Source organism: Saccoglossus kowalevskii, chromosome 3 (assembly GCF_978046115.1).
Source record: "Saccoglossus kowalevskii chromosome 3, keSacKowa6.1, whole genome shotgun sequence".
In the NCBI taxonomy this organism is placed as follows: Eukaryota; Metazoa; Hemichordata; class Enteropneusta; family Harrimaniidae; genus Saccoglossus; species Saccoglossus kowalevskii.
In genome coordinates, this window is record NC_140643.1 from 38,666,233 (window position 1) to 38,785,799 (window position 119,567).

A 119,567-nucleotide genomic window follows, 5' to 3' on the forward strand; every position below is an offset into this window, starting at 1 on the left:
ATCATTCTGTATTCTTGAAAATTAGCTGAGAAATTGTTGAGATACGACTATAATAAAATATACATAGCATTGTGCTGATTTTGTTGACAATAAACATTGTTTGTTTTTACTATCTAGCATAATATCATGCCCCACAGTCGCTTGTTTGAACATGTGTTGGCCAGTTTTCTACAGATTTGAGCATGCAGGGTTAATGTTTTTCACATCAATTCACAATTGCCAACCAGTGGCGATTTTCATTCTTGTGTTCTTTTAAGAATGCACATAATTTTGTATAGAGTACTTTTTGTACAACTTTTGTACTTGTATATCATATGCACACACACACATCCAAACATACATGCTGTCACCATTGTGTTTTTTTAAATGCTCTACAATAACATTCATGAGAATTACAAGCTATGTTTTTTAATCTAATCAGCTTGTGTGCCCGCTCTTCATTCTTCCCCGCTCTTGTAATTTTTTAGCTTAAACAAGTATTGTTGTTTATAACATAAACTGTTATTATTGTGCGTCACAATCATCGGCCAAAGTCCACTCACAGTAAAACATTTATGTGGTGTAAGCAAACACTTATCACATACGTCACTGAGTATACTTATTTTTAACGAGTGTTACTCTATTTGAAAAACATCTTTCGAATGTTGCGATACTTTGACAAACATCTTTTGAATGCTGCAATACAGAATATAAGAATAGAAATATTTACAATTTAAAAATAATATTTAATGGATTGTTGAGTAATAGTAATTCAAATGCTCAGAAAATGTTGATGTAATGTGTCGCATATTTGACTACATTGTGTAGCCACCTTTAAGACAAATATCTACAGACAATTGAAGAGCGTCTCAGTAACTTTGTCATTACGTAATCAGCATTGTGCAAAATTTAAGGTTGTGCAGACGTTTTTCTGAAAACGTGAGATTAGGTTGTTTTGTGAATCAGTTGTCAGTTTAATGTACTGGTACCCGCTAAACCAGGGTTCGCCTTGCCACCTTCTAAACTACACAGATCTACATATTGCTTTTCAGGTTTGAAGTAACGACGGATTTCCAGAGAATGTATCTTACCTTCAAAACTTTCAACTCTAGTTTCAAGTCACCTATTGATCGTTGCATCTGTTCATTCGTTGATTGCAAATCACTCAAGACGTCAAGTGATTTTAGCATGTTACTATTGTTGAAAAATAAATATGGAATGCATACCACACAGAACAATAAGCAAAACATCAAAACACCGATTCCACAACGCAATTCTTTCGCAATCATTCTTATTTTCCCATTGTCCCTACCATTATCTCTAGGAAGCATTGTGGTGAGTTCTCATCTACAGTACCCGTACAGTATGTTACACAGTGTAACATACGAGACACTAGAGTTGAGTGGTATTGTCACGTGATTTTATATGAAGACGTATATTGGCTGTGAGTGTTAAGTTACAGAAAGTACCTACTTCCTGCTATTGTAAATGCGATTATATGAGTGGCCAAAACAACCCAGAACATTCTCTATAATAAAACACATGATGCCATCTAAATCAAAGTGTACAGTACATAAACGTGTATTATAAGAATGGGTAAACCAATTATTATTGTGATTTTTTTATTTGGTGTTATTTCCATCTACTAAAAAGTGTATAAATATTTCACGAAACCATTAATAATACTTGCTACCACCTTTAGTTTATGTTTATTGTCAATGTCATCTTATAACGAGTCGGCTATTATTAGACTTACCATTATTATTCAAGTATGAATCGCATCACCCATAAAATACTTGTAATATGAAATTACCAGAAACAGGATTAAGCCCTTATCTGTTATCAAGATCGACGTCAAAGAATATGCGAATACCCGGACATCGAAACACGTATAATGCAGAACAAGTAAGTTTTCAAACAAGCATTGATTTCAAATGTACAGCAACGGATCTACATAGTAGAATTCAATGCAGTATTACATCGATTTCCTGTTATTCGCAAGTACATATGTATATTTCTTATGAGTGGATGGACTTCACAAGGTCATGTTAAATCAAAAGATAATCAGAAGAGTAAACCTTAGTTATGTAAGATTCCAGGGACAACTGTTGCGTTGCTACAATTGCTACCTTCACATGGCGAAATTTTTAATCCTTTGTATTTGTAGAAGGATTACAGCAGTTGCGTTCACGTTAATCGGGAACCACTCGTGACCGATTCCGCTCGTGCCGAAATCACGCCCTCATTCTTCGATTTGTTATTTGATCCAAGGTAGCATTGCTAGAAAAAAAAAACGCTTGCAGCAGCACTTAAACATGCGTCATTCATTACTACAGCATCCGATCATATCTAGCTGCACTTCCCTTCAGTGTCATACTAATATGAATCAGTATATGTGCATTTAAATTCACCACCGAGGGCGTGATTTTGGTTCGTGCAGATCGTTCAGGCAGCAAATCTATTGGAACCGAGATCGATTTTTTTCGGCACAGGTTTCGGCATGTGCCGACTCGGCCCGAGTCTCGGTACGTGTGGAGAACTCTGACGTAAATTCCACCATACTGCCAAAACAACTTGCTTAGGTGATCTCAAACAAATTACATCAGATGTACGAAGGTGATCTGTCATATTAATAGTGAAGCCATACTTATCTTTCACCAATCAATACGAGTATCGATTGAAACTTTGAAACAAGGTTTGCCCTTGACCCCAGATTTGGTTTTGAAGATGATGTTGGAATCTTGGCTGAAAATCCATCTTAGATGCCAATTACTGTATAACTTCCGAGCGAACAGTTGCTCATAGTTTTGTGTCACAATTGATGAATCATCCAGCAGGAATATGGGCTTTGCTATCAGAAGTTAGAGAAGTAGTGGAATCCATGATCTTACTGAAAAATTCGGATTGCCGCTGTCAATGATGTCGGCTATAGCTGTTACATAAATACTGCATCAAGGTTTTCCCACAATTTCGACATTGAGATCTAAGTGATATATAACATATCAGCAAATTTTGCAGTTTCTGCTGAAGCGAGCAGAATTACCAAAAGCTGCCCCACAAGGATGGAAAGATTTTTGGGAGACTTGACAGTCATTATTAGGGTACAACTACTTCTGCATTGTTTCTGATCCTTGCCTTCCAACTTAATTCCCTTCTTGCTGAACCAGAGAAACATCTGTCCTTTTTGGGTTCATGACAAATGTCATTAATATCGAATGGCACAGCGGACTAGAACTCCATTTATTCTGAACCACTTCCAGAAAGTGTATTCGGCCTTTTTGAATGCTATCAATTCAAGTTTATATGAAGTCTTGTTTTCTTAGGTTGCCACTCACCTGACTTTCAAGCTTACACGTTAGGCTGTTGACTACGAAGGTTATATGGAATGTATGACTAAAACGATGATCTTTCCACTGTGTCCATAGTACTGCCAAATCAGGCATACCGGAGGGCTGCTCAAAAAAGAATTTCTCGCATAGAATCCTTTACTGTTGATTACCCATAGTGCATTGTGCTCCTGCAGGGGCTGGGAAAAACTTTTGTTGATTTACTATTAAACTAAGTAAGTTCAAGACTATAATCTAACTTGTTTTGCGGGAATGTGCTTGTACCGTTTTCCATTGGCTTTGTAATGGCTAATCCTCTAGATAGGATATACTTCAGTGCTATGGTACTCTCAGTAATAGTGATGTGATATTGGGCAAATGTTGCAATGGAACTTTATTTTCTGATTCATGAAGCACTAGTATTGACGACTACAATGACGACTATGAATGCAACGTGCATTATTCACATTTATTTCACTAATATCACCTTTTCAAACAAGAACGTATAACAAGTACAAGGATAATTAAGTACAAATAAACGAATTACAAAACTTTCCTACAAAAATCGCTTATATCATATTAAAAACGATGCGACCTTTAGCACCATGCCCGCTTGCCATAAACCGATGAGCCTCGCTGGCCTCTTTCAGTGGAAACTCTTTCCATATCAATGGTCTTAACCAACCTTTCTGAATTCCGTCATTGATGGCTGCACCTATATCTCTCCGTTCCGCCTATGCAGACAATGAAAGCGACATGTAAGAAATAATATACTCTAACTACCCCATGTTTCCATGCTTTGGTAACCTTCTCGTATTAACTTGTAGATCACGTAGATATATACGCAATGAGAGGCTGTAATTATCAAATTGTAATGCGTGTATTATGTAATTGTTATACACTATATACCCTGGACGCAAATGACCCCCAATATCTCGTCGTGAACGAAACACCGCGAGACTTTGCCGCAAACATAGTGTTCTATTGTATCCCATTGTCGCCAACCAAAGGCGACAGTATTATGCTCAATAAAAATTGAGTCGAAAATATGAAGTACTGCTAGAAATGATTGACAGTAACTCACAAAGACTCATTGGCGTTATCAAATGGTTCAATGGCTAATGATAGAGTTACTTTGGGTTTGAAAAAATGCGATGGTCTACACGTTTTAGAAATATTTAATACATCCATTTAAAATCCGTCCATGTGAATGTAGCTGAGGGATTGTGAATGGGTGTATACAATACAACACAAAATGATTAAATATTAATATATTAAAATGAAATATTTGTAAATATGGTTATTTTTGCGATGTACATAATGACTATATGTACCACATGTTAAAAGCGAGACGAAGTGTTTGAATCGGGCTTGGGCGCCAATCATGAAAATAAACAGTATTGTAATAAAACAAATCATGTCTATAATGTGATTATTTGATGTACCTTACCTCACAGGTTAGAACTGACCCTGTAGATCACCCATTTCAGATTATACCGCCAATTAAGATTGTATTATGAATCTAAGATTCTGAGCAAAAAATACCCAATTCAATGTGTTTTTATACGGGGTATATCGGTAACTATTTAGTACATGATTTGCACCTCAACTCCCAGGAATAAAGGAATACAATATTTCTATCGAATATACCAAACATAACTCCCTTCGTATATAAAAGTAGCTGCAGTACCTTGCTTTGTTTGATATACATCTCATACAATTGTAGAATATAGCACTCACTAATCATATTTCATTTTTTCAACCTAGAAAAAATCGTGATATGAAGAAATAAATTTTAAAAATGCAAATTTGGACCATTTTCATGACATTTTGGAATCTTGTTTCTCGTGACCCCATTTTTTAAAGGGCGGTAGTCGTCGCGTCACGCATCCGAGATATATGGGTATCATATAAACAAAGATGACTGAGACGTTTTTTCAAATATAATAGTTTGAACGGTTAATTCTGCATATTGTTGAAGAAAACTTTCATGGGAAATGTTTTATTAAGATTAAAGTCAAACATGTACAAACTGTAGCTGGTGGTGCTCGATTAATATTTAAGGCCGTGTATATAAAATCGCGCACAATGACCACCACCCTTTTGCTAGAAAAAGCACATTATCTTTCTTTTATCATTATATCACTATATTGCAAAGTGCAAATTGGGGGCTGAAGACCAGAACAAGACATGACTTGTCTCTGTACATGTTTGGGTCTGTCACTGTAATTTCTAATCATACTCATCGTAATACGATTCATGTCAATATATCAATCATTGATCTTTACATCCTCTTGCCGGGATTGAGTGATGACACCAACTCGATAATTATAAATCATAAGTAGTTATAAGTTGTCTCAAATTATTAGGGTGTTCTGGCGAATCAGATTTATTTTTAATGAAATAACAATTTAACATAAACTCCTTTAGAAATAGTTCAAAAAAATGTTGTATTTGATACTGGGAAAAACAACCAAGGTTAATGACGTGTGACTCAACCCACAATTACGTAACACCTTTGACAGAAAAGTACATCAGTTTTTCTTCGCTTTTATTCAATAGGTTGAACGCTCGCAAGTGACATGCATTGTTCGGTCGGTTGAACGATCAGTAACTATGTTAGAGAGAGATATTGCAGATGTTTAAGAACATAATCTGAAAAGAGTATATTTTGTTGAAAAATCAACTGCATATAAAAAACAAAACATTTACTAAACTAAATAACAGGAGCAAGTACCCGCCCGATGCGTATTTTTGCCAGACATAACGATTACTCGCAATTCTTGTATAGAAGTTACTGGTCCCACTCCAATACAACGGTGTTTATCCGACGTGTTATTCTTAGCTGCTGTGTGATAAACAAGTATAGATTTTTCCTACGGCAAGAGATGCCAAATTATTCCATTCTGCACACAATATATTGCACAAAGCTGGTATTATAACACACCTTGGGAACACACTCTCAAATAGAACTGTGACCAACTTCCTTTATCATGGCACATCGATAGCCTCTGAAATAATGGCAACAACTAAATCAGTATATTGTTTCTAACACCACAAATGATTGAAAAGAAGGTGTAATGAATGCCAGTTTAGACATGCGATATGGGAGCCCTATTGCATACTAAACGCACACACAATTGAATTCGTTTTAATAATAGTCACAAGACGAACCAGTTACCGTAGAACGCATATATGTCAGAAATTCAACTGAAGTAAATAAATACTTTCTGTAGTTTATTACTTCCGTAATAAAATACATTCTTTTTATGCCAGGGATTTCCCCCACTCACTTTCTTCACACCTGTCTATATAAATTCATTTGGTAATAACACGCTACCTTCATTGTACGCCCATGTCTCGTACGTTACACATTGTCTGGACACTGCTGCCAACTCGCCACAATGTTCCCCGAAGACAAGCGTAGTGACAAAACGAAAGGAAGGGTAATTGGAATTGTACTCGGTGTTTCGATGATTTGCTTATTATTTTGTATGGTATTCATCCCATATTTGGTTTTCAAGAATAGTGACATACACAGATCAATGAGTGCATTGCAGTCAACTAATAAACAACTGGAAAACAGACTTGATGAAATACAGAGGACACTAGACAGTTTGAAACTAGAACTGTCAACTTTGCAGGTAATACTGTTAAATCGTAGCCATCTAAAATATACAAAAGTAGTTTCCACCTAAGAACATAGTACCACCTATTTTTAACCTTTTGGCTTGAAGCATTGCGAGTACTACTTATTTGGAGCTACCAAGAAAAATGTACAAGACTTTTGTTAATGGTTTTTTTATCTGATATTTAAATGACTGTAAAACTGTAAATGAAAATCGATCCTTCACTTGGCGTAAAGAAAAACTGTACCATTTTCTGGGCAGCAAACGGTAGATATTGTTGCCAAGCAACCGTTGCTATGTTGTTGTTTTCTCTGTTCATGGTGATGTGTAGGTTGTCGTTATGGATGTATTTTTTAAGCATTGCGGAAATGTGTACGCTTGTTCTGCCATGAGTTGTGTCACGGATTGGTTTTGGATTTGGGTATGTTTGCAGTAAGATGTGTGTTGCTTGTTTATTTTTCATGTTATTGCCATTATATTTAAAGATATGTAACTGTCTATGCGCAGTGGTTGTATGTATTTTGTTTTTATTAATTGTTTTGAGTTTCATTGATGTCTAATTGTGTCTTTATTATTGCACTAAACCAAATACTATTTATTTGTTTATTTTTATAGAAATCATGTAATATTCTGAAACGTGTCTTTTTAGCTAGCATATTATTTTAGCTAAATTTAGATAAATTATAATTTCGCTAATTCAAGATGGCGCTTATTTAAAAATCGGATATTTCCACATCGCCATTGCTGGCTAAATTAGGTTGCAATGAGTTAATAGTAATGGTACATTCGGAGGATTGCATCATATTTTCATTCAATTTAGGAATATTATCTGCCTGTAAAGGTTATGTATTAGCTTTTTTTATGGTATCACCCCAGGAAGTAACCTGATTTAAAAACTCCAGGCACCTATGATAATGATCTTGGGAGAATGACTTTACTGTTGTTAACAACTAATATAAACCCTTTTAATGTATATGTTACAATAAATGAAAGGTCAGACAAACCAAGTAAAGGTTATGTTGTGGTTGTCAACAACAAGGTCAGTTTAATAGAAATTGTTCTTCAAAACAATCACCCTTGCTTTGAGTAGTTAACATGCAGACTGCAAAGCTCAAGTGGAAATAAAATTCTCAACTGTTGTTTAGGGAAATGTACAAGTCTAAGAATTCAAAACAAACGACTGACAAAAATCCACAATAACAAAATAAAACAATCAAAAAGTACTAGACAATATAGTCAAATCAGTAATAGACTGTAAGGGACATATATATATTGCCGTCATGTCATACATGATGTTAGACGTTTCGAGTGAGCACACACTTCCACTCTCTTGCACTGCCATATAATCAAATGATTTTGTATGGCACATGTGGTCTACATCAGACAAGTGATATTGATTCAAATATTGTCCTAGTGTATTTAACCAAATCTTTTTATATCTGACAGAAAATATTAAACCATTTGTTTAATAGTTTAAACAAAGCAGACAATGTACAGACAATGTATGTTTTAACAAGTCTGCATAATATGTACTTGAGGTCTGGCTCACAAATGGGCCGAGAAATGTATACCCGTAAAAAGGAGAGTGAGTTATTGTTATAAAAGTGTGGAACATTTGTGATAGTGCATATATAATGATCTGTTTTGTCGCACAGTCTAGTAAAAAGTTTACTCTGATTCAAATTCAAAGATCTAACTAATCAAGTAGAATTGACAAACTGTTGTACCAATAAATGTGTTTTTGTTTTATTCCTAGAATACGTGTGAATTTTATAATTTCATGGTGTGTTTTGAATAGGATGACTGTGAACAACATCTGACTGTTAAGACTTATATTTCTATGTCTTCAGTTGCCACAAATTCGAGTTGGTAGCAAAGGGAACAAGTAGAATCAAAGAACGCCTGGAAAGAACTCCCATGTGCTGAGAGTATTAGAGAAACAGTAAAAATTAATTCAAAATTACTTGTATTTGAGATATTGATGGAAAAGCTGCAAACTAATTATGTAAGTCAGAGAAAATTAAAATGAACAGATTTGAGTGTAAAACTAATAAGGTCTGCATAATTTAACAGACCATCTATGTACCAAGTTTCATTGAAATGTGATCAGAACCAAACTATTATGAATTATTATGCTAATTGGGGAATTAATATGAACAGATTTTAACCCCAAACTGATCATATTTGTACATTAACCTAGAGCATCTATGTACAAAGTTTCATTGAAATATGATGATTAGTACTTGAGATATCAGTGTGAAAGTTGAAAATTGGTTGATTATGCAAATTAGGTGATTAATATGCATAAATATATACCAACAACTAATTGGCTCTCTGCACAGTTTAGATTCATTTAAAGGTGATGATTAGTATTTGAGATATCAGTGAAAAAGCTGAAATTAAATAATTATGCAAATTAAGTAATTAATATGTACTGATATTACCCTAAAAACTACCAGGTCTGTGCAATATCCTATGACATCTAGGTACCAAGTTTCATTGAAATGTGATTATTAGTAGTTGAAATATCAGTGGAAAAGCCGAAAATTTACTAATCATTATGCAAATTAGGTAATTAATATGCACAGATTTTCACCCAAAACTAATCAAAACCTGGCATTAGTTCAGAGCATCTATGAACCAAGTTTTATTAAAATTCAATGAGTGGTTCTTTAGATATCAGTGGAACAGTCATGGAACAGCTAATAATTAGCTAAGTATCATGCAAATTAGGTAAATAATATTCACGGATTTTTACCAAAAACTAATAAAATCTGCGCATAAGTTCAGAGCATCTATGTACCAAGTTTCATCAGAATTCAATGAGTGATTCTTTAGATATCAATGGAATAGTCATGAAACAGCTAAAAATTAGCTAAGTATCATGCAAATTAGGTAATTAATATGCACAGATTTTCACCTAAAACTAATCAAAACCTGGCATTAGTTCAGATCATATATGAACCAAGTTTTATCAAAATTCAATGAATGGTTCTTTAGATATCAGTGGAACAGTCATGGAACAGCTAAAAATTAGCTAAGTATCATGCAAATTAGGTAAATAATATTCACGGATTTTTCCCAAAAACTAATAAAATCTGCGCATAAGTTCAGAGCATCTATGTACCAAGTTTCATCAAAATTCAATGAGTGGTTCTTTAGATATCAGTGGAACAGTCATGGAACAGCTAAAAATGAACTAATTATCATGCACATTAGGTAATTAATATGCAAGGTTTTCTACCAAAACCTAATCAAATCTGCGCATTATCCCAGAGCATCTATGCATCAAAAACCGATGTATGGTTCTTGAGATATCAGTGGAAACAGACGGACACACACACACCCACACACATACAGACACACTAACTGCAAATACTCTCATTGTGCGCTTCGCACACGGGAGTCAAAAAGGAGTTTGTTGATCGCCATCCAGCGACAACAAATATAAGGTAATTGACACTCCACTACAGAGACCAAAGTGAATTCTACAGCAGCGTTTGAGGAGGAGATTGCTGTTTTTTTAAATCTCAATATGTAAACTCAATTTTACTGCAAAATATAGGTTACTGAAAGCAGGTATTGCGATTGCATTCTTTAGTGAGATCGTCGGCAAGATCACTATGACTATGACTCTGAAGTGGTTGTTTCTGTTTCAGCTGTTTGTTGTAGACCCTGTAGTACAGAGCTATAGCAAGTAACGATGCCCACCTTAAAATTTTAATAACAAGTATGTTCATCCTAATTCGAATTGGTGGGTAAAGGCAACCATTTACTCACTCGTTGGCTAAATTGGTTTATGCATTTAGTAAGGATACTCGGGATATATGAAGATTAGGTCGAATAAAGATTGTGGCACAGGATGTATCTCAGACAATGTAGAGAAGCCACTTTCTAAGGAATCGATATTTGCAGTAGGTTTGGTGTCAGATTATAGAGTATATGTGTGACGTGTGGTATGTGTACATGTCGTTTGAAAACACAAAATACTGCCATTACAATCTCAATGAGCCATCCCATGCATATTTTACAAATGTTCACCCCAACAATGATAGCAATACAGTTTTAACGACCCGAATAGCTTATTGACAGCGAGCTATGAGGGTCACTAAAACTGTATGTCCACATTTGTTGGGGTAAACATTTGTAGAATATACAAAGGATTATTATACCGAATATCATTTAAAACATAAATTGTTGCACTCAATCATGGTTCCTCTCAGGGCATATGAACACATATTTTGAGAAACGAAACAGTGATTGAATTTTATTGAGTTTTATCATGGACGCTTTTTTACATGGCCTTGGTTTTATAAATCTAATTTCAGCAGCTTCAGCCTGACTAAGGGTCACCTTTTACAAACACAGCCGGCGTCGCTCTTTGTGCTCCCTTTTGTATAGATGTACGGCAAAAGCTACCCGAGCATGCAGCAGACGTTTTGAGTATGGGTTTATGTCATACCAATTGTAGTACAAGAACTAATTAAACTATAAATAATAATTAGAGATACTGTCAAAATACCCCAAACTCAAACACTGCAGTGCCATCCTGTGGCAAAGTCCACGACCCTCTAGACAGACGCTAGCCTGCCAGTGGAATCCAGCCCTTCAGAGCGTTATTCTTAATGGTCTGGTGTATCGCAACATATTTGTACGTAGTCGGCTCAGAATTCATCACTGATTAACTGTCTCCATGACTTCAGTACATTATCATTGGAACTCGCATGTGCAAACTGACTCGTAAGTAAGGCCCGCTCACAACCCCCAGACCGATGCACTAGTTTCATGAATGCAGAATGCACGAACACAGGTCGAGTGCTCTAAAGCGCTTATCCAAGCTCGCTGGCGAAACTTGCAGCAAGCGCGACTAATCGCTACAAAATCCTAGTTTTCTCTTCAATAAAATGGTCAACTTATTAAAACAAGCATGACAAACTAGTTATTTCATGTTGCCGCGTATCATGCCTCTTGACACGTTATTCACGTAAATCAGATGAATTCGGAAGGAATTCACACATATGTCAGCAGTCAGACACATGAATATGTCGATAACGACATAACTGTCAAATAATATGTGCACCCACACATTTTTTCGTGACTTTACTCTATTGTCAATGTCAAAGTCGTAAAACAATATCAATAATGTGTTACAAACGTTTTCATTCAGCAACGCACACATGTTGATGTTTGCTTGCACCTCGTACACATTCTACATTGAGTGCACATTTAATCAAGTGTTATACTCAAAGTAGAAATATCTTCACTTAAAGTTTACAATTTATTAAGTTAAATATTGGTAAATTATTAAATGACAGTGACAACCAAACTTTTTTTATCAGAAAAATATAGTAGTTCCCAGTTTTCGGAAATAGTTTTTAAGTAAAATTTTGCCTCAAATGATAAGAATGTTTAATACCAGTAGACACAAGCAAGGGACACGTTACTATACATTACTAGAAACGAGTAGATATAATATGCGTACCACTCACACACAATCAAATGAGTGTAGTTTAATATGCTTATTTATAAACTTATTTTTATTATTTACAGGCAGACTCGAATGAACGCAGTAGAGAAGATGACCCCAAATCAGAACACCACCTGAGCAAACGTCACGTCACATGTGATCTCAGCTGGTTGGCTGAGCACTGTAAGTTATATAGTTGTATTAACATGGAGTCAGCACACTTTTTTGACAGTCCATACAAAAATGAAATGTCTGAATGACTACGAACAATTCATTGGTACATCCCGGGAAGTGCATACAGTATAAAGTAAAAGTCGTGCTAATACTATAATAAAACCTCCCATATTCGACATTGTAAAAGTCTTTCGTTTCTATGGAGCAAAATACATATTTATTAAAGATATTTTTCTTACATGTATTGCTGAACGTGTAATCAGTAATAATGATAATTTTTTAATGAATTATTCGTAATATATTTCTGAATTTTCTTGACAGTATCATGATTTATATTTCGGCTTAATAGTGGTTGCCATGACATCTACTGATAAAGGTTAAATGATGAGGCCAGATGACGGGACTGGTTGAGATCAGTCGACACATTCTCATGAGTTTGCGATTTCAAGCTTATGCGGTACCTTGGTCGTAGTCCAGAACTAATGATGTGTATTGATGTCAACTGTGGAATGTTATTGCAAGACCATTAGCGCCCATAAATATAAACTGACGATGACACTACGATAGTGGTTTTCCTAATATAGTGACGATTAATCAATTGTATTATGATGTGTAACACTTTCGTGTGATTGGCTGTTTGTTTAGATGCAACGCCTCAAAGTCTCTTATACTCTATTGTAATTGGCTAATGGTTGACAAGTAATAAAAGTGATTTGAAGCTGTCTCGGGAAGGGAACGTCCAACGTGGGGAACAATCGAATCCCGGTTACCTAAGTGAAAGGTTTCGAAACATCAAAAATACCTATCACAACAGAATCAGTTGTTTCCAGGATTTTTTTCCAAAAAAACGATTTTGAAAAGATTTTAAAATCATATACATTTGCATATTTACTTATATTGGTGTCACGGTGGTATTCAACATAACTGAACAGAGCATAACTAGATTATGTTGTGTGTGTTTTTTTCTAGCAACAATTTTGCGAGGACCCCCTGGTCCACAAGGTCTCCCAGGAAACAATGGAATTCCTGGAATTCGTAAGTGGTGTATTATTATAACAGTCATGATTGTTTTACAATTCATTTTGCACGAATAAAATTTGTCAATCAAATACACGAACCAGCATTTATTCTTTTAAACCACCACTCTATCATATAATATAAATTAAATATAAATATATAACATTTTTGGAATAGCTGGAACACCAGGTACTTCACCTGGTATTGGGTGTCCCAATTCAAGAAACTTAGATATCGATACTGGTCCCGTAAGTGGTGACAGTTCAGCAAGCCACGTAAATGAAACGACTGGATCTGTGTATGTGAGATGGGGAAGATCGACATGTGAAGATACTGCTGAACTAGTTTATGAAGGTATGTATAATATAATTTTAATAATGTTCGGAAAACATGTGAATGTTTTTGAATGATTTTTCCATAAACTCGAAAACAACGCTTATTCAAACTTGTAATCGAATGTCAGATATTTGCTACAAACGTCGTGTTCTATGTATTCTCAATAATATGATTTAACCATAATTATTATACCCAAAATGAGTGAATAAATGTTTTTACAACATAAAGTTCATTCTGCCCACTAGGTGTCATTGGAGGAGCACATTACACTCATAAAGGTAGTGGTTCTAACTACCAATGTCTGCCATTGAATCCTATATATGACGACGTAGAAAGTGGTACAGGAGAGTGGAGGGCTTTGATGTATGGTACAGAGTATGAGGTGGACTCGTTCAGCCCTTTGTCAGCCTTGCACGATCATGATGCAGTATGTGCAGTGTGCAGAGTTCGTTCTCGTGGTACCGTCTTAATGGTTCCTGCTCGTAATGAATGCCCGTCAACTGAGTGGACCAGAGAGTATTATGGCTATTTGATGTCCGATTACTATGACCAAACAAACAAGGAATTTATCTGTGTAGACCGTAATCCTGAAGGAAGAGATGGTAGTAGCGCAGACCTCAATGGCGCGTTGTTGTATCCTGTAGAGGGTCGATGTGGATCACTCCCATGTGGTCCATATATTGATGGCAATGAATTGACATGTGCCGTGTGTACCATATGATATCAATGAGTGTACGGGTCACGTGTGTAGTTGTTGCTAATATTATTCTATGCAGCTAATGGAAGATTTATACATTTAATACTTATTGTATTCAGAAACTGGCAGACTATTCCATATAAGATTGTGTTTTCTGTGCACCTTATTACGTAGACATTATAGAATATATGGACAAAGATTATGTCACATGGCATCTTCATTGAAAAGCATTTGATACAATAGACCATGCTATTTTGCTTGGCAAACTTGAACATTATGGGGTTAGGGGTCACCCACTTCAGTTGTTTCAAAGTTATTTAGATAGTCGGTAGCAAACAGTCAATGTAAACTGCACTACGCAATCTCTAAGACAAATTAAGTGTGGGATTCCCCAAGGGTTCTCGGTCCATTGTTATTTCAAGTTTATATTAACAATATTAACACCTGTACTAACGTCTTCGATTTCCGTCTTTTTGCTGGTGATATTATTTTATTTATCTTCATAAAAACTAACAGAATTAATCAAGACAGTATTAAGTCAGAGTTTGATAAAGTTGTAGACTGGTGTAAAGCAAATAAGCTCACAATTAACGCCGAGAAAACTAACTACATGATAATACATCATGCTCAAAAACACGTCCAAGTTGATGGCTGTCTAGAAATCGACAACTCGCCGATAGAGGGCGTTTCCAATGTAACCTGTCTGGGGATCAACATTAATCTTTCAATGTCATGGAATTCACAATTAAAAAACCCGGCATAAAAGATATGCGTTTAAATCAAAATTAAAAGAGTTTCAAACCAATTTATTTATTGTAGTGGCTTGATGCTATATCTATTAAGTAAGGTGTCTTATAACATCAACCATCCTGGTATCCCTGGGTAGTGCTCATCGTCAATAAGGCTACAACCAATTGAACTTAAACAATGTGGATCTTTTATTCAATCCTAATCTATATAACTCATCACATCAATAATTCAACATACAATTGGCAACGGCCCATTAGCCCATTAACTGTAAGAAACAAATACAGGATTTTTAATATAATGTCATGTTCGTTGACGTTTACTAAACTAACTAAAGCAGACAACTTCACAATGTTGTCTCTAAATATATGGCAAATAACAAAATTCAATAAACATAACATGTTTCATGTAGAATAAATCACTAACCATATTAATCTACTTCGTATCTACCTCAGGGCCAGCATTAATGCTGTTCAATACGTTAACTCCCATATTATCTTTTGTCGATCATAGAAATGATAAAACTATCGTAAATTCATGTACAAAAATACGTGTCTCATTGATTAGTGTTGCGTAGTATCTAAAAATAGACCGAAAAAGTTTCAATACAAACATAAAATATTTCTAATCTTACCAAACTGATCGGCTAACCCGGGGAATACACTGATTCTTGGAACTCAATCGCTTCTATTTGTGTCACTTTAACGCTGAGATTCCATCTATTTGTGTCAAAAATACATAAACTTTCAACAGCGTTATCTTCTCAATTATAACTCTTCAAATCTAAGATGGCCGATAAAAACGAAAGTATTGCCACTAGATGGCGCAAGTCACAGAACTGCTTTTACAATACGTTTACGTGAGACTTGGATAAAGCATATGATCATCTCGCATTTGGCCACTACATTTACACATGTCAAATTAATAAAACATATGTCGTAATGAGTATGTTGGACAACTGACACATGTCAGATTAAATGAGCGTGTGTCGTAATGAGTACGATGGACAACTGACACATGTCAGATTAATAGAGCATGTGTCATAATGAGTACTATAAACAACTGACACATGTCGGATTAATAGAGCATGTGTTGTAATGAGTACGATGAACAGCTTACACATGTCAGATTAATGTAGCTTGTGTCGTAATGAGTACGATAAACAACTAACACATGTCAGATTAATAGAGCATGTGCTATAATGAGTGCGATGAACAACTGACACATGTCAGATTAATGGAGCATGTGTCGTAATGAGTATGATGAACAACTGGCACATGTCAGATTAATAGAGCATGTGTCGTAATGAGTATGATGAACAACTGACACATGTCAGATTAATAGAGCTTATGTCGTAATGAGTACGATGAACAATTCACACATGTCAGATTAATAGAGCATGTGTCGTAATGAGTATGATGAACAACTGACACATGTCAGATTAATATAGCATGTGTCGTAATGAGTATGATGAACAACTGACACATGTCAGATTAATGGAGCATGTGTCGTAATGAGTATGATGAACAACTGACACATGTCAGATTAATAGAGCATGTGTCGTAATGAGTATGATGAACAACTGGCACATGTCGGATTAATAGAGCATGTGTCGTAATGAGTATGATGAACAACTGACACATGTCAGATTAATAGAGCTTATGTCGTAATGAGTACGATGAACAATTCACACATGTCAGATTAATATAGCATGTGTCGTAATGAGTATGATGAACACCTGACACATGTCAGATTAATATAGCTTGTGTTGTAATGAGTACGATAAACGACTAACACATGTCAGATTAATAGAGCATGTGTCGTAATGAGTGCGATGAACAACTGACATGTCAGATTAATGGAGCATGTGTCATAATGAGTATGATGAACAACTGACACATGTCAGATTAATAGAGCTTATATCGTAATGAGTACGATGAACAATTCACACATGTCAGATTAATATAGCATGTGTCGTAATGAGTATGATGAACAACTGGCACATGTCAGATTAATAGAGCATGTGTCGTAATGAGTATGATGAACAACTGACACATGTCAGATTAATAGAGCTTATGTCGTAATGAGTACGATGAACAACTGACACATGTCAGATTAATATAGCTTGTGTCGTAATGAGTACGATAAACAACTAACACATGTCAGATTAATAGAGCATGTGTCGTAATAAGTGCGATGAACAACTGACATGTCAGATTAATGGAGCATGTGTCATAATGAGTATGATGAACAACTGGCACATGTCAGATTAATAGAGCATGTGTCGTAATGATTATGATGAACAACTGACACATGTCAAATTAATAGTTAAATGTTAGTATTAATTTGTTAAATATTGACGATTGCCGCTGTAGGCGACAGTAACTGTTTTTCCCAAGAAACTCATTCGGAAATCCAATGGCTCAGGCGTTAGATGCTTTAGATGTTGTGAAGTTGCATTTAATCGTTCGTCCATGGGCATCACTGAATGTTCTTATGTTTGGGAAGAAGTCCGGGATCTACGTCATCCAGCATGTCAGTACATGCATAATACACTGTAGGTAAAACAAGCGGAAAGAATTTATTTTTGTTAAAATGAGCTATTATTCGAATGCTATTGAAAATAAGAAATATGATATGTAATATACAGACTGCAAACAATAAAAGTACATGGTTTAGTGACAACCTCTTATTTTTTTAAATATTAGAACTTCTTTTGTTTGGGAAGGTTCTTCTATAAAAATAGAACAGATATACATATGTATATATATATATATTGTCGTTACTTGGATATATATATATATATATATTACTTTTACTCTAATAAATAAATAAATAAATAAATAAATAAATAAATAAATAAATAAATAAATAAATAAATAAATAAATAAATAAAAAAAAAAGAACTGCAGACCTCACATCTTTATATTTTTGAGTGGGCCAGCCATGTTTCCACATACAAAAATACACATAATATTTCTACTCTGGATTATATGGACAAAATAAAGATCCTAGAAAGTTAGTATTTGTATGCCTGTGTGTTGTCAATACTACTAAGAATAATGTACTCCATTTTCATTAAAATACTCATATATATGTTTAATATTTCACTGCACCAACGAGTGCATACAATATAAACTTCGTAAATTAACATATAATTAAAATAAAAACGTATATAATAAGGCTTCTGATCCGGTATACATATATTATCGACCTTTTTGACCCCGATTTTTATTTTTAATAAAACATTTCCTGTGACATTAGTGTCAATGATTATCACATGTCAAACCATTATTCATCAATATTGTGTTCAATTCTTTTTAGGGAATTGGAATTATCAATAGACCCAAACACCAAAATTCAAATGGGTTTGTAAATCGAAGGAGTCATTTGCCACTAAATATCTCGTGAATTGTATTAAGGTCAACCATACTCCATACTGGAGTAAATACTGCGGCTTCTCGGCAATTCTAAGCCAGAAACTCCTCGGTGCCACGGGTTCCTTATTGGGCCAAGAAATATCAACCGTATCTCACCGTACCTAACCTCATCACCTTTCTTTCTGGTGGACTGGAGTGAATATCTCTCGTTGATATAACCTGCAATTCTCCGTGTTACTTATATTCTGCCCCAAATGTTCAATGCTTGCATAATATAAATTAATCTATCGTCATATTCATTCTCAAATAATCTGACATGTGTTTTCGTACTCATTACAACATATGCTATAACAATCTGACATGTGTCAATTGTTCATCATAATCATGACGACATATTCTTTAATTATCTAACATCCATCAGTTGCACAACGTGCTCATTACGACACATGCTATAACAATCTGACATGTGACAATTGTCCGCCGTACTCATTACGACACAAGCTCTATTAATCTGAACTGAGATGTGTCAGTTGTTCCTCATACTAATTACAACACATGCTATAGCCATCTGACACATGTGATTTGTTCATCATGCTCATTACGACATATGCTCTAATAATCTGATATGTGTCAATTGTTCACCAAACTCATTACGACATAGGCTTCAAAGACCATTCTTAAGTGCATTGGGAATAACGCTCTGAAGGGCTGGATCCAAGGCTAGCGTAATTCGTTTGTCTAGAGTGCCTAGAGTGGATTATACCGCGGGTCATTAGATGCTTTCCTGTGCACACCCAGAACTCTTTTACAAAAATTAATGTGAAGTTTTTCTGCAATTAATTTATCTGAGAAAAGTTTTGTTTCAAAATTGCAATTGTCGACTGTACATTTATTTTTACCAGACCTCTTGTACATGTTTAGCATAACCCCTCCCCACACATCAGCCCCATATAAAGCTGTTGGTTTGATAATAGAGTTAAATATTTTTTTAGCCAGACTAACAGAATAACATTCCCCACTGATCCAAAGCATTTTGTACATCTTAAACAGTGCTTTCTGTGCTTTGTCTCGTAGCCTAGACATAACATTATGAAACTTTCCATTTGTTTGAAAAACAATGCAAAGGTAATTATAATAATTAAGACACTGTAATTTAGTGGCGTCCAAATAAAACTGTTAAAGATAATGATTTTGCTTTTGTTAAAGCGCGGTGGTCGTCGCGCAGCGCGTGTTCGAATTTCATGTAAATAAACAATGTATTTTACACGCGTTGCGTACGTCGCTATGAGTCTTATATTGAACAGGACGACTGTCGCCCTTTAATGTTTACTTTAAAATACAAATTGTTACAGTAATTTTGGACTGCATCAATGCACTTTTGTAATCCCTCTTGGGTTGTAGAAAACAATAACAAGTCATCAGCATATAACAAGAATGTACACGATTCAACACACAACACTCATAAAGGTGCCAGTAAAATTGTGTATGTATTACCCTAATGTGGTACATACACAGTATCATACATTGTTCTCTTCTCAATGAGAGCTGGGCTAACTGATTGAAGTAGAAAAGTTCTAGATTGTGTAGTAGAACATTAATTAGTATGTATATATAGTTTAAATACTTGTACTATATAAGTCTTAACGTTGTTTACAATCGTTAACGCCTACTCATAAATTTTGAAAAATCAGTCATAAATCGCATGACAATGTTTATTGGTTTATTATGTAAAATCATGAGGCTATTGTCCAATGGCACCAAGAAATAACATTTGTTATGTGTTACAGTGACGTATTGTGAGAAACTTGTCCTATTATTTTCAAAATAACGCTATTTTTAGAATATTTTCATAAAGCACAGTGTTAAAAAAAAATTTCATTTTTTGACACTTTTTAAAATTTTTGAAACAATTAAAGGCAACAACAAGTATCCAATCATTTACAATATATGATTTTTTCAGCCTATGTCACCAGGCTACAATTTGAGATATGGCAAAATATCTCTGCCATGGGAACCTATGGTAAAAGCGTTACAATACTGACAAATTGCCAATATTCACTAAAATACAACCATCATTTTCTCAAAAATTAGGCTGGTGACACCTAACGTTTTTTAACTCAATGTCCTTATATTGCCTGGAGGTACAATTTATTGGTAAATGAATAAATTCTGAGTATTTGCATTCATGAGTAGGCTTCTACCTTAAATGTATCCTAGGAGCAAAACAAAAGCACATTTATTGGTTTAACAGTTTGCTTATTCTACTTAATTAGATCTTTGATTTTGAATCAGAGCCAACTTTCTACCAGTCTGTACGACAAAAAGAGATTATTTTAATTATAATATCATCAATGTTCCAAACCTTTACAGCAATATCCCACTTTTTCCTTATTATGGGTATACAATTTCTCGACCCATTTGTGTGCCCAGGCCTTTAGTATATATGCAGACTTGTTAAAAATGTATTGTTTGCTTTTGTCTAAACTATTGAACAAAGTGTTTAACTTTTTCTGACAGATATAATGAGATATGTTTAAATACACTCCGGCATTATTCGATAGAATCAATATCACTCCAGGTGTCATACAAAAATTATTCGATTATATGGCTGTGTCTGACAGTTAAAAATTTCTGCTAACAACTCTTCCAAGGGGATTTGGATTTTAACACGATCTAAATCCTACTTTAATATGCCTATAAAACCTTTCTTTGTGTTTAGTGCTAAGCAAATACTACGTTGGAGTTTATGGGCTCTCCTGTGTGAACAGCTCTTCCAATACAGTGTTTACTCCCTGATAGTTTGGGCCCTGTGGACAAGAAATTAACTCCAGCGTTACGTGCAAAGAACTGTATTGGAATTTATGGTGAGCACAGGGAAACTTCCAATCACAGCGTGTGCTCACTCGAAACTCCTGACATAATGTAATAATAATAATATGAAGGCCATACATCTTTCCCTTACAGTCCTTTACTGATTTGACTATATTGTCTAGTGCACTTTTTAGTTGTTTTATTTTGTCAATGTGACTTTTACCTTTCGACAACGGTTGGGAATTTTATTTCCACTTGTTACCAAGTGTACAGCTTGCAGTGTCAGTGAATACAACTATAACATTATTGCATGGCCAAATGTTTATGGATAATTTAGTGACTGAACAGTTTCCTTCACACTCAGTTCAGTCGCAACCTTAATTTGAATAGTCATCTGTTATCGGCAGTTAGAGATAGTATAACTCTTGGTCGTCCGACCGCTCCCGTGGTATTGGATGTATAGTGACAAGGAACATATCTACGCAAGGCTGGCGCATTAAAGAGTCTAGTACATTCTACGTGGTAGCTCAGAATAAGTTCGGACGTCATAGGATGTTAGGTGACACACATTAGGTTAAATAAATAGGTGGTACTATATCCTTAGGCGGAAACTACTTTAATTCGTAGATTTTAGATGGCTATGATTTAACAGTCTTACCTGCAAAGTTGACATTTCTAGTTTCAAACTGTCCAGTGTCCTTTGTATTTCATCAAGTCTGTCTTCCAGTTGTTTATTAGTTGACTGCAATGCACTCATTGATCTGTGTATGTCACTATTCTTGAAAACCAAATATGGGATGAATGCCATGCAAAATAATAAGCAAATGATCGAAACACCGATTACACACCGAAACACTTTCCCAATCCTTCCCCTCTTCCCAATGTCGCTGCTTTTGTCTTCAGGAAACATTCTGGTGCAGTTTCAGGCAATGCGTAACGTATGAGACACGGGCGTCATGTGAAGGTTGGGCGGTATTGTCAAGTGACTTTATATAGACAGGTATACGGGGGGGGGGGTGAACGGGGAAAACCCTTGAATGATTAAAATATATTTTCATTACAGAAAGCATTTATTTCTATGGTTCATGAAATGTTTTACTCTTCTCTTTATTTGCATTCAGTTATCTACTGTCTACTTGGCACATTTCAGAAAAATTATGAAAGGGCGATGGTCGTCGCGCTATCCCGGGGAAATTCTCCTCTGGTCCGCGGGGTTCTCCAACACGTGTCAGGGGGGTCTCATCTGGTATCTTTATCACGTCTGCTTGAGGTACTGGACTGGGAAAGTCACTTAAACTTTACAGTCAAATAGACGCACACAACGGAATACGTTTCAATAGCTAGTCATTAGCCACATCGAGAACGCCTGGAGGCAAACCGCCTCCTCGGGATCTCTCCCCAGCACTGACCAATACTCTCTCGCCTCGTAGAGCTCTCTCTCTCTCTGACCAAGGACTTCGTCTATTTATTACAAATCAAAACTTAACAAATTACAAAGCAGTTACAAGAATCTAAGGCGTGACCTTCAATCATACAGCCAATCACACTAAGTACTGAACCTGTCATATCTTTTGATTAATCGTTCACTATATTACTAACTGCGAATACCCAACTGTCAGAAATAGTGGTCCGGATAGCGACGGTTATATCGTAATTAGTTCCAAATCACTGAGTCAAGTTCCGTCCAGGACCTCCATGAGCCTAAATGATGACAGATATAACACAGCCATTCACTTGTAATCAGCTAAATAAGTCGGATAAGAGATACGCGAAAACAAATTCATGACAGCGCCACGAATGCGTGAGATATGTGTCTCATATGAACAAATATGGCGACTTTGATTGTTGCGCAGAGCATCGATAATGATTTCCATTAGAAGAGCGCATTGAATTGTGGGAAAATCAACGTTTATCAATGAAAGTCTAGTGATCATTTTAGTTACATGTCTACTATTTTCGACACCTGTAGGTTTTTAATATTTAGTCCAGTGGCCTTGCTTCATATTCATACGAGATCACGACACAGTGGATTGAAGCAGATGGCGTACATAAATGCGATTATTTTGCCGATATTTACTATATGGGGGCAGCTATTGTGAATACAGCTTGAAACTGAATACAAAGACAAGTTGTGTTTTTCAGACTCCTACGAATCAGAAAAAATACTAAATAAACTTTTATAACCAAACGATGCGTTTGGTCAACATTAGGCCAGCCGCTAAAAAAATTCAGTCAATTTTTGGGTTTTTGTGAGGAATATAGGAGCACCTAATTACACAAAGAATATTTTCTCGCTTTTTTACCGTATTTCTAATTAATCAACTTGTTTTGTTTTGTTTTCAAATAAATAATTGTGTATAAATGAATTAAGAAGTCATGTTCTGTTTCAACATCTTAGTAGATTTTCAATTCTATTTAAAAAAAGTAGCAAGATAAACGTGATACGTATAATATCACCAGGGCGATGTTTAAAATGTCATAAAATAACAGTAATTGAATAATTTATAAGTTTACCTAAAACGTACTTCTAGTAGATATGTTAAATTTATAAGTCTAGGTCAAGTATCTTATGAATATTTAGTAACATATCGTTAGTCTGTATGTGAGGCCCTCCAGCGTTTCCATTTTAAGGCATTTCTATTTCTGGTCGAACGTTACGATCGTATTCCTGTTGTCCTCACTCGCCACCTATTATCCGTAAAACTATTATTAACGGATTCCCCTCGTTAATGACCACACCCAACAGCAATCGTTACGTCTTTACTTAGTAACAGGTACTACACCAAGCAATAATCGCTTTACATAATAGCGAATCGTTTACTCGCAAATCATTAGACTTGTATAAAGTCTCTTGTCTATTTGTTGGTGTGTTTTTTTTCAATAGAGTAAATTATAGGAGTGTATAAATTGCGAAAGCTAGTCACAAGTTCCTTATTTATTTCGCGCTAACCCGGCCATTTACACACTTCAATGATTTTTTATTTTATTGCAAAAATACCAAAATATATTGGCTAAAACATTCACTAAACATCTGTGCATAATTAAAGACAATGCAGTTCACTGCGTAGTAGCTATAAAACATATATATATACTACGCCGTGTTGGGGTGTCTCGTAACGCATATTAGCATCAATGATGACGATCATATGTGTCAACAAAAGGAAAATCAGTAATAAACTGCATTCCTCATATCATCGGTCGATTGGTTATTCACTACCCCATTGTTCTTTCTACCATTCGACCTGACCTTTATTGCACAATAATTTGTTGTCCTTTCTTATCCATATACAACAAAGTTTATTTTACATCCAACAATAACATACAGATTAACGCCATTTATTTAATACATATAAACGTGGTACATGGACGCCAATGGTAATTTAGGGATCAATGTACATATAATTGTTATTTATTAATGGAGAATTCAGATAAATGGTTTACCTGTATTTTTTATAAATGCTTGACCATATACAAATGCGATTTAGAAATGTAATAGTTCTGCCTAAATAGTTTTAGAAGAAAATCGTGGTATTGAATGAACCCCCAAGATACACAAAAATATCCAGGTCTGATATTTGTGGAAGGAGTATTTTTGTCCGTCATCGGCTGTTTCGAATGGTCAGGGTAGTGGCGGACAGGGGAATCAATGAGATCATTCCGCCAAGGTGATTTAGGTCAGAACAGATTCGTTCATAAATCTTCATTTCTCCGTGTTTACTGACATTGCTGTTCACTATAGCATTTGTGACTTTTCTTAAATGTTGCAATAAATTGGCTTGGTAACTGATTTTTATATTTGTTCATTTAAACTCAATAACCTACTATTAAATATAATAATAATAACTTTTATTACACATCTAGAAAGCTTCAGTTTTTTTGTATGGTAAACAAAATACAAAGAAATACAAATACACAACATTCAGAAAAGATATAATTAAAAATAAAAATTAAAAGAAGAAATGACAGTAAAACAAAAGAAAAAAATAAATTAATTACTTCCTGCGGTTTTAAAAATTGTGCTCTTCAGATATAACTGATATAAATATTACTGATGGTGGCACAGCCGAGACAGGGTATGTCATACACCAAATAGTGTATTATACAACAAAAAATCGTACGGCCCACCTCTTGACCTTCGTAACCACTCAACCTAACCTATATATGTGGTGCTTTATTTTGGTGTGTGACGATTTTTGAGTTATGTCACTGGACTATATCGTGATACTCTCTACCTACCAAGAACGAGAAGTGTTCCTAAATTCTTCAGACGAGTATGTAAACTTCATGTGGATTTTGGATCAATTCTTGCATCTTTATTACGTCGGTGCCTTAGTGTTGCTGTATTAACTACATCTAGCCGATAACGCTGATTGGGAAATAACGCACTTGTAACTCATTTGTAACTCACTGAAGTTTCTTTCGCAGTTCTTTCTTGGCAGACAATTTTTATTTGATGGACGTCACAGGATTTCGAAAAACCTAATAATACTTCATGGATACGATGGGGTCCATATATCTTTCTTTTCCCGATTTGACTATGTAGTGTAGTATGGTGTACGTGCCAGTTGTTTTGTGTTGTTCTTGCAGAGTGCAATATTCAATGTATTGTTTACTATAGTAGTAATGTATAAACATTATTAACCGGTCACAATTTGATTCACGTTTACCGTATTATTAAAGTGTTGACAGTTTTGCCTGTATGACAAATCTCACAATTAAATCCTACTAGGCTAGACTAGAAGAATGAATGCTGAATGGCAACTTATTACAAAAAGTACTCATCAATTGATCTCTCATTATTAAGTCCTTAAATCCATCAATTAAGGTAGAGATGCAGTTTACCTGACAGGTATTTTAATTAGTTAATTAGGAAACCAAGATGACCTTGTCCACAAAACTAAATATTTCTGAAAGCTTATTGTATGAATTTTAAAATTTTGTTAGTATTTTTTTTATGGACACTGTAGTTTGAAATATGCACAAAAATGTGCTTTTTTGGTCAAAAATGATTATAAAAAAATAGCTTCTAAACCATGCTTCTGTTTCCTGTCAAAATTGGTTTACGGGTACATCTGTTTACTATGAAGAAAGTGCCGTCTTGAAAACTGTCTACCAGTTGTCAATTTTGCAGGGCAGCAGCTCAAATTTTACTACTTCAAGTTTATGCATAAATTAACACCCAGGCTAGTTGTCTGTACGATTGTTGTAACAAAGATTGTCAATCATTTGTGAAAATTTCAAAACAAAAGGTCAAATCGTCTAGGAGCTATTTTTTCTGGGATGTGCACTAAAAAGAAGCTGAGATAATTGCTAATTTGCATAACAATTCACTCAGTAAGAAGTTTGCTAATGATCATATTTAAAATGGCTGTAACAGTTTCAAAATTAAATGTATTATCGTTTTGTATCGTCTTTTTTCACCATGTTTCTTTTTTATTATTTATGTACATCCTTGCTAAATCTTGCTAAGCATTCAAAGAGAGGATGTTTGCACCTGTTATCTATATTTTAAAATCGTCTTTTGAGTATGTTCCACTATTCACAATTCTACAAAATTTTAACAGTCTATAACCAAAACTATTAGAATAATAAAAGTTGATAGGAATTTTGATGGCGCTAAGGTCTTAGTGATGAGAGATCAATTGATGAGTACTTTTGGTAATGAGTTGTATATTTTCATAGGTGAAAGGTCACCCAAGTCAGTTAAAGAAATGGCTGAATTAGCTGATAAGTTTAGAGATGCAGGTAGACAGACAGGTGGTAAAAATCAAGTGGTAGTCAGATTCAGAAAGAACAGTCCTAGAACACAAGTCAGAATAGTAATGATTCGCAGGAAGTCAGTGCTACATGTGTAGTTTATGAAGTCACAGATGCAAGTAGGCATCCGTGTTTACAGGGACGAGATAAAGTTGAGTTGAAATGTGGTCATGATCTGTCAATTATTAGTGTTGCCACTGTCACACCAGCTAATAGGATGGCGAGTGATATGCCTGTTGTTCAAGGCTTTAATGACAATACTGAGGTATAGGTCCTTCGTGATAGTGGGTGTAGTTAGGTTGTAGTATGTAGATAGTTGGTAGAGGATAGTCAATTGACTGGGGAGAGTCGTACCTGTGTGATGATGGATGGTACATGTCGGAAAGCCCCAGTAGCTAGACTATATATATATACACACCATTCTATGTTGGTGAGGTCGAGGCACTGTGTATAAGGACCCCAGTGTATGATCTTATTGTTGGTAATATTAATGGAGCTAGGGAGCCCAAGGATCCTGATATTGGTTGGAAGCTAGGTGTAGCTCGTGAGGTAGGGCATGGTGAGGTTAGTTCGCCCTCGGGTGGTGAACATAGTACTCCTTCGAGTGGTGAAGGTTGTTGTCCTTCGGGTAATGAAGGCTGTACATCTACTAGTAGTCAGACTAGTGTGCTCTATATAGATAAAGGTTGTTCTCCAAGTGTTAAGATAAGAGAGCCTTCAGATAGTGGGAGTGGTTGTGAACCCCCCAGTGATTCTAATTAGGATGATAGTGTTGATGTCGTACAGGTGGTACAGACTAGGGCTCAGAATTTAGCTGAGAAGAAGCCATTACGTAGGCTTATAATTCATGAGTTTAAGGAGTTGCATAGTAAGGTTGATACTAATGGTGGTAAGAAACCGTTTACTGTGGATGCAGTGCGAGAGGCACAGCAGTCTGATTCCACATTAGAGCGTGCTAGAAAGTTAGTGAGTACAGATGAGGAGTTGATCACAGGTCGTAACAATCGGGCAAGGTTTTGATGAACAAGGGGCTGATGAAAAGAGAGTTTCAGTCACCTCATGATGATAGAGTACGAGTGTACCATTGTGTTACCGTAATCAAGTACTTGCTCATTAGTCAGTTATGGCAAGAAGACTTATATATAGAATAACAACTCAGTTATTGGCCTGGTATGCAGGATGATGTTATTAGACATTGCAGATCATGTGATATTATTCAGAAGACCACTCCTAGGAGTCGTGTTAGCAAGGTACAATTAGGCGATATGCCCTTGATTGATGTTCCTTTTCAAATGATAGCTATGGATCTGGTTGTTCCATCATTTCAACTTGCTTTCCTGTGTGTTCTGCTACGATATTGTTTGAAAAGTGATACAGGCTACAACCATCATTCTGTGAGACTTGTATGAACTGCTCTGCGATCTCCTGCTATCAGCGGTGCCCTCAAGAATAGCAGCGTTCCTCTGCAAGCAAGACTCTTGTATTTCTTCGTTGTTGTGTTGCAGAATCCATTGACTTCATCCTTTATTACATCCTTGAACTGTGAGTTATCACCAATGCACACTTCCCTAAGCAATCCCCTAATTTAGTGACTTTATTCATTTTTTGTGTGCTTTATTTCTTGTAATTATTTTGAGAGGTATTAAAGCCAGGATCTTTAACTCGATATTTTGGTGTATGTGTATTTCATTTCCAGTACTATTGTCTTTTCCACCCCATACTAGCAGTGAAAGGATCCCCTGTCCAATGTGAGCTCTGCGGGTGCCCCCTCATTAGCGATAAGCAGGCCTTACACTGACAAATAGCTTGAAATAGAGAAGTCTATGGCGCTTCATAAATTCAGTATATGTGCTACACGCTCTAGCATAGCGAACAAATTGTGAAATGTATAAACTATAGGCTGGAGCACGTGGAATGTTAATGGAAATGTGTGGAATGATCGCGAAATAGAAATAATTTCTGTTGTCAGATTTGCAGTCAAATTCCACATACATGTCAAGATATGATGTAGAAGTATATGATTCTGTTGTTTCTTTTTTCATAGTTCAGGTGCATATATCCTAGACAGATAATCAATGAAGGATTGTTGATGCATAGTACATCATTTATGTACCTTAACGTGCTTTTTATCTTTTACCATTTTTTAAAGTTATTCTGCTTCATATGAGTAAAGAAATAAATCAGCCAGCAGGGGACACAATTAGTTCCCATGGGAATGCCGATGGTTTATTGAAAGATATGTCCCCAAAACTCAATATTGTTTTCGATTAAGAATTCAAGCATACTAACAATGTCTTCCTCCGTATAGCATGACTTTGCATCTTTTCGTTGGTGACAAAATAGGTGCATTTGTAGCCTAATACAATGTATTTATATCTACGAGAACTACTCTTTTTAAAGAAGGCTTTGGTGAATGAGATGTTTCAAACGCAGTTTTAATTCGTCGTGTGGTATTGTAGTGTATAGTTTGACAAAATCAAATGTTTTAATTGCATTAACTTTAAAATGATCGTGATTTTAATTTTTCCAAAAGTTTTTTGGAATTTTGCAGTATCCACATACAGTGTATAATTAATTTCACTTCAACAAAAATACAACACCACAGTATTTTTAAATACCTATTGATGGTAGAAAAAGCAGATGTTAGTATTTTAGACAATATTTTGAGGACAGGCATTCAAGTGCTTAAGCATCTTTGAATACAGAACTTAGTCTACTGTTAAAGTGCGTTTTAGGTTGTGAATGCGGCAATATACTCACCACCCTAGCAGCTTTGACCAATTCTGACAGTGTGTCCGGCTCAACATCCTCTCTTTTAGCCCATTTATTAAATGATCTTAAAATTATGATTCCATTTGATGTATTGAGGCTCTCTAAATTTAGGGACACATGGGATTCAGATCGCCTGACATTTACTGTGTGTATTTCGCAATTTGTCAGCAAAGAATGTATGTATGTTAATGAGTAATGTCTTACTTGTTATATTACATAAAATAAAATATTGCATACTTCAAATATAAATGTTGTTATTTTGTGGGAGAGATGAGAGATGGTAGATGTGATTGTGCATGGTGAATGTTTATTCGATGTGGTAAATATCACATGGTCATTCGGACAATATCACGATTTGTCTACCCTTTGACTTTTAGTCATGACCATTGTCCCTTGGGCAGACAACAAATCGTGATATCACCCTCACAAACATGTGTTATTATTTAATTATTCAATGTAATGTTACCGAGTCTCAACCGATCACATCATGTGTAACATTGAGATGTGATAAACATATTTATTTTTACATTTTAAGGTAAAACATGTTTCGTTGAGATTGGTAGCTATTAAAATTCGGGAAAAAGACTATATATGAAAAATGAAATTCTTGAATGTAATTAGCCAAAACATATCTACCGTACCTCGCCGCACCTACCCTCATCACCTTTCTATGAACGCCCTCTGGCGGAGTGGAGTGGATATCTCTCGTTTATAAACATGGTAAATTACTTTTTATATCTACAATGTGATAAACAACCTCATCAGTGATTATTCAATTAATTAATTACCTATGATGATACTGATATTATTAACAACAAGAGAGCGAGAACAAATAACATTATTTATTCTGTTATATAAAAGAGCTCTGAGGGCGTTACATTGTAAACAATCACAAAAAAATGTATCCTTGTAACAACTTACAAAAAGTTGTTACAAGGATACAATTATATCATGGTTTCTTTTAGAAATGGTTATTGGAACTGTTTTTTATGACATGACAACTACATAATGAGGTGAACAGCACAGAAAACACAATCTTATATGGGGCAATCTGTCAGTTTCTGAATACAATAAATGTAAATATATAAATCTTCCATTAGCTGCATAGAATAATATTAGTAACAACTGACCCATACATTCATTGATATCATATGGTACACACGGCACATGTCAATTCATTGCCATCAATATATGGACCACATGGCAGTGATCCACATCGACCCTCTACAGGATACAACATCGCTCCATTGAGGTTTGCGTTACTACCATCTCTTCCTTCAGGATTACGGTCTACACAGATAAACTCCTTGTTTGAAGGGTGGTCAAAGTAATCGGACATCAAGTAGCCATAATACTCTCTGGTCCACTCAGTTGACGGGCATTCATTACGAGCAGGAACCATTAAGACGGTACCACGAGAACGAACTCTGCACACTGCACATACTGCATCATGATCGTGCAAGGCTGACAAAGGGCTGAACGTGCTCATCTGATACTCTGTACCATACATCAAAGCCCTGGACCCTCCAGTACCACTTTCTACGTCGTCATATATAGGATTCATTGGCAGACATTGGTAGTTAGAACCACTACCTTTATGAGTGTAATGTGCTCCTCCCATCACACCTAGTGGGCAGAATGAGCTTTCGTTGTAAAAACATTTATTCACTCATTTTGGATATAATAATTATGGTTAAATCATATTATTGAGAATACATAGAGCACAATGGTTGTAGCATTACCTGACATTCGATTACAGACAAATTTGCATAAGGGTTGTTTTCGAATTCATGCAAAATCATACAAACGTATCCATACGTGTCGTGAAAATTATTAAACTGTAAAACTTCTATTATACATACCTTCATAAACTAATTCAGCAGTATCTTCACACGTCGATCTTCCCCATCTCACATACACAGATCCAGCTGTTCCATTTACGTTGGTTGATGCACGATCATCACTTGTTGGCCTATCATCGATATCGTTGTCATTGCTTGAATTAGGACACCCAATACCAGGTGAGGTACCTGGTGTTCCAGCTATTCCAAAAAATGGAATATATTTAAATCTCTACTTATATTTATATTTGATATTAATAATGCAGATTCATGTACACCTTGAGCCAGTAAAATGTATTTGATTGTCTTTCACAATTGTTTATGAAAATGGAATTGTACGATGATAACTCAGGAACTATTACAATTAACATCACTTACGAATTCCAGGAATTCCATTGTTTCCAGGAGTACCTTGTGGTCCAGGGGGTCCCCGCAAAATTGACGCTAGAAAGAAACACAACAACAAAATCTAGTTATGTTTAGTTCAGTTATGTTGAATACAATCGTGACATTCACATATAAAAGAAGTGTCACATATTTACAACACTACGACAGAGACTTTCCGTTTTCGACAATCTAAAATCTTTTCTTTCTTTTGTAAAAAATCTTGAAAACAACTGATTCTGTCAAGAAAATTCAAAAATATATTAAGAATAATTCATGAAAGATTTCACACCAATACAATTATCATAATTACCAATTACACGTTCAACAATACATGTAAGGAAAATAACTTTTAGTAAATATAATTTTACTTAGTAAAAACGAAAGACTTTTACAATGTCGAAAACGGAAATTCTTTATTGTTGTGTTAGTACGACTTTCACCATACTGTATTCACTTTTGCACTAACATTATACCAATGAATTTCTCGTAGTCAGAAATTTTGTATGGACTGTCAAAAAAGTGTGCTGACTTCATGTTAATATAATTATATAACTTACAGTGCTCAGCCAACCAGCTGAGATCACATGTGACGTCACGTTTGCTCAGGTGGTGTTCTCTGGTGTCATCTTCTCTGCTGCGTTCATTCAAGTCTGTCTGTAAATAATTAAAAAATAATAAAAAACAAGTTTATAAATAAACATATTAATGTAAACTCATTTGATTGTGTGTGAGTGCTACACATGTCATATCTTCTCGTTTCTAGTAATGTATTGTTATGTATCGCTTGCTTGTGTCTACTGTTCTTGAACATAAAACATTCTTATCATTTGAAGTAAAATTTTATTATATTACGTTTTTTAATAAACTATTTCCGAAAACTTGGAACTACTATATTTTGCTGATAAAAAAAGTTTGGTCGTCACTGTCATTTAAATATTTACCAATATTTAACCTAATGAATGTTGTAAACTTTAAGTGAAGACATTTCTACTTTGAGTATAACACTTGATTAAATGTGCACTCAATGTAGAATGTGTACGAGGTGCAAGCAAACATCAACCTGTGTGCGTTGCTGAATGAAAACGTTTGTAAAACATTATTGATATTGTTTTACGACTTTGACATTGACAATAGAGTGAAATCATGAAAGAAAATAAATTACACTATAATGATAATTTCAATTTGACATCATGGCGCATAATTTCGTTGATGCACAGTTATGTCGTTAGCGGGTTGTGTTCAGTGGGGTTCGTATAGATTATTTTACCTTGTGGCCACTACAACCAATCATATTCGAGTCTTATAGATATATATATATTCATGTGTCTACCTGCTCTCTTATTGAAAAGAAAATTAGGATTTTGTAGCGATTATTCGCGCTTGCTGCAAGTTTCGCCAGCGTGCTTGGATAAGCGCTTTGGAACACTCGATCTATGTTCATTCATTCTGCATTCATGAAACTAGTGCATCGGCCTGGGGGCTGGGCGCGGGCCTTACTTACGAATCAGTCAGCACATGTGAGTTTCAATGATAATGTACTGAAGTCATGGAGACAGGTAATCAGTGATGACACAGAATTCTGAGCCGACTACGTATGTAAAAATATGTTGCGATACACCAGACCATTCTTAAGTGCATTGGAAATAACGCTCTGAAGGGCTGGATCCAAGGCTAGCGTAATTCGTTTGTCTAGAGTGCCTAGAGTGGATTATACCGCGGGTCATTAGATGCTTTCCTGTGCACACCCATAACTCTTTTACAAAAATTAATGTGAAGTTTTTCTGCAATTAATTTATCTGAGAAAAGTTTTGTTTCAAAATTGCAATTGTCGACTGTACATTTATTTTTACCAGACCTCTTGTACATGTTTAGCATAACCCCTCCCCACACATCAGCCCCATATAAAGCTGTTGGTTTGATAACAGAGTTAAATAGTTTTTTTTAGCCAGACTAACAGAATAACATTCCCCACTGATCCAAAGCATTTTGTACATCTTAAACAGTGCTTTCTGTGCTTTGTCTCGTAGCCTAGACATAACATTATGAAACTTTCCATTTGTTTGAAAAACAATGCAAAGGTAATTATAATAATTAAGACACTGTAATTTAGTGGCGTCCAAATAAAACTGTTAAAAATAATGATTTTGCTTTTGTTAAAGCGCGGTGGTCGTCGCGCAGCGCGTGTTCGAATTTCATGTAAATAAACAATGTATTTTACACGCGTTGCGTACGTCGCTATGAGTCTCATATTGAACAGGACGACTGTCGCCCTTTAATGTTTACTTTAAAATACAAATTGTTACAGTAATTTTGGACTGCATCAATGCACTTTTGTAACCCCTCTTGGGTTGTAGAAAACAATAACAAGTCATCAGCATATAACAAGAATGCACACGATTCAACACACAACACTCATAAAGGTGCCAGTAAAATTGTGTCTGTATCACCCTAATTTGGTACATGCACAGTATCATACATTGTTCTCTTCTCAATGAGAGCTGGGCTAACTGATTGAAGTAGAAAAGTTCTAGATTGTGTAGTGGAACATTAATTAGTATGTATATATAGTTTAAATACATGTACTATATAAGTCTTAACGTTGTTTACAATCGTTAACGCCTACTCATAAATTTTGAAAAATCAGTCATAAATCGCATGACAATGTTTATTGGTTTATTATGTAAAATCATGAGGCTATTGTCCAATGGCACCAAGAAATAACATTTGTTATGTGTTACAGTGACGTATTTTGAGAAACTTGTCCTATTATTTTCAAAATAACGCTATTTTTGGAACAATTTCATAAAGCACAGTGTTAAAAAAAAATTTCATTTTTTGACACTTTTTAAAATTTTTGAAACAATTAAAGGCAACAACAAGTATCCAATCATTTACGATATATGATTTTTTCAGCCTATGTCACCAGGCTACAATTTGAGATATGGCAAAATATCTCTGCCATTGGTACCTATGGTAAAAGTGTTACAATACTGACAAATGGCCAATATTCACTAAAATACAACCATCATTTTCTCAAAAATTAGGCTGGTGACACCTAACGTTTTTTAACTCAATGTCCTTATATTGCCTGGAGGTACAATTTATTGGTAAATGAATAAATTCTGAGTATTTGCATTCATGAGTAGGCTTCTACCTTAAATGTATCCTAGGAGCAAAACAAAAGCACATTTATTGGTTTAACAGTTTGCTTATTCTACTTAATTAGATCTTTGATTTTGAATCAGAGCCAACTTTCTACCAGTCTGTACGACAAAAAGAGATTATTTTAATTATAATATCATCAATGTTCCAAACCTTTACAGCAATATCCCACTTTTTCCTTATTATGGGTATACAATTTCTCGACCCATTTGTGTGCCTTTAGTATATATGCAGACTTGTTAAAAATGTATTGTTTGCTTTTGTCTAAACTATTGAACAAAGTGTTTAACTTTTTCTGACAGATATAATGAGATATGTTTAAATACACTCGGACATTATTCGATAGAATCAATATAACCCCAGGTATCATACACAAATTATTCGATTATATGGCTGTGTCTGACAGTTAAAAATTTCTGCTAACAACTCTTCCAATGGGATTTGGATTTTAACACGATCTAAATCCTACTTTAATATGCCTATAAAACCTTTCTTTGTGTTTAGTGCTAAGCAAATACTACGTTGGAGTTTATGGGCTCTCCTGTGTGAACAGCTCTTCCAATACAGTGTTTACTCCCTGATAGTTTGGGCCCTGTGGACAAGAAATTAACTCCAGCGTTACGTGCAAAGAACTGTATTGGGATTTATGGTGAGCACAGGGAAACTTCCAATCACAGCGTGTGCTCACTCGAAACTCCTGACATAATGTAATAATAATAATATGAAGGCCATACATCTTTCCCTTACAGTCCTTTACTGATTTGACTATATTGTCTAGTGCACTTTTTGGTTGTTTTATTTTGTCAATGTGACTTTTACCTTTCGACAACGGTTGGGAATTTTATTTCCACTTGTTACCAAGTGTACAGCGTGCAGTGTCAGTGAATACAACTATAACATTATTGCATGGCCAAATGTTTATGGATAATTTAGTGACTGAACAGTTTCCTTCACACTCAGTTCAGTCGCAACCTTAATTTGAATAGTCATCTGTTATCGGCAGTTAGAGATAGTATAACTCTTGGTCGTCCGACCGCTCCCGTGGTATTGGATGTATAGTGACAATGCAAACTAACGGTGCGACACCGGAACACATCTACGCAAGGCTGGCGCATTAAAGATTCTATTACATTCTACGTCAGTCGTGGTGGCTCAGAATAAGTACGTACGTCATAGGATGTCAGGTGACACAAATTAGATTAAACAAATAGGTGGTACTATGTCCTTAGGCGGAAACTACTTTAATTCGTAGATTTTAGATGGCTACGATTTAACAGTCTTACCTGCAAAGTTGACAGTTCTAGTTTCAAACTGTCAAGTGTCCTCTGTATTTCATCAAGTCTGTCTTCTAGTTGTTTATTAGTTGACTGCAATGCACTCATTGATCTTTTTATGTCATTATTCTTGAAAACCAAATATGGGATGAATGCCATACAGAATAATAAGCAAATGATCGAAACACCGAGTACACACCGAAACACATTCCCAATCCTTCCCCTCTTCCCAATGTCGCTACTCTTGTCTTCAGGAAACATTCTGGTGCAGTTTCAGACAATGCGTAACGTATGAGACACGGGCGTCATATGAAGGTAGGGCGGTATTGTCAAGTTACTTTATATAGACAGGTATACGCCCCCCCCCCCCCGTATACCTGTCTATATAAAGTGAAAGGGGAAAACCCTTGAATGATTAAAATATATCTTCATTACAGAAAGCATTTATTTCTATGGTTCATGAAATGTTTTAATCCTCTCTCTATTTGCATTCGGTTATTTACTGTCTACTTGGCACATTTCAGAAAAATGATGAAAGGGCGGTGGTCGTCGCACTATCACGGGGAAATTCTCCTCTGTTCTCCAACACGTGTCAGAGGGAATCTCGTCTGGTCTCTATGTCACGTCTGCTCGAGGTACCGGACCGGGAAAGTCACTTAAACTTTACGGTCAAATAGACGCACACAACGGAATACGTTTCAATAGCTAGTCATTAGCCACATCGAGAACGCATCGAGGCAAACCGCCTCCTAGCACTGACCAAGACTCTCTCGCATCGTAGAGCTCTCTCTCTCTCTCTCTCTCTCTGACCAAGGATTTCGTCTATTTATTACAAATCAAAACTTAACCAATTACAAAGCAGTTACAAGAATCTAAGGCGTGACCTTCAATCATACAGCCAATCACACTAAGTACTGAACCTGTCATATCTTTTGATTAATCGTTCACTATATTACTAACTGCGAATACCCAACTGTCAGAAATAGCGGTCCGGATAGCGACGGTTATATCGTAATTAGTTCAAAATCACTGAGTCAAGTTCCGTCCAGGACCTCGCATGAGCCTAAATGATGACAGATATAACACAGCTATTCACTATTAATCAGCTAAATAAGTCGGATAACAGATACGCGAAAACTAATTCATGACAGCGCCACGAATGCGTGAGATATGTTCTCATATGAACAAATATGGCGACTTTGACTGTTGCGCAGAGCATCGATAATGATTTCCACTAGAAGAGCGCATTGAATTGTGGGAAAATCAACGTTTATCAATGAAAGTCTAGTGATCATTTTAGTTACACGTCTACTATTTTCAACACCTGTAGGTTTTTAATATTTAGTCCAGTGGCCTTGCTTCAAATTCATACGAGATCACGACACAGTGGATTGAAGCAGGTGGCGTAAATAAATGCGATCACTTTGCCAATAATTAATATATGGGGGCAGCTTTTTTGAATACAGCTTGAAACTGAATAAAAAGACAAGTTGTGTTTTTCAGACTCCTACAAATCAGAAAAAATACTAAATAAACTTTTATAACCAAACGATGCGTTGGGTCAACATTAAGCCAGCCGCTAACAAAATTCAGTCAAATTTTGGGTTTTTGTGAGGAATATAGGAGCACCTAATTACACAAAGAATATTTTCTCGCTTTTTTACCGTATTTCTAATTAATCAACTTGTTTTGTTTTGTTTTGTTTTCAAATAAATAATTGTGCATAAATGAATTAAGACGTCATGTTCTGTTTCAATATCGTAGTAGATTTTCAATTGTCAAAAAAGTAGCAAGATAAACGTGATACGTCTAATATCACCAGGTTGATGTTTAAAATGTTATAAAATAGCAGTGATTGAATAAATTATAAGTTTACCTAAAACGTACTTCTAGTAGATATCTTTAATTTATAAGTCTAGGTCAAGTATCTTATGAATATTTAGTAACATATCGTTAGTCTGTATGTGGGGCCCTCCAGCGTTTCCATTTTCTGATCGAACGTTACGATCGTATTCCTGTTGTCCTCACTCGCCACCTATTATCCGTAAAACTATTATTAACGGATTTCCCTCGTTAATGACCACACCCAACAGCAATCGTTACGTCTTTACTTAGTAACAGGTACTACACCAAGCAATAATCGCTTTACACATTAACGCCTGAATCGTTTACTCGCTAATCATTAGACTTGTATAAAGCCTCTTGTCTATTTGTTGGTGTTTTTTTTTCAATAGAGTCAATTATAGAAGTGTATAAATTGCGAAAGTTGGTCACAAGTTCCTTATTTATTTCGCGCTAACCCGGCCATTTACACACTCCCATGATTTTTTTATTTTATTGCAAAAATACCAAAATATAAACTGTATGCAAGTCTAGTAAATCATACATGTCGTATACTGTGTTTTTTTTTTGGGGGGGGGGGGACAAAACGCCAATTGGCTAAAACATTCACTAAACATCTGTGCATAATTAAAGACAATGCAGTTCACTGCGTAGTAGCTATAACACATATATATATATACTAAGCCGTGTTGTGGTGTATCGTAACTCATATTAGCATCAATGATGACGATCCTATGTGTCAACAAAAGGAAAATCAGTAATAAACTGCATTCCTCATATCATCGTTTGTCTAGAGTACCTAGAGTGGATTATGCCACGGGATGGCCACTCTTCCATACACAGTATATTTGGCTTTCTTTGTTGTAATTGTTATCTTTTTAGTGTAGGTTATATAGTAGATAGATAGAATTTTTTATTTGGAAGGTACCAATTAAGTCCTGAGTAAAGTCCAAAAATAAGAATAACAAAGCAAAACATTCAGAACAACAAAAACTTACAGTACTAAAACATATCAAGAATATAGACAAAAAAAAATTGCAAAAATGCTAAGAATGAAAAAAAATCATTACTTGAAACAATAATAGGAAATAATTCATCCATGCTAAAATCTTTCAACTTTGGGTCATAGATGTATAGAGCTGCAAGTAATCAAGATCTTTGTTCTTTGATTAGACAATTATTACAATATAAAATGTAATGTTTCTCATCCCCTACTTCATTGCATTCATGGAGATTACATAGCCTGTTTCTCTTCAAAATGCCTTTATATCTACCGGATTCAATGGGAAAATAATGTGTAGAAGTTCTAAAGTTAGTATAAGCTATTCTATGTTTTTTTAATTGTTTTTTATAAACCATGTTAAAATTCAAAATTTTCTTTAGAACACCTATACAAGTCAAGCTTACAATTGTTCAACAAATTGTTTTTCCACTTCATACGGTACTAACATTTGAGCTTCTTATAATATCCAAAAATTATTCTGATGTGGGTCTGAATTAGTTAGATCTAGTATCACTAGTAATTTTAGTTAAGCCATGGGTCATGCACCAAAGTTTTAGATTCTTCATAGGCTGCATCAATGATAGAATTGTTTTGTTTTTAAATACTAGTCTTTGATAATATTTCATAATTCAAACACAGATATTCAATATAAGTGGATATTGACCCAATTCACATCTACATGGGCCATTAGATGCTTTCCTGTGCACACCAATAACTCTTACAGAATTTCATGTGAAGTTTTTCTGCAATTAATTTGTCTGAGAAAAGTTTTGTTTCAAAATTGCAATTGTCGACTGTACATTTATTTTTACCAGACCCCTTGTACGTGTTTAGCATAACCCCTCCCCACACATCAGCCCCATATAAAGCTGTGGGTTTGATAATAGAGTTAATAGTTTCTTTAGCCAGACTAACAGAATAACATTCCTCACTGATCCAAAGCATTTTGTACATCTTAAACAGTGCTTTCTGTGCTTTGTCTCGTAGCCTAGACATAACATTATGAAACTTTCCATTTGTTTGAAAAACAATGCCAAGGTAATTATAATAATTAAGACACTGTAATTTAGTGGCGTCCATATAAAAATGTTTACTTTTAAATACTGTCTCAGAATTCTGTGTCTCCATAACTTCAGTACATTATCATTGGAACTCACAGTAATTTTGTTACAGTAATTTTGGACTGCATCAATGCACTTTTGTAACCCCTCTTGGGTTGTAGAAAACAATAGCAAGTCGTCAGCATATAACAAGAATGTACACGATTCAACACACAACACTCATAAAGGTGCCAGTAAAATTGTGTATATATCACCCTAATCTGGTACATACACAGTATCATACATTGTTCTATTCTCAATGAGAGCTGGGCTAACTGATTGAAGTAGAAAAAGTTCTAAGTTGTGTAGTAGATCATCAATTTGTATGTATATATAGTTTTAATACATGTACTATCCCTACACTTAGAAAGGGGGGGTCACATTTTTTCATGCACCTTTCAAGGGAAAGACGACTTTCAATAAACACCAGTCTACCCCCATGTACTTTTTGTCCAGTCCCTTTGGTATTTTGACAGTATCTATAAATATTATTTATAGTTTATTTCTTGAAAGACAATTGGGATGACGTAAACCCATACTCAAATAGTCTCAAAATTAAGTGCTACAATGTTTTAAGATATACTCGGTATATTTATATTTTACAAATGCTCGCCCCAGAAAATGTGGACATATTGACCCTTATAGCTCGCTGCCAATAAGCTCTTCGGATCGTTAAAACTGCATTTCCATCGTTGTTGGGGTACACATTCATAAAATATGCATGGGATGGCTCATTGAGATTGTAATGGCAGTATTTTGTGTTTTCAAACGACATGTACACATACCACACTTCACACATATACTCTATAATCTGACACCACCCCCTACCGCAAATATCGCTTCCTTAGAAAACAGCTTCTCCACAGAGTTTGAAATATTTATTCGATCTAGTCTTCATATATCCCGAGTATCCTGACTAAATACATAAACTAATTTAGAAATAGTTGCTTTGTCCACCGGCATTAAGATGAACATACTTGTTATTGCAATTTTAGATGAGCATCGTTATGTTTTATAGCTGCATGAGAGGGCCTACAACAACAATCTGTAGCCACAGGAAACAACCACTTCAGAGTCCGGGTGACCTTGCTGGTGATCTCACTAAAATGTGCGATAACAGTACCTGATTGTAGTAACCTATAAACAGCAATGTCACCCTCAGACTAGCTGCTGTAGAATTTACTTTGCTCTCCTCGTGGAGCTGCCAATGACCTTATATGTATTGCAACTATAGGGCGATCAACAAACTCATAGCACCCAACTTGATTATGTGTGTCTTTAGCGACTGAAGCTATAGAAATATAAGTCTTAACAGTAAGACGTTGTTTACAATCAGTCTATTCAAAGCACACCATGAAATTATCAACTTTAAGGTAGAAGCCTACTCATACATTTTGAAAAATCAGTCATAAATCGCATGACAATGTTTATTGGTATATTATGTAAAATCATGGAGCTATTGTCCAATGGCACCATGAAATAATGTGTTACAGTGACGTATTTTGAGAAACTTGTCCTATTATTTTCAAAATAACGCTATTTTTAGAACAATTTCATAGAGCACAGTGTTAAAGAAAAAATTCATTTTTTGACACTTTTTAAAAATTTTGAAATAATTAAAGGCAACAAGTATCCAATCATTTACGACATATGATTTTTTCAGCCTATGTCACCAGGCTACAATTTGAGATGTGGCATAATATCTCTGCCATCGGCACGTATGGTAAAAGCGTTACAATACTGACTAAATGGTCAATATTCACTAAAATACAACCATCATTTTCTCAAAAATTAGGCTGGTGACACCTAACGTTTTTTTAACTCAATGTCTATTAAACATTAATATTAAACAAAGTGTTTAACAGATATAATGAGATTTGTTTAAATACACTCGGACATTATTCGATAGAATCAATTTCAAGGCTTTCAAGGCTGGCGCATTAAAGAGTCTAGTACATTCTACGTGGTAGCTCAGAATAAGTTCGTACGTCATAGGATGTTAGGTGACACAAATTAGGTTAAATAAATAGGTGGTACTATATCCTTAGGCGGAAACTACTTTAATTCGTAGATTTTAGATGGCTATAATTTAACAGTCTTACCTGCAAAGTTGACATTTCTAGTTTCAAACTGTCCAGTGTCCTTTGTATTTCATCAAGTCTGTCTTCCAGTTGTTTATTAGTTGACTGCAATGCACTCATTGATCTGTGTATGTCACTATTCTTGAAAATCAAATATGGGATGAATGCCATGCAAAATAATAAGCAAATCATCGAAACACCGATTACACACCGAAACACTTTCCCAATCCTTCCCCTCTTCCCAATGTCGCTGCTTTTGTCTTCAGGAAACATTCTGGTGCAGTTTCAGGCAATGCGTAACGTATGAGACACGGGCGTCATATGAAGGTTGGGCGGTATTGTCAAGTGACTTTATATAGACAGGTATACGGGGGGGTGAACGGGGAAAACCCTTGAATGATTAAAATATATTTTCATTACAGAAAGCATTTATTTATATGGTTCATGAAATGTTTTACTCTTCTCTTTATTTGCATTCAGTTATCTACTGTCTACTTGGCACATTTCAGAAAAATGATGAAAGGGCGATGGTCGTCGCGCTATCCCGGGGAAATTCTCCTGTGGTCCGGGGTTCTCCAACACGTGTCAGGGGGGTCTCATCTGGTCTTTTTATCACGTCTGCTTGAGGTACCGGACCGGGAAAGTCACTTAAACTTTACAGTCAAATAGACGCACACAACGGAATACGTTTCAATAGCTAGTCATTAGCCACATCGAGAACGCCTGGAGGCAAACCGCCTCCTCAGGATCTCTCCCCAGCACTGACCAAGACTCTCTCGCCTCGTAGAGCTCTCTCTCTCTCTCTCTCTGACTAAGGACTTCGTCTATTTATTACAAATCAAAACTTAACCAATTACAAAGCAGTTACAAGAATCTAAGGCGTGACCTTCAATCATACAGCCAATCACACTAATAAGTACTGAACCTGTCATATCTTTTGATTAATCGTTCACTATATTACTAACTGCAAATACCCAACTGTCAGAAATAGAGGTCCGGATAGCGACGGTTATATTACAAGCAGTGAGTATCTAGTTATGCTTTAATTAATGAAGGTATACAATTCACTCACCTGAAAACATACTATGAGATGACTTTTAACTTGTTCCTATAGATTTTGTAGCCTAGGCGCAGTGAATACATGTACGATATACGTCTCAGGTAGTGAATTTGCTTTAGTTCTGAAGTTAAAATAAAATATTAAAATTAATTCATTAATATTACAAGCAGTGAGTATCTAGTTATGCTTTAATTAGAGAAGGTATACTATTCACTTACCTGTAAGCATACTATGGCATGACTTTTAACTTGTTCCTATAGATTTTGTAGCCTAGGCGCAGTGAATACATGTACGATATACGTCTCAGATAGTGAATTTGCTTTAGTTCTGAAGTTAAAATAAAATATTAAAATTAATTCATTAATATTACAAGCAGTGAGTATCTAGTTATGCTTTAATTAGAGAAGGTATACTATTCACCCACCTGTAAGCATACTATGGCATGACTTTTAACTTGTTCCTATAGATTTTGTAGCCTAGGCGCAGTGAATACATGTACGATATACGTCTCAGATAGTGAATTTGCTTTAGTTCTGAAGTTAAAATAAAATATTAAAATTAATTCATTAATATTACAAGCAGTGAGTATCTAGTTATGCTTTAATTAGAGAAGGTATACTATTCACCCACCTGTAAGCATACTATGGCATGACTTTTAACTTGTTCCTATAGATTTTGTAGCCTATGCGCAGTGAATACATGTACGATATACGTCTCAGGTAGTGAATTTGCTTTAGTTCTGAAGTTAAAATAAAATATTAAAATTAATTCATTAATATTACAAGCAGTGAGTATCTAGTTATGCTTTAATTAGAGAAGGTATACTATTCACTTACCTGTAAGTATACTATGGCATGACTTATAACTTGTAGCCATAGGGGGGAGGGGGGTCAGTCTAGCCACAGTTGAAATCTTTTAAAATATGATTTCTCAAGTAGTGACTCAGCTTTAGTTCTGAAATTAAATTAAATTATTAAAATTAATTCATTACATCTGTTATATTTTTATAGAAGAACCTTCCCAAATAAATGAAATTCTAAAAGTTAAAAATATAAGAGGTAGTCACTAAACCATGTACTTTCACACTCAAGCAAGAGAATAGACATGTTGGTGAACTAGCCTTGCACTGTGAGTGTTTTATTGTTTACACTCTGTAAAATACCAGTTTTTTTTCACAAATAAAAAAATTAAAAAAAAGAACTGCAGACCACACTTCTTTATATTTTTGAGTGGGTCAGCCATGTTTCTACATACAAAAATACACATAATATTTCTATTTAATTTATTTTATTTAAAAAAAAAAATATTAGAAGCATAACAATACAACGGCTAGATATGGTGTCACGGTTTGCTCCCAATTCATACTGGAATATTGCCAGCAATAATTAATAAAGCTTGTTCAGAAAACCATTTATTCCTGACATCATATTCAATGGCTAGTTCTCAGGATCTACAACAGTAAATAAATAAACAGAAATCATTTTGATGCGTGGTTTTTAGACGACACTGCCATATCGCACAGATATTCATCACCGCCATATCGAATTTGGATTTGGACCATACCATTTCAAGCTGCAGGGTGTCTAAACAATGACTCAACAAACATTACAACCAGTCATTACAAACATGAAATCCTCCACCCCTCCCAGTACACCCTACAGCATTAATGGTTCCTATACTTATTTGCATTTATGTACAACAAGCTTAGCCAATAGATGCACCTGACTCATCAAACTTTTGACCAACCACTCATTCTAAATATTGTTGAGTGAGGGCGCTATTTACTAATGAGAGGAATCTTTTAACAAATTCAACAGATATATATATATATGGACGCCCTCTGGCGGAGTGGAGTGGATATCTCTCGTTTATATCTGACAGGGGTATTTTGTTATTTATTTTTATTGCGACGAACATAGAATTTGCCATGTGGTAGTTGCGCCGCATATTTAATATGCATACTAAATACTTTTAACATGGTAAATTACTTTTTATATCTACATGATTAATTAATTATCCACTTCGTCCCAATCGCTATTTTCGCTGATAATCAGTTAAAGGGCGATGGTCGTCGCGCCGCGTCCTGTTCGATATGGGACTCATAGCGACGTATACAACGCATGGAAAATACGTTGTTTATTTACATGAAATTTGAACACGCGCTGCGCGACGACCACCGCTTTAAATTAAATTTACATGGACAGATAAATTTACACTTGAATGCATTTTTCACTTATTAATTCGTGAACTTAAAACTAATTCAATATGCTCAAATAGTGGAATTAAACGCAAGTGAAATCGTTTCACAGTATTTAATCATTATTTGATAACCATGTCAATTCATTGCCATTGACATATGGACCACATGGAAGTGACCCACATCGACCCTCTACAAAATACAACAACGCTCCATTGAGGTTTGCGCTACTACCATCTCTTCCTTCAGGATTACGGTCTACACAGATAAATTCCGTGTTTGTTTGGTCATAGTAATCGGACATCAAATAGCCATAATACTCTCTGGTCCACTCAGTTGACGGGCATTCATTACGAGCAGGAACCATTAAGACGGTACCACGAGAACGAACTCTGCACACTGCACATACTGCATCATGATCGTGCACAGCTGACAAAGGGCTGAATGTGTTCATCTGATACTCTGAACCATACATCAAAGCCCTGTACCCTCCGGTACCACTTACTACGTCGTCATGAATAGGATTCAATGGCAGACATTGGTAGTTAGAACCACTACCTTTATGAATGTGACGCGCTACTCCCATGACACCTAGTGGGCAGAATGAGAATACAGAGAACACGATATCTGACATTCCATTACAAGCTTGAATAAGCGTTGTCTTCATGAAATCATGGAAAAATCATACAAAAAATCCATATGTGTCCCGAACATTATTACAATTTTATTATACATACCTTCATAAACTAGTTCAGCAGTATCTTCACATGTCGATCTTCCCCATCTCACATACACAGATCCAGTCGTTCCATTTACATTGGTTGATGTACGATCATCACTTCCTGGTCCATCATCGTTATCGTTGTCATTGTCATTGTTGGACTCCGCAGATCCAATGCATGGAAATCCAGCTGCTCGAATGAAAATAATCTTTGAATAGATTGTGGTATCTACATGTATCCTATCCTATGTGCAGTGTATTCTGTGCATTTGAACAATTACATAATTTATATTAAAACAGATGGCGCCCAACTGCTGTCGTTGGTGGCGCACTTTTCATTGACCTCCGTGTCTGCGTGAAAGTGGATTACTGTTACATGCATCCGTCAATTGACTCTATCTTAGTCAATTATAAATTGATTGGTATCTTGTGTTATTGATTTAGAATTATGCTTTTTATATTTGTTTAGCTGTAGAAAGACATTTCAATGCTTGCTTTCTATTTGCTATGTACAATTCATAGCTGCACTATTTGATAAAAAGAGATAACAGATTAGTATGAATGACGTAAGTTCATTATTATTACACTACTTACGCTGTTTAAGGTTACTGTTAAGAGGCTACGGTAAATGATTAGTCCCAGTTCAGACGCAGTCCGAAAACTTATGTGCATCCGTGCGTGCGTCCGGACCTATATCTTAGACATGTACACACACTTCATACGCAATATTATACATATGCACATCAATTTGTTTCACAATATGATTCAAGATGGCGGCCATTTATGTGCTCAAAAGTGATCAAAATTATGCATTTCTGGCATTCCGGAACCGGATCTCGGCTATTTACACGTGGTACATACACTGGCCACTTTGTTCTTATTAATGCTGTTCCAAAGCAATATCTCTCAATATGAACAAGAATTCGTTTAGCGATAAGACACAAGATGACTGAATGTCAATCATTTTAATGATAACAAAATCATCATAACAGAGCATCAGCTTCTGGATCCATATCTCTGACATGTTTATGTTCAAACTATATTACTACAAACAAAACTATATATCTTAAATGTTATAACTAACGCGGACTGTACCATGCATGGCTTATTTTACCTGTTTAGCCTCACTTGTATTACTGAGATTACTGTACATTAATACACTGTTAGGGAATTGTTGGTGCATTACTGTTAGTACATTATTATTAGAAATTGCAGGTCTAAGATTGTTATACATTGTAAGAAATTACATAATTGTTAACTTGTATTTTTTGATCTACTGATTCACTTTCACTGTAATTATCAGTAATATTGTTAGCTAAAGTTTATTGATACATTCGTGCACGTGCATCAGTAAGGGCGGTTAATATATTTCTATACTATTTTGCATATATCAAAATATGACACTTAATGTTGATGATTGTAACTTAATTTATTGAGTACTCAATGATAACTGTGTCAGTGTGTTTGTTGTTCTCCCCTAAGACTATTACTTGTAATGCATAGGTATATCAACGCCGAATTCCTCGAACCCAGTGGAAATTGTATGGTCAACTAGTTCAGAAACTATATTTCTTTTATGTACGCATTCGTGCTTGGTGAGTCCAGGCTACATACACAGTAGGATATATTAATGCAATACAAATTGTAAGACGTTGCTAAAAGTAATAATACTTACGGATTCCAGGAATTCCGTTGTCTCCAGGGAGGCCTTGTGGACCAGGGGGTCCTTGCAATATTGACACTAGAAGAAGAGGGGGAACAATGATAGAAGTCAGCACATACAGTTATAAAACAAACAATCACACGAACAAACTACTAACCAATGATGGACCGGTAAATGAATCAAAACAATACAACCAAGTGGTCTTGTTACGCTGATCAGGAGAATCTCAACAGCAAGCTAAAATACAGTTCCATAATGTTGACAGTTCACGCGATAAACATTCCGAATATTTGTTTATTGGCTCACAATTATAATCACATTTTGACGTGCTTTTAATAAAGAATAAGAAAGCACTTTCTATTGGTTTAAAACACATCTACTTTATCACTGTCTGAGGTTCGTTTACATTCTGAAAGAAAAAACGACAATAATACTATTCCGACAATAATACCATTCCGAAGTGTACTATCCGGGAAAAGCATATTTCCTGATGTTACGTCACACTGTTGTAATAACACTTTTACATTTTTTGGAATGTCTTGGTTATTGCATATGCTCATAACTGAAAAGACAACTTACAGTTCTCAACCAGCCACCTGAGATCAGTTGTGACGTCACGTTTGCTCACGTGATGTTCTGATTTTGTTTCATCTTCTCCACTGAGTTGTGTCTGAAACACAACATAATTCACATTATTTATCATATGTTATTTGATATCGACTCAAATTAACGTGTAACAGTAAGAGGCACACATTACACACCTGTCCCCTACGGTCGTGAATGGGGATGTATGATTTATATTCCGTGTATGTCAAAATCGTTTTTGACCGAATGGCTGAATAAAATGACAAATCATAATTTCAGTGCTTTATTGGACCATTTTTCAACATGTATGATCAAATTTCTTGCGATTTGGTATGATGGTTGAACATGCAGGTTTATTGACGCATGTTGTGATGGACTTTGATTCTCGCATATCCAGAATAGGAGGTTATTTAGCAATGGGGACAACCTCATGAGCGTTAGCAGATTAACTGATATTTAAATGTTCTTTAAACATTTTTAGCATATCTGATCATTCTGTATCCTTGAAAATTAGGCGCTTCCTTGTTATTTTTACGTTGGTACAATAGCTTGACCCTGAATTGGACACAATAATGTACTTATGAGAAATTGTTGAGATACGACTATAATAAAATATACATAGCATTGTGCTGATTTTGTTGACAATAACCATTGTTTGTTCTTACTATCTAGCATAATATCATGCGCCACAGTCGCTTGTTTGAACATGTTTTGGCCAGTTTTCTACAGATTTGAGCATGCAGGGCTACCGTTTTTCACATCAATTCACAATTGCCAACCAGTGCTGATTTTCATTTCTGTGTTCTTTTAAGAATGCACATAATTTTGTATAGAGTACTTTTTGTACAACTTTTGTACTTGTATATCATATGCACACACACACACATCCAAACATACATGCTGTCACCATTGTGTTTTTTTAAATGCTCTACAATAACATTCATGAGAATTACAAGCTATGTGTTTTAATCTAATCAGCTTGTGTACCCGCTCTTCATTCTTCCCCGCTCTTGTAATTTTTAGCTTAAACAAGTATTGTTGTTTATAACATAAAAAGGTATTATTGTGCGTCACAATCATCGGCCAAAGTCCACTCACAGTAAAACATTTATGTGGTGTAAGCAAACACTTATCACATACGTCACTGAGTATACTTCTTTTTAACGAGTGTTACTCTATTTGACAAACATCTTTCGAATGTTGCGATACTTTGACAAACATCTTTCGAATGCTGCAATACGGAATCGAAGAATGGAAATATTTACAATTTAAAAATAATATTTAATGGATTGTTGAGTAATAGTAATAGTAATTAAAATGCTCAGAAAATGTTAATGTAATGAGTCCTATATTTGATTACATTGTGGAGCAACTTCTAAGACAAATATCTACAGACAATTGAAGAGCGTGCAAAATTTAAGGTTGTGCAGACGTTTTTCTGAAAACGTGAGATTAGGTTGTTTTGTGAATCAGTTGTCAGTTTAATATACTGGTACCCACGAAACCAGCGTTCACCTTGCCACCTTCTAAACTACACAGATCTATATTGCTTTTCAGGTTTGAAATAACGACAGATGTCCCGAGAATGTATCTTACCTTCAAAACTTTCAACTCTAGTTTCAAGTCACCTATTGATCGTTGCATCTGTTCATTAGTTGATTGCAAATCACTCAAGACGTCAAGTGATTTTAGCATGTTACTATTCTTGAAAAACAAATATGGAATGCATACCACACAGAACAATAAGCAAAACATCAAAACACCGATTCCACAACGCAGTTCTTTCGCAATCATTCTACCTTTCCCATTGTCACTACCATTATCTCCAGGAAGCATTGTGGTGAGTTCTCATCTACAGTACCCGGACACAGTGTAACATACGAGACACTAGAGTTGAGTGGCATTTCACGTGATTTTATATGAAGACTTATATTGGCTGTGAGTGTTAAGTTACAGAAAGTACCTACTCCCTGCTATTGTAAATGCGATTGTATGAGTGGCCAAAACAACCCTGAACATTCTCTATAACAAAACACATGATGCCATCTAAATTAAAGTGTACAATACATAAACGTGTATTATAAGAATGGGTAAACCAATTACTATTGTGATTTTTTATTTGGTGTTATTTCTATCTACTAAAAAGTGTATAAATATTTCATGAAACCATTAATAATACTTGCTACCACCTTTAGTTTATGTTTATTGTCAATGTCATCTTATAACGAGTCGGCTATTATTAGACTTACCATTATTATTCAAGTATGAATCGCATCACCCATAAAATACTTGTAATATGAAATTACCAGACACAGGATTTAGCCCTTATCTGTTATCAGGATCGACGTCAAAGAATATGCGAATACGGATATCGAAACACGTATAATGCAGAAAAACTAAGTTTTCAAACAAGCGTTGATTTCAAATGCACATCGATTTCCTGTTATTCGCAATGTACATATGTATATCTCTTATGGGTGGATGGACTTAACAAGGTCATGTTAAATCAAAAGATAATCAGAAGAGTAAACCTTAGTTATGTAAGATTCCAGGGACAACTGTTACGTTGCTAAAATTGCTACCTTCACATGGCGAAATTTGTAATCCTTTGTATTTGTAGAGGGTTACAGCAGTTGCGTTCACGTTAGTCGGGACCCACTCGTGACCGATTCCGCTCGTGCCGAAATCACGCCCTCATTCTTCGATTTGTTATTTGATCCAATGTAGCATTGCTAGCACTTAAACATGCGTCATTCATTACTACAGCATCCGATCATATCTAGCTGCACTACTCATCAATGTCACATTAGTATGAATCAGTATATGTTCATTTAAATTCACCACCGAGGGCGTGATTTTGGTTCGTGCAGACCGTTCAGGCAGCAAATCTATTGAAACCGAGATCGATTTTTTTCGGCACAGGTTTCGGCATGTGCCAACTCGGCCCGAGTCTCGGTACGTGTCGAGAACTCTGACGTAAATTCCACCATACTGCCAAAACAACTTGCTTAGGTGATCTCAAATAAATTACATCAAATGTACGAAGGTGTCATATTAATAGTGAAGCCATACTTGTCTTCCACCAATCAATACGAGTATCGATTGAAACTTTGAAACAAGGTTTGCCCTTGACCCCAAATTTGGTTTTGAAGATGATGTTGGAATCTTGGCTGAAAATCCATCTTAGATGCCAATTACTGTATAACCTCCGAGCGAACAGCGCTGGACTCATGAAAAGTTGCTCATAGTTTTGTGTCACAATTGATGAATCATCCAGCAGGAATATGGGCTTTGCTATCAGAAGTTAGAGAATTAGTGGAATCCATGATCTTACTGAGAAATTCGGATTGCCGCTGTCAATGATGTTGGCTATAGCTGTTACATAAATACTGCATCAAAGTTTTCCAACAATTTCGACATTGGGATCCAAGTGATATATAACATATCAGCAAATTTTGCAGTTTCTGCTGAAGCGAGCAGAATTACCAAAAGCTGTCCCACAAGGATGGACAGACTTTTGGGAGACTTGACAGTCATTATTAGGGTACAACTACTTCTGCATTGTTTCTGATCATTGCCTTCCAACTTAATTCCCTTCTTGCTGAACCAGAGAAACATCTGTCCTTTTTGGGTTCATGACAAATGTCATTAATATTGAATGGCACATCGGACTAGAACTTCCAGAAAGTGTATTCGGCCTTTTTTTGAATGCTATCAACTCAAGTTTATATGAAGTCTTGTTTGCTTAGGTTGCCACTCACCTGACTTTCAAGCTTACACGTTAAGCTGTTGACTACGAAGGTTATATGGAATGTATGACTAAAACGATGATCTGTCCACTGTGTCCATAGTACTGCCAAATCAGGCATACCAGAGGGCTGCTCAAAAAAGAATTTCTCGCATAGAATTCTTTACTGTTGATTACCCATAGTGCATTGTGCTCCTGCAGGGGCTAGGAAAAACTTTTGTTGATTTACTATTAAACTAAGTAAGTTCAAGACTATAATCTAACTTGTTTTGCGGGAATGTGCTTGTACCGTTTTCCATTGGCTTTGTAATGGCTAGTCCTCTAGATAGGATATACTTCAGTGCTGTGGTACTCTCAGTAATAGTGATGTGATATTGGGCAAATGTTGCAATGGAACTTTATTTTCTGATTCATGAAGCACTAGTATTGACGACTACAATGACGACTATGAATGCAACGTGCATTATTCACATTTATTCCACTAATATCACCTTTTTCAAACAAGAACGTATAACAAGTACAAGGATAATTAAGTACGAATAAACGAATTACAAAACTTTCCTACAAACATCGCTTATATAATATTAAAAACGATGCGACCTTTAGCATCATGCCCGCCTGCCATAAACCGATGAGCCTCGCTGGCCACTTTCAGTGGAAAACTCTTCCCATATCAATGGTCTTAACCAACCTTTCTGAATTCCGTCATTGATGGCTGCACCTATATCTCTCCGTTCCGCCTAGACAGACAATGAAAACGACATGTCAGAAATAATATACTCTAAACTACCCCAATGTTTCCATGCTCTGGTAACCTTCTCTTATTAACTTGTAGATCACGTAGATATATATGCAATGAGAGGCTGTAATTATCAAATTGTAATGCGTGTATTATGTAATTGTTATACACTATATACCCTGGACGCAAATGACCTCAGATATCTCGTCGTGAACGAAACACCGCGAGACTTTGCCGCAAACATAGTGTTCTATTGTGTCCCATTGTCGCCAACCAAAGGCGACAGTATTATGCTCAATAAAAATTGAGTAGAAAATATGAAGTACTGCTAGAAATGATTGACAGTAACTCACAAAGACTCATTGGCGTTATCAAATGGTTCAATGGCTAATGATAGAGTTACTTTGGGTTTGAAAAAAAATGCGATGGTCTACATGTTTTAGAAATATTTAATACATCCATTTAAAATCCGTCCATGTGAATGTAGCTGAGGGATTGTGAATGGGTGTATACAATACAACACAAAATGATTAAATATTAATATATTAAAATGAAATATTTGGAAATATGGTTATTTTTGCGATGTACATAATGACTATATGTACCACATGTTAAAAGCGAGACAAATTGTTTGAATCGGGCTTGAGCGCCAATCATGAAAATAAACAGTATTGTAATAAAACAAATCATCATGTCTATAATGTGATTATTTGATGTACCTTACCTCATCACAGGTTAGAACAGACCCTGTAGATCACCCATTCCAGATTATACCGCCAATTAAGATTGTATTATGACTCTAAGATTCTTAGCAATAAATTCAATTCAATGTGTTTTTATAGGGGGTTATCGGTAACCATTTAGTACATGATTTGCACCTCAACTCCCAGGAATAAAAGAATACAATATTTCTATTGAATATACCAAACATAACTCCTTTCATATATAAAAGTAGCTGCAGTACCTAAAAATTGCTTTGTTTGATATACATCTCATACAATTGTAGAATATAGCACTCACTAATCATATTTCATTTTTTCAACCTATAAAAAATCGTGATATGAAGAAATAATTTTCAAACATTTTTCATGACATTTTGGAATCTTGTTTCTTGTGACCCAATTTTTTAAAGGGCGGTAGTCGTCGCGCCACGCATGCGCGAGATATATGGGTCTCATATAAACAAAGATGGCGACTTTGACTATTGTGCAGATCAACGAGTACAAACTGAAACGTTACGAACTTTAATTAGGTATTTTTTAGTGGTTGGATGGTATCAAAGGAGTCATCGGCCGTAATTAGTGCAAGTCGCACCCAGGTAAAACCAGGGGCGTCGATCCATTCTGAAAAGTGAGGGGGAAACTTTTGTGTCCCCGTAAGCGGCCAATGTCCGCGCTTGCGCGAACAGGGGGTGTCTGAGAAAGGGGGAACTGCCCTATGTTCCGACATCTCTATGTTCCGACACCACTATGTTCCGACACCCTTATGTTCCGACACACAGTATACTTGTGTCAAACTTAATCTGACTAGCCATGCGTGACCTTTTACTACCTTGATATAACCAGGATGTCCTGTGGGTTAATACTGGAAATCCAACTGTAGTGTAGTCCGGCCATGATGCTCGAAAGTCCGTGAAGGCGGGATCTTGCATAATGTTATCGGATAATTATCAAATAATTATCAAACAATGTTGCCCATTGTATCATTCTAATACTTCGACAATTATTTGACAATATCCGTGTCTGTTAGATATGGTTCCAACCTTAAATCCCCCGATTGCCTAACTTTCGAAGTTTTAGATCGGTAATTATCGGAGAATTATTTTACCTTTTTTATGAAAGTTGTACTTCGATATTCATCAGTCGCGGAATTGCAAGGTTGCCGTTTACATCCGGTAGCACCTTTCCAAGTTTATCTATTTGTATTTGAAACTGCCTATTCGCTCCATTGTGCAGTCGTCGATTTTGTGTTTTACGTTTGTGTAAATTACCCAAACTTCTTTGCTACATATGTTTAATTTACTTATGTAAATCTTAGGTCAGTCAACGTCTCGCCATCTATTTGAATTCCATTTGTATCTATATGTAATTTCTTGGCAGTGTAATATAGCGTTCTCTTAAATAAATAACTAAATAAATAAATAAATAAGTAAATAAAATATTGAGAAAGCATGAAAAGACTTATTTTCAAATACATGAATATGTCATGACTAATTCATTTTATCATAGACAGGATTTGCCCAGGAAATGCCATTTGATGATTTTGAATAACGTATAATAAAGTTAATGAATTCATAATATCAATAAGTAATGGATTATACGATGTGATATCCAGCGTAATACTTGTACGCTACACCAATATAGCTTTAATTTGATATATAACATGATGGTGTTTGTCTTAGCTATTCCTATTTAATATGTGACAGGCTATTACGTAATTATATCATTGTATAAGGTTGATCCTATAAAATCCCCTTTTTATTTGACGCTGTGTATAATTTTTTAAAGCTAACATATTTACCCTGATTTTCGGGGGCAAAACGGCTCAGATTCTACAGCCAAAATTTATTTCAAATAAATTCCCATGTTTCTGTCTATTTTATGGCATGTAAATTTGACAGCCTTGTCTTAATTTTAATTGTACAGTCAGTATTCTGGAACTAGACTGATCGCGCTGAACAGAGAAAAAACATGTTGCTTTGTTCTACCATGGGGAGGGGTATTTATCATCTCAACATAGGGTTGTCGGAATATAGGAATGTCGGAACATAGGGGTGTCGGAATATAGGAATGTCGGAACATAGGGGTGTCGGAATATAGGAATGTCGGAACATAGGGGTGTCGGAATATAGGTGTGTAACCCGGAGGAGGGATGTGTCCCCCTCAGAAGGTAGAAATCTTTGAAAAATGCAACCAAAATGAAGTCATTTGGTGCATACTTGGGGATTTTCATTCTTGATCATTATAAATACAGTATATGTACACAGAACCAAAGGCCTTACACAAACGTAGGCTTTGATATAAGCCTATTATTGATATTTGGGTAAGTCAGGAAAGTGGAGGGGACAGTTGATATTGTGTCCCCCGCCCTTCAGAAAGTGGGGGGACGTGTCCCCCCGTCCCCCATGATCGACGCCCCTGGGTAAAACCTCATATTGTGATTTCCATTAGAAGAGCGCATTGGATTGTAGGTAAATCTATTTTTATCAACACAAATGTCGCACATGCGCAGCGCGACGACTACCGCGCTTTAAATTTTTTTGACATCGTAAGCACCCATGACACACCTTATAAATTGTTAGGGAATATAGGAACGTTCTGCTACGCCACGCTTAGAACTACCGCACCCAGTTATATTAACTGCAGTACAACAATGAACGACATGCGATTCCCGCACTAAGAATATGCCATGTCAAGTTTCATGTCGATAGCCCGGGATCGATAGTCTGAGGGTTCAATGGCAATTCAATTGTGAATTAATGAGCCTTGGTGATGTTCCTGATGAAATATCCGCCTTCTTTATTGGGAATACCCTAGATATAGGTTCGAATAATACAATTTCATTTTAACACAAAACGGCAACTAGTGATAATCCGTTCTTATATAATCGGTCACTTATGTACAGGAAATCTAGTCAAACCAATGAAAGATATGTGTACGGTAAAAACAACATACCCTTAGTTGTAGTTGATATCAATAGGCGTACATTAGATGAAAGTGGTTCAGTCAGCTGTTTCTAAAGGTCAAATGCGCTGGTTAGTTGACCCTAACTGCACTGAGCATTGCTTTATTACTGGAGTAAACGGTGAGCAGTGATGACAAAAAACACGAGAAAAATACTTACAGGAAAACGTGAATACAGTCACGGTGAAAAGGTCACTGAGAAATAACAGTGAGTTGGGACAATTGTGAAAAAGGCTGGTTTGTAGTTATTTTTGTTCGTGCATTGACCCCAAACACTGCCCTGTTATCGCCATAAAACCAGGCGTTTTAATAATAGCCAGCGCAATGTATTATAATTAGGGATTATCCAAATGCCATGTACTAAATTTGTTCATAACGTTAAAGTGTGCTTTTTCTTGCAGTTAATTTTGTATTCAAAATCATGAACAGCGGTATATGTATGATGTGTGTGCATGTTGTTTCAGGACATTTGCATGTCTGTTTTACAATCAGTTTAAATTGATTTTAATGGGGCGTTTTTTTCTTCTAATATAATAGTAGGAACGGTTAGTGCTGCATAATGGTCAAGGAAGCTTTCATGGAAAAAGTCAAACATGACAAATTGTGGTCGGTGGTGCTCGATTAATATATAAGGCTATGTATATAAAATCGCGCACAATGACCACCACCCTTTCGCTAGAAAAAGCACATTATCTTTCTTTTATCATTATATCACTATATTGCAAAGTACAAATTGGGGGCTGAAGACCAGAACAAGACATGACTTGTCTCTGTACATGTTTGAGTCTGTCACTGTTATTTCTAATCATACTCCTTGTAATACGATTCATATCAATATATCAATCATTGAACGTTACATCCTCTTGCTGGGATTGAGTGATGACGCCAACTTGATGTAGTTAGATAATATTAAAAACTATGCTCACTTTATCACGATCAAGAGTATGGTCACCGAAATATTTGTTTGCAAACACACATGATAATTATAAATCATAAGTAGTTAGACGTTGAGTTGTCCCAAATTATTAGGGTGTTCTGGCGAATCAGATTTATTTTTAATGAAATAACAATTAAACATAAACTCCTTTAGAAATAGTTCTAAAAATGTTGTATTTGATACTGGGAAAAAACATTATGAACAACTGACACATGTCAGATTAATAGAGCATGTGTTGTAATGAGTACGATGAACAACTGATACATGTCAGATTAATAGAGCATGTGTCGTAATGAGTACGATGAACAACTGACACATGTCAGATTAATAGAGCATGTGTCGCAATGAGTATGATGAGCAACTGACACATGTCAGATTAATAGAGCATGTGTCGCAAATGAGTATGATGAACAACTGACACATGTCAGATTAATAGAGTATGTGTCGTAATGAGTACGATGAACAACTGACACATGTCAGATTAATAGAGCATGTGTCGTAATGAGTATGATGAGCAACTGACACATGTCAGATTAATAGAGTATGTGTCTTAATGAGTACGATAAACAACTGACACATGTCAGATTAATATAGCATGTTAAATATTACATGTTAGTATTAATTTGTTAAATATTGACGATTGCCGCTGTAGGCCACAGTAACTGTTTTTTTCCCAGGAAACTACATCGGAAATCCAATTGCTCAGTCGATAGATGCTGTAGTTGTTGTGAACTTGCAGTTGATGCTGTAGGCGCGAATCTTTTTGTCTATGAGTGGGTTTTAGTTTTTGCTGATATCACTGAATTTTCTTATGCATGTCAGTATATGTGTAATCCACTGTAGGTAAAAACAAGCGGAAAGAATTTATTTTTGTTAAAATGAGCTATTTATCGAATGCTATTGAAAATAAGAAATATGATATGTAATATATGACGTATTATTGGTCTTTTTTACTATAATAAAGTGGGCGATTCAGCATTGCACAGATTCCAAGTTCATAAGTTGAAAACTAAATAAACTCTTCACATTTTTGGACATCTTCAATGTTTTAACACCCAGGCTAGTTGTCTGTACGATTATTGTAACACTGTTCAACCTAAAACAATGCTCGACGGCGTTTTGAAGATAAACACATTGTCACTCATTTGTGAAAATTTAAAAAAAAGGTCAAAGCGTCTAGGAGCTATTTTTTTAAAGTTCTGGGATGTGCACTAAAAAGAAGCTGAGATAATTGCTAATTTGCATAACAATTCACTCACTAAGGAGTTTGTTAATGCTCATAATTAAAATGGCTGTAACAGTTCCAAATTTAAATGTATTATCGTTTTGTTAAAAGTTAAATATAGTGCATAACAAGGAGATCCTGTCATTTCTTTTTTTCACCATGTTTCTTTTTGATTATTTATGTACAGCCTTCTTAAATCTTGCTAAGCATTCAAAAGAGAGAATGTTTGCACCTGTTATCTATTTTTTAAAATCGTTTTTTGAGTATTTTCCACTTTTCACAATTCTACAAAATTTTAACAGTCTATAGCCAAGACTGTTTGGATAAGTGCCAAGTGCCCACGACCCTGCATCTATACCTTAAGCTCATTGCTACGAACATGGAATTTGGATATATGCCGTAGCAATCATGTGTCATGCACACTATCACCATTGAACATGGCCAAGTACTTTTTCAAAGCGTCCATGTGATTAACGACCTCATCAATGATTAATTAATTATCCACCTTGTCGAAATATCGCTGATAAAAATCCTCTAAGTTAAATTCACATGGACATATGAAATGACAATAGAATGCATTGTTTCACTGGTGAATTCGTGAAGTTGACACCCATTTAATAAAATTCAAAATATCAACACAGTGGATTTAAACGCCAGTGAAAATAAATGGTTTCACAATATTTAGTGATTATTTGATAACGTCAGATGATACTGATTTTATTGATCATAAGGAAACGAGAACAAATTATATTATCTATTTGATATCATTTCAAATGTGTTAGATTATGGCGTTACGCTAAAAATTAACATATATAATTGGTAATGAAATAATCCGTAAAGATCTGTAAACAATCACAAGCAGTGAAAACATGTCTATAAACCACATATTGCAAAGAGGTGTTACAAAAATACAAATATCATGGTTTTTTTTTTAGAAATGGAAACTGTAACATACCGATTTATTCTGTAAATTCGTTTTCATTATGATGAATTTGTGACGACTACATAATAAGGTGAACAGCACAGAAAACACAATCTTATATGGGGCAATCTGTCAGTTTCTGAATACAATAAATGTAAATGTATAAATCTTCTATTAGCTGCATAGAATAATATTAGCAACAACTACACACGTGACCAATACACTCATTGATATCATATGGTACACACGGCACATGTCAATTCATTGCCATTGACATATGGACCACATGGAAGTGATCCACATCGACCCTCTACAGGATACAACGACGCTCCATCTGCGTTTGCACTACTACCATCTCTTCCTTCAGGATTACGGTCTACACAGATAAAATCCTTGTTTGAAGCATGGTCATAGTATGAGGACATCAAATAGCCATAATACTCTCTGGTCCACTCAGTTGAGGGGCATTCATTACGAGCAGGAACCATTAAGACGGTACCACGAGAACGGACTCTGCACACTGCACACACTGCATCATGATTGAACACAGCTGACAAAGGGCTGAACGAGTTCACCTGATACTCTGTACCATACATCAAAGCTCTCCACTTGTCTGTACCACTTACTACGTCGTCATATATAGGATTCAATGGCAGACATTGGTAGTTAGAACCACTACCTATATGAGAGAAATATGCTCCTCCTATCACACCTAGTGGGCAGAATGAACTTCATATTGTAAAACATTTATTCACTCATTTTGGATATAATAATTATGGTTAAATCTTATTATTGAGAATACATAGAACACGACGTTTGTAGCAAATATCTGACATTCGATTACAGACAAATTTGAATAAGGGTTGTTTTCGAATTCATGCAAAATCATACAAACGTATCTATACGTGCCTTGAACATTATTAAACTGTAAAACTTCTATTATACATACCTTCATAAACTAATTCAGCAGTATCTTCACACGTGGATCTTCCCCATCTCACATACACAGATCCAGCTGTTCCATTTACGTTGGTTGATGTACCATCATCACTTGCTGGCCTATCATCGATATCGTTGTCATTGCTTGAATTGGGACACCCAATACCTGGTGTTCCAGCTATTCCAAAAAATGTAATATATTTAAATCTCTACTTACATTTATATATGTGATATTAATAATGCAGATTCATGTACACCTTGAGCCAGCAAAATATATTTGATTGTCTTTCACAATTTTGTTTATGAAAATGGAATTGTACGATGATAACTCAGGAACTATTACAATAAACATAACTTACGAATTCCAGGAATTCCATTGTTTCCAGGGGGACCTTGTGGTCCAGGGGGTCCTCGCAAAATTGAAGCTAGAAAGAAACACAACAACAAATTTAATTATGTTCAGTTATGTTGAATACGACCGTGACATCCACATATAAAAGAAGTGTCACATATTTACAACACTACGACAGAGACTTTCCGTATTTGACAATCTAAAATCTTTTCGTTCTTTTGTAAAATTTTTTGAAAACAACTGATTCTGTCAAGAAAATTCGAAAATATATTAAGAATAATTCATGAAAGATTTCACATGGACATCAATACAATTATCATAATTACCAATTACACGTTCAACAATACATGTAAGAAAAATAACTTTTAGTAAACATGATTTCACTTAGTAAAAACGTAATGTTAGTACGACTTTCACCATACTGTATTCACTTCTGCACTAACATTATACCAATGAATTTCTCGTAGTCAGAAATTTTGTTTGGACTGTCAAAAAAGTGTGCTGACTTCATGTTAATATAATTATATGACTTACAGTGCTCAGCCAACCAGCTGAGATCACATGTGACGTCACGTTTGCTCAGATGGTGCTCTCTGGTGTCATCTTTTCTACTGCGTTCATTCACGTCTGTCTGAAAATAATAAAAACAAGTTAATAAATAAGCATATTAAAGTAAACTCATTTGATTGTGTGTGAGTGCTACACATGTCATATCTTCTCGTTTCTAGTAATGTATTGTTATGTATCACTTGCTTGTGTCTACTGTTCTTGAACATAAACCATTCTTATCATTTGAAGCAAAATGTTATTATATTACGTATTTTTTTTACTAAACTATTTCCGAAAACTTGGAACTACTATATTAACCTAATGAATATTATAAATTTTAAGTGAAGACATTTCTACATTGAGTATAACACTTGATTAAATGTGCACTCTATGTAGAATTTATACGAGATGCAAGCAAACATCAACATGTGTGCGTTGCTGAATGAAAACGTTTGTAACACATTATTGATATTGTTTTACGACTTTGACATTGACAATAGAGTGAAATCATGAAAGAAAATAAATTATACTACAATGATAACTTAGTCTTATAGATAGATATATTCATGTGTCTCCCTGCTGACACATTCGTAATTCTACCTTCACCCGTGTCCCTTCCTCCCGAACTTTTCAAGAGGCATGATAGGCTGCACATGACTTAAATAGTTTGTCATGCTTGCTTTTAATAAGTTGACTATCTTATTGAAGAGAAAACTAGGATTTTGTAGCGATTATTCGCGCTTGCTGCAAGTTTCGCCAGCGAGCTTGGATAAGCGCTTTGGAACACTCGATCTATGTTCATTCATTCTGCATTCATGAAACTAGTGCATCGGCCTGGGGGCTGGGCGCGGGCCTTACTTACGAATCAGTCAGTACATGTGAGTTTCATTGATAATGTACTGAAGTCACGGAGACAGTTAATCAGTGATGACACCGAATTCTGAGCCGACTACGTATGTACAAATAAGTTGCGATACACCAGACCATCCTTAAGTGCATTGGGAATAACGCTCTGAAGGGCTGGATCCCAGGCTAGCGTAATTCGTTTGTCTAGAGTGCCTTGGATTATGCCGCGGGATGGCCACTGCAGTGTTTGAGTTTGTTAGGGACTGGACAGAAGTACAGGAGGGGGTAGGTCGGTGTTTTTTTTGTTTTTTTTGGGAGGGGGGTCACTGATTTTTGTGCAAGTGTTGAGGGGAGGAATGAAGGTACAAGCAGTACAAGCCTCATGTCACCACAGTAAACGTAGTCGAGATTTTAGGCACAGACTGGTTGACTGTATTGCATATTACGCATTCAGCAATTACATGTAGTATGCAAATGCAGTACATTGCAGTGATGTGGCTAGCACCTTTCTACAATAAAGGTACAATCAGTTACCTATGGTTCTGTAATGTTTGGCTACAAGGCAGAACTTTCTTCCCCACCCATTCTTCAATGCACAGTATATTTGGCTTTGGCAAAAAGGGAGTCTTTGCAGTTAGTTTGTCTGTATGTGTGTATGTGTGTCCGTCTGTTCCACTGATTAGGTTTTGGTAAAAATCCTTGCATATTAATTACCTAATTTGTATGATAATTAGCTGATTTTTGGCTGTTTCATGACTGTTCCACTGATATGTAAAGAATCACTCATTGGATTGTGATGAAACTTGGCACACAGATGCTCCAAACTAATGCGCAGATTTGATTAGTTTTGGGTAAAAATCTGTGCAATATTAATTACCTAATTTGCATAATGATTAATCAATTTTCGGCTTTTCCACTGATATCTCAAGTACTAATCATCACATTTCAATAAAACTTGGTACATGTACATAGATGTCATAGGACACTGCACAAACCTGAAAGTCTTTAGGGTAATATCAGTAGATATTAATTACCTAATTAGCATAATTAATTAATTTTCAGCTTTTGATATTTCAAGTAGTAATTGTCACATTTCAATGAAACTTGGTACATAGATGTCATAGGACACTGCACAGACCTGATAGTTTTTAGGGTAATATGAGTACATATTAATTACCTTATTTGCATAATTAATTAATTTTCAGCTTTTGATATTTCAAGTACTAATCATCACATTTCAATGACACTTGGTACATAGATGTCATAGGACACTGCACAGACCTGATAGTTTTTAGGGTAATACGAGTACATATTAATTAGCATAATTAATTATATTTCAGCTTTTGATATTTCAAGTAGTAATCATCACATTTCAATGAAATGTGGTACATAGATGTCATAGAACACTGCACAGACCTGATAGTTTTTAGGGTAATATGAGTACATATTAATTACCTAATTTGCATAATTAATTAATTTTCAGCTTTTGATATTTCAAGTAGTAATCATCACATTTCAATGACACTTGGTACATAGATGTCATATGACACTGCACAGACCTGATAGTTTTTAAGGTAATACGAGTACATATTAATTACCTAATTTGCATAATTAATTAATTTTCAGCTTCTGATATTTCAAGTAGTAATCATCACATTTCAATGAAATTTGGTACATAGACATCATAGGACACTGCACAGACCTGATAGTTTTAGGCTAATATCAGTATATATTAATTAGCTAATTTGCATAATTAATTAATTTTCAGCTTTTGATATTTCAAGTAGTAATCATCACATTTCAATGACACTTGGTACATAGATGTCATAGGACACTGCACAAACCTGATAGTTTTTAGGGTAATATGAGTACATATTATTTATCTAATTTGCATAATTAATTAATTTTCAGCTTTTGATATATCAATAAGTAATCATCATATTTCAATGAGACTTGCTACATAGATCTTCTAGGATTATGCAGAGACCTAATTAGTTTTAATTGGATATTAATTACCTAATTTGCATAATGTTTCACTCATATATAAAGAACCACAAATTGGATTTTAATGAAACTTTTAAAGAGAACTATGCAGAAACCCAATTAGTTTTTGGTAAATATTTATGCTTATTAATCTCCTAATTAACATAATTAATTAACACTGATATCTCAATTACTGATCATCACATTTGAATAAAATTTGGTACATAAATGCTCTAGGACAATAGACAGGCCTGATTAATTTTGGGTTAAAATTTGTTCATATTAATTCTCTAATTAGCATAATAATTCATAATTTTTTTGTTCTGTTCTGTTCTGTTCATATTAGTTACCTGATGTACATAATTAGTTTTCAGCTTTTCTATCAATATCTCATGTACAAGTAATTTTGAATTAATTTTTAATGTGTCTTCAATACTCTCAGCACACGGGAGTTCTTTCTAAGCTTTCTTTGATTTTTATCTTTTTAGTGTAGGTTTTATAGTAGATAGATAGATAGAATTTTTTATTTAGAACGTATCAATGAAGTCTTGAGTAAAGTCCAAAAATAACAATAACAAAACAAAACATTCTGGGCAACAAAAACTTACAGTACTAAAACATATCAAGAATATAGAAAAAAAATGCTAAGAATAAAAAAATCATTACTTGAAACAATAATAGGAAATAATTCATCCATGCTAAAATCTTCCAGCTTTGGGACATAGATGTATAAAGCTGCAAAGAATCTAGATCTTTGTTCTTTGATTTGACAGTTATTACAATATAAAATGTAATGTTCATTGAATTCATGAAAATTACATAGCCTGTTTTCCTTCAAAATGCCTTTATGTCTACCGGATTCAATGGGAAAATAGTGTGTAGAAGTTCAAAATTTTGTATAAGCTATTCTATGTTTTTTTTTTAATTTTTTTTCTGAATAATGTTCAAATTCAAAATTTTCTTTAGAACACCTGTAAAAGTCAAGCTTACAATTGTTCAACAAATTGTTTTTCCACTTCATACGGTACAAACATTTGAGCTTCTCTTAATATCACAAGAATTTGGATGTGGGTCTGAATTAGTTAGATCTGTTATCACTAGTAATTTTTGTTAAGCCATGGGTCATGCACAAAAGTTTAGGATTCTTCATAGGCTGCATCAATGATAGAATTGTTTTGTTTTTACATACTAGTCTTTGATAATATTTCATAATTGAAACACAGATATTCAATATAAGTGGATATTGACCCAATTCACATCTACATGGGCCATTAGATGCTTTCCTGTGCACACCAAGAACTCTTACAGAATTTCATGTGAAGTTTTTGTCATGAACTTGTTTTTGCGTATCTGTTGACCGACTTAATTAGTTGATTATTAGCTGAATTGCTGTGTTATGTCTGTCATCGTTTAGGCCTATTTGATGTTTTGGACGGAACTTGGCTCAGTGATTTGGAACTAATTACCAGATAACCGCCGCTATTCAGACTACTTATTCTGACAGTTGGTATTCATAGTTATTAATGTAGTGAACGATTAATCAAAAGATATGACGTATTCAGTACTTAGTGTGATTGGCTTTATGATTGAAGGTTACGCCCTAGAGTCTTTTTACTGTTTTGTAATTGGTTAGAGTTTTGAAAGTGAATAAAGAGAGTTTTGAGTTGGTCTTGGGGAACACAGCACGATAGACGCAGTCGAGTCCAGTCCTGGAGAGCCTTGGGGCGAGCCTTGACGCAGTCTAAGAGAGTCTTGGGCCAGCCTTACGATAGTCCTGGGGATTTTTTCCCCAGGGCACTGTGTCTTATAGAGTGCTCGATTGACCGACTAAGACGAGAGCTGAAACGTATTTCATTGTGTGTGTCTTATTTGACTGTAAAGTTAAAGCGACTTTCCCGATCCCGCACCTCAAGGGGACGCGATAGAGAGACGAGACGAGATTTCCCCCTGACACGTGTGGAGAACCCCTCAGAGCAGATTTTCCCCCTGATACGTTTTGGATGAACCCGGGCAAGTGTTTAACACACATTGACATCCTGTGAAGAAAAGTGAAATGGCGAAGGTGTGTCTTTCTTGTGAACCGAACTAACTAGCTCCATGGCAGAGACGACTCAGAAACCGCGCTTGACGACTAACGGCTTTACCCGAACGACACCGATGTACAATGCTGAAGAGATGAAGATTTCAGAACCCCTTACGAAGGACGAGTATCGTATAGGACTGTATAATTAAGAATTGAGCGACATTAAAGACAAGAAGATGACAAAGAACGACCTGTACTAACGCGACAAGAGAGGAGACGCTTATCGACTTTAATTAGAACTTTAGCTATCTGTGTATTGCTTAGAGAACCGCTCGTTGGACACTGTAACGGACACTGTGTAACCCAAGGACGTTGAACTCTTTTCACAATCCCAACCCTATTGTTCAGTAATGTAATGTATTGCTTGCTTTTCCTATCGTTTTTTCTTACCGTTTTTTTTTTTGTGGTGTTGAATTGTATGTTATGTAAGCGCACAGATTTGTGTTTTGAACTGATATTTAGTGACGTTCGAGGTCCTTTATAACGATTTAAGCGCGCCTCAGTGGACAAGTATTTACAACACAGTGTTTTGAGTTTTGTGAAGTTTTATGGTGTTTTAATGAGTTTATGAGTACGGATTATGATGGGGAAAGTAATGCCCCAATGAGTTTTTCAGAGTCTTGAGATTTGTCGATGTACAGAGATATCGACGTTTTAAGAGTTGTTGTTTATGTGTTGTTCCGGAATACTTCTTACGCTTTTTGAGTTGATAGCACTTTTGTAACGTTTTTTAATGTCTTTTTGGGATGAGAGTTTGGTGCGCCTATATACGTATTGTTGGATATCGCAAGCTTTTGTTCATGATTGACAGGTTTATATGTGACTCAGTAGTTTCTATCGTTTTGCTTTTCCCTGTCTTTTTGCCAGAGGAGTAATGTGTTATGATAGCGGCTTTGTCTTTGCATTCCGTTTCCACGCTGTATGACTTTTGTTTAGATTAACGACTTTTGAGTTCAGTTGAAGTTTATAAGCGTATATGACAGGAGTTTGATTAATAGCTTTTTATTCATTGTTTACTAGTTACCGCTTTGCAATGCTTTAACCGAGAGACGCATCCCTGGTAATCACGTGATCATGCTGTCGACTGCAGCGATTGGCTGATCGCTTGGTTACACCACCACGCCTTAGTTTTTTTGACCTTTTGATATAGAGATTGTAACCTTAGTAACAGAGACAGTGCAGCGAAGGGTTACCTCAGCGAAACTGTTTGAGAAAGTGAGTCGATTGGTAGCCTTTCCCTTGTTTTTGATTTATAACCGTTGATATTTGTGACTTTATAACCATTGTTTTTAGACTTTATAATCATTGTACTTAATTAATTAGTGTTTTACTCTTTTGATTTATACCTTTTCTTAGTATTGTATTTAACCCTATGATGATGAGTGGCTGACGGTATCTTTGATTTATGAACGTGTAATTCCAGGAGGTACAATCTCAGTTTGGGTGAAGGGATGTGTCATGAATTTGTTTTTGCGTATCTGTTGACCGACTTAATTAGTTGATTATTAGCTGAATTGCTGTGTTATGTCTGTCATCGTTTAGGCCTATTTGAAGTTTCGGATGGAACTTGGCTCAGTGATTTGGAACTAATTACCAGATAACCGCCGCTATTCAGACTACTCATTCTGACAGTTGGTATTCATAGTTATTAATGTAGTGAACGATTAATCAAAAGATATGACGTATTCAGTACTTAGTGTGATTGGCTTTATGATTGAAGGTTACGCCCTAGAGTTTTTTTACTGTTTTGTAATTGGTTAGAGTTTTGAAAGTGAATAAAGAGAGTTTTGAGTTGGTCTTGGGGAACACAGCACGATAGACGCAGTCGAGTCCAGTCCTGGAGAGCCTTGGGGCGAGCCTTGACGCAGTCTAAGAGAGTCTTGGGCCAGCCTTGCAATAGTCCTGGGGATTTTTTCCCCAGGGCACTGTGTCTTATAGAGTGCTCGATTGACCGACTAAGACGAGAGCTGAAACATATTTCGTTGTGTGTGTCTTATTTGACTGTAAAGTTAAAGCGACATTCCCGATCCCGCACCTCAAGGGGACGCGATAGAGAGACGAGACGAGATTTCCCCCTGACACGTGTGGAGAACCCCTCAGAGCAGATTTTCCCCCTGATATTTTTCTGGAATTAATTTATCTGAGAAAAGTTTTGTTTAAAAATTACAATTTTCGACTGTACATTTATTGTTATTAGCCCCATATAAGCTGTGGGTTTGATAATAGAGTTAAATAGTTTTTTAGCCAGACTAACAGAATAACATTCCTCACTGATCCAAAGCATTTGGTACATCTTAAACAGTGCTTTCTGTGCTTTGTCTCGTAGCCTAGACATAGCATTATGAAACTTTCCATTTGTTTGAAAAACAATGCCAAGGTAATTATAATAATTAAGAGACTGTAATTTTGTGACGTCCAAATAAAACTGTTAAAAATAATGATTTTGCTTTTGTTAATGTTTACTTTTAATTACCAATTGTTACAGTAATTTTGGACTGCATCAATGCACTTTTGTAACCCCTCTTGGGCTGTAGAAAACAATAGCAAGTCGTCAGCATATAACAAGAATGTACACGATTCAACACACAACACTCACAAAGGTGCCAGTAAAATTGTGTATATGTCACCCTAATGTGGCACATACACAGTATCATACATTGTTCTCTTCTCGATGAGACCTGGGCTAACTGATTGAAGTAGAAAAGTTCTAAGTTGTGTAGTAGAACATCAATTAGTATGTATATATAGTTTTAATACATGTACTATCCTTACACTTAAAAAGGGGAGGGTCACAACTTTTCATGCACCATTCAAGGGGGAAGGCGACTTTCAATAAACACCGGCCTGACCCCGCGTACTTTTGTTCAGTCACTTTGGTATTTTGACAGTATCTCTAAATATTATTTATAGTTTATTTCTTGAAAGACAATTGGGATGACGTAAACCAATACTCAAGCAGTCCGCTGCGTGCTCAGGTAGCTTGTGGCGCACATCTGTACACCATAGAGCGCAAAGGGTTACGCCGGCTGTGTTTGTAAAAGGTGACCCTTTGTCAGACTGAAGCTGCTGAAATTAGATTTATAAAACCATGAAGGTACAAAAGGCGTCCATGATAAAACTCAATAAAATTCAATCACTTCTCTTCCTTTCTCGAAATGTGTGTTCGTATATGATTACATGCATGTGCATTCAGATCTAAATCGGTGCCCTGAGAGGAACCATGATTAAGTGCTACAATTTATGTTTTAAGAGATATTCAGTATATTTATATTCTACAAATGCTCGCCCCAACAAAGTTTTAGTGACCATCATAGCTCGCTGTCTTCGGATCGTTAAAACTGCATTTCCATCGTTGTTGGGGTACACATTCATAAAATATGCATGGGATGGCTCATTGAGATTGTAATGGCAGTATTTTGTGTTTTCAAACGACATGTACACATACCACACTTCACACATATACTCTATAATCTGACACCACCCCCTACCGCAAATATCGCTTCCTTAGAAAACAGCTTCTCCACAGAGTTTGAAATATTTATTCGGTCTAGTTGACTATCCCTGATACGGGTATTGCTAAATCGCCAGCTGTGAACTTTATCAGGATTCCCATATGAAGTTACACATCATTCTAGCATGTTAGTGTATCTTTAATTTTATTTATTAAAATATGTACACATTATATCTAATTGGGGTAGGAATTGCCAAGCCAATTTATAAAATTATAAACAAATATTTTCGTAAATAACACCGACCGTGAAATACGCCCTCGAGAAGTGTTATAGACGTTATATTTTATATTGCAATTTCTTGTATTTTAATTAGTTGTATTGCAATGCATTAGTAATAATGTATATATATAGAGTTTTTCCTTCTCCTAGACTAGCTGCCAACCAAGGCTATGAGTCCAGTCAATTACGCATTCGTTAGTGAATGAATCCAGTGGAATTGGCCTTCCCATTGAGTGTGGAGCACTCACCCAGGGTAAACTCCTTTTTTTTACTTTTATGGTTTTATAAACCTAATTTCAGCAGCTTCAGCAAGACATGGGATTACCTTTTACAAACACAGCCGGCGTCACCCTTTGCGTGTACAGATGTACGCCACAAGCTACCCGAGCACGAAGTGGACTTATAGGAATTAAACTATGAATAATATTTAGAGATCTGTCAAAACACACAAAATACCTCAAACACTGCGGTGCCATCCGGCGCGACAAATTCCACGACACTCGAATTACGCTAGCCTGGGATCAAGCCATTCGGACTGCTCTTTCCAATTCACGTAAGAATGGTCTGGTGCATCGCTTCTATTTGTGATTTTAGTACATTACCACTAGAACTCGCATGCGCAGACTGACTCGAAGGTAAGGCTGGCCCACAGTCCTCCAGAATGCACAAATGCAGTATGTGATCCAGTGTTTCAACGCGCTTAGCCAAGCTCGCTGGCGAAATTTGCAGCAAGCGCGACTAATATTCACGCAAAATCGCTACATAATCCTAGTTTTCCCTTCAATAAGATAATTAAATATTGAAAGCAAGCATGACAGACTTGACAAGTTATTTGCATAAAACAGGTGAATTCGGGAGGAATTGACACGGATGACATACAAATGTGTCACCAGAATAACAGTGTTCCTCTGCAAGCAAGACTCCTGTATTTCTGCATAGTTGTGTTGCAGAAGCCATTGACTGTCGACCATTATTACATCCTGGAACTGTGAGTTATCACCAGTGCACACTTCCCTAAGCAATCCCCTATTTTAGTGACTTTATTCATTGTATTTTTCTGTGCTTTATTTCATGTAATTATTTTTAGAGGTATTAAATCCAAGAGCTTTAACTCGATATGTTGTATTTCATTTCCAGTACTATTGTCTTGTCTACCCCAAACTAGCAGTGAAAGAACCCCCTGTCCAGTGTGAGTTCTGCGGGTGCCCTCTCATTAGCGATAAGCAGGCCTTACACTGTGACACTATTAGGCTTCTCTAGAGAGCATCTTGCCAGGACATTTAAAAGAATTGTTGGAAGGTATCAGGAGCCTGTGAGCTACAAGAGGGAAATATCTAGGAACTTCAAACTTAGCACACAATTTGTCTGTACAACTCACGTTACCTGGTTACAAAGTCAAAGATTAAGTTTAGGAATTTTCGTAATGTAACAAGAGGATTATCGTAAAGTAACATAATCCGCATGTGACCCCTAACACTGTATATTAGCAGTAGCCATCTGTTATGTTCAACTCACAGTTTGTATAACATATATACACAAAGGTCACACCGGCAGTTAGCTGATACATATTTAATTACTAGACCAAAATACTTTTCATACATTAGAGTATGATAGATACTTTCAGTATTTACAGGTTTCTAATCAACCCACAATGTTTATTAATTTATTGTATTTCCACCAAAAACACGTATTGAAAAGTGTTTATAACAACATTGTTAAAAGTGCTTTTACTAGACACACATTTTGAGTAGTGTTTCCACCAGGAATATGTATTGAAATATGCTTTTCATCACAAAACTCCAAAAAGTGCTTTTAATAGACACACATTTTGAGAAGAGTTTCCACCAGGAATATATATTGACATAATTTTTATGTTTATTATCAAAAAACTTCAAAAAGTGCCTTTACTAGACACACATTTTGAGAATTGTTTCCACCAGGAATATGCATTGAAATATGCTTATTATCACAAAAAGTGCTTTTACCAGACACACATTTGTAAAGTACATACTGTACACTACACACGAAGGTGCCCTGTACAAAAATAATTAAAAAACTTGTATATTCGGCTGTTTTAGGTTGAAACATTGCATGTGTCTTTGTTTCCTGAAGTGCTTCAAAGTATAACAGTTTGGAAGAAAAGTGTTTTAGTTGTTTTTATGAACTTATGGACATGTCGTATACATAAACACTTATAAAACATGTATAATCGGTTGTTGTGGGTTGACATATTGCATGTATGTTAAAATATAATAGTTTGGAAGAAAAGTGTTTAGTTACTCTGATGAACACAAACGTGTTTCATACATTTAACACTTTGCGAAACATTTATAGTCTGATGTTTTGGGTTGAAACATCGTTGGTGATTTGTTTCCTGAAGTGTTTAACATTTTCAGTTTTCGAGAAAGATGTTTAAATAACATGTGAGAATGCTCAGGTATTTCATAATATAATACAGATGTTTTCAATTTCAACAGTGTGCTTTCAATTAAAACAGTGAACGTGCTCCAAAGATTTACAGTTTTGTGGATTACAGTGCAACTGTTGTTACAGTAGTAAACCCAACTCGTAAACAAGCATTCAGTCTTCTAGTCTAGCCTAGTAGGATTTAATTGTGAGATTTGGCATACAGACAAAACTGTCAGCACTTTAATAATACGGTAAACGTGAATCAAATTGTGACCGGTTAATAATGTTTATACATTACTACTATAGTAAACAATACATTGAATATTGCACTCTGCAAGAACAACACAAAACAACTGGCACGTACACCATACTACACTACATAGTCAAATCAGGAAAAGAAAGATATATGGACCCCATCGTATCCATGAAGTATTGTCAGGTGTTTCGAAATCCTGTGACGTCCATCAAATAAAAATTGTCTGCCAAGAAAGAACTGCGAAAGAAACTTCAGTGAGTTACAAATGAGTTACAAGTGCGTTATTTCTCAATCAGCGTTATTGGCTAGATGTAGTTAATACAGCAACACTAAGGCACCGACGTAATAAAGATGCAAGAATTGATCTTTTTTTTCTTTTTAGATTATAGTTTTTAAATTTAAGACCCTTTTTATCCTTTCCTAAGGATTTTATGCGTCTAATAAATATAATTATTATTATTATTATTGAAGAAAAAACACCCCTTATTGCAGGCATATATTGAGAACGTCCTACCTCCCTTGCGAGCATTCTCTGCCGTTTTTTGCACTCAAGTGGAGTGTGATCAACTCAAACAAGCTACTTATGTTAGCTGTGTGGATGACTCTGGGGGATGACTTTCCGTATGCTCGTGTCGGAAGTGACGGGAAAGTCCCGGTGGGAAAGTTCGGGCGGACGTCCCAAACGTCCCTGGTCGAGGCTATTGGTCCGCCAATTCAGGGTCTATTGCGGTGTATGGGAGTGGTTGTTGAGTTTATTCCAGGGGGCCTATCGTAAAATTTAGCATTTTAAAGGGGGTCTATTTGCCTCCCGAGCGGCCCCACTTTAGAAGGTGAAAAGCACCCCCTTTTCCGCTAAATTTGGATCGCACATGGGGTAGTAACGGCATATAGCATGGGCGGATTTAGGGGGGCGCCCCCTATTTTTAACAACCAACAGGGCTTCGCGCCATCGGCGCTCGCGAACTTGGCATTCGGCCAACTTATCGGCCACCCTATTCCAGAATCCTAGATTCGCCGTGTATAGTGTGACCCCCCCCCCCCCCCGTGACCGGCGTAATAAAGATTCTAGTACATTCTTTCTGGTTCTTTTGGTAGAATAAGTACGTACGTCACAGTATGTCAGGTAAAAACAATGCATCAAGCCAATAGGTTAAAAAAATCGGTGTATGTATGGTAGTTTAAAGTAGTTTCCGCCCAAGGACATGGTAGAGGTATGTATGGGGGTCTAAAAACTAACTCTGCGACGCGATTGTGCGACTCGCCGAATGTCGATTATTGCACTCTGCGACAGGATCGCAGTGTCACTCTGCGAAGAGCACGATTCCTATTGGTTGGTTGGTCGAACAGCTCGAATCCCAATGGTCGATGTTCACCGCAGGCCTTATAAAAATTAAGTTTTAGATGGTAAAAAAGGTACGGTAAAAAAGTGTGTGAACACTATGTACCGGCGACATGCCGCACTGTTTGGTGATCGGCAAGCACATAGAAGACAAATTGTGGGACCAAATAAATGACACATGGTTTACGGTTTTTAGACACATCACACCGCTAGCTAGAAAAATTAAATAGTGTAACGTGCACGTTGGTTTTGACTGCCTATTTAATACCGTGTTACGTTATCGCCATCTTGGAGTTGTAAGGCTTCGTCCCGACGACTATGCTCATTAGCATAGTCGGCAGCTTCAAAGCGAGTGGAACGCGAAGTACTTTTCACACGTTCTGCAACGAATGTCGTACGTCTGCTTTGACTTTGTTGAGTGCATCAAGGAAAATAATTTGCATGCAGTGAAAACAAAAATCATTCACGACGTGCAACGTTTGCCATGACAGCAGTTGTTTGCAATCGTCTGCCTTCGTTTAGATCATAAACGGACTCGAGACTTGTGGTCTACGATCGATCAGCTGGTATTTTAACCACCAGAAATGAAATACTTTGTAACAGTTGTGAAAAGTAAACAAAAACGGCGTTGGTTTGTGGTATGAATGTAATTATTTTTGTATCATAATTTTTGAAGTCAGTATTACTGAAAATTATGGTTTATTTTTTTAAATCAACGCCAAATTTCGGTGGTCCATATTGATCTTAATGTAGCGGGAAGGGAAATTCTTCATTGACTCCCATGTGCGAAGCACAAAATGGGAGTCTTTGCAGTTAGTGTGTCTGTATGTGTGTGTGTATGTGTGTGTGTATGTGTGTATGTGTGTCCGACTGTTCCACTGCTATCTCAAGAACCATACATCGGTTTTTGATGAAACTTGGTGCATAGATGCTCTGGGCCAATGCGCAGATTTGATTAGGTTTTGGTAAAAATCCATGCTCGTTAATTACCTAATTTGCATGATAATTAGCTAATTTTTAGCTGTTCTATGACTGTTCCACTGATATCTAAAGAACCACTCATTGGATTTTGATGAAACTTGGTACATAGATGCTCTGAACATGTGCGCAGATTTGATTAGTTTTTGGTAAAAATCCGTGCATATTAATTACCTAATTTGCATGATAATTAGCTGATTTTTAGCTGTTCCATGATTGTTCCACTGATATCTAAACAACCACTCATTGGATTTTGATGAAACTTTGTACATACATGCTCTGAACTAATGCTAGGTTTTGATTAGTTTTTTGTAATAATCCGTGGATACTAATTACCTAATTTGCATAATGATTAGTCAATTTTTGGTTTTTCCACTGATATCTCAAGTACTAATCATCACATTTCAATGAAACTTGTCATATGACACTGTACAGACCTGATAGTTTTTATGGTAATATCAGTACATATTAATTACCTAATTTGCATAATTAATTTTCAGCATTTGATATAAGTACTAATCATCACATTTCAATGAAACTTGGTACATAGATGTCATATGACACTGCACAGACCTGATAGTTTTTATGGTAATATCAGTACATATTAATTACCTAATTTGCATAATTAATTAATTAATTTTCAGCATTTGATATAAGTAGTGAGCATTACATTTCAATGAAACTTGGTACTTACATACTCAAGGACTATGCAGAGATTGATTGTTTCCGATAAATATTTGTGCATATTAATCACCTAATTTGCATAATGATTAGTCAATTTTCGGTTTTTCCACTGATATCTCAAGTAATAATCATCACATTTCAATGAAACTTGGTACATAGATGTCATATGACACTGCACAGACCTGATAGTTTTATGGTAATATCAGTACATATTAATTACCTAATTTGCATAATTAATTAATTTTCAGCATTTGATATAAGTACTAATCATCACATTTCAATGAAAATTGGTACATAGATGTCATATGACACTGCACAGACCTGATAGTTTTTATGGTAATATCAGTACATATTAATTACCTAATTTGCATAATTAATTAATTTTCAGCATTTGATATAAGTAGTGAGCATTACATTTCAATGAAACTTGGTACTTACATACTCGAGGACTATGCAGAGATTGATTGTTTCTGATAAATATTTGTGCATATTAATCACCTAATTTGCATAATTAGTTAATTTTCAGCTTTTCCACGGGTATCTCAAGTACTAATCATCGCATTTCAATGAAACTTGGTACATAGATCCTTTAGGACTATGCAAAGACCTGATTAGTTTTAGGGCAAATAATTGTGCATATTAATAAATAATTTGCATAATTAATTTTCAGCTTTTCTACTGATATCTAAAGTACTAATCATCACATTTCAATGAATCTAGAATTATGCAGACCCAATGAGTTTCTGGTAAATATTTGTGCATATTAATCACCTAATTTGCATAATTAACCAACTTTCACACTGATATCTCGGGTACTAAACATCACATATCAATGAATGTACATGGATGCTGTAGGACAATAGACAGACCTGGATAATTGTGGGTTAAAACCTGTACATATTAATTACCTAATTTGCATAATTAACCAATTTTAAGCTTTCACACTGATATCTAAAGTACTAATTATTCCATTTCAATGAAACTTAGTACAAAGATGCTCTAGGACAATGTACAAACCTAATTAGTTTGGGGTAAAAATCTGTTCATATTAATTCCCTAATAAGCATAATAATTCATAATTTTTTGGTTCTAATCACATTTCAATTAAACTTGGAAACATAGATTTTCTGTTACATTGCGCAGACCTCATTAGTTTTACACTCAAATATGTTCATATTAATTTTCTGATTTGCATAATTAGTTTTCAGCTAAGTAATTTCGAATTATATTTAATGTGTCTCCAATACTCTCAGCACATGGGAGTTCTTTCTAAGCTTTCTTTGATTTTTTTCTTGATTTTCCAATAATTGATAAAACGGTTACTTTGTACCTTGATTCATCATCCCAGCTTTTCGAAATTTCGGAAAGACCAGTAGTGCTCAAACGCTAACACTACTACCGTTTCGTTAATATTTGCACAATGTTTAGACCATGTATATGTATACTACCGGTTATACTCTGTTGTTGACGATTCTGATAGAACGGGTGACAAGCTTCCTGGCGCAAACAATGTATATTAATCTAGCGTCCATTGTCAGCATTGTTACAGTCAAGACTTCGTCTGAGAAATAGTTTCATTTTCTAAGTCTATATTCTATTTTAATAACATCATTTTACTAACGCAATGGCGATAAAAAAAAAAGCAAAGACGCCAATGACAGAGTAGGCAAAGAAAAATCTGCAACTCAGGGTCATATTACTAATTTAGACTTACCTGCAGCCTGTTGTAATTCCGATGCAAAATTACAGGACTTTCGCGTTCACCCTTCGTTTATGCAATTTATATTTATTTTTTAAGAATTTTTCATCGGAATCGCAACAGATAGCAAGCACGTCTAGGTCATATTATGACCAACCTCGCGAGTGGTTCGAAAGGGACGATTAGGCTGAAATATTCGCATCAACGCGAGAGTTTCAACTACTTAACCGATGACGACACCGATACGTGAGACCATGGATGTACTAAGAAACTACATCCATGGTGAGACCGTTGAGTGCCGGTGATCAGACGAGGAAGTGAGTATAGGAAATCTCGTCGACATCGGCCAAATAAACAAAACCATCGTTTCCGTTTATGCAGTAGCGTGCACTCATCTAATTTTCCGTTGACACTGCCGTTTTACTAGTAGTTTTCCATCTTCAGCAGTAGTTTCAATCCATTCACACAGCTTTACGTTTTTTCTCTCTTAATATTCTTAATAAAACAGTATTGATTGCCTAGAAACAGTTTGACCCGCTACATGCTTTATTTTGGAATTCAAAGTGATGAATATCGTCATAACAAATTATACTTGCTAATGACAACAAAAAAAGTAACATCGTGTGCTCCGGATCGTGTGAAACATACTTCGCGCTCTACTCGCTTTGAAGCTGCCGCCTATGCTAATGAGCATAGTTGCGGACGAAGCCTTACAACTTCAAGATGGCGTTAAAGGGGCACCTTCCAGTTAAGATTAATTTTACAACAAATTTACTTTCTGGATTAAAATAACAATGGATAACAAAAGATAGATTAACATTGTAAACAACATAAACAATAGTGTCCCATGATTCTTTGGTGCAATCCATGGGATTGAGCGGTTCCCCCTTTAATGTTACCAGCTCCCTGATGTTACACCGTAATAAGGCACCCAACACCAACGTGCATGTGTTTTGTAACCCCTCTCATCCCCTCCGGGGGATGTTATACATGTTAATAAATCTATGTTAAATACTTGCTGATTACCGAACCGTGCGGCATGTCGTCGGTAAATACTTGTTTACCGTAGTTCGCGAGCAGTCGGCGAAATAACCATTTAAAACTGAACATTTCTATAAGGCATGGTGTGTACCCTTACATCGATCGACCATTGAGATTCACGCTTTTCGACCAACCAATGGGAATCGTGCTCTTCGCAGAGTGACACTGCGATCCTGTCGCAGAGCGCAATAATCGACATTCGGCGAGTCGCATAATCGCGTCGCAGAGTTAGTTTTTAGACCCCCATACATACCTCTACCATGTCCTTGGGCGGAAACAAACTACTTTAATGTGTAGATTTTAGATGACGATTTAACAGTCTTACCTGCAAAGTTGACATGTCTAGTTTCAAACCGTCCAGTGTCTTCTGCATTTCCTCTAGCCTGTCTTCCAGTTGTCCATTCTTGAAAACCAAATATGGGATGAATACCATACAGAATAATAAGCAAATCATCGAAACACCGAGTACACACCGAAACACATTCTCAATCCTTCCCCTCTTCCCAAAGTCGCTACGCTTGTCTTCAGGAAACATTCTGGTGCAGTGTCCATACAATGTGTAACGTGTCAGACACCAAAATACTATGAAGATAGGGTGTTATTGTCAAGTGACTGTATATAGACAAAAAAGAACGGGGATAAGTGCGCATACTCATTTTCAGCCTATCAGGCGTGCCGTAACAGCGAGTATTTCCTTGATTTACCCAGAACTCTATGCGAATCCCCCTTGATTCTGGCTGCTGGCCATTTTCGTTCATGAAATCGTCGGATATCATCAGAAAACGCGGGATTTGTGCAGTTTTGAATAAAACCAAGTTAGCGATTATGAACAATAGTTATTAATGTAACATCTGATCCCCTCTAAAAATTTTGTTTCGCATTTTAAGGTAAGAAATCGACATTTGAAACCGACAGGGTGTCGATTTACTCGGTGCCGTGTTTCACAACTTGTTTATTTATATACGTATAGCCAATGATTTTTATTGAAAATTAGTATTTATTGATTTTCAGCCCCCAAGTGACTGTGGACTGTCGCCCTTTAGTTGGGACCACGTCAGAACCAGAACTTAAACTGGGCGACTACGATACACGGTTGATGTTGAAGTTTAAAGTTCCTCCACAGATCTGTGCATTGGCAAACATGCCGTGCAACTGCGGTACTCCACTGACGGAATGACTTTCGTTGAAATCGGTCGTCGCTGACTCGTGAGCTGCACACTACAACCTCGTTTGTGATGTTGCTTGCTTGTCGTGGATAGACTGAGTCTTGGTTACCGGTTAAATTTTGCTAATTTGGCGTTGGTAATCTTTATTTGGAACTGAGTAACGCCGCAACGTCGCCAGCAGAAACCTCATGGTATATCGATGTTGATGGTTGCGGCTCCATATTAATCGGAGATTTTACTGCGGGTCCAGGCAGCGGGTGGATCTTCCGAGAGCCCTTCAAGATTTATAAAACTCAGATTCCAGGTGGTCAACAAACATTAAGTTCTCCTAATCCTAGTATTCTATGTGATGTACATCTAACATGCCAAAAATGCTGGTGAACGATTTGAACCTGACAAAAATACTTGAAATAGATACCAGGAAGGGGAGGGGGGTAAAAGAAAAAGTTATATAACAATTTATTATTCAATAATTTATTAAAATACATAAGTTTGTCCAACTCCCTGAGATACAACACCTCAGACATAGCTCATTGTACTCGGATTGAGTGTGGGCAAAAAGTTACTATTTGAATTTTTGATATCTTTTTTCATTAATGAGAAAGTTGACCCCGAAGTTAGAGTAACTGTTCAGCAGGAATGGCTTTTTAACTCTTCTGTGATTTTTTTTTTGGCTTGGCTGATTTTGTCACGGTTCATACTTGACAGGCAGGTCGTACCATCACTAATTGGAAAAACAATCCTGACCCACCGCTACCATGGCAACAGCCAAATTCTTGTAATAGCAGTGCCCAAATGATCATGCCTTTTATTTTGGCTACGTTGCGCACTGGTAAGAGATCACCGGCGCCGACATTGTTACCACTGTCAACGGAATCCCAACGCAGCTTTGAACTTTGAATAAAATGTAAATGCTGCCTCCAATCTAGAAAATACTATCGCAAAACGGTTGGAAATAATACATTTAACGGCTGAATACGTCCTAACAATAAAATAAAGTGACTTCTAATGACTGCCATGTTATTTTGCGAACCTCGTATAAGGTGCCCGGTTTTAGTTATAAACAGACGTTCAGCTTCACGTTCATGTCCCTTCCACGATAACAGCCGAAAACATATTGCTTGTTTTTTACCGGTTTTCATTGGCAACCGAAGTATTTTTATTTTGTAAACAAATTTTCGTCTGCTATTTTTATTCAGTTTAAATCGTTCAGCAACATTTTTGGCATATTAGGTGTACATCACATGGAATACTACGATTGAGAGAACTTGATGTATGTTGACGGATTTTTATCATAGTATGAAGTACCAGGAAGTTACTCAGTTCCAAATAAAGATTACCAACATTTGACTGGTAATCAAGATTCATGTAATCCATGGCTAACAAGCAACATCACAAGCGAAGTTGTAGCATACAGTACTAGTAAGTCATCCCGTCAGTGGAGTACCGCAGTAACACGGCATGTTTGCCATCAGCACTGTATTCAAACGAATCACGTGGTGTGCCGTTCTCGTTCAAACCCGGGATTCGATCAATAGGGGAGTCCCATTAAAAAAAACACATTGCAAATCATGTAAGTTCAACATTTTCAAACCAATATACTAAAACAGAAATGCTCAGAGATGCAAATGAAGGATAGATATTACTTTTCACTATACACATCTCTGTTGATACTATTCCTCACATATTCTACTCCCAATTACTCCTGCGTAAAATGGACTAGCCTCTTTTCATGTTGACATTCAGACTAAAATCACATGACAGGCTGTTAAAATTGGCTGTTGCATACTCTTTTGCCGGTCTGGAAAATGTGTTTAATTAACTCACATTCAAGCAACAATGCAGATTTCCCAGTGGGAGTGAGACTATTCGACTCTGCCACTAAAAAATAGGGGTGTTTTCAGCAAAAAACGAATAACCCTGGAATACACACAATATACTGAATTTCGGAACAAATCGCGCATTACTTACAGCAGCAGAATACCACAGAAATATCAGACGAAACATGAAAACACTATATATTGTATTTCAGCCTGAACCCTCTATATTGCAATTCAAGGAATTAACCCCATATGTGCATCCATTTCCCACCTTGGTATCACCCACCCCTGAAAACAAACTCTTAATACCACGCTGAAGCGTTTGGTAACAAGTTCCAGAAGTACATCAAAGATTGAAAATATCCGCGGTTTGTGTTTTTACAAGAATTAAGTTCACAGTCTTTTATAAAAGTGTACAGAGGGTACTTGGAGTTACGACCTATATTTAAGCTGTTGATATCGGGAATCATTATAAACACTCGAGCTTAATGCAACTTTTGGATTCTGTATACGAAAGATTCAGCCTATCACAATGCATATATTTTAGCCAATCGGATCCTTTTTGACCTATCACAAACATGTAATATATCCCTTCCTGCCTAAATTCAAGAATGCGACATTCTCCTATTGAGAAATTGTCCTCGTACTTGTCAGATGCTGTTTTATGTGAGTAAAGCCACAGTTATCTCGCCTCCGTTATCTCCATCCACCCGAATCTCTTCTATACAATATTATTCTACACAGTTGAATCAAGTCTGGATTTTTAAAATGAAATTTCGCTATTTTTTAGAGTTTACAGGTATCTGTAAACCCGTAAACTAACAATGAGAGTATTTGGTTTCACCACAAGCACTATAATTAACTCGTTTTTAGCCACTAATCCCTTGATTAACTCTTGTTATAATCTCACGGCCAATTAAGACATTATATAACCTTTAAGAGTCGAAACAAATCAATTAATGAACCACGACTAATAATAAGCCTAATTTTAGGTCCGGTATTAATAATTTTACTAGGGTTTCTACTCCGTAATAAGGTGCCTCTCTGTGAATTCTAAGCGATCTCACAAATGATTTAACAACTATTATCGCGATTTTGTTTCCAGACTTGTTCCAAAGCTTAAATAATAACTGGAGGTTTTTTCCCGGGTCCTGGTCTCAAATTCGACAGTCTATTCGAAGAGATAGTTATTAGTTTGCTACCCGAACATTATGAAAATCAGTACCGGGTCAGGTTTCCACATCAAACAGAAACTCTCGTTTCAAAACGGTGAACTCAGCGAACAAAACTCAAACTTGGACAGTATTCTCTCAGTCCGTAGTCAGAGACAAGTTTACAGTGAAAAACAGGCCTTTTATATAAAATCTGGCATAGCAAGAATTGCTCAGACTCTACGGAATTTTTTGGATTTGTACTCTCATTGGTCAATTTCTCTAAATATCCATTTAGGTCAAACACAGGGAACTTGTTATTGTCAAAACCGGGCTATGTTGACATCCATATTTGGTAACACAGCAAGTTGGGAGATACTTGAAGAATCTATGTCACCTGTAATAAATACACTTCAAAACATGGGTGTTATTACATTTCTTAATTGGAAGGTCATAAACAAGTGTATCTATTTCAAGAGGGCTCTTAGGAAGTTTTCAAGTATGGGAAATATTTTAGGGATCGAATATCTACTTGTTGATCTGTCTTTACGTGTCTTCAAGATTCTTTTACAACAGTTGACATATGATCCGGACAAGACATGGAAAAAAGGGGGGGGGGTGTACAATGTACTAGGCGGACATTTTATTACAATACCATATATCCTTCTTTTCCTGATTTGACTAGTTTGGTGTACGTGCCAGTTGTTTTGTATTGTTCTTGTGGAGTGTTTTGCGTGTATTTAACAGCAAATTGCTATTAAGTTAACATAGTTTTTTTCGAAAATATAAATTATATCATGGCAAATTTCACGCAATATTGCATGTATAGTTTTCAGTTAAAGGGAATGTCAATGTTTATAGTTTCCTAATATTATGTGCATGTGATGTTAATTATAATGTATTTATTGTTGCTGGAAATTGTGTGTGTCGATTTCAGGGGCTTTTAATACATGACTGCCAATAGATACGTACACTGCCATTGTTCTACATATAAATGCCTGAACGTCTGATTAATCGACGTATTCAAGTAAGATGGCGACCTGCAAATATTATGGATTAACAAACGCCAAGGACTGGCATGGCAAAAAATATTCGTGTTTGTTTTTATTTGAAACATCCTTTAGAATATACAACATTTCATGAATCTTATTTTCGAACCAAATTTTACGGTATACAGGTACGAATGCGTAGGGTTCTAATCCAAATTCTAGAAAACTAATGATTTTTGTGTCTTGAAACCAGTGTGTTTAGATAACCCGACGATAAAACGTCACAGTGTCACCCAGATGTTTACGTATATGTATGCGTTGTTTATCACCTCAGATAATTAATTCCATGAATATTGATAATACCACTACCTTGAACGCATGTATAAGAATGACAATTTTTAACAAATTTAAATCAGTATGTTCATTAGTAAGTAAACAAATACAAAAAAATGCCTCAACTTACACTTTATTATAGCAATAATAGATAAACCTTATTAACCGGCTAAATTTGAATCAATTTGAATCACGTTTACCGTATTATTGAAATGACTAAATGCGTGTATATGAGTTGGGTTTAGCGAATTGTTCCCTGGTAACCACAAATTATTTTACCTTGTTTATACCAGTATGTTGGTATAATTTGCTTCACTACAATGATTACACTGTAATCCACAAAACTGTAAATCTTTAATGTAGGTTCACTGTTTTAATTAAAAGCACACTGTTGAAATTAAAATCATCTGTATTATATTATAAAACACTCATATTTTCTATCCAAACAGTAGTGTTTTAGGATTTTTTGAAAAGTATCTGTCGAAGTAATTAAAACAGTTTTTTTCGACAATTAAGCACTTTGTAAACACACAAAATTCCACTTTTTAAAATAAAACACTAAGATTTTTACTGGAACATAAAAGTGTTTAATGATAGAACATTTATAGAATATTGCAACTCTTTCCATGAAGTTCTAACAACAGTAAAAATAAAAATGATCTACAGTCTTGGACTTGTAAGTAAACATTACCTTGAATATACCATTGACGTAGATTATACGACCACCGAAGACATAATCAAATGGTCATGACATTTCGTCGTCAGGATATAGATGTATGTTTATGATGTTGCGACTTTATTAAATTCAAATACATATTAGCAGATTATAAATTTTTAAAGTGGGGAAAAGCTTGTAAACACTTTTAATGTTTTACATATAAACTATAAAATAGTTTTATTTTAAAACAGTAGTGTTATGTAACGATTTTGAGACACACACTTATTATAGCATAGATTATAGACAGATAATCAGATTTATATACATGCAATTGTATTTTAATACCAGTTGGAGAGCACCCTCTATGGCTGGCGCATTCTTGTTTAATTGTGCCTTAGAGGGGGGGGGGGCAGCAACATCGATCCACCTCTTTTGAACTACACCGTCAACTGGCCGGCTTGCAGTTTGTTTCTTCTGCAATTTTAGTCGTATTTTCGATAATTTTAAGGCAAGTTCTGGTTTACCTGGGGTTATCGTTCCGCCGTTGAGGTTTCAGGCATCCTTTCACACGTTTGTTTAAGTCATCATGAAGCCTAAAGTTTTAGTTTTTGGGTCATTCTTTTGTGGCGCGATTGAGTACGTCCATGTCAAGTGGACGCAACGTACGCGCTTTGCCGCTTTCGTTTTATTTGAGTAATTCGGCAGAAATAAAATTACATGGTGTCGGAGGGCGTGCGGTGGAAAAGATACGGCGTTTCGATTACGTCGTTCAGGATTTCAACCCAGACGTGGTTATTTTACAGTTGGGTACAAATGATTTAGCATCACTTTCTGCATCCAATGTAGGGTCACGTTTGTGCGTCATTTGCATGATCGCATGAACGTCAAGGTCATTATCGTGTGTCAGGTTTTCCCTCGCGTCACAGCAGCTCGGAGTAACTTTAACGAACGTGTGGCACAGTTAAACAATATCTTAGAAATGGAGTTAGGGGGCCTGGCTTACAGACACTTCTGGAAGCATAGGCGTGTTTTTAGTAACACGGCAACAATTTTCGGCCCCGATGGCATTCACTTTAACGGCATCGGTGAGGTCAGATATTATAGAAGCTTATGTGGAGCAATACTTAAATCCTTATAATGAATTTGATTGTATTTTTTGATTATCCAAATATATATATATGTGTGTGTGTGTGTGTGTGTGTGTGTGTGTGTGTGTGTGTGTATGTAATAATAATAATAATAATAATAATAATCTTTATTGTAATCGTATCCTTATTAGGATCTTGACAAAAGTGTACAATAAAGTATAGAAAAAAAAAAGAAGTAAAAATAAAAAAATAACATTAAACACATTAAATAAAATTAAAATACATGTAACAATTTAGATTTTGAGGCAGATGACATACTGTTTTTTTTAATATTTTCTTCTCTCAGATTGAAACAGTTGTAAATATATTTCGACAGTTCTATTATAATTGACTCATTATCACTAGTCATTATGGCTATCATTTTTTCTTCATTTGATGTAATATTATTAAGATGTTTTGTCATGGTAATTAGGGGTTCTCTCACATTTGTGTAGAGTTTACATTTGAGCAGGAAGTGTTCTTCATCCTCTATTTCATTTTCATCACAGACTGGACATTTTCTGTCACTTATTTCTACATTACTGTATCTTCCCATTTCAATCTGCAAAACATGAGCACTTAGTCTAAATTTTGATAATGAAGATCGATGATGCGGGTTTTTTATTATATCTAAGTATTTTTCAAATGTAAAGTCCTTTTTTAGCTGCCTATAGGTACGAAGTTTATTTTTGTATGTATATGTATGTATGTATGTATGTATGTATGTATGTATGTATGTATGTATGTATGTATGTATGTATATATATGCAATTTGTTTGTTGTTTACTGATTAGATGTAGTACTTCTGTACATGCATATTTATTTTATTTACTTGACCCAGTGGTTGGTTTACTTTGATTGAGTACAGCATGATTAGTGCAATATTCATACTCGGTAACCATTTTGGTGGCCATTTGCACTAGTGCTGTTTTTGTACCCTCTCCCAATGCCATACCTTGTTATGGCAGAGTGGTTTTACCAATTTTATTGGTTGTATGTACCTTCTGTTTGAAACTGTTTTTGTACCCTCTCCCAATGACATACCTTGTTATGGCAGAGTGGTTTTACCAATTTTATTGGTTGTATGTACCTTCTGTTTGAAACTGTTTTTGTACCCTCTCCCAATGACATACCTTGTTATGGCAGAGTGGTTTTACCAATTTTATTGGTTGTATGTACCTTCTGTTTGAAACTGTTTTTGTACCCTCTCTAATGACATACCTTGTTATGGCAGAGTGGTTTTACCAATTTTATTGGTTGTATGTACCTTCTCTTTGAACCTGGAAGGTTATTATTTTTAGTTAGCATGCATTTTGTTTTGTTAAACATTTATTATTAATTAATTGTCTGTACAAAATTAATTCTGTTTATTCATAATTACGTGCATGTAATTTTTATCGGTATCCTTTCACTTCTGTTGTTGCTATTACCATTGTTATTATCATGCGATAGAACACTAATATTTGTACAGTTTATTTCCTGTCAATAATTTATTTTGTCAACAGTATGCCACCAAAGTGTTCAGCATCAGTCACCAGGGCAGCTACAGCAAAGCGTAAGGCAGCGACAACCACATGTTCTGATCCAGTGGAAACATCAAATAATCCTTCTGCGGTGCTGCAAGTCCCCACTACCATTCAACAAGGTGAACAGCGAGCTGCTGCAGTCACAACACGTAATAATGCTGCAGCGCAACACTTGGATCCAGAAGGATTAGCAACCTCTATCTCACGTGCAGTCGTTCAAGGTTTGAAGGAAGCTGGTCTTTGCAACGTTGCAAGCCCAGCAGCAGCTACTGCATCTCAAGTCGTCCAACCAGTTGTCAATGACATTACGGGTAATGGACAGGGGGTTCAGGCTGCTAGAAAGCCACTGGATCAGATTAGTGATTTGTCTGTAATTCAGGTTACACAGCAATCTATAATTCAGGGTTCAGAGAGGGAGCTGCAGCCAACCACACTGTTCACTAGCCAGTCTGTACCTTTGGTAGCAAGGGTGTCAGATAAGGTTAAATCTAAAATCTGGGCAGGTGATTATATTGATTTCACTACTCTGCTTAGTAATCCCTCCCTGCGGGATGGTAGGTACACCATTGCATTATCTGATGGTGTGGGTAGGCCTCAGCTTTGTTTTGAGCCCGCTGCTAGTACTAAGAAAATTACGTCAATTGAGCAGTGGATTTCTGCATTTAACATCTTTGTAGCAGTGTATACTTTAAAAAAGCCTGACGATATTTCAGGTTTTATGAAATATGGAGGTGGTGCGTGACCTGGCAGCCAAAAAGGCTGGCTGGATGTTTTATGATGAGCAATTTCGCTTTCTGAAGCACTCAACTCCACTACCCTGGGACCAGACACATTGGGAATTGCGGTTACAAGCATTACATTTCGTATAGGAGCAGCCTCACAAGCTGCATCAGATGGGTTGTCCGATGCTCAGATCCGTGTTTTAGGTAGATGGAAGTCAGATGCATTCAAGGGATATATTAGGCAACCAGCAGTATGGTAACATGTTTACAGAAATAGACAAAACATGTTTTGCACTTGAATATAGGTCAGGCATGGGCCGCTATATATGGGTGCCTTACATTGTTCTGTTTTTCCTTCTATTCTATTCGATATCCGCTGTATTCGGATTCAAGCAATTTAGTTAGTGTTCACTTAAGTAATGTACTTTCATAAGGATTTACCTCTGCTTCTGGTCATTTTGGGTGGGGCGGCCACACACTAGTGTGACTTGTGGCGTTTCTGGGGCCCACACCTTTGTGGGAGATTAATTTGTGCTTAATTTTCACTGATTTATTGTTTTGAAAGTTTTCCTCGCCTGTTGACATTTGACCTTTGACCTCCTTGGAGGTTTTTCTGTTGTAATCTTTCAGTTTGAGGAAACTGGCGAGGGATTTTTTAAGGTTTACAAGCCTCTCATTTTTCAATAAATGTCAAGAATACTTGGCCTTTCATTCCATCTCATTTGTGTTATTGTCGTCTATCTCCCACAAACAGAGCAAAATGACCAGAAGTGGTTCAGTTTAAGTGCAGGGATATAAATTGTTATTTTAAAATAGGAACAAATATGTGCCATATTGTATTTATATTATTATAATAGTTAATATGGTTTATTCGAACAATAAATTAATAATCATTGCGTTTCGAAACTTGTAAATACTGAAATTCCCGATCATATACAAATCGAAGAAAAGTATTTTGGTCTAGTAATTAAATATGTATCAGCTAACTGCCAGAGTGACCTTTGTGTATATATGTAATACAAACTGTGAGTTGAACATATCAACAGATGGTTACAGCTAAAGTGTTAGGGGTCACATGTGGAATATGTGTGCCAAGTTTTCATTCAGGCAATCCTTTTTTTACATTACGAAAATACATAAACTTATACTTTGACCTTGTAACCAGGTCATGCGAGTTGTACAGACAAATTTTATGCTAACCTATTGGAACTCAATACTGAACATCTAAACAAATAATGACATTGACCTTTGACTTTCTGTCCCAAACATATATTTTTAGTTAGATGGAGAACGTGTGTACCAAGTTTAAAGGCCCGAGCTATTTCAAGTTCCTATACATTAGTATTCCTAGACATAGTGAGTACACATAATTTTAGACTGTGATCTTGACTTTTCGTGTTTAAAATATACATATTATTCTTTATGGGCTTGATACGAGGGCGCATAAGCCGTATGATCGAGGGCAGCAAAAGCCGTATCTAGGCCATAAAGGTGTTATCATATACCTTATATACAAAATAATATTTTATTTTATTGAAAAAACATCTAAAAAAAACAAGGGACTACGTGCAAGTCTAGTAAACTGATTGTGACATTAATAACAAGAGTATGAGTAATTAAAATTACAAATAAAATCCAATGATTGGGGTCATAATAATTGGTCCTTGCCAGGGGGATTATGGGTGATAGTGAACAATCCCACAATCACTTTCCCCAGACGCTATAGGCACAGTTATTTCTACATTTTTGGTTGGGACATGTTTCGTTGAGTAGCTATTAAAAGCCGGGAGAAAGACAACGACACATGCTATTATTTCCTGCTTACAAAATTTAGCTTAGCTGAAAATCTATTTGATTATATATTCTTGCTCAAACATCTTATCTAACATTGTTCATAGAATACACATGAAAACTGAAATTCCTGAATATAGCTCTTTCATTCTCGCGATCTAGCTCTTATTATAGCTCTTATTTTAGCCAGCAACGTGCAGAAAACAAATCCAGAGAGTGTGTTCCCACGGTGTATTATAATACCTGCATTGTGCAATCTAATGTGTGTTGAATACAATAATTTGGCATCTCTTGCCATGGGAAATATCTATTCTTGTATTTCACACTGCTAAGAATAACACGTCGGATAAACACCGTTGTATTGGGGTGGGACCAGTAACTATTATACACAAACTTAAGTAATCGTGTCGCATTTAACCTTTTTTTCTGTCTTGCAGAATTATACATCGGATGGGTACTTGTTCATTTTACTTAGTTTAGTAAATGTTTTGTTTTGTTTTTCAAATACAGTTTATTTCCTGAATATTTTCACCAAAATATATACGATTATGTTCTTAAAAATCTGCAATATCTCTATCTAACATAGTTTCTGATCGTTGCACCGACCGAAAGATGTATGTCACTTGCGGGCGTTCAACCTATTGAATAAAAGCGATGAAAAACTTATGTACTTTTCTTTCAAATGTGTTACGTAATTGTGAGTCACACGTCATTAACCTTGATTATTTTTCCCCAGTATCAAATACTTTGTTGGAAAAAAAACAATCATTTTTAGAACTATTTCTAAACGAGTTTATGTTCAATCATTATTTCATTACAAATAAATTTGATTCGCCAGAACACCCTAATAATTTGGGACAACTCAACTTATAACTACTTATGATTTATGATTATCAGAGGAAATTTTTTCATGTGTGTTTGTCACATCACTTTTGCAATAGGTATTTCGGTGACCATACTCTTGATCATGATAAAGTGAGCATAGTTTTTAATATTATCTAACTACATCAAGTTGGTGTCATCACTCAATCCCTGCAAGCGGGCTTTAAAGTTCAATGATCAATATTACAGCGACATACCCAAACCTGTACATAGACAAGTCATGTCTTGTTCTGATCTTCAACCCCAAATTCGTACTTTTCATACTATAGTAATAAAAGAAAGATAATGTGCTTTTTCTAGCGAAAGGGTGGTGGTCATTGTGCAGTCCGCGATTTTATATACACGGCCTTATATATTAATCGAACACTACCATTCTTGAAATAATATGAACAAACCCCATATATATACCGCTCTTCATTATTTTAAATACAAAATTAACTGCAAGGAAAACGCACACTTTAACGTTATGAACAAATTTAGTACATGGCATTTGGATAAACCCTAATTATAATACATTGCGCTGTCTATTATTAAAACGCCTGGTTTTATGGCGATAACAGGGCAGTGTTTGGGGTCAATGCACGAACATACAAACCAGACTGTGTGCGTCCTTCTTTATTCAAAAATAACTACAAACCAGCCCTTTTCACAATTGTCCCAACTCACTGTTATTTCTCGGTGACCTTTTCACCGTGACTGTATTCATGTTTTCCCTGTGACTATTTTTCGCATGGCTTTTTGTTCACCGAATTGTGATCACCGCTCACCGTTTACTCCAGTAATGAAGCAATGCTCAGTGCAGTTAGGGTCAACTAACCAGCGCATTTGACCTTTAGAAACAGCTGACTGAACCACTTTCATCTCATGTACGCCTATTGATATCAACTACAACTTAAGGTATGTCGTTTTTACCGTACACATCTATTTCATTGGTTTGACTAGATTTCCTGTGCATAAGTATGTATGGTCTATGTAGAAATTTAGTAAGGACTCGTTGCTGTTTTGTGTGAAAATGAAATTGTATTATTTGAACCTATATCTAGGGTATTCCCAATAAAGATGACGGAAATGTCACCAGGAATATCACCAAGGCCCATTAATTCACAATTGAACCTTTCGTGCCATTAAACCCTCAGACTATCGAACCCCGGCCTATCGACTTGAAACATGACATGGCATATTTTTAGTGCGGGGTCGCAAGACGTCCTGTGTTGTACTGCAGTTAACTGGGTGCGGTAGTTGCAAGTGTGGTGTAGCTGAACGTTCATATAGTCCCTAAGAATTTATAGTCCAAAAATGTAATATTGTATAAGGTGTGTCATGGGTACTTAGGATTTCAAAAAATCAAAAAATATTAAAGCGCAGTAGTCGTCGCGCTGCGCATGTGCGACATTTGTGTTGATAAACATTGATATTCCTATAATCCAATGCGCTCTTCTAATGGAAATATGAAGTTTTACTTGGCAACGACTTGTACAATTACCACCGGTGACTCTTTCGATACCTTCCAACCACCTAAAAATACCTAATTAAAGCTTCGTAACGTCTCAGTTTGTACTCTGCAAAGCAGTCAAAGTCGCCATCATTGTTTATACGCTGTTTATATGATGCGTGGCGCGACGACTACCGCCATTTAAAAAATGGGGTCACGAGAAATTTCAAAATGTCATGAAAAATGGTAAAAATTTGCATTTTTGAAAATTATTTCTTCATATCACGATTTTCTCTAGGTTGAAAAAATGAAATATAATTAGTGAGTGGTGTCTTCTACAATTGTATGAAATGTATATAAAAAAAAGTAAAACAAATATTGTATAATCTGCAATGTTTAGCTACTGCAGCTACGTTTATATATGAATATTGCTGAAAGTTGTGTTTGGTATATTCGATAGAAATATTGTATTCTGTTATTCCCGGGAGTTAAGGTGCAAATCATGTACTAAATGGTTACCGATAACCCCGTATAAAAACACATTGAATTGGATATTTTTTGCTAAGAATCTTAGAGTCATAATACAACCTTAAATGACGGTATAATCTGGAATGGCTGATCTACAGGGTCAGTTCTAACCTGTGAGGTAAGGTACGTCAAAAAATCACATTATAGACATGATGATTTGTTTTATTACAATACTGTTTATGTTCATGCTTGGCGCCCAAGCCCGATTCAAACACTTCGTCTTGCTTTTAACATGTGTTTCATATAGTCATTACGTACATCGCAAAAATAACCATACATGTTTACAAATATTTCATTTTAATATATTAATATTTAATCATTTTGTGTTGTATTGTATACACCCATTGAAAATCCCTTAGCTACATTCACATGAACGGATTTTTTGTGGATGTATTAAAGCGGGAGGTTCGTCACCTGCGCACGCGGAAATTGGGTCCCAGGTGACGATAACAACACACGCTAAAAACGCAAACACTCGTGGGTAGACGCTTGTTTGTAAACAATGACATGCTATGGCCACCTGACACATGCGCAAGTGACGACTCTCCCGCTTTAAATATTTCTAAAACATTTACCCTGGAAGACCCTCGCATTTTATTCAAACCCCAAGTAAACTCTATCATTGGCCATTGAACCATTTGATAACGCCTATCACCCATGAGTCTTTGTAAGTTACTGTCAATCATTGGATTACTCTTTGGATTTTATTTTAAGTAAATGTCATGAGACTTCTGCCACGAAAATTGTCATGTTAAATTGTCATACTAGTTAAATTATGAGCTGTGGAAATCAACATTAAATTAATTTCACTGGCATTTATGTAAATATCATTAACCCAGAGGGAATGGGCAACTAGAATATGAAGCATTGATAGCGGACTGAAACAAATGACATTCATGTGTAAACCTATATCTGGTTCTTAGTTATTTGTTTGTATTTTATAATATTCACATTTTAGTAAATTTTGTAGAGGTAGATATCTCAGTCACCGGTAGAATTCATTGTATTTTACTCCACAGAAAAATGAATGCTGTACAGATTGACCAATTCGGCGATGAAAGTGTCATGAAATTTAGAACTGGTGTTGAAAAACCAAAAATTGTTGAGGACATTCAGGTTAGTCACGTGACGTGAAAACATGTACTGCCATACATATTCGCATATAAACTTATATTAATAAAGTCCTATTGTTCTTGTACAGGTCCTTATTAGAGTAAAGTCCGCCGGGGTCAATCCCCATGAGGCTTTTATCCGATGTGGAGATTACGGTCCGAGAACTTTTCCTTACACTCTTGGTATGGACCTCGCCGGTATTGTTGAAGACGTGGGCAGTGGAGTGAAGGACTTTAAGGTAGCGAGAAGGTTTTGTGACGTTTTTAAATAAAACATTCTCTGTCTGTTGTCTCGTTCAGAACAGTAATTTAGGTTATATATATCAAAAGACTAAGTATAGAGGTGCAAGTTCACACAAACTGGACAGACATTGTTTACATAATTATCACGTGACATCAAAAATGGCGAACCTTGTAAAAATGACTAAGTACGCGATTGCGAGAGCACGATGCGGAATTTCCTGGTGAAATTTAAGTTATGCATTGTCCGTAATCAAGTCCATTGAAATGCGTCTCCGATAATCAAAAGACCTATTATTCCGATTTCTATGCAGGTTTGTTTTTTTGTCCCCAAATTATTTCATACTTGGCACCTTTAACAGACTATTATTCTGTGACAAAGCATTTTCTTTAAAAACCCAGACATATTTCGCACCATCATTATCTTTTGAACGATAACTGCGAGTTTGAATGTCCTAGTCCGAACGCACTTGATTTGGCGGCGGTCCCAATGAGTCGTTCTCGATCAAAACTTCAACTCGAGAAAAACGCGAAAAACAGTTTTGGTTAATAAAACACTGTAGATTTGCTGCATCATTATAAATATACACTAAAAATGGCCAAACATATTAACCACTGATATCATAGAACTCATAAAGAGTGTCAGATAATGAATAATTTCAAGCTCGAGCGCGAAAAATGAAGAAAACTGCTGGCATTTGAGTCCGTACTCCAGGAACGTTCGGGTTTTCCATTGTTATGCAAACGAACAACGAGGGATAATCCTCTGACAAACATTACTGTCCCACTGTACACGCTGAAGTTTACAAACAAGCTAATCCTTCAAGTGTCTCAGATAAGACATCTAATAAAACGGTTTTCATGGTGAAACAAAATGGCCGATGTTTGAAAAAAAATTGCTGTGTCAGAGTGCGACACTGAGTGGCAGATTTTTCTTTGCCTCGTCTGTCAACGCTTTCTTTCTTTTCTTCGCCATTGCGTTAGAAAAAAATAAATATTAGTAAAATAGAATATTGACTTGGAAAATAAAACGATTTAAAAGAAAGTTGTGCAAAGTTACAGTACTCCTTTCACACAACCTCCCGCCCGCTTTCGCTTTCCAATCACCTTTTTCTCTCGCTTTTGCGACCGCTTGTTGAATTCGACCGAACAATTTCCGCTTTATTTTCGACCGCGCAAACCCTGAAATATCACCGCCCACCTGCTCGCTCGCGCGCATTTAAAATTTGGACCGTGACTAACAGAATATTTTCCGAGGTTCACATTGTCTTATAATTGTCTTTCTGGTTTTTATAGATGTTGAACAGCTGACAAAAGTTCAAATACTTTTTGTTTTAATTATATATAATTATATGCACGCAACCTGACCCTTTGACCTCGATTTGGCTTGGACTGAATATTTTATTTTAAACAATATTCTGACGTGAAATACAAAATGTATTTCAACACAAGTACGACAGGGTTGTTTGGGGTTTCTTTCCTGATTGTTGAGTCTTCGCAATGTGTTTTGTATAATTATTGTTGTTTTCCCCCGATGCTGAAGGACCGTAAAGCCAAATGGCAGTTACATGCATGGGCTGAGTGAAAGAAAATATTTCTAAGCCTAAAATAAAACCTAATATTACACCTCTTTGTGTATTTGTTAATTTTACATATGTTTATCATGACAGTATGTTTGTAAATATCTAGAAAAATCTCGTCTTTCGTTGATAATTTTGATTGTTTGTTTGGAATGTCGATCCCCGTTGGTTTCTCCATACTGAGTTTAGGAAGGGCGTCGATCAACACCGTGACAATCAGCCGAGAGAAGACAAACATTGACCGTAATTCATGGAGATCATGTCCGTAATTTGTGGGCTGAAACCCCAAATAATTAATCAAGTATTATTATTTTAATATATATTTTATTTTACATCGCAAAACTAAACCATGCCCAAAACAGAGCTAGGGTTGTTCGCGGTGAAACAACCGCATTGAAGACGATGCAACTTCAGCTAGCCATTTCTTACCTTGAAATAAAAAAAATAAAAATTCGAAGAGCATCGGGGAAAATATTAATAATCATCCTTATCAATCGCTTGCTTTATTTTATTCGAATCCATGAAATTCACGATTTTTTTTTACATTTGTTGGCAACTTCCGCGCTAAAAATGATTGAAAATGTGGGTGTGGTTATTTTGCAAAGTCCTGCTGATAATACGGACAAATATGGTTCTGTGACCCAGTTCGTGCTCCGATCAGGTGACTCTCAGCCAATCAATGATGTTGTAACAAAGCATATTTGACGCTAATTGAAGGGTCGTCGTACAATCCAATCACCGGCGTCGATTCACATAGTTGTTTGTGCTGTGACAGGCTTCAAAATTATTCGCTGAAAAACATATATTTTGACAAACTGATGGAATTTGACCTTAGTTCAAAAAGAAAATACTAGGCTAAGATACATTAGAGCTCACGCGAATCAGTTTTCTCTGCAAGTTGTGAAATAAAGTAAACCAGAGTAGCGTCGATGATTTTCAGCCCTGAAGGACTTTGAATTGTTCATCGACTGGCCACCAAATAGTTATGGCTATAACTAAATTTGACACGTTTTTCATTTAAGCCCAATAAATTATTCATACATGTCAAGCTCTGTTCGATTTTTTAGTCGAAAATATTTTTTGTGGGAACACTTTTGCGGTACGTATACGGTATAGACCGAGCTCATTCAATGATCGTGACTTAATTTTAAAAATTGAATGTCAAATTTTACCAGACGTGGACCGATGTGGATTCGATATCGTTATTTTTGGAATTAATCACTAACATTTCCTCGTTTCTCTGCTCTGTCAAAAGGAGTTACCTAGGCTTTTTTTCACGTAACTGTCTCATTAAAATAAAAATAAAAATATTACATCTAGAACAAGCACCCAAAACACGTAACAAGAAGTCCCAGTTCAGTTGCTTTCACGATACAAGTGTAATACAGCTATTAGATTTGAAGTGTCGTTCAGAATGTAATAATAGTTAATACTAGTTGTATGTTCACACTTTACTATCAAAACCACCATTTCGACCACCCATGTGCCAGTTTTCAGTGTTTGGGCGAGCGGTCAATGTTTTCAATGAGCGAGCGAACGAAAAAAAAACGCGATTAAAATGCGGTCGGTTTCCGGTCGGACAAGACCGCGTGGTCGGAAATTAAGCGATAAGCAGTCGATGTAAAAGCGGAAGGTTGGGCGAAATGAGTACTGTATGACCATGTTTCTCCGACGAAGTCTCGACTGACAATAATGCTGACAATGGACGTTAGATAAACACGCATTGTTTGCAACTGGAAGCTTATCACCCGTTATATCAGAATCGTCAACAACAGAGTATACAGATAAGATGTTATCATTTAATTCCTTCCAAAGATAAACACTATGCAAATATCCACGAAACGGCAGTTGTAGTCTTTTCTGCTAGTGTTTTAAAACACTAATTTGAGCAACGTTATTTCGCAATTTCGATCTTTTGTAAACCTGGGGTGATGTATCAAGGTCTAAAGTAACCGTTTTATCAATTTTTGAAAAATCAAGAAAAAAGTGAAAATTTCCCTTCTCGCTACCTTAAGGTAATTTTGGCGTTACCTTCCTGTGACTGACCTTTATAATCAATGGGAATTTACAGATGATTGGCATCATTATCTACGAACAGCCTGCTAACAATTTGTTTGTTGTACACAAACTTAAAACTGTCGTATCTTTTGGTCTTGGCATCTCCGCCAGCCAAAGACCATTTATTCAGCCAAAGCTTCAACATTAACCCTTGGCAGATTTCACCACGATTTACTGTATGTCGCACGCCCTCAAACGCTTATAATATTCAATTGGGCTCATTCGCATTAAGAACTCGTGATAGAAACGACACATTATTTGGTAAAATTACTTGTTGCAACGATACCGGATCGGGCAAGTCGATATGTTATCAGTTTTGACAGTTTTGTCTGTTTACTAAAAGACGGTTTGCACAAATTTTTAGACATTCAATCGTCTTCATTCACTTGCCCACAAGCAATTTTCAACGTTGGAATAACACATTTTGGAAACTTGTCAACGAATATAGACCTTTTGTTCTTGAATGTCGGCGAATCAGCGCAAAGCTACTCGCCGCCATGTTTTAATATGTGAGGACGTAGACGTACGTGTAATGATACAGCAACGCTGATGGTGGCGCCAGCTCCTTGGCGCGCCCAATCAAATGACTCAATTTAACTGCAGTGAAATACAGCTTTTTCTAACACGTTCACGCACGGGTTCGTGGGTTGGTTATGAATGGCCGGCTTTAGCGAAACCGTCCGATTCGGACGATGTGGTCTTGATGAATCAAAATATATTGCCCACTAACAGCCTGTATATTAAGGAATGAATTTGAATATTGTGAATTGCAGATTGGTGACCGCGTTTACTCAACTCTATCTGAATGTGGTGCATATGCAGATTACCAAGTGAGCGAGGATCGCAACGTGTTCCACCTCCCATCACAGCTGACTTTCCAAGAAGGTGCCGGTATTGGTTGTGTATATTTCACTGCCATTAGATCTTTGTTCCACATGTGAGTACAAACCAACACAATCTCAGCTCCATTCTATCCCACAGTCTTAGTCCAACTTTCACTCGTGTGATCTGCAAATAAAGATCATTTGTCTCCGCGGTGTCATTGGTTATCTGTTTTGCTGATTAGTTCACTGACAGACGATTATTTCTCAATGTATTTGTCAGAACTCGATTTGACATGTAATTCCTGTATTCCAGCGCCAACTGCAAAGCTGGGGAAACCGTTTTCGTTCATGGAGCAAGTGGTGGTGTATGTATTTTCTATTTCTTTTCAAAACAATATATCTAGTTATTTATTCATTTTTTATTTATTCATAAAGTTGGTCTAATTTAATATTGTGCTATTAACTTTACTGTAACTTAGGGAAGCGTTCATAGCATACTGCAATTCGTTCGAAGGATGGATCTAAATTTATTGTCACGCATAATACCTACTTACCCTTGGTTGGGGAGGGGCTGTCATCTAAGTTTCCGAAATCCTGATAAATTTGTATAAGCGATTGGGGCAACTATATACGAATATAACAACACAAATATCTCAATTAATCAAATTTGTAGCTAGTTGGTTTGATTTATTTTACTATAAAAAGTGTATGATTTGATGCAACAATCCGTCATATGATAATTCGATATTTTGGTGTTTTGTATAAATTACATTTTTATGTTTGTTTTACATTCATTGTCTTTGTTTTTGAGAAATAACTGGTGACTATTTAAACATTTCAAAATTATGTGAATTACAAGCAGCTATGTAGATAATGTCCTAAAAAGCATAACAACATTCATGAGATCTCCCCAAAATCAAATCAAAAAGTACCTAAGAGGTGGCTCTCTCCCTCAAAGATGCAATATGGATGATGAGAACATGTAATTTTTAGTATTGTTGTTTAATGTTTTATTATGATTATGATTTATCACAAACGGAAAACGCTGTTTGCATATATCTGAGTATTCGTTCGAAGAAACAATGAAATGTGCATCATGTGTTTTGGTACGTACTGTGACAAGCATTGCACATGCGTATTAGTGGTTTTGATGTTTCATCTAACTTCTATTTATTCTGCAAACGCAATATTTTTAGTTAATGATCAATCATAGTCCGATTTGGTTTCAGTATTGTTTATCGAACAACAATATTAAAAAATATGTTTTCGTCCATATTGCATGTTTAAGTGTACCCCAGACCATTCGTCCCGGTGTTATCGCTATCGCCACACGAGACTCCAGCTTGTCTCCTATACAATTTGACTGCGCACATCCAGAAAGTAGATGTAGCTGTGATTGGTGGAATACTAATGAGTTGAGTGTCAATCAACGCCCACGCTATCTTTAGTAAACAAAGTCACGTGACACGCGCCATTTTAGTTTTGATTAGTTCATCGGATCGGAGTGTCGGTGCTCGCCATCCATAAATCAAATCAAAATGATTTCTAAGGAAATTGTCGCGTCAGCAGTGGACAGTGTCTTAAAACACATCGATGGCATCAACTCTATCAAAGAAGAACAATTGTCCGCAATTGAAGCTATATGTAACAGGAAAGATACTGTCGCTTTTTTGCCGACTGGTTTCGGAAAATCGCTTATTTTCCAAATTCTTCCACTTGTCATCAAAGAACTAGGGTTAGATCCAAACCCAATAATACTGGTAATTTCACCGCTAGTTGCGCTAATTGAGGATCAGGTGAATGCGGCAACGAAACTTGGAGTTAGTTCCAGTACACTGACAGTGAAAGCCGAACATATGAACGGTCGTCATTGCAAATCGAACATCCTTTTGAAATTTGGACGTCGGGCAGGCGATTTCAAGGCACCGCACTTAAATATTAGCAACATATTTTTCTGAGCGGTTGTTTATTCTCTTTCAAACGAGACATAAATGTGACGACATAGTCGATCCCTTATCCACCGCTAAGAATGCCGCAATGTTTCGTTCGTTTTGCAACATGCCACAAATCGTCGAAAAAAACACCACTTCGACGATAGCTTGCGTAATAAGGGGGTTAAAACAAGAAAACAAATGCCATGTTTAATACATATCGACCTGTTTTACTTGCGAAAGATAACGGAACATGAACTCGTTTCGTGCGACTTCGAACCCGAACGAACACACCAACAACGTTGAATTTACCCGCTATCTTCCAAATATGGTATATTAATTTATTCAGTTGTTTATTTAGAGTGACGTCCGCGGTCGAATGCGATTGGCTATCGATGTCAGTGCAAAGGTCATATGAATATTAAAATTAAGTGGGCGGAAGGAAAATTGTATAGGAGACAAGCTGGAGTCTCGTGTGGCGATAGCGATAACACCGGGACGAATGGTCTGGGGTAGTTTAAGTAATTAATTAATATATATATTCAATTATATCTGCTATAGATTGGAATAGCGTTCGTGCAGATTGCACGTGCCCATGGTATGCAAGTAATTGGTACAGCGGGAACAGCAGAGGGCATGGAAATTGTGAAGAAACAAGGAGCTCACTATGTTTTCAATCATCGTGAGGATGGATACATGGGAAAGATAAAGGTGATGCTTGGCTCAGCTAAGTGTTTGCACTTTTTTCCTGTTTTCGGTTAATTATAATAACATGCATATTGCATTTTTATGTTCCAGGAATTGACCGATGGCAAAGGCGTTGATGCAATAATGGAAATGAACGCCCATTTACATCTCGTAACAGATTTAGATATATTGTCTAATGGTGGCAGACTAGTGGTAGGTCAATAAACTACTTGTTAATGCCACGCGATAGTGTTGTCATAGTACATTGTGAAATTGGTCATTCAATTCACTTGTGTGTGGGTATTCTATGAAATTCCCGACAAGGTTATAATCGCTTGCTTTGGTATTAGTTGTTGTATTCTGAGCTGTGTTGAATGTGCACGTCGTGGATCAACTACGAAAGCGTCTGCAAGTTGATGACGTGATCAGCGCAACAGAATACCCCAACCTGACTAATAATGATTGAATCGAAAGTTGAATTACTTCTCAGGTTGAAGCGATAGTTCGGACGAAAGCTTCCGATTTCCATCGCCCTGCTAACTTATACAAACTATTTCAATGTCCATCAATTGTTGTGAAAAACAAATTAACATATTTTATTCTTTAATAAATGCTAATTGCATTTATTTCTGTACATGTTTAGGTGGTTGGTAGATACGGTAACATAGCTATCAATCCCAGAGACATTATGCTGAAAGAAGCTAAAATACTCGGAGTAATGCTGCCGAATTCTACTACAGTAAGTCAGGCTCATTTATAACTTAATACTATGTGTGTAAATGCATATTACATAGACAATAATAATCCAGAAACATCAAATATTCGCAAATAGTTCTTTTAGAAATAATATGACAATGCGTTTTGAACATATGGGTGTGCGGTGCTACGTAAATAATGCATTAGAAGTACATACTCAAATACTCAAATAAAACTTTTCATGAACATTTTGGGTACTTCACACCTTGATATCGATAATACAATAAAATAGCATGTTGATTTAATTTTATTTGTAACAATGCATTGTTAGCTAAAATATTACAATAGTATATCGTGTTTATTTTATCACCGATACGGCTATTTCATCCGTCATGAACTACAGAACTACAGCTAGGCATCTAGGGAAAGTAATCACAACGTATTCGGAGTATTCGAGTTTCTGGATTTTACGGAGAAAAATTAGATTTATTTTTAAATAATTTAACATAATTTTTATTCATAAACGGTAAGCCTGAAATATCTTATGAAAATGAGTAGAGACCATATCACAAATCCAAATCACAGTGAATTGTTTTGACTGAATCGAACACAACTTCGCCAATCACAAAGCGTACTTCATTGTGCAACCTGGCAACACATCGCGAAATGCTCTATCATTTTGTAATTGCGATATGGTAGATATTGTAGGTCACATGTGTTAAATGACGAACTGCTATTGATTAGTTTGGGTGAATAATATAGTACCAATTTTTAAATTACTGAAAGAGGGTCTCTGTAGAATCAGTTTAGAGTATATAATATCTCTAAAAGTGGTAATCTTCAAAAGAGTTTTGAAATTTTATTATTTTGAAAAAGGTAGGTATTTTCCATGAAAGATTGCATTTTCAGATTTTATATATAACGGAACACACCTTGGAAATGTGTGGCGCCATTTAGCGACGACCGTTGAAATCTAAATGGCGTAATATGAATTGAAGGAAGGAATAGATATGTTGTCCTTTAGCTGGAATACTTACCTTTACAATAAATAGTATTACAAACTTTATTGAAATAGTTGGAATAAATAATGTCTATAGAATGATCACAGTAGTACATTGTTTTAATCAGATAAGGCTTGTTTGATAAAATATTCAATTCATTCACCATAAACTATACCAACAACGCCTATTTATATGTTACCATAGCAATTGTAATAATAGCTTATTTTGGTTATTTCTAGCAGTACTTCATATTTTTGACTCAATTTTTATTGAGCATAATTCTGTCGTCTTCGGTTGGCGATGATGGGACATAATAGTACACTATTTTTGCGGCAAAATCTCGCGGCTTTTCGTTCACGGCGAGATATGAGAGGCCATTTGCGTCAGGGTATATAGTGTATAACAATTACATAATGCGTGCATTAGATTTTGATAATTACTGCCTCTCATTGCGTATATATATGCGTCTAACTCTTTATATGATCTTGTCCTGAAATAAAAGATAATAATAATATATCGACGTGATCTACAAGTTAATAAGAGAAGGTTACCAGAGCATGGAAACATGGGGGTAGTTTACAGTATATTATTTCCGACATGTTGTTTTCATTGTCTGCCTAGGCGGAACGGAGAGATATAGGTGCAGCCATCAATGACGGAATTCAGAAAGGTTGGTTAAGACCATTGATATGGAAAGAGTTTCCACTGAAAGAGGCCAGTGAGGCTCATCGGTTAATGGCAAACGGGCATGGTGCTAAAGGTCGCATCGTTTTGAATATGATATAAGAGGTTTTTGTATTCGTACTCTATATTATTACACCTCGTACTCGTATGTTCCTGTTTGAAAAAGTGATATTAGTGAAATAAATATGAGTAATGTATGTAGTTGGCGTTATTACCCATTCACAATCGCAGTGGCGGCGGCACAGAGGGGCAGTCGCACCCTCGAAACAAAACTTTGGGGCGTCGCCTTTCCAAAATCAAGTTCAAACCCCTAAAATGCACGAAATAGCTGTTCAGAGGGTCCCCCTAGTAAGGTCGCGTTTCCATGCAAAATTTCGTGCGGCCTAATCTGAGTCGTCATTGTAGTCGTCAATATTAGTGAATCAGAATACAAAATTCCATTGCAACATTTGCCCCTTCGGGAGAGTTTGGCTGGGTATTCAGACAAATATTGAGAGTACTCATAGCAATGAAGTATATCCACTTCATATCTAGAAGACTGGCAATTACAAAACCAGTGGTAAACTGTAAAAGCACACTTACAAATGAGATTATAGTCTTGCACTTACTTAGTTTAATAGCAAATCAACAAAAGTCTTTCTCAGGAGTACAGTGCACTTGGCTCCAGAGCTTTATGGGAAATCGACAGTAAAGGCTTCCATGCGAGGAATTTCTCTTTGAGCAGCCCTCTGGTATGCCTGATTCGGATGGCAGTACTATGGACACAGTGGAAAAGACCATCGTTTTGGTCAGACATTCCGTAGATCCTTCGTAGTCAAAAGTCCAACGCATAAGCTTGAAAGTCAAGTTAGTTGCAATCTAAGAAACCAAGACTTCATATAAACTTGAGTTGATAGCATTTAAAAAAGGCCAAGTACACTTTCTGGAAATGGTTCAGAACAAAAGGAGTTCTAGTCCGCTGCGCCATTCAATATCAATGGCATTTCAGTAGCACAGGGAGGTCGGTCGCCTACTTGAAAATAATGTTGAGAGCGTCGCCCCACCAAAATCGGGCTGAAACCTTTTGTGTCCACAAACTTTTCCCCTCAAAATGCAGGAAATAGCGTTTCAGAGGGTCTAGATATCAAATTTCTCAAGGGGGAGCATGCCCCGTAACCCCTAGTAAGATCACGCCTTTGGCATGAGGTTGGTGAGCAGATCTCGCCCCTCCATGTAACATATTATGCCGCCGCCTCTGCATTTGTAATAAACAATAAGGGACTGGTGTTTCTCTGGCTCAGCGAGAAGGAAATGAAGTTGGAAGGTCGTCACCTGGAAAGGATCAGAAACAGTGTGGCAACATTGAAGAAGTGGTTGTAACCCAATAATGACTGGCAAGTATCCCAGGGACTGGCAAAAGTCTGTCCATATTTGTGGGGCAGCCCTTGGTAATTCTGCTCGCATCAGCAGCAACTGCAAACTTTGCTGACATGTTACATATCACTTGGATTCCAATCTGGATATTGTGGACAAACCTTGATGCAGTACTTATGTAACAACTATAACCAACATCATTGACAGCGGCGATCCCGAATTTGTCAGTACGACCATGGTTTCCACTACTTCTCTCACTTCTGGTAGCAAAGCCGATATGTCTGATGGATGATTCATCAATTGTGAGAGGTATGTAATGGCAATCTTGAGCTACAACCTGAGCTTGCTCCTGAGCAACCTGAGTTCCACCCTGAAGTTGAATATTATGTTTCCAATTCTGCCATCACCCAGTCAACTGCCGAACCCACAAAAATTCCACACACATAAGAGCGTAAATATTTCTTGAAACGTTATGTTGAAAATTAATCTCACTAAGTGAAATGGAACTACTTTAAAGATTGACAGTATATTTACTGGTAAACACTGTAGCCATTGTTTACTAATCACTCAAACCCCTAAAATGTCTTACCTGTACAACCTATGTTGACATCAATATATGTATTATGTGGTAATTATATTCATGAGCGCCCAGTAGTGAAACAAAATACGTAGAAACGCGTATTTCACCACAAAAATGTTGAAATGTATACTCTGCAAGGTATGCTGTGAAATGTACTCTGCAAGGTATGCTGTGAAATGTACTCTGCAAGGTATGCTGTGAAATGTACTCTGCAAGGTATGTTGTGAAATGTACTCTGCAAGGTATGTTGTGAAATGTACTCTGCAAGGTATGCTGTGAAATGTACACTGCAAGGTATGCTGTGAAATGTACTCTGCAAAGTATGCTGTGAAATGTACTCTGCAAGGTATGCTGTGAAATGTACTCTGCAAGGTATGTTGTGAAATGTACTCTGCAAAGTATGCTGTGAAATGTACTCTGCAAGGTATGCTGTGAAATGTACTCTGCAAGGTATGCTGTGAAATGTACTCTGCAAGGTATGCTGTGAAATGTACTCTGCAAGGTATGCTGTGAAATGTACTCTACAAAGTATGCTGTGAAATGTACTCTGCAAGGTATGCTGTGAAATGTACTCTGCAAGGTATATTGTGAAATGTTCTCTGCAAGGTATGCTGTGAAATGTACTCTGCAAGGTATGTTGTGAAATGTACTCTGCAAGGTATGTTGTGAAATGTACTCTGCAAGGTATGTTGTGAAATGTACTCTGCAAGGTATGCTGTGAAATGTACTCTGCAAGGTATGCTGTGAAATGTACTCTGCAAGGTATGTTGTGAAATGTACTCCGCAAGGTATGCTGTGAAATGTACTCTGCAAGTTATGTTGTGAAATGTACTCTGCAAGGTATGCTGTGAAATGCTGTGGTCTCTGCTGTCAATCATTTTCGGTTCATGTTTTTTCCAAAAAAACATTGTTTCCCACCCAAATCCTAAATAGGCAAACAACATAACACAATGAATATTTATGAAGTACAATATTCCCTTCACCTTTCTGTCAATGTATTACTATGATATTTGTAGTTTTGAGATGTTTTTGTCTCAAATATACTTTTCCTTTTGTCTATTCATCCTGGGTTGTTTATGTTTAAACTATCTAAGTTGACAAATCACTAAAAAATCAGTTTTGTAATTCGGGTTAGATAATCAGATTCACCTAAATTCATCCTTCAAATATCTATGAATATATTTCTTTGCTTAGGGTATGCTAATTGTTGTGCTTGTTCAAAAAGTAAGCTGTTACAAACTAAAGGTTAAAATGGCCGGACAACAGGAAGTGCTTTGCCTGCTGCTAGGGTTCAAATTATGACATCACATATTTGAACAATGTTCTATCGGAATTACATAATAAAACTGGAGATAAATTACATTTATCCATGAATTGTCATCTCTACAACAATTAGCAAGACGAAATGAAGGAAAATATTGAACTCACTAAAGAAATGGATAATAAACAAAAAACATTTATATTTCTGATGAGCAATAATAACCAAGATATATTTAAACAAGAAGGGAAGTATATTTACAGATTTTTTGAAATCAGAAATGCAAACTATTTATAAACTCATTACTATAGGTACTTTCATTTACTATTACTTTTATCTTAATATTTACTAACTCAATGTAGAATCCTTTTATTACTTTATTGCTGTAGACTGATAGAAAAACTATTTCTAAGGATGCAATAAATATTATTATTATTTAAAATAATCAGTCGATTTTTTCTGTTCAGAATAAATTCAATTTACTCACCGCGCCATGTTTGGCTGGTGAGTTTCAGTTTTTTTTTACAAGAGACTTGTTTGATTGCGCTGGCGAGTATGATCTTTAGCTTGCTTTAATGGGTGACTTCAACCGAGTTGATTTGATCGCAGATGATGATCAAGTTGGAGCTCTGTGTCGGCGCTCCAACTTCGTTTTGCGCTTCTGCTGTAAACAATTACCCAAGCTCATGGTGGAGCTCAGGTTGAGTCTGAGCGAGTTCAGGTTCAAGCTCAAAATTGCCATTACATATCGGATTGTGTCTCAAAACCATGGGCAACCTTTCATGAGTCCAGCGCTGTTCGCTCGAATGCTCTACAGTAATTGGCATCTAAGGAGGATTCTCCAGCCAAGATTCCAACAACATCTTCAGAACCAAAGTTGGGGTCAAGGACAAGCCTTGTTTCAAAGTTTCAATCGATACCCTTATTGATTGGTGTAAGGTAAGTGTGGTAAGTACATCTCATCTAATTTGTTTCAGATCACCTATGCAAGTTGTTTTGGCAGTATGATGGCGTTCACGTTAGGGATCTCAACATGTGCCAAGACTCAGGCCCGAGTTGGTACATGCCCCGAAACGCGTGTGTGAACGGTCAGGACCAAGTCGGCACGTGCCGGAAAAACTCGTTCTCGGTCCCGAAAGATTTGCTGCCTGAACGCTCGGCACGAACCAAAATCACGCCCTCGGTGGGGAATTTAAGAGAACATATACTGATTCATACTAGTATTACATGATGACGATGAAGTGCACCTAGATATGGTCGGATGATGCATATTTATGTGCTGCTGCATTCGTTTTTTCTTGCATTGCTACATCGACGTGAATTTTTTTTTTCGAATCTTCAGTCTTGTGCACAATGACACGTTCATGTGCACGATTACTCGTAATAAATACCATAACAGAAAATGGATATAATTTCAACTAACGTGAACGCAACTGCTGTAATCCCTCTGGAAACACAATTGATTAAAAATGTTGGCATGTGCACGTAAGAATTGTCCCTGGAATTGTTGTTTTGCAAGTCTTACATAACTACGGTTTACTCAGTCTTCTGATTATCTTTTGATCTAACATGACTTTGTTAAAATGAGCTATTATTCGACTGCTATTGAAAATAAGAAATATGATATTTCCTTCTAACTGTTAGTATGAACATATATGACGTATTATTTGGTCTTTTTACTATAATAATGTGGGTGATTCAGCATTGCACAGATTCCGAGTTCACAAGCGGAAAACTAAATAAATTCTTAACTGTAAACTCTTCATATTTTTGGACAACTTATTTTTTGTACTGTATTTGTTTTGATAATCAACTACAGCCGTTCTGAGAATTATTCGGACAGTCAGTTAGCAATATATGTTGGAACTTTGCAAAACATTTGGGTCTTTTCCAATCTAGACTTGATGGCGCCGTTGTATTGGCACGCCCACAATTGGAATCATTCCATTATCTTGCAAGATGCGGGTAAAACGCTGTTTTCAAAACGGCATGCGTTGGTTACCATATATTAACAGGTTATATGTTGTATATGCATTCAAAGTGTTATTTTAAAATGTTATAACCATCTGAGTCCACCTGACATAGCGTAATTTACAAAACAACTCCCGAGTGTTGAGTAACCCAAGGTATTAATGAACTAGTCGTTGGCGGGAAGGCTCAAAGTAAAGTTTCTTAGGGGACGCGCTGCAGTTTCGCGACAGTTTTGGGCCAAACTAAAAGTTGCTTTTACATTACTGGTGCATTATGTATCAAATTCAGATTTTATACCGAGGTGGGAGAGTACGTCAGGGATACACAAACGGAAAACTCGATTATAACGGTTTGATGGATTTTGTCAAATCAAAAGTGCCTTCCTTGATCGAATCACTTTTTCAACTGCAGTTTGAAAATGACGGGATATAACGACCGTTATTATATTTAGTCCATTTTTGTAACAGGTAAAACTGACTAAAATGAGCGAGTGGTTGACATTTTTCGACAGATTTAAACACCCAACTTGTGATTTTCAAAATTACTGAAAATAATTACAATATAATTATAAAAAATAAAGAATGGTTGCTGTGGACGCACGCTAGATAATACTTACAATTCACCAAGCCGACAACCCCTATGAAATAGTAATCCCAAACCACGCGCCCGTCACTCAAGTGGCGCCGACAAGTCTAGATTGGGCAAAGACCAAAGTGTTTTGCAAAGTTGCAAGTCATTTTGCTAACTGACTGTCCGAATAATTCTCAGAACGGCTGTAAAACGTGTGCAATTGCATGTATTTGACATATAGAGCTCGAGCTGTGTGAATGGCGACCTGAAGCTGAAGAGCATTGTATTTCACTCAATTTAGAGTTGTTCTAGTCAGGGTGAGCTATTTTGTATAATTCTATATATGGTTATTCTGAGATTTATTGCCGTTATATTTCTTAAATGAATATATTTTTATTTATCATGTTTGCCAGCAGCATAAACTTTCTGTTTTTTGACAAATATGTATTTATATCTCCCTGATGTCAAAATGTGTATGTAGTCCCTGAAATAGACAGCCTATTGAAATTTATTGCAATAACTAATTGTATAATATTTCACCGAGTCGAATGTACTTATTAATGTGTTTACATATTTTGTCTACACAGGTTTTTGTTTTATGTTATCTTAACCATGATATGAACTTTGAATAAAAGAACGCAGTGAATGACATACATGCGTCTCGCTGTGTGTGTCTCTGCACGTTACATTAAAATAACTATTACACACAGGACAGTTGCCAATAACATATACCTATACACTAGTGGGATGGCCTAACGATGCAACTACGTACATGTACACCGGGTACGCACCCCTACGCACAGTCGATCCAGCTGGACCACGGCGGCGATCTAGCGTAGCGTAGTGCAAGGCCGCGGCGGCGGACACCGAAACGGCGTACCAGTCATGCGATCACTGCAAAGCTACTCCACACCACACATCAGTCACTCAATCACTCACTATGTAAATGAGTTCAATAAAATAATATTTGATGGATTAAAACTAGTTTCTTTCTTAGTTTGCCATATGAAATTGTGGAAACAATTTCCAGAAATACATTAGAATTATTCAGATTCACGGGCCAGTGACTGTGAAACTCTTCTGTTCACTGTAGATTTTTCTCCACATTTTCCGTTTTTAGAGGCAACAAATCCACTGGTATTGACAACGCTACAAAATGATAACAATAATGAGCTCCCGCACACTTTGTGCTCCCTATATCTACTCGGTTCACGCCTCGTACATATATGTCGCACAAAGTGAGCTTTCGTCCATTATGGGTTGGCGGGTCGTTCATTATTGTTTGAATATAGTACATGGCATTTGAATAAACCCTATTTATATTTATATTTATAAATATTTGTTTTATTTGCTTTGTTTTAGTTGCTGGCGATAACAGGCAGTTCTTGGGGTCAATCCACGGACATACAAACCATACTGTGTGTATGTCGTTCTATATATCAAAAACATATACATCAGCTTTTTGACTCCCATGTGCGAAGCACATAATGGGAGTATTTGCAGTTAGTGTGTCTGTGTGTGTGTAGTGTGTATGGAAAGCCATGACTGTCTTAAGTTCACTTATATCATGTTATGGGGTCCATTCATTATGTTTTGGTGTACATTCTTTATGACATCGTGTGCATTCATCATGTTATGGTGTTCATTTATCATGTTATTGTGTGCAACCATCATGTTATGGTGTGCATTCGTCATGTTATGGTGTTCATTTATCATGTTATTGTGTGCAACCATCATGTTATGGTGTGCATTCATCATGTTATTGTGTGCAAACATCATGTTGTGGTGTGCATTCATCATGTTATGGTATGCATTCATCATGTTATTGTGTGTAAACATCATGTTATGGTGTGTATTCATCGTGTTATGGTGTGCATTCATCATGTTATGGTGTTCATTTATCATGTTATGGTGTGCATTCGTCATGTTATGGTGTTCATTTATCATGTTATGGTGTTCATTTATCATGTTATTGTGTGCAACCATCATGTTATGGTGTGCATTCGTCATGTTATGGTGTTCATTTATCATGTTATTGTGTGCAACCATCATGTTATGGTGTGCATTTATCATGTTATGGTGTGCATTCATCATGTCATGGTGTGCAATCGTCATGTCATTGTGTGCATTTATCATGTTATGGTGTGCATTCATCATGTTATGGTGTGCATTCATCATGTCATGGTGTGCAATCGTCATGTCATTGTGTGCATTTATCATGTTATGGTGTGCATTCATCATGTTATGGTGTGCATTCATCATGTTTTGGTGTGCATTCATCGTATATGTATTATGTTATCTAATGGATCAAATAAATGTATCCCAGTATGCACTTTGTCTAGGCATGCTCTGTGAGGTTACAGCATCATGGCGTCTGAAATAAATAGGATCCTTGAAAGACTTAATCTTGGACATCTTTTGAACAACTTTGTGAGTGAGGAGATTTCTGCTGATCTGGTATGCAAACTGTCAATATTTGAGATGAAAAGGCTTGGAGTAGTGAATAGTAGTGACATGATGGCTTTGCGACTAGCATGTACTACCTTTGGAGGAAGAGCACCAGTCAAAATGCAAGGGGATTTCGGAGGTGCACCTACATTCTTTGTTCCAAAATCAGTATTGGAAAATCTGTTGGATGATAATTTTACAGTTAAAGATATAGAATCAATGCTATGTGTCTCAGAGAGCACTATATACCGACGAATGGGGTATTATGGCCTGAGCAAGATGGATTTTAGTGTATTATCCGATGATGAATTAGACGGACATGTCCTAAAATTGACAGCTGAATTTCCATATTGCGGTACAAACATGTTAAAGCAGATGCTACATGAAATTGGTATACAGGTGCAACGGATGAGATTGAGGGACAGCATACATAGAGTTGATTCCACTGGAGTGAATACAAGAAGAATGGGTAGTCTGCAGCGACGGGTTTACAATCTAAATGGACCGAATCACTTATGGCATAACGATACTAACCACAAACTTATTCGATGGCAGTTCATAATCTTTGGTAGTATTGACGGATTCAGTCGGTTACCTGTAGCTCTATCTTGTACAAACAATAGGGCTACAACCCTTCTCCATTATTTTAAGATTGGAATTGAGAGATGTGGTCTTCCAAGCCGGGTGAGATCAGACAAAGGAATGGAAAATATAGAAATAGCGGAATACATGTTAGCTGCAAGAGGAGCGGGTAGAGGAAGCATAATAACTGGTAAAAGTGTTCACAATCAGAGGATAGAAAGATTATGGAGAGATGTATATGAAGGCGTTCTGAGTATGTATCATCAACTTTTTTACTTCATGGAGGAAAACGCAATCCTAGATCCACTGAATGCAGTATATTGCTACCCTTCATTACGTTTTTATGAGGAAGATAAATGAAAAGTTAGAGTTCTGGAGAAAAGCCTGGTGCAGACACAGGATGCGCACAACGAGAGTATCCCATCTTCAGATGTGGATTTCAGGCGAATTACAGAATCCAGTTGGGCTAGACGATGTGGATACTGAATAATATGGTGTTGAAGGTGTTGTCAATGATGACGACAGTGATAATCCAAGACCCATATTAGCCGGAGTTACTTATGAATTCAGTCAACAGTGTTTGGAAGAACTTTCTACACATGTGTCATCTGACTGGACTTCAAATAACTATGGAATATATGTTTATATAGACACACTACTAATAGTAAACCACCATAACATGTAAAATGTATTGGTACAGCAGTTTAATATGTATACTTCTCTGCTCTCAAGTGAGAGTCCAATATTCACAGAATTCCAGCTGTTCACAATTCGCTATTTATGATGTTTTGGCATACAGTGGTGTTTTAGCAGTATCAAACCAGCTTACATAATGTTTTAAACCACTAATTGCCAGTATTATATCCCCACTGATACCCACCAACCACATTCCGATATTTTCCACCAATCCCTACAGACATCGACCACCACCCACTTGAGATATCGTTCACAAACCTCTTCTGATATCGTCCACTAACAGGAGTGGATCCAGGTTTTGACACAGAGTGCTGCCACAGACTGAATTATTTGTCATGCCATTCGAATTCTGAAGAATTCTTACGGTTTTCTGGTACTTTCTGGCAATCCTGATTACCACACACCTGTTAGTGGATGTATGCCTGGATCCGCCCCTGATATCGTCTACCAATCACTCATGATTATGTATTCATTGCCAGGTGCACTGTGTTTCTGTAATTACCAATTATGCAGTGTTTTAAATGCCAGGTGCACTGTCTTTTTAAATCAAAATGGGAATACTGTGTACTGTATTAAAGTTTAAAAATGTCAGCTTACTTATGATGGACAATCAGTAATATGAGATATCTGTGTAATAAATTGTTGCTGATAAATAATCAAACCAAAGTTGTCTTGTCAATACAACATATGCATGTTGGTCTTTAATTCAACATATCTTCATTATAACAGTACATAATATTATAAAGTACAAAATGTTAACAATATGTGAAAAAATTATACCCCTCGGATACACACAAAAACAGAACCCCTCGGAAAAAAAGAAGTGTGACTTGCAAGTGGCCTACTTGGGTCTTCTATTTATAAAAAAGAAATTGGTAAATTGGGATGGTATGTTGCGAAGAGCAGTGCAGTTGGAAGGAGTCAATGATTTTTTTTTTTTTGGGGGGGGGGGGGTCTGCACAACTAGAGTGATGTCATAATATGATGACGTCACCTAGATGGATGTTTGTGCCCCACATTGTTTTGTGCACCTGATTTGCAAATCGGTCCGAAAATTAGTTGAATGACTTTTGTCATTGGTGTTGATTTTTTTTTTTTATTGTGATATGTCTCTAGTAATTGCAATGTAAGTACGTTCAACTGAATGGCCAGGTAATTTGCAGACTGATTCACAAATCATTTGTATGAAGCAATATGGCGCTGAGTGTAAATACAAAAATATACATATAGAGTGCATATATACATGTAGAGTGTTATATACCGGTAATAACATGTTTTTATTGCTCATAATTTGCTTTATATATAAAAGCAAGCAAGGTCTAATGACTATTGGTAAAACTTGAATACACAGGTTTACTGCTTTGGAGTTAATGTCACAAAAACATTAATTTAAAGTTGTATATATTATGTTTTATATTTAGTTGAAAGCCCTTTGTAAATAGCTTAATTTGACCCCCTTAACTAAATCCAAAAACAAAATCCAGGACAACATCAATGGGTTTTGCCTGAAAAAATGGCCAAGTTATTTAAGTTAGGAAAACAACTTAAATCCCATGATGCAACAGTGAATAACTTACCAACATTGGCCTGTGGAGTCTGGCTGCACATTAAAAGCGTAAACTAATGAAAAGAAATGTTATAACACAGCGAAACTTAGCGAAAAAGTATTGTGATAACAGTAGAACCTGCCAGCAGTACAAAAGTTCATGCTAGTAGTTTATTTAGTATAGTTAATCGCATCTTGTAAACGCACGAGGCCGAAGGACGGGTGCGTTTACAAGATGCTGACAAAAACTGTGGCCTTTATAGTTGTAAACGCACGACAACGAGTTGCGATTAACGGCTTATACCACGCATCCCCATGCATAAAACGATTAAATTGCAAGAGATTTTTAGTGACTGTTTCGGTTGTGCGTGAGATTGTGCCACTTCAAATTTGCATGAGAATGCTCTTTGAGATTCAAATTAGTAAAGCTCATCTGCGTTCATCGAATACGATTGGATGTTGAGTGATATGACCAATAAGCCTTATTTGCTGAATGGTCTTTTCAAATAAACTCCACTCATTGGTCAATATTTTGAATACATTTGAATTTTCCACGTGTCAAAGCATGGTCTTGTCATTTCGAATGCAGGCAGCGCTTAGTGATGGTCGAATACAGTGACATCTCCGATTCGGAGTACAACGATGACATTGAGAGATTTTAATATTTGCTCTCAATACGACGAAAAAGAAGATTTTAAGTTAACAAAACAACAAGAACGTCAACGTTTCGGTTTACCTGTAGAAAATGAACAGATAGCTGCCATTCAGAATTCGCAAGTGCCAAAAAACACGCGTAGATGTACTAACTGGGGAGTGTCTGTGTGGGATGAATGGGGCCGAGCCAGAAATGAACGAGTCGAGAAGCACGGGGTAAGCAGTAGTGACGTGTTCACATTTGTTCCCAGATTATGCAGCGAACTTGGTGTACGTGAACTTTCATTTTGGTTGTGTCGCTTTGTTGTCGAGGCTCGTCGACAAGACGGAACAGAATATCCATCTAATAGCCTGCGTGTGCTTTGTAGCGCAATTCAGAGATATTTACTTGACGAATGCAAGAGTTGACTTGTGCTTTATGGATACACATGCTCGGGAATTTATGGAATTCCATCACACCCTGGACGGTGTATGAAGAGTACAGACAGACGGGGAATAAATGTTATTAAACGTCAAGCTGAACCATACACAGATGATGATGAAACCAAATTGTGGGATAAGGTTTTTTCCATAGAGTCTGCTACAAATTTGAGTTATGCCGGTCTACTTTTATGTGTGTAAAGTGTTCGCTCTCCGAGCAGTCGACGAACATAGTAACCCTACAGCCGAACAGTTCGTACAAGGATCAGACAATCAAGCTGACTATATTGAATTTAATGGTAGACCGTGTAAAAATAATCAAGGAGGACTGTATTACTCGCAGAAAATCCCGTATAAAAATGTGCGCCAATACGGCGTTCCTTCCAACACGCGTTGTGGTGTTCAGTTATTGAAACGTTATTTGCAGTGTATTCCACCGAAAGGTCCCTTCTACCGACGTCCAGCGGAGGGCTCAAATTTTCTAAACAGAAGATTGGAGTAAATACTTTACGACAATATCCAAAAAGAATGTGTGATCTGGCTGGAATAGATGGGTATCATACTGGACACTCGGGTAAGGTAAGTTTGTCTCAAGTGATTCTGGGGTGGGTGGGATCTTGGGATGGGTTCAAATGTGTTTGAATTTCGCAGATTCAAAACAAATATTGTACATTGTGAAAACATATTTCAAACGCGATGCAAATAAATGTCGGTATATTTACTTCTCATTCTTTTCATACTTTTAGGTTACTGCGGCGACTTCGTTGTATGAAAAAGGCTTTGATGAGCAACTAATCAAAGAACGCACTGGTCACAGATCGGATGATGGGTTGAGAACATATAAACGAACAAGTAACTCTCTTCAGAAAATCGTATCTGATGCTCTCCAACCTCAACTACCAAAAGCAAGTACTTCAGCCATCGTAATTGACGATTCCGATTCCGTACACAAGCCTAAGGTTGAAAGATATGAACAGCCACCGCCTGAACCAGTGACTGTAACATCACATGCAGAATTCAGAGAAATGTGTCGTTCAAATGATTGTTGTTCTAAACAAATTAAAATTAAGATCCAGGACGGAAACAAATGTGTCAATATTGAATTGTAATGTTATAGTACTTTTTTTCCATAGAAAGTATAATTAAATTAGTGCGATTTGCACCTCATTGTGATTTGTGTGATTAAATGCATATACTTTGTTTAATTTGTAATGCAAATTGTAAACGGTAACGCTTTGATTGATATGCAAATTGTAAACTGTTACACTTCTATTGATATGTTAATTGTAAACGCTACACTTTTGATACAAAGTGTAGCATTTACACTTTGCATATGAATGAAAGTGTGACCGTTTACACTTTGCATATTTGCGAATGCGTTGCTTTTTACAATTTGCATATAAATTCACCCTGTTTGCAAGAAATAAATCGTTGGCGAGAACAATGATGCACGTGACCAAAAGTGGTATAACAATGTTGAATCGAGACTCCCTAAGTTGTTGAAAACTCAAACCAACTGGTTTCGGGCCTTATAATGTATGCTGTATAGTAAAACATATTTCTGAAAAGAGGAAATGATAAATTTTTAACAAAAATTAAAACATAATACAACTTTAAAACCTAAATGTTCATATATGTCAAAAGTTTGATAATTATAATTGTGAACAGTCCTCAATACTTTTGCCCTGAAATATTGAACCATTTTGGTGTGACAAAAGACGCAAGTTAACCAAATAATACATTATGTATTTATGTATTGTCAACTTCAGCTAAGGGTAGGCATGACACACTATGGACGCATGCGTAGATGACAACTCTCTTGCTTTAAATGTCAGTGCATGAATCCTGGAGGTCATTGCCCATCGTCGCATGTAATTCAAACATGTGGTTATTAGTTGAAATGTACATGAATAATGTAAAGTGCGCTGCCCAGAGTTTATTATATTATAGTAAAATTTAAACATTGCGCATGATATGGTATGTTATTGTATGGTTTAAATTGCATATTCACTTCATTTCGAATAAAATAATTCACAATAGGAACATCGATGAAGTATTTAAAATATTTTCCCGACATTCGGTAGACACCTGACTACTATCTTTTTCAATGATTTAAGGTAGCGAGAAGGTTTTGTGACGTTTTTAAATAAAACATTCTCTGTCTGTTGTCTCGTTCAGAACAGTAATTTAGGTTATATATATCAAAAGACTAAGTATAGAGGTGCAAGTTCTAATTTGAGCAACGTTATTTCGCAATTTCGATCTTTTGTAAACCTGGGGTATTGTATCAAGGTCTAAAGTTACCGTTTTATCAATTTTTGAAAAATCAAGAAAAAAGTGAAAATTTCCCTTCTCGCTACCTTAAATGCACACATGTGTGAGTTTGCGAAATTATTACGAATGCAACATTATAGAGTCGGTAATATTGAGATACTCACAGACCCAATACCCCGGGTCAGTACCCTAACAATAGTAAAAATAACTTGAGTTTGCGTAATTATTATGAAAGCAATTACAATGTTGAATTATTCAGAGCCGATACAATATTGTAAACAAAATTGCGTAATTAGAAAAGCCAGTACAGATTTGTGTACAAGTTGCGGATATCATAACAATTTGACTAGAACGACACACAAGGCAAGAACAAAAGGGGTTGCTAAGGTAACGTGCCAAACTTCGGTCAACATACACTTGATGTCAGCATCGCAGCACAGCAAGTTTTGCAAAGAAGTACTTGAATTCAATTGCGCCCCAAAATGATGTCGTTGATCACTCAGTTGTCGCGGCGTATGTTGTACCAAATTTTGACCTCGGCTTTTTTTTCTAAGTGCATGCGACCTCTCACCAATGTATTAAAACACTTTGAATTTATACTTTGCGTGATTATATTTGGTCTACGCGGAACATTAAACTTTCCTAACATTATCTGAGACCATGCATGGTGTATATTCACAAAATCATATTTTATATTATGTACGTCTTTCATTCCAAGGCTCAGGCAAATAAAACAAATGTTCTTCTGTCAACTATTATAGACTAGTTTCCAAGCTTTTGACTAAGGCAAATTTATTTAATTTTCCATTGGAAATTTTTGTGATTCTTGTAATTTCCCAGTCATTCATGGTCTTGACAATAAATGTGAATTGCCGTGCGAGCCTAGAGTTAGAATAAAGGGAATGAACGCGAAGCTTTCTAATTATGCCAGCCAGTAAAATACAGAGATTTCAAATATTATAAATAAAATGTATACAAGTGTTGTAATGTCCGATGTAATAGCCACATGTCGAGTTGAGTTTATTTTAATGTATAATGTGAACTATTCCAGTTCATGGATGCCAATGAAATTTGAGAACTGAAATGTACAAGTAAGTCAGACTCTTTTAAATGAATGTATCAAGTA

General features: G+C 36.1%; 5 protein-coding genes and 1 long non-coding RNA gene across 6 annotated transcripts; 2 read left to right on the plus strand and 4 right to left on the minus strand.

Annotated features, from left to right (window-relative positions):
* Positions 1 to 6,656: 6,656 nt before the first annotated feature.
* On the plus strand, positions 6,657 to 15,430 carry LOC100375184 (uncharacterized). Its single transcript, XM_078011866.2, has 5 exons — positions 6,657 to 6,949; positions 12,485 to 12,584; positions 13,545 to 13,610; positions 13,770 to 13,946; positions 14,174 to 15,430. Exons 1-5 carry the CDS (start codon positions 6,710 to 6,712, stop codon positions 14,647 to 14,649), a joined length of 1,059 nt encoding a protein of 352 aa, XP_077867992.1. The 5' UTR covers positions 6,657 to 6,709; the 3' UTR covers positions 14,650 to 15,430.
* Positions 15,431 to 15,539: 109 nt separating this feature from the next.
* LOC144357829 (uncharacterized) lies at positions 15,540 to 16,163 on the minus strand. Its single transcript, XR_013421730.1, has 2 exons — positions 16,007 to 16,163; positions 15,540 to 15,640 (listed from the first exon to the last, which is right to left on the minus strand). It is a non-coding gene; the product is annotated as an uncharacterized LOC144357829 (long non-coding RNA).
* Positions 16,164 to 30,916: 14,753 nt separating this feature from the next.
* On the minus strand, positions 30,917 to 40,597 carry LOC100378529 (uncharacterized). The gene is made up of 4 exons (XM_085496625.1): positions 40,414 to 40,597; positions 33,944 to 34,018; positions 31,955 to 32,020; positions 30,917 to 31,718 (listed from the first exon to the last, which is right to left on the minus strand). The coding sequence occupies exons 1-4, from the start codon at positions 40,595 to 40,597 to the stop codon at positions 31,240 to 31,242; spliced, it is 804 nt and encodes a 267-aa protein (XP_085352751.1). The 3' UTR covers positions 30,917 to 31,239.
* A 5,542-nt stretch (positions 40,598 to 46,139) lies between these two features.
* LOC100375038 (uncharacterized) lies at positions 46,140 to 50,844 on the minus strand. The gene is made up of 5 exons (XM_085496626.1): positions 50,605 to 50,844; positions 49,003 to 49,093; positions 48,436 to 48,501; positions 46,777 to 46,950; positions 46,140 to 46,630 (listed from the first exon to the last, which is right to left on the minus strand). Exons 1-5 carry the CDS (start codon positions 50,842 to 50,844, stop codon positions 46,155 to 46,157), a joined length of 1,047 nt encoding a protein of 348 aa, XP_085352752.1. The 3' UTR covers positions 46,140 to 46,154.
* Positions 50,845 to 60,363: 9,519 nt separating this feature from the next.
* On the minus strand, positions 60,364 to 79,775 carry LOC100374885 (uncharacterized). The gene is made up of 5 exons (XM_002737796.4): positions 79,477 to 79,775; positions 62,088 to 62,184; positions 61,561 to 61,626; positions 61,212 to 61,379; positions 60,364 to 60,974 (listed from the first exon to the last, which is right to left on the minus strand). The coding sequence occupies exons 1-5, from the start codon at positions 79,684 to 79,686 to the stop codon at positions 60,496 to 60,498; spliced, it is 1,020 nt and encodes a 339-aa protein (XP_002737842.1). The 5' UTR covers positions 79,687 to 79,775; the 3' UTR covers positions 60,364 to 60,495.
* Positions 79,776 to 92,087: 12,312 nt separating this feature from the next.
* Positions 92,088 to 104,286, plus strand: LOC100373577 (zeta-crystallin-like). Its single transcript, XM_006820222.3, has 9 exons — positions 92,088 to 92,213; positions 94,296 to 94,392; positions 94,478 to 94,627; positions 99,040 to 99,203; positions 99,404 to 99,455; positions 101,583 to 101,732; positions 101,820 to 101,921; positions 102,352 to 102,447; positions 104,027 to 104,286. The coding sequence occupies exons 2-9, from the start codon at positions 94,300 to 94,302 to the stop codon at positions 104,189 to 104,191; spliced, it is 972 nt and encodes a 323-aa protein (XP_006820285.3). The 5' UTR covers positions 92,088 to 92,213; positions 94,296 to 94,299; the 3' UTR covers positions 104,192 to 104,286.
* The last annotated feature ends 15,281 nt before the right edge of the window (positions 104,287 to 119,567 follow it).

What these genes read in the sequence shown, in the direction of transcription:
- LOC100375184 (XM_078011866.2), top strand. Translation starts at nt 6,710, where the DNA reads ATGTTCCCCGAAGACAAGCGTAGTGACAAAACGAAAGGAAGGGTAATT. An exon ending in TAGAACTGTCAACTTTGCAG is followed by an intron (nt 6,950 to 12,484) that starts GTAATACTGTTA and finishes TATTATTTACAG; the next exon opens with GCAGACTCGAATGAACGCAG. An exon ending in TGCTGAACTAGTTTATGAAG is followed by an intron (nt 13,947 to 14,173) that starts GTATGTATAATA and finishes TCTGCCCACTAG; the next exon opens with GTGTCATTGGAGGAGCACAT.
- LOC100378529 (XM_085496625.1), bottom strand. Translation starts at nt 40,597, where the DNA reads ATGTCTAGGCTACGAGACAAAGCACAGAAAGCACTGTTTAAGATGTAC. An exon ending in TTCCAATGCACTTAAGAATG is followed by an intron (nt 32,021 to 33,943) that starts GTCTGGTGTATC and finishes TAAATGGAACAG; the next exon opens with CTGGATCTGTGTATGTGAGA. An exon ending in TGCTGAATTAGTTTATGAAG is followed by an intron (nt 31,719 to 31,954) that starts GTATGTATAATA and finishes TCTGCCCACTAG; the next exon opens with GTGTGATGGGAGGAGCACAT.
- LOC100375038 (XM_085496626.1), bottom strand. Translation starts at nt 50,844, where the DNA reads ATGCTTCCTGGAGATAATGGTAGTGACAATGGGAAAGGTAGAATGATT. An exon ending in TAGAGTTGAAAGTTTTGAAG is followed by an intron (nt 49,094 to 50,604) that starts GTAAGATACATT and finishes GTTGTGTTTCAG; the next exon opens with ACACAACTCAGTGGAGAAGA. An exon ending in CAACGGAATTCCTGGAATCC is followed by an intron (nt 46,951 to 48,435) that starts GTAAGTATTATT and finishes TCATTCGAGCAG; the next exon opens with CTGGATTTCCATGCATTGGA.
- LOC100374885 (XM_002737796.4), bottom strand. Translation starts at nt 79,686, where the DNA reads ATGTTTCCTGAAGACAAGCGTAGCGACTTTGGGAAGAGGGGAAGGATT. An exon ending in TAGACATGTCAACTTTGCAG is followed by an intron (nt 62,185 to 79,476) that starts GTAAGACTGTTA and finishes TATTATTTTCAG; the next exon opens with ACAGACGTGAATGAACGCAG. An exon ending in TGCTGAATTAGTTTATGAAG is followed by an intron (nt 60,975 to 61,211) that starts GTATGTATAATA and finishes TCTGCCCACTAG; the next exon opens with GTGTGATAGGAGGAGCATAT.
- LOC100373577 (XM_006820222.3), top strand. Translation starts at nt 94,300, where the DNA reads ATGAATGCTGTACAGATTGACCAATTCGGCGATGAAAGTGTCATGAAA. An exon ending in ATTAGATCTTTGTTCCACAT is followed by an intron (nt 99,204 to 99,403) that starts GTGAGTACAAAC and finishes CCTGTATTCCAG; the next exon opens with CGCCAACTGCAAAGCTGGGG. An exon ending in CTAATGGTGGCAGACTAGTG is followed by an intron (nt 101,922 to 102,351) that starts GTAGGTCAATAA and finishes GTACATGTTTAG; the next exon opens with GTGGTTGGTAGATACGGTAA.